This window comes from Oncorhynchus tshawytscha, linkage group LG09 (genome assembly GCF_018296145.1).
Source record: "Oncorhynchus tshawytscha isolate Ot180627B linkage group LG09, Otsh_v2.0, whole genome shotgun sequence".
Lineage (NCBI taxonomy): Eukaryota > Metazoa > Chordata > Actinopteri > Salmoniformes > Salmonidae > Oncorhynchus > Oncorhynchus tshawytscha.
Genome location: NC_056437.1, coordinates 63,264,357 through 63,381,184, shown reverse-complemented (window position 1 = coordinate 63,381,184; position 116,828 = coordinate 63,264,357). Strand labels below are relative to the sequence as shown.

At 42.5% G+C, this 116,828-nt stretch overlaps 2 protein-coding genes across 7 annotated transcripts; one reads left to right on the top strand and one right to left on the bottom strand.

Annotated features, from left to right (window-relative positions):
* Positions 1-13,408: 13,408 nt before the first annotated feature.
* Positions 13,409-72,430, bottom strand: cramp1 (cramped chromatin regulator homolog 1). 6 transcript variants are annotated; one of them, XM_042327190.1, is made up of 21 exons: positions 72,332-72,430; positions 71,902-71,986; positions 68,426-68,796; positions 65,987-66,192; positions 44,956-45,109; positions 44,406-44,489; positions 44,007-44,055; positions 42,098-42,183; positions 41,736-41,859; positions 39,006-39,087; positions 37,584-38,738; positions 36,935-37,109; positions 33,802-33,965; positions 30,875-30,949; positions 30,675-30,756; positions 30,265-30,375; positions 26,819-26,979; positions 26,409-26,601; positions 26,127-26,291; positions 21,471-21,616; positions 13,409-15,459 (listed from the first exon to the last, which is right to left on the bottom strand). In XM_042327190.1, the coding sequence occupies exons 3-21, from the start codon at positions 68,793-68,795 to the stop codon at positions 15,346-15,348; spliced, it is 3,696 nt and encodes a 1,231-aa protein (XP_042183124.1). In that variant the 5' UTR covers position 68,796; positions 71,902-71,986; positions 72,332-72,430; the 3' UTR covers positions 13,409-15,345. The 6 variants fall into 6 exon arrangements, with proteins under 6 accessions (XP_042183124.1, XP_042183125.1, XP_042183126.1 ...); XM_042327191.1 differs by lacking the exon at positions 71,902-71,986 and having other exon boundaries at positions 72,332-72,415; XM_042327192.1 differs by lacking the exons at positions 71,902-71,986; positions 72,332-72,430 and adding an exon at positions 71,719-71,738.
* jpt2 (Jupiter microtubule associated homolog 2) lies at positions 71,980-89,419 on the top strand. The gene is made up of 5 exons (XM_024414696.2): positions 71,980-72,118; positions 83,247-83,395; positions 86,949-87,094; positions 87,212-87,260; positions 87,494-89,419. Exons 1-5 carry the CDS (start codon positions 72,063-72,065, stop codon positions 87,736-87,738), a joined length of 645 nt encoding a protein of 214 aa, XP_024270464.1. The 5' UTR covers positions 71,980-72,062; the 3' UTR covers positions 87,739-89,419.
* Positions 89,420-116,828: the final 27,409 nt, after the last annotated feature.

Genomic DNA, 116,828 nt, shown 5'->3' with positions numbered 1-116,828 from the left:
TGAAATAACTGCATCTAGCCTGCCTGATTGGGCAACCATTTACATCAGTTACGGGTTTTTTTCTCTGCAATTAAGCATACAAGGTCCAGGCACATTAGCAGGCCAGTAATATGGTGTGTTTTTTAAGGCTGTATCGGCTATGTCATGTCTACTTCCGCTCCCCCTCTCTGGCACTCGATGTCGCTGGTTTACTAATCACTGGCTCTGACAACCATCATTATGCACACCTGGCACCATCGTTAAGCACACCTGCGCATCATTATGAGACTCACCTGGACTTCATCACTTCACTGATTAACTCCTGTATATTTGTCACTCCATTAGGTTCATTCCCCAGGGAGTATTCATTATGTTTCATGTCCAGACGCTACTCTTGTTTTTGTATCGGTCCCTGTTCATTGTATTATTAAACAGCAGGAAATCAGGACATCTCCCAGACGGTCAACGAACAGGGATACCTACTTCGTCAACACCACGACCAGCTGGAGCAACTGGGGACGGCTATGGAAGAGGTTCTTCAGTCTTCAACATTTCAAACATACCCAAGAGGAGTTGCCTTCAACTAGCGGAGGATACTCGACCCAGCACACCAGTCCATTCAGCAGTCCGCCCAGGTCAGCAATGCCTGTTTTGTCCCTCCAGGATAAATATGACGGAACCACATCTAAATGCCATGGCTTCCTACTCCAGTGCTCCCTCTATTTTGCACACCAGATGGGAGTCCCCACCACCGAGAGGTACAGAGTTGCTACGGTTATTTCTCTGCTGACTGGGCGGGCGTTGGAGTTGACAACGGAAGTCTGGGAGAGTAGGAGCTGCCTTCGTATGAGGGATTCATGGCTCTGTTCAGAGGCATCTTTGATCATCCACTGGAGGGCAGAGGGGGGGGTGAGCGCCTACTCCAACTACAGCAGGATGACCAGACCACTGACCAGACCACTGCTGAGTAACATCACCTCATACCCGCTCTCCTCTCCGTTTCTGGTTCAAGCCCTTGATAATCGGCCACTAGGATCCGGGACCATCACACACATCACCACACCACTCCCCCACACCGTGCAGTCCATCCATCAGGAGAACATTCCCTTCATCATTAGTGCACCAGCTCACATGATCATCCTCGGCCTCCCATGGCTCCAACTCCCACCATCTCATGGTCGAGGATGAAAATCAGACTGGGCACCCGAATGCCGGAGGACCTGCTTTCCCATCCCTTGTGGTTCCACGTCAGTTGAGAGTCCTGTGGTTGCTCCTCAGCCCAACATACCGGAGGTATACCTGGACCTGCGGGAGCTATTTTCCAAAACCCTGTCTCCCTCCTCGTCGCCCCTGGGACTGTGCCATCGACCTGCTTGCAGGCTCTGAGCCCTGTGCAGATGCATCTACCCTCTGTGGCCGAAACCAATGCCATGGGGGGAGTACATGAGGCGCTCCAACAAGGTTTAATCCGCAGGTCCACCTCGCCTGCGTCTGCAGGCTTCTTCTTCGTGGCGAAGGATGGAGGATTATACCTTGTGTATTGATTACAGAGGACTGAATGAGATGACCACCAAGTACCGATACCCTCTCACGTTGGTGCCGGCAGCTATCGAACAGCTCTGTGGGGCCTGATTCTTTACCAAATTGGACCTGCGGTGTACATACAATCTCATCCGCATCTGGGATGGAGATGACTGGAAGACAGGAGAAATTTTGGAACATTCCTCTTTACAAAACTGTTTCAGTTCAGAAATATTCTTGGGATGTCTGGTGTGAACTGCTCTCTTGAGGTCATGTTACAGCATCTCAATCGGGTTGAGGTCAGGACTCCTCCCTGGTCCCTCCAAAGGTATTATTTTCTTCTGTTGAAGCCATTCTGTTGTTGATTTAGTTTTGGGTTGTTGTCCTGTTGCATCACCCAACTTGGGGTGGCAGGGTAGCCTAGTGGTTAGTGTTGGACTAGTAGCCGGAAGGTTGCAAGTTCAAATCCCCGAGCTGACAAGGTACAAATCTGTCGTTCTGCCCCTGAACAGGCAGTTAACCACTGTTCCTAGGCCGTCATTGAAAATAAGAATTTGTTCTTAACTGACTTGCCTGGTTAAAAAGGTTAAATAAATAAACTTCTGCTGAGCTTCATTTGGCAGACAGCCTTACATTCTGCTGTAAAATGTCTTGATAAACATGGGAATTAATTTCTGTTGGTGATAGCAAGCTGTCCAGGCCCTGAGGCAGCAAAACAGCCCCAAACTGTGATGCTCCCTCCACCATACTTTACAGTTGGGATGAGGTTTTGAAGTTGGTCTTCTGTGCCTTTTTTTCTCCACCTACTGTTCCTTCCAAATAACTCAACTGTAATTCCATCTGTCCACAGAATATTTTGCCAGTAGCCCTGTGGAACATCCAGGTGCACTTCTGCAAACTTCAGACATTCAGCAATGGGTTTTATTGGACAGCAGTGGCTTCTTCCGTTGTGTCCTCCCATGAACACCATTCTTGTTTAGTGTTTTACGTATCGTAGACTCGTCAGAGATGTTAGCATGTTCCAGAGATTTCAGTAAGTCTTTAGCTGACACTAGGCTTCTTCTTAACCTCATTGAGCATTCTGCTCTTGCAGTCATCTTTGCAGGACGGCCACTCCTAGTGAGAGTAGCAACAGTGCTGAACTTTCTCCATTTATAGACAATTTGTCTTACCGTGGAATGATACTTTTGTAACCCTTTCCAGCTTTATGCAAGTCAACCATTCTTAATCTTAGGTCCTCTGAGATCTCTTTCGTTCGAGGCAAGGTTCACATCACGCAATGCTTCTTCTGAATAGCAAACTCGCATGTCGTTTTTTTTTTTTATAGGGCAAGGAAGCTCAAACCAACATCTCCAATTTCGTATCATTGATTGGACTCCAGGTTTGCTGACTCCAATTAGCTTTGAGAAGTTCACATACTTTTTCCAACCTACACTGTGAATGTTTAAATTATCTATTTAATATAGACAAGACAAATTCAATTTGTGTTTAGTTCAAGTACACCGTCTATTGTTGTGACTTAGATGAAGATTAGATCAAATTTATGCAGAAATCAGGGTAATTCCAAAGGGTTAACATACTTTTTTACACTGTACTGTAAGTTATGGCAGAAGAATTGGAATTAGTTGTGTAACATAGATAATTAAGATGTCTTATCTGCACTATATAATATACTTTTAATTAGAATGTATCCCTTCGGACTCTGGTGTTGGCAGTTGCACTTCTTCCCTCAGCTGGGTCTCAGAGAGGGGGGAGGTCAGGCTTGTCTTTCACATGTCCCTGGTGCTATGCAGAATATCAGAAAGGGAAGAGGACAGGAGGGAACATTGTCTTATGTGAATGTCTTTACCTATTCTTTAAATGTGAAGGGATGATGTGATTAATGGGGAACCAATTACTTGTCTCCACAATGTCTGTGTGCCAGTCACTCCCTCGTTTGGGGAGATAAGGTTTGAGACAACAGATGTGTGTGATAGTGTCTGGAACCATTGTATGTCATCAATGATGTTGCACTTATCCTGGGATAGTGTATGACCTAGATGCTCACTCCCCTCAGTGAGCATGTCCAGGTGTGTGGTCAAGAAGGGTTTTTACTTGAGATGGGAGTATCTGGAGATGGCAATAGATTTATGCCAGTGGATGAGTTGGTATTGTTGTGCTATGAAGTAACAGGAACGAGATCGGAACCTTGTCTTAGGGGCCAAACTGAACGATAATTTATAGCGAATGCTACGGTATACTCCTTTCTCATTTAAAAAGTCTCACCTTGTGACCTGTTCCAAACATCTGGTTTGTTATGTTGACTAGGGGGTGGCTCTTTGCTATAAAATATCTCAGTAGCCTTTGTCGCTCTCAACGAATCATCTGAGGGTGATTCTTTGACCAGCCATCGCTATTGCAAAGCTCTCACTAATAAAGATTCAGTAAGTATAACTCTGACTTGTGTGATAAGTTCGCTCCTCATTTGATAAAGAAATTAACCACCACATTGTCAAGGCAGAGAAGTGACAATTTCATCAGGAAGCTGTACTTTCTAGGCTATCAGATCAGCCTGCAAGGAGTGATGATGGCCATTAAGGTAGATGCGGTCAGATCATGGCCAGTCCCAACTACCATTAAGGGCTTACAAAGGTTTTTGGGATTTGCCCCTCTCTCATCAAGGGTGGTCCCTGTAGGTTGGGCTGGAGTCCAGCAGCTGACAAGGCCTTCCGCCTACTGAAGGGACGTTTCACCTTCGCCCCAATGCTCAAAACACCCAGATCCTACACTACCCTTTGTGGTGGAGGTGGATTCTTCAGAGGTGGGCGTGGAGCTGTCCTGTCTCAACGACAAGGTAATCCACAAATTGTATCCTTGTGTGTATTACTTTAAGAAACTGTCTCCTGCAGAGCAATTATTACATTGGCGATCGAGAGCTCCTGGCGGTGAAGTTGGCATTAGGAGTGGAGACACTGGCTGGAGGGTGCCAAGGACCCATTCGTCATCCTCACCGATCATCGGAACCTGGAGAATATATGGACAGGAAAGCGAGGTAGCTGAACCCGCGGCAAGCAAGTTTGGCCCTTTTTTCTTTGCTAGATTTGACTTCACGCTGACCTATCGCCCAGGTTGAAAGAACACCAAAGCCGATGCCCTGTTCCATCTCTACGATTCGGGAAAGGTTCCTGTCCTCAATACACCTATAATTCCTTCCCCTCAAGGATTTTGGTGGTTGTGGATAGATTCTCCAAATCCTGTTTTATCCCTCTCTCTGGTCTCTCTACTGCTCTCCAGGTCGCTGAGGCACTGTTCCAGCAGGTCTTTGGCATTCTGGCCTTCCGTAGGACAGTCTCCGACCGTGTCCCCAAATTTCTATCAAGGGTATGGAGAGCCTTCATGGAGAAGCTCGGGGTCACTGTCAGCCTCACTTCCAGGTATATGCCTCAGTCTAACGAGCATGTGGAGAGGATGAACCAGGAGCCGGGGAGGTTCCTGAGGAGCCACTGCCAGGACCGGCATTGTACAACAAACCACGGCGGAGTTCGCCAACAGATCAAATCAAATTTATTTTAAAAAGTGTGCCCATGTCAGTTCTGAGCCCTAATGCTTGCAGTAGCAGAGCTAGGGAGTTGAACCCCCCTCTAGTGCTGTAAGTAGCAAGCAAAGATATAAAATGTTATTTCATCTGCAATTTCACCATGTTTAGTCAAATATTTAATTGTTGCATGTAAATATGCTCAAAGGCTCACAATAGCCTTCCTAGTTTCTTTGTTTAGTTCAGGCTATACTCAAACCCAACCCCATTCTGCCACCTCTGGTCTCTTGGTCCTCCCACCCCTATGGGTGGGCAGCTCCCACTCAGCCCAGTCCAAGCCCATCTTTCTCAAACATCTGAAACCCTACCTCTTCAAAGAGTATCTTAAATAATCCTACAGGAGCCCCCCCCTTTTCACCCCGACAAAAAGAATGCCCTTCATGAACACTCACACTTTACTTTCTTCCACCCTTACTAGCTCTAACTTTGCTGATAGCTACTTTATGGAAAGATGTACTTACCATGACTGTGATATGTGGATGTCCCACCTAGCTATCTTAAGATGAATGCACTAACTAAGTCGCTCTGGATAGGAGGGTCTAAATTACTCAAATGTAAATGTATTTTTTTTTAATTCATCACGGCATTCAGTTCAATGGTATTCTGCCATGTGAATGAGTTAAATAAACTTGTTTAGGTGAACATTTGAGTCTTGGTGATCTGTCCTGCACAGGAAGTTACTTGGTGCTGGACTGACATGTCTACTTACGACTACAGCAACTGTAGGCTTTATATTTATATAGCATACAAAAGGTGTTCATAAGCACTAATGGTTGCTTCACAGAGCAACCTAGATCTGTATGGAGATTAACTATTAAGGTACGTTAATTTCGGTAGTCCCACAACCTACTCTTATATAAACAAATGTTTGTTTATTTGCATCCCTAGATGATCACCGTTGGAATGACGCGCCGTTGCTAGTATAGACTACGGAGTTTCAGGAAACTCCGACTTCTTGAATGAAGATGTTGAAGACATTTTCTGACCACTATGTTCATTCCAAGCGTTCTGCAAAGATGCACCGCTGGTGTTACTATGTTAATGTTGGCATGTCCTTGTTTTTATATTTTGAAACTACAGCTGAGTAGTAATTAGTAATCTATACTTACATTAGTATAATGTTGTGTAGGTATTTCTTTATTTTCCTGTCAACATTGTGTTTAATGTTAATCATCATTTCATTATTTTGTTTGTCAATAGTGCTGTTTGGTCCAACCAGCTCAACCTGTCATTCTACACTGAACAAATATATAAATGTAACAATTAAAGATAATACTGAGTTACTGATAATATAAAGAAATCAGTCAATTGAAATAAATTCATTAGGCCCTAATCTATGGATTTCGCATGACTGGGTATACAGATATGCATCTGTTGGTCACAGATATCTTAAACTGTTAGTATCTGGTGTGACCACCATTTGCCTCATGCAGCGCAACACATCTCCTTCGCATAGAATTGACCAGCTTGTTGATTGTAGAATGTTGTCCCACTGCTGGATATTGGCGGGAACTGGAACACGCTGTCGTACATGTCGATTCAGAGCATCCCAAACATGCTCAATGGGTGACATGTCTGAGTATACAGGCCATGGAAGAACTGGGACATTTTCAGCTTCCAAGAATTGTGTACAGATCCTTGCGACATGGGGACGTGCATTATCATGCTGAAACATGAGGTGATGGCAGTGGATAAATGGCACGACAATGGGCCTCAGGATCCAGTCACGGTATCTCTGTGCATTCAAATTGCCATCGATAAAATGCAATTGTGTTCGTTGGCCGTAGCTTATGCCTGCCCATACCATAACCCCACCGCCACCATGCGGCACTCTGTTTACAACGTTGGCTTCAGCAAACCACTCGCCCACACGATGCCATACTCTCTGCCCGGTACAGTTGAAACCAGGATTTATCCATGAAGAGCATACTTATCCAGCGTGCCAATGGCCATCAAAGGTGAACATTTACCCACCGAAGTCGGTTACGACGCCGAACTGCAGTCAGGTCAAGACCCTGGTGAGGATGACAAGCACACAGATTAGCTTCCCTGAGGTGGTTTCTGACAGTTTATGCAGAAAATCTTGGGTTGTGCAAACCTAGTTTCATCAGCTGTCCGAGTGCCTGGTCACAGACTATCCCACAGGTGAAGAACCTGGATGTGGAGGTCCTGGGCTAGCGTGGTTACACATGGTCTGTGGTTGTGAGGACGGTTGGACGTACTGCCAAATTCTCTTAAACGAGGTTGGAGGCGGCTTATGATAAACATTTACATTAAATTCTCTGGCAACAGCTCTGGTGGGCATTCCTGCAGTCAGCATGACAATTGCACGTTTGGGTGCTCCCGCTTCTCCAGATCTGACGAAGTTGATGTGTTGGCCTTTGTTGGTGGAAGTTCTTTTTTTTGCTCCAATCCTTCTAGGATGTCAGCCAGTTCCCTCAAAACTTGACATCTGTGGCATTGTGTTGTGTGACAAAACTGCACATTTTAGAGTGGCCTTTTATTGTCCCCAGCACAAGGTGCACCTGTGTAATGATCATGCTGTTTAATCAGCTTATTGATATGCCACACTTGTCAGGTGGATGGATTATCTTGGCAAATTAGAAATGCTCATTAACAGGGGACAATGCTCACAACATTTGAGAGAAATAAGCTTTTTGTGCATAGCGAACATTTCTGTGATCTTTTATTTCAGCTCATGAAACATGTGACCAACACTTTACATGTTGCATTTATATTTTTGCTCAGTATAAATAAGACCTAAGTCAGTGTGTCAAGTCAATGGCTGTGTCCGAAATCTTTGCCTACTACTCAAACTGCATACTAGTCGTACTATATACTATTTAGAACATTATGTTTAGTAAAAACTAATGCAGCAAGCAACAAAAATTAGCATACTAGGCTCATCTTTTTGGTACAGCGCGTCCCCTCAGCTGATTATCAGCTGTTGTCAAACACACATGGGTCTCAAGACAATTCTCTTCCTCAATAGTGTGCAGTAATTCTACTAGATGAAAAGACAAAATTAGTATGACACCCTAGCATTTGAAACATACGTTTTAGAAATTTCACACATACTTTAGTTGTCCTGAGTTTGCACAGAACTCAGACCATTGAAGACGCTCAAGTTTTTTTTAATCCTCTCGGTACATTCACAAAAATAGTCCTGGCCTCTAAACCTTGCAGCTGTCTACTGGACACTATTACAACTAAACTACTGGAAGAGCTACTTCCTGTGCTTGGCCAATATTAAATGTTTCCCTATCCTCCGGATGTGTAAAAATTGAAAAAGCTGTTGCTCAGCAACTCACTACCTTCCTGAAGACAAATAATGGATACGGAACGCTCCAGTCTGGTTATGTACGCCATCATAGTACTGAGACCGCACTCGTGAAGGTGGTAAATTACTTTTTAATGACGTCAGACCAAGGCTCTGCATCTGTCCTCCTGCTCCTAGACCTTAGTGCCACTTGACGCCATCGATTGCCACATTCTTTTGGAGATGGCAAACTCTAAACTGGTCTAGTTTTCTTGCATGGTTTAGTTCTGTCGGAAAGATATCAGTTCATCTCTGTGGATGGTTTATCCTCTGACAAAATCATTGGTAAGTTTGTGTTCCTCACAGTTTCGTTTTAGGACCACTTGTTTTCAATATATACTATATGCTACCTCTTGGTTATGTCATTCGGAAACACAATGTAAACTTTTACTGCTATCTAGACGACACACAGCTGTACATTTCTATGGAACATGGTGAAGCCCCAAAATTGCCTATCCTGGAAGCCTATGTTTCAGACAAGGAAGTGGAAGACGGCAAAGGTTTTTCTTTTAAACTCAGACAAAACAGAGATGCTAGCTCTTGGTCCCAAAAAAACAAAGATCCGTTGTCAGATCTGACAATTAATCTCGATGGTAATACACTGGTCTCAAATAAAACTGTAGGACCTCGGCGTTACTCTGGACCCTGAACTCTCTTTTGACGAACACATCAAAAATATTTAAAGAGCATTTTTTCCCCCATCTTTGTAACATTGCAAAAATCAGAAACTGTTTGTAAAAAAATGATACAGAAAAGCTTTTGTCACTGGAGCGGCAGGGTAGCCTAGTGGTTAGAGCGTTGGACTAGTAACCAGAAGGTTGCAAGTTCAAATCCCTGAGCTGACAAGGTACAAATATGTCGTTCTGCCCCTGAACAGGCAGTTAACCCACTGTTCCTAGGCAGTCATTGAAAATAAGAATTTGTTCTTAACTGACTTGCCTAGTTAAATAAAGGTAAAATAAAAAATAAATAAAAAAACTTCAAAAATTAGACTACTCTACTCTTCGGGTTCGGGTTACCCAGATAAGACACTAAATAAAACTTCAACTAGTGCTAAATGGGGCTGCTAGAATCTTTCCTGTTAAGGATAGGGCTGATTTCAAGGGTTTACTGCTAACCGACAAAGCATTACATGGCTCCTACCTACAGCATATCTCCGATTTGGTTCTGCCGTACATACCTACACCTATGCTCATGACGCAGTCCTCTTTATTGTTCTTAGAATTTCTAAGCAAACAGCTGGAGGCAGGGCTTTCTACTTTGGAGCTTTCTCCATTTTTATGGAATGGTCTGCTGATCCATGTCAGAGACGTAGACTGTCTCAACCTTTTAAGTCTTTACTGAAGACTCATCTCTTCAGTAGGTCCTATGGTTGAGTGTAGTCTGGCCCAGGGGTACGAAGGTGAACAGCAAGGCACTGCAGTGACGAACCACCCTTGCTCTCTCTGCCAGGCGCGGGCCAACTGGGTAAACACAGACACTCCATCCCTTTCCTTGCACCTCATTTGCCAGGATTGCATACTTTGCCATCTTGTGCTGGTATACCTCTTCGCACCTGTACTCGCAGCTTTTTCGCCTTCTCTGCCAATATCATGGTGTGGACCGAGAGTAGTGACAATGTCAGGGGGAAGCTTAGCAGTCTGTCCAGGTCAGCACGCATTTCCCACGTCCTGGCTTGTTCTAAGATGCCATCTTTCTTGGCTCTGCCTGCTCCCAGTTCTCCAAGCCTGACTAAGTTGATGTGGTGGCCTTTGTTGGTGGGAGTCATCCTTTTCCTCCTCTCCTTCGAGGATATCGGCCAGTTACCTCAACTTGGTCATGCCTCCATCTGTTTTTTAACCTTTAACTAGGCAAGTGAGTTTAATTTCTTCCATAGCCTGCATAGGAGTTTTGGGCACATTTTGTAGACCTTGTATGGAAATCCATTTGGACCAGGTACCGATCTTGCCCTGGCCTTTTTCACCACGACTTCCCTCCATGTTGGAACTTGGGTTGGTCGATTCTCAGGCACGGTCCAAAAGGATAGTTCCTTCCCTGGTAGGAGTATGTTTCTTTGAGGTAGGTACCCATCTATCTCCACCTTAATTGCCTGAAGACTGCCAGATCTCTCCCCTTCCAGTGTAAATGAAATTAAGTGGAAGTGGTTGGAGATAAACTTGGCCCTCTCCTTTGCTGTCTCCTTGTTCTTGCCCTTTCCGCATTCAGGAGTGACTTCACGGTTACTCTGTGTCCTGCAGTTCCTTTCGCGCTTTGCGTTGTGTGGCATCTGCCTGCCTAAAGCACTTTACGAGTGACTGCAGTTCTTTGCAAAGCCTTAAAACCTCCACTTTGTGTCTGTTGGGTTGCCCGTTGCTCTCTTGGCCTCTTCATTGTCAAATCTGTCACTGCACAAGCTTGGACAGGGAAGTGAGTGTCTTCTCCACATTTCCCAAAAGTGTTATTTCGAAGATGTTGTCCATGGTATCATCTAGCTGTTGCCAGACTGCTTTGTTGTTAATCTGTGGCCACTTGACATTCCTTGCTCTGGGTTCCACATCCTCTGGGGTCTCTGACTTTCTCCTCCTCCTCTGAAGGCGTGGCAGCCTCCAAGTTTTTCAGCTGCGGAGAGGTCTTCAGCACTGTGGTGCGTTTCCTGACTGGAAACCTCCTGCGTCTCACCAGATACCAAGTCTGTGCACTGCTGCTTTGTTGGCTCAGGTCAGCACTTCACCTTCATTTGGTGGATTTGTAGTCCTTTTGTTCCTACAGTTTTATGCAGGGGCATCTTGTTACACTTTCTACAAGCCTTGTCGTTAGTGTTATCCGTCCACCTAAACCCCTCTCGGAAGGCCCTGGGGGTATGGTTCCTTTTGGCTTGCCGCCTCGCAGAGTTGCTAGCCCAACTCACCCCGCACTAGACTTTCCTATTACTCATCGGTCTCGCCAGCATCACCATTCTTTAAAACGGATTGAATGTTTTTTTCTCTCAATCGACACACATCACCCCATAACGACAAGGGAAAAAATAGTTTTGAAATATTTGCATTTAAACTGATATCACATTTACTTAAGTATTCAGACCCTTTACGCAGTACTTTGTTGAATCACCTTCGGCAGCGATTACAGCCTAGAGTCTTGGGTATGACTCTACAAGCATGGCACACCTGTATTTGGGGAGCTTCTCCTATTCTTCTCTGCAGAGCCTCTCAAGCTCTGTCAAGTTGGATGGGGAGCGTCGCTGCACAGCTTTTTTCAGGTCTCTCCAGAGGTGGTCGATTGGGTTCAAGTCCGGGCCACTCAAGGACATTCAGAGACTTGACCTGTTGGAAGGTGAACCTTCACCCCAGTCTGAGGTCCTGAGCAAGTTTTCATCAAGGATCTCTGTTCTTTGCGCCGTTCATCTATTCCTCGATTCTGACTAGCCTCCCAGTCCCTGCTGCTGGTGCAAGATTTCCTCCAGAAAGTGACGCTTGGCATTCAGGCCAGAGTTCAATCTTGGTTTCGCAGACCAGAGAATTTTGTTTCTCATAAACTGAGAGTCCTTTAGGTGCCCTTTGGCAAACTCCAAGCGGGCTATTATGTGACTTTTACTGAGTAGTGGCTTTTGTTGGGCCACTCTACCATAAGGGCATTATTGGTGGAGTGCAGCAGAGATGTAAGAACCTTCCAAAAGGACAACCATCTCCACAGAGAAACTCTGGAGCTCTGTCAGTGACCCTTAGGTTCTTGGTCACCTCTCTGTGCCTCGACACAATCCTGTCTGAGCTCTACGGACAATTCCTTTGACCTCATGGCTTGGTTTTTACTCTGACATGCATTGTCAACTGTGGGACCTTGTATAGACAGGTGTGTGCCTTTCCTTTGCATTTCCAATCAATTGAATTTACCACAGCTGGACTTCAATCAAGTTGTAGAAACATCTTAAGGATGATCAATTGAAACAGGATGCACCTGAGCACAATTGAGTCTCATAGCAAAGGGTGTGAATACTTATGTAATTTGTAATAAATTTGCAAAAATGTCTAAACCGTTTTTGCTTTGTCATTATGGGGTATTGTGTAGGTTGAGCAAAAAAACAATTTAATACACGTTAGAATAAGGCTGTAATGTAACAAAATATGGAAAAAGGGAAGGGGTCTGAATACTTTCCAAATGCACTGTATGTGTAGAATGTCTCACCCATGTGGATGCTAAGCGAATATAAAACAACTTACCGCGTTTTAGCAACTGGGCAATTTCTGCCATTGATTCTGCTTGTGAAATAACCACACCTCTGAGTGACACTGATGGAATAGAAAAGAGCGGGAGGCTCATCTGTTGACCTTCAGACACACAGCCTTTGGAATGAAAAGAACTCAGTTGAGTAAAAAAAAAAAAAAAAAAAGTTTGTCCTCTGAAGAGCATGGATGGGCTAATAATTACTATTATTTTTGTAATTGCACATTTCCATACAGCATTTACCCCAGTGTTTCACCCAAAAGGCTCAGATTTGTCTGTTTTCAGCTATGCAGACCGGCATCTGTCTCACTGGCTCCGGCGGACCTGCTCTCACTTAGGGCCAAAGCCAGACCACTTGTTCTTTTCAGATAACAATAGCTAACTGTGAACTAAACACCTTCTCGATTATGCAGAGGTTGTTGATTCTGCTCTTCAAAAGTCCTCACCATCAGCCCTAGCTACGTAAATACAATTTCCCTCCGATAACATAAGGTTGTATATACTAGTGAGGACCTGAGCTCCGCCGTACCCCTTACACTGTAAAAGAGCTTTGGTGTCTAGAAAAGTGCCATGTAAGTCTAATTATGAAAGTGTTTTGCCATATTCCATGCCTTTATACAAATTTAAACTGGTACAAAATACAAAAAAAGTGGACTGCAAGGCAACGTTAAGTGACTAAAATAAATATGTAAATTTGTTTTGTCTACATGCCATTTTAAAAATACAGATATTGAAGTAACCCTATTTTGGGTTAAGAAAAGTAACCAGGAGTACGAGAAAACATAAGCTTGCAAGCGGACATTGAATAAGACATCCGATTACCCTTTTCATTTTGTTGGTTTTATTATAGCTAATAAAAAAAACGAATCATTGATGGAACACTAGATGAAAGAAATGCATGGCTCTCGTCTCCCCCGCAAGCCGGTTGGCATACGCACACCACCTCATCTGATTGGTCATTGCCCGCGAACCATAAAACGCACAATATCACACTAACTCTGACTTTGTGGCTAAAGTAACTAATGACAACCAATTTTGTATGGGCCCAATTTTTTACATTTTTTATTAAACATTGTTAAACACTCCAATATTACTGCTGATATATTATGGTATTTTTCTGAAATTACAATGCAAAAATATTACATAGCTCATTTTAAAACAATTGTTTCTCAACCGGTTTACAATAAATAGTCCAAATAAGAATAATTTACAGTATGTTACAAAAGCGCAGTGAATACTGGAATTGTTATAGATTAAAGTTACACAAAGAGAAAGGACTTCATGCCCCAATTTAAAAGACATCTGCTACAGAAGTCTTTAGACATAATCCACATATGTAGCTTGAACATTTATTTTAGTGTGTTAAAAAATAAAAATATGACATTTAGTATTTGAACATTGTGTCAATGTGATTACTCATATCAAAATGCTTAGCTGACATCTAGGCATTGGGTGTGTCCGAATTGGCAACCTATTCCCTACATAGCATACACTCCTTTTGACCTGGGCCTTATAGGCTCTGGTCAAAAGCAGCGCACTATATAGGAAATAGGGTGCCATTTTGGACACAGATAGTCCTGGAAACAAGCTTCATAATTTCTGGCATTTGCTGCAATGTAGTCAGGCAGGAACTCGAGTGTAGTAATCTGATGCCAGACTGCATAGTTGATGATACAAACATTGGTTGATGCAATGCAACATCTCCAATTTAGTCATCCTGGAGCGTGACCATATTTCTGTGTCAAAAAACCCACATAATATGATTGATCCTTTAGTCAGCTGGGGACCTCAAACACACCCCTCGACTGACAACCAACCAGGCATCATAGGATAGAGTGCCGTGTGGTGTTAAACAAAAGCACACAAGGGTTGCATTCAGTAGGGCGCAAAGTTACAAAACACTTTGCTACAGAAAACTGAAATGAGCTTTTAGGAAGTTTCAAAGCATTGGTTGAGAAGAAAACACAGGGTGAGTTAGAGTAGATGTTCAAGTGGAGTGTCAAACTTTTTTGCATTGATATGGAGGGAGGGACACGAATGCTTGGCCTGGGATACAAATTCATATCAGTTCCACTCATATGGCTTGTTCAGTTTCAACAGATTAAATTATTAAGTGGTGTTAGTTCACGTGGACGTATTAAACTGACAAGACGGAGAAGGACATGCTACCAGCAGTTCAGAAGTTCATCAGTAGTTATTTTCAAGTTTGTCTGACATTTACATTTTGCATTCAAATGTCTTCGGTTTGATATTTCTCAGAGGGAAGAGGGAGACAAGAGGACAAGGACAGACCCAGTCTTTTGTTCATATATGGCATTGTTTTTTTCTTTACATGAGGTTGTGTTTTGTAAACGGGATTCATATTTTAAGTTTTTTTTTTATATATATTTTTTTTAAAGGGTGGCTCGCTAGGCAGAACAGACAGAATGGTCCAAACAAACAAGCCAGATGGAACCCATCAGAATCGGTTGAAATCGATTCCAAACCAATCAGAACCAGTTAAAACCGGTCCACAGGCCTTCAGAACCAGAAGAAACCATCAAAGAGTTTAAACCTGTTCCAGTTGGACTGTGCCAAGGTAGATCTGAGTGCTTCTTCTGTTCAGGCCAATGGCCTTGGTTATTGCACTTTCTTTCACAAACTATATAGGTGAAGGAGTGTCTCTCCACCCCCAAAATCCTTGCACTTCTGAAGGAGTGGGAGGGGCAACTCTGTGACAGACAGATCCTAAACCCTGCCCCAGATTATTTCAAATTTATGAGGGTGTGAGGTGCGGCTCTGTGACAGCCAGCTCCTGTGCCAAATCGTTGAAGCGGGCGATGTAATCCACGCTGCTCTCACTCATCATGCAGGCCAGCTGGGTGTCTACCTGCAGGGATGAAGATATCCACATATTAGATAGTCACTGAATGGCTGAAGAACATGCTTCCAGAGTATTGACAAGGGAGTGACCAACATCAATGAATTTGTTATAAAAAAAATACTACAATATAATGGATTCAAACTCTAAACAAGATGCCCAGTGACACAAAGCCTACCAGACGAGATAAGTGACTTGCATTCTTTGAGGCAAGCAACAAACACTGAAGCATGCATGAGAGCACCCCTGTTCCGGACGACTGATCACACTCGCCGTAGCCGATGTGAGTAAGACCTTTAAACAGGTCAACATTCGCAAGGCCAGACAGCTTGCCAGGATGTGTACTCCGAGCATGCGCTGACCAACTGGCAAGTGTCTTCTGACATTTTCAACCTGTGTTTCAAACAGTCCCTGTGCTCAAGAACACCAAGGTAACCTGCCTAAATGACAACTGACCGTTAGCACTCACGTCAGTAGCCATGAAATGCTATGAAAGGCTGGTCATGGCTCACAACAGAAAACGCTGTTCATTGACTGCAGCTCAGCGTTCAACATCATAGTGCCCTCAAAGCTCATCAATAAGCTAAGGACCCTGGGACTAAACTAGATGTCGGCCGATTAATCGGAATGGCCGATTAATTAGGGCCGGTTTTCAGATCAATTGGAAATCCGTATTTTTGGACACCGGCTTTTTTTTTTACACCTTTATTTAAATCATTATTTAACTAGGCAAGTCAGTTAATAACACATTCTTATTTTCAATGACGGCCTAGTAACGGTGGGTTAACTGCCTCTTTCAGGGGCAGAAAGACAGATTTTTACCTTGTCAGATCGGGGATTCAATCTTGCAACCTTACAGTTAACTAGTCCAACGCGCTAACCACCTACCTCATTGCACTCCACGAGGAGCCTGCCTGTTATGCAAATGTAGTAAGCCAAGGTAAGTTTCTAGCTAGCATTAAACTTATGTTATAAAAAACAATCATAATCACTAGTTAACTACACATGGTTGATGATATTACTAGTTTATCTAGCATGTCCTACGTTGCATATAATCGATGCGGTGCGTATTCACAAAAAAGGACTGTCCTTGCTCCAATGTGTACCTAACCATAAACATCAATGCCTTTCTTAAAATCAATACACAGAAGTATATATTTTTTAACCTGCATATTTAGCTAAAAGAAATCCAGGTTAGGAGGCAATATTAACCAGGTGAAATTGTGTCACTTCTCTTGCGTTCATTGCACGTAGAGTCAGGGTATAGGCAACAGTTTGGGCTGCCTAATTTACCAGAATTGTACGCAATTATGACATAACATTGAATGTTGTGCAAGGTAACAGAAATATTAGATAAAATACGGAACGGTTCCATATTTAATTGAAAAAATAAACGTTGTGTTTTCGAGATGATAGTTTGCAGATTCGACCATATTAATGACCTAAGGCTCGTATTTCTGTGTGTTATTAACTAAGTCTATAATTTGATAGAGCAGTCTGACTGAGCGATGGTAGGCACCAGCAGGTTCGTAAGCATTCATTCAAACAGCACTTTAGTGCATTTTGTCAGCAGCTCTTTGTTGTGCATCAAGCATTGCGCTGTTTATGACTTTAAGCCTATCAACTCCCGAGATGAGGCTGGTGTAACCGAAGTGAAATGGCTAGTTAGTTAGCGCACGCTAATAGCGTTTCAAACGTCACTCGCTCTGAGCCTTGGAGTGGTTGTTCCCCTTGCTCTGCATGGGTAACGCTGCTTCGAGGGTGGCAGTTGTCGTTGTGTTCCTGTTTCGAGCCCAGGGAGGAGCGAGGAGAGGGACGGAAGCTATACTGTTACACTGGCAATACTAAAGTGCCTATAAGAACATCCAATAGTCAAAGGTTAATGAAATACAAATGGTAGAGAGAAATTGTCCTATAATAACTACAACCTAAAACTTCTTACCTGGGAATATTGAAGACTCATGTTAAAAGGAACCACCAGCTTTCATATGTTCTCATGTTCTGAGCAAGGAACTTAAACGTTAGCTTTCTTACATGGCACATATTGCACTTTTACTTTCTTCTCCAACACTTTGTTTTTGCATTATTTATTTGAGGCTAAATAGATTTTATTGATGTATTATATTACGTAAAAAGTGTTCATTCAATTGTCATTATTACAAATAAAAATTTAAAAAACAGCCGATTAATCGGTATCGCTTCTTTTTTTGGTCCTCCAATAATCGGTATCGGCACTGAAAAATCATAATCGGCCGACCTCTCCACTAAACATCTCCCTCTGGAACTGGATCCTGGACTTCCTGAAGGGCCGTGGTAAGGGTAGGCAACAACATCTGCCATGCCGATCCTTAACATGTGGGCCCCTCAGGGGTGGTGCTTAGTCCCCTCCTGCACCCCCTGTTCACCCATGACTGCGTGGCCAAGCACAACTCCTACACCATCATTAAGCTTGCCTGATCACCGACAATAATGAAACAGCCTATAGGGAGGTGGTCAGAGACCTGGTAGTGTGGCAAAAACCTCTCCCTCAACGTGATCAAGACAAAAGGAGATGATCATGGACTACAGGAAAACGAGGCCGCGCATGCCCCCATTCTCATCAATGGTGCTGTAGTGGAGCAGGTTGAGAGCTTCTGTCCACATCACCAATAAAACTATCATGGTCCAAACTAGGGCTGGGCAGTATACTGTATTTTTCTATATACCGTTATTGATGCACAGACCGGTTTGGGTTTTTACTTTACCGTCTATAACGGTATTTGAATGTTTAGTTTGTTAAATGTGATACGGCGTGTGTAACGTCCATTTGTATAGGTTTATGCCGCAACTTGAGTCATCTCTCTCCATGCCGCTTTCCACACAGACCTAGTCCCAACCAGTCACTCAGAGCGCATTTGTTGTCGCTTGACCACGAGACACATTCGTTCAGTCTGCAAGGTCAATGCAGCACATGCAACAATGTTGTTTTCAATTTAATCTTAATATAAATCCACAAGTGTTCTATAATTCCAATATTAGTTTGTTTTAGCCACTAATGCTAATCGCTAGTTAGCTGGCTAGCTAACGAGCTAAGCTAATAAAAGTACTGAGTCAGAGCAAATGTAGCTGGCTAATACAGCCTGATACCAGTGTTGGTGGAGGCCTAAATCAGCATGTTGTTTGTGTAACAGTATCTTCTAAATCAATGAGGAATAGGCGAAGCATGAATATGTTGGCTACATGAATAAAGATTTAATGTAGCCAAAGATTATAGGGTCCACGGAACATCACTTCGGATCCTACCCTGTCACATTAACTCGTCCATGGCATTTTCATTCGTTGTCATGTCAAACACTGCATTCAAAGTGCCCCCTATTATTTATATTCTAACTATAGAATTAGAATAAACATTCTATTTCCATGATTCCAAAAGTTCACCCAAGTGTTTATCTAAAATTGCAAGATTTGGTAAAATTAAGGCCTAGTTTTTTTGCCCATATATCATGGCAATGACCTCAATTGAGTGCAAGAAATGCAGAAATTGATGGAAATTCAGGAAATTTTTAGGTTGAATTGAGCAGTATAAAACAATCAGAATGGAGAAAGCCCCACTGAAATAAGTGTGTGCGTGGCCACACTTTTATTAAATCAAAAACATACTGTCAAATTAGAAAAATACCATACACAATATATTTTGGCAATATAGCCAGCACTTGTCCAAACACAAGACAGTTGTGAAGAGGGCACGACAACGCCTATTCCCCCTCAGGAGACTTGAAATATTAGAAATGGGTCCTCAGATCCTCAAAAAGTTATTCAGCTGCATCATTGAGAGCATCCTGACCGGTTGCATCCCCGGTAAGTGCTCGGCCTCTGACCGCAAGGTGCTACAAAGGGTAGTGCGTACGACCCAATACATCTCTGGGGCAAAGATACCTGCCACCTAGGAACTCTATACCAGGAGGTGTCAGAGGACGGCCATAAAAATTGCCAAAGACTCCAGCCACCCTAGTCAGACTGTTCTCTCTGCTCCTGCATGGCAAGCGGTACCGGAGCACCAAGTCTGGGTCCAAAAAGCTCCTTAACAGCTTCTACCCCCAATCCATAAGACTACTGAACAGCTACTCAAATGGTTTCCTGGACTATTTGCATTGACCCCACTTTTTTAATTTTTTTTATGTTGCCACTACTCTATATTTATGATCTATTAACTAGTCACTTTACCCCTACCTACATGTACAGCACCAGTCAAAGGTTTGGACACACCTACTCATTCCAGGGTTCTTCTTTAATTTTTACTCTTTTCTACATTGTAGAATAATAGTGAATACATCAAAACCATGACACATATGGAATCATGTAATAACTCAGTGTTAACAAATCAAAACACATTTTATATTTGAGATTCTTCAAAAACAGCCACCCTTTGTGTGATGACAGCTTTGCACACTCTTGGCATTCTCTCAACCAGCTTTATGAGGTAGTTACCTGGAATGCATTTCAATTAACAGGTGTGCCTTGTTAAGTTATTTTGTGGAATTTCTTTACTTCTTAATGTGTTTGAGCCAATTAGTTGTGTTGTGACAAGGTAGGGGTGGTGTATAGAAGATAGCCTATTTGGTAAAAGACCAAGTCCATATTATGGCAAGAACAGCTCAAATATGCAATGCTAATTGACAGTCCATCATTACTTTAAGACAAAGGTCAGTCAATGTGGAAAAATTCAGGAACTTTGAAAGTTTCTTCAAGTGCAGAAGCAAAAACCATCATGCGCTGAGGAAACTGGCTCTCATGAGGACCACCACATGAAAGGAGCAGCCAGAGTTACCTCTGCTGCAGAGAATAAGTTCATTAGAGATAACCCAGCCTCAGAAATCGCAGTCCAAATAAATGCTTCCGAGTTCAAGTAACAGACATCAACTGTTCAGAGGAGAATGCATGAATCAGGCCTTCATTGTCAAATTCCCACAAAGAAACCACTACTGAACAACACCAATAAGAATTAGAGACTTGCGTGGGCCAAGAAACACAATGGACATTAGACCAGTGGAAATCTGTCCTTTGGTCTGAGGAGTCTAAATTTGAGATTTTTCGTTCCAACCACTGTGTCCTTGTTAGACGCAGAGTAGGTGAACGGATGATCTCCGGATGTGCGGTTCCCACTGAAGCATGGAGGAGGTTGTGTGATGGTGCTTTGCTGGTGACACTGTCATTTATTTAGAATTCAAGGCACACTTAACCAGCAAGGCTACCACAGCATTCTGCAGCGATACACCATCCCAACTGGTTTGCGCTTAGTGGGACTATCATTTGTTTTTCAACAGGACACTGACGCAACACACCTCCAGGCTGTGTAAGGGCTATTTGACCAAGGAGAGTGATGGAGTTCTGCATCAGATGACCTGGCCACCACAATCACCGGACCTCAACGCAACGGAGATGATTTGGGATGAGTTGGACCGCAGAGTGAAGGAAAAGCAGCCAACAAGTGCTCAGCATGTGGGAACTCCTTCAAGATGGCTGGAAAAGCATTCCAGGTGAAGCTGGTTGAAAGAATGCCAAGAGAGTTTAAAGCTGTAATCAAGGCAAAGGGTGGCTATTTGAAGAACCTGAAATATATTTTGATTTGTTTAATACTTTTTTGGTTTCTACATGATTCAATATATCAAGTTGATGTCTTCACTATTATTCTACAATGTAGAAAATAGTAAAAATAAAGAAAAACCCTGGAATGAGTAGGTGTGTCCTGAGTAGGTGTGTTTGACTAACCTGTACCCCCTCAAGTTGACTTGGTACCCCTTGTATAAAGCCTCATTCTTGTTATTTTGTTGTTCTTTTATTTTTTTACTTTAGTTTAGTAAATATTTTTCTTAAAACTAGTGTTGGTTAAGGGCTTGTAAGTAAGCATTTCACGATAAGGACACCTGTTGTATTTGGCGCATGTGACAAATACATTTGATTTAAACAGTAAAGAAACAAAAAAGGTTAAAATCGTGCAAGGGAGGGATGTAGTAATATGCTTCCTACTGGGGTGGTCTTACCTCCGCTACGTCTGGCAGGCCGCGGGACTGAAAGGAATCATGGGAGTTGCAGTCCAGAAATCTGGGTCCGAGGAGGGCTGTTCCACTGGAGGGGCCAGAGGGAGTCAGGGAGCTTCGTCTGCCCTTATCAGGGGACACCAGGCTCGCTGTTGGGGGGGTAGTGAGTTTAAAAAAAAAAAAAAAATGAAATTAAGACAACACAATTCAAGACAATCTCAGTTGAGCTAATGCTTCTGGGCTCAGAGTAATCCTGCTTTAATTGGCTTCATCATCAGGTTCAGTTCAATAGAAAATCATCATTGCCAGAGACTGGTGATAATGGCTGCGTGTGCGTATATACTGTACGTGTGTTTGGATTCATGCAGTTGAAGTCGAAAGTTTATACATACACCAGCCAAATATATTTAAACTCAGTTTTTCACAATTTAATCCTAGTAAAAATAGTCTTAGGTCAGTTGGGATCACCACTTCATTTTAAGAATGTGAACTGTCAGCATAATAGTAGAGAGAATTATTTATTTCATCACATTCCCAGTGGGTCAGAAGTTTACATAAACTCAATTAGTATTTCCTTACTATCAAATGCCGACCGCATTATCTACCAAGATAAATCTCTCCGATTATTATCACAGTCCTGTACATCTCCCCCCCCAAGCAGACACCTCGACGGCCCAGAAAGAACATTGGACTCTGTAAACTGGAAACCACCTATCCTGAGGCTGCATTTATTGTAGCTGGAGATTTTAACAAGTTTAATCTGAATGCGCGACCCGGAATGGGAAAATTCTGGATCATTGATTGTTACCAACTTCTGCAACACATACAAAGCCATCCGCTGCCCTCCTTTCGGCAAATCTGACCACGACTCCATTTTGTTGCTCCCAGCCTATAGACAGAAACTAAAACAGGAAACGCCCATGCTCAGGTCTGTTCAACGCTGGTCCGACCAATCTGATTCTACGTTTCGATCACGTGGACTAGGGTATGTTCCGGATAGCGTCGAACAACGATGTATACACTGATTCGGTGATTGCACTTGCTAGTAAACTCATCGGTGAGGTTGTACCAACAGCAACTATTAAAACCTTCCCCAACCGGAAACCGTGGATTGATGGCAGCATTCGCACAAAATTGAAAGAGCGATCCACTGCTTTTAAATTAGGGCAAGATGACCGGAAACATGACCGAATACAAACAGTGTAGCTATTCCCTCTGCAAGGCAATCAAACAAGCTAAGCGTCAGTAGAGACAAAGTAGTCGCAATTCAACAGCTCAGACACGAGAGGAATGTGGCAAGGTCTACAGTCAATCACGGACTACAAAACGAAAACCAGCCCCATCGCGGACCCCGATGTCTTGCTCCCAGACAAACTAAACAACTTCTTCGCTCGCTTTGAGGACAATACAGTGTCACTGACATGGCCCATAACCAAAACCTGCGTACTCTCCTTCACCAGAGCCAACATGAGTAAAACATTTAAACGTGTTAACCCTCGCAGGGCAACCAGCCCAGGCGGCATCCCTAGCCGTGTCCACAGAGCATGCACAGACCAGCTGGCTGGTGTGTTTACGGACATATTCAATCAATCCATATCCCAGTCTGCTGGTCCCACATGCTTCAAGAGGGCCACCATTGTTCCTGTTCCCAAGAAAGCTAAGCTAACTGAGCTAAACGACTACCACCCCGTAGCACTCACTTCCGTCATCATGAAGTGCTTTGAAAAACTAGTCAAGGATCATATCACCTCCACCCTACCTGACACACTAGACCCACTCCAATTTACTTAACGCCCCAATAGGTCCAGACGACGTAATCACACTGCCCGAACCCATCTGGACAAGAGGAATACCTATGTAAGAATGCTGTTCATCGACTACAGCTCAGCATTTAGTGCCCTCCAAACTTGTCATTATACTTGACACCCTGGGTCTCAACCCGCCCTGTGCAACTGGGTCCTGGACTTTGACGGGCCACACCCAGGTGGTGAGGGTAGGAAACAACATCTACACCCCGCTGATCCTCAACACTGGGGACCCCCAAAAGGGTGCGTTCTCAGCCCGCTCCTGTACTCCCTATTCACCCATGACTGCGTGGCCATGCACACCTCCAACTCAATCATCAAGTGTGCAGACGACACTACAGTGGTAGGCTTGATTACCAACAACAACGAGACGGCCTACAGGGAGGGGTGATGGCCCTCGGAGTGTGGCGTCAGGAAAACAACCTCACACTCAACAAAACAAAGGAGATGATCGTGGACTTCAGGAAACAGCAGAGGGAGCACCCCCCTATCCACATTGACAGGACAGTAGTGGAGAAGGTGGAAAGTTAAGTTCCTCGGCGTACACATCATGGACAAACTGAAATGGTCCAACCACACTAGGTCCTTTGCTGTTCTGAGATTGATTTGCACTTTTCGCACCAAAGTACATTAATCTCTATGAGACGGAACGTGTTTCCTTCCTGAGCGGTATGATGGCTGCGTGATCCCATGGTGTTTATACTTGCATATTGTTGTTTGTACAGATGAACAAGGTACCTTCAGGAGTCTGGAAATTGCTCCCAAAGATGAACCAGACTTGTGGAGGTCTACAATTGTTTTTCTGAGGTCTTGACTGATTTCTTTTGATTTTCCCATGATGTCAAGCAGAGGCATGAAGGTAGACCTTGAAATACATCCACAGGTACACCTCCAATTGACTCAAATGATGTTAATTAGCCTATCAGAAGCTTCTAAAGCTATGACATAATTGTCTGTAATGTTCAAGCTGTTTTTTAGTATATGTACACTTCTAACCCACTGGAATTGTGATACAGTGAATTATAAGTGAAATTCTGTCTGTAAACAATTGTTGGGAAAATTACTTGTGTCATGCACCGAGCAGATGTCCTAACCGACTTGCCAAAACTATAGTTTGTTATCAAGAAATATGTGGAGTGGTTGAAAAACTAGTTTTAATGCCTCCAACAGTATGTAAACTTCCGACTTCAACTGTACATTCATATAAATAAACACAACTGTACATATACACATACATAAAGTGGGGCAAAAAAAAACATTAAATCAGCCACCAATTGTTTAAGTTCTCCCACTGAAAAAGATGAGGCCTGTAATTTTCATCATAGGTACACTTCAACTATGACAGACAAAATGAAGAAAAAAAATCCAGAAAATCACATTGTAGGATTTTTAATGAATTTATTTGCAAATGATGGTGGAAAATAAGTATTTGGTCAATAACTAAAGTTTCTCAATACTTTGTTATATACCCTTTGTTGGCAATGACAGAGGTCAAACGTTTTCTGTAAGTCTTCACAAGGTTTTCACACACTGTTGCTGGTATTTTGGCCCATTCCTCCATGCAGATCTCCTCTAGAGCAGGGATGTTTTGGGGCTGTTGCTGGGCAACATGGACTTTCAACTCCCTCCAAATATTTTCTATGGGGTTGAGATCTGGAGACTGGCTGGGCCACTCCAGGACCTTGAAATGCTTCTTACGAAGCCACTCCTTCGTTGCCCGGGCAGGGTGTTTGGGATCATTGTCATGCTGAAAGACCCAGCCACGTTTCATCTTCAATGCCCTTGCTGATGGGAGGTTTTCACTCAAAATCTCACGATACATGGCCCCATTCATTCTTTCCTTTACACGGATCTGTCGTCCTGGTCCCTTTGCAGAAAAACAGCCCCAAAGCATGATGTTTCCACCCCCATGCTTCACAGTAGGAATGGTGTTCTTTGGATGCAACTCAGCATTCTTTGTCTTCCAAACACGACGAGTTGAGTTTTTACCAAAAAGTTCTATTTTGGTTTCATCTAACCATATGACATTCTCCCAATCTTCTTCTGGATCATCCAAATGCTCTCTAGCAAACTTCAGACGGGCCTGGACATGTACTGGCTTAAGCAGGGGAACATGTCTGGCACTCCCTGGAGGCGTAGTGTGTTACTGATGGTAGGCTTTGTTACTTTGGTCCCAGCTCTCTGCAGGTCATTCACTAGGTCCCCCCGTGTGGCTCTGGGATTTTTGCTCACCGTTCTTGTGATCCTTTTGACCCCACGGGGTGAGACCTTGCGTGGAGCCCCAGATCGAGGGAGATTATCAGTGGTCTTGTGTGTCTTCCATTTCCTAATAATTGCTCCCACAGTTGATTTCTTCAAACCAAGCTGCTTACCTATCTATTGCAGATTCAGTCTTCCCAGCCTGGTGCAGGTCTACAATTTTGTTTCTGGTGTCCTTTGACAGCTCTTTGGTCTTGGCCATAGTGGAGTTTGGAGTGTGACTGTTTGAAGTTGTGGACAGGTGTCTTTTATACTGATAAGTTCAAACAGGTGCCATTAACACAGGTAACGAGTGGAGGACAGAGGAGCCTCTCAAAGAAGAAGTTACAGGTCTGTGAGAGCCAGAAATCTTGCTTGTTTGTAGGTGACCAAATACTTATTTTCCACCATAATTTGCAAATAAATTCATTAAAAATCCTACAATGTGATTTTCTGGATTTTTTTCTCTCATTTTGTCTGTCATGGTTGAAGTGTACCTATGATGAAAATTACAGGCCTCTCTCATATTTTTAAGTGGGAGAACTTGCACAATTGGTGGCTGACTAAATACTTTTTTGCCCCACTGTACATATAAAAGTATGTGTGTCCGTCTTACAAAGCAGGCAGCCAAATGAAGAGTCAGTGGAGTCGTTGGGGTACCACTGAGGGTCGTGGCTGGGGGAAGGGATCCAGCCTCTGGAGGGGCTGACTGAGGTACAGGGTAGGAGCTTAGAGCACTCACTACCATTCAGCTTGGCAGGAGAGAGGGATGCCTCATCACCTGAGAGAGAGCGACAGCACGAGAGTGAGATGTAAACAGATCAGGCTACACTACAAAAACAGTACAAAATCTTATTTTAGAAGCACACGCACCTCTAACAACGCCCCCTTCACTTACCGTAGTGTGCAGAGTTGATGGCCAGCTCAATGATTGAGTCACTGATGTGTGTTTGTGGCCCTCCAGGAGCCATCGCTTCCTCTGGGGGTCCCGGGAGAGAGATGTCCAGCAGAGAAGCCACGCTGGGCGGGGAGAGGAGAGAGTCACCTGCTACTCCTGGAGACGGAGGGGGGAGGCCGTTCTGCAGCGAAACCTGGTGGAGGGTTAGGGAAAGAATGATACAGGGTTAGAATTAATGTGTAAAAATATATGAAAATCTGTGCTCTTATTGGACAAGTTCCTGTAGCACCTCCCTTGTCCAAAACAGTGTCTGGCCTTTTGAACACGACCCAGGTAGAGATAGGGTACATTGTCTTTTAGATCTCTCCATATGACCGTTTCTCTTTCCCTTCTTTCAGCGTTCCACTCACCTCAGAGGCCTGCTGGAGGAGCTGTGGCTGGGGAGGACCAGCATACACCACTCCAGGGTGAGAGGTTGAGATGGGCCTTCCGTCTGGACTGGGGGCCTCCAGCTCTCGACAGGGGCTGCCTGGGATGATGCCTGCTGACTTGGCTGCCAGGTCAATGGCACCTGGATGGAAAAACATAGAATCATCACCCGTTAAATTGTCAAGAGTCTGAGTACGCTAATTTCCAGCATCAGTGGGCCTGGCCTAGGTGGGCCTTAAAATAGAAGTTGGACTAAAAAGGTGAAAAACAAGAGAAAAATAAAACATGACCAGGGCATAAACTGAACACCCACCAAATTAGAGTAGATTTTGGCATTGGCGGGTAAGAGGTCTATTTCACCAGCCATGTTGGTGGGTGGACAGGGCTCCACAGTGCGAGAATTTCTCTCACATTTGTTAATGAAATAACCAAGTATGATCACATTTATTGCAATATACTCTACATGACCAAAGCATGTGAACACCTGCTCGTCAAACATATCATTCCTAATTCATGGGCATTAATATGGAGTTGGTACCCCCTTTGCGACTATAACAACCTCCACTCTTCTGGGAAGGCTTTCCACTAGATATTGGAACATTGCTGAGGGGACATTCTTCCACAAGAGCATTTGTGAGGTTGTAGCGGTATTGTTAGAGACGTGTAAAGATAATGATTTTGTTCGGGCACCGGGCGGGTATTAATCCTTCTGAAAGGAAAAGAGTAGGATCGAGAAAGTACCACTACCAGACCCATACACATCAGCAGAAGAGACTGCCTAGAGTGTAGCCTGTTTGCAGATATCTTTACTCTTCACTGGCTAAGACACAATAGAAAACCCATGTCACAGCACAGGGGTAAACCCACCAATAATACCTCATACAATAATAATAATAATAATAATAATAATAATAATAATAATAAATGAGAGCAATTGAACGGCAACTTCATTTAAACAATTTACAAGAAAGAACCCAGTCATCAACATTTGAGGATTTGCAATAATCTATATTACTTCCCAGTGGATGAGTGCAGAGGCTATGAATGTGGGTGTGTTCATTTACAAAACAAAGGCCTTAAAATGTCAAAAATCTTCTCGGCCACATATCATTAGTACCACACCACTTCAATACAGTTCAAATAACAATACACAGACTTGCAAGCAACGTCCCCTTTAACTAAAATGTCAACCCAAATACTTCTGGCATGGCAATAATAGTCCGACAATGAACATCAACGGGAAGCGCATGGGAAAAATAGAAAGTCTGCTGCAGTGTAAAGCAATGGAACAATAGAGGTAAGAGAAAGAGAGACCAGGAGAGATCTTAGCTGTTGACTTCAGGCTTGCAGTTGAACCGTCTGATGGTTTGTATGTCAAAGTTTAGCAACAATGTTGCTACTAATCTATGCGATCCATAACCAGTGTGGTCCCAAAGGATAACAACCACGACCTAGAGCAGTCACACCGATGATTGAGTTAACTTCTTATGGCTGGGGGGCAGTATTGAGTAGCTTGGATGAATAAGGTGCCCAGAGTAAACTGCCTGCTACTCAAGCCCAGAAGCTAATATATGCATATTATTAGTAGATTTGGATAGAAAACACTCTGAAGTATCTAAAACAGTTTGAATGATGTCTGTGAGTAAAACAGAACTCATGATATGGCAGGCAAAAACCTGAGAAGAAATTCAACCAGGAATTGGGAAATCTGAGGTTTGTAGTTTTTCAACTCTTCGCCTATCCAAGATAGTGTACATTTTGTCCAATTGCACTTCCTAAGGCTTCCACTAGATGTCAACAGTATTTAGAACCTTGTTTCAGACTTCTACTGTGAAGGAGGAGAGAATAAGAGCTGATTGAGTAAGGGGTCTGCCAGAAGGCCATCAGCTCAGTCAGGCGTGCTCCCATCAGAGGTAGCTGCATTCCATTGCATTTCTAAAGATTATAATTATATATTAGAGGTCGACCGATTAATTAGGGCCGATTTCAAGTTTTCATAACAATCGGAAATCAGTATTTTTGGGCGCTGATTTGCTGTTTTTTTTTTTTACACCTTTATTTCATCTTTATTTAACCAGGCAAGTGAGTTAAGAACAAATTATTATTTTCAATGACGGCCTAGGAATAGTGGGTTAACTGCCTGTTCAGGGGCAGAACGACAGATTTGTACCTTGTCAGCTCGGGGTTTATAATACATCAATAAAATCAATTTAGCCTCAAGTAAACACCTTGTCAGCTCGGTTACTAGTCCAACGCTCTAACCACTAGGCTACCCTGCCGCCCCAATCATAATCACTAGTTAAATACACATGGTTCATGATATTACTAGATATTATCTAGCGTATCCTGCGTTGCATATATTCTGACTGAGCATACAAGTATCTTAGTATCTGACTGAGCAGTGGTAGGCAGAAGCAGGCGCGCAAACATTCATTCAAACCTATCAACTCCCGAAATGAGGCTGGTGTGACTGAAGTGAAATGGCTGGCTAGTTAGCATGCGCTAATATGTGTGTTGCTGGTTCGAGCCCAGGGAGGAGCGGGACAGAGGCTATACTGTTACACTGGCAATACTAAAGTGCCTATAAGAACATCCAATAGTCAAAGGTTAATGAAATACAAATGGTATAGAGGGAAATAGTCCTATAATAACTACAACCTAAAACTTCTTACCTGGGAATATTGAAGACTCATGTTAAAAGGAACCACCAGCTTTCATATGTTCTCATGTTCTGAGCAAGGAACTGAAACGTTAGCTTTCTTACATAGCACATATTGCACTTTTACGTTATTCTCCAACACTTTGTTTACTTGAGGCTAAATTGATTTTATTGATGTATTATCTTAAGTTCAAATAAGTGTTAATTCAGTATTGTTTTAATTGTCATTATTACAAATAAATAATATATATAATTTTAATTGGCCGATTAATCGGTATCGGCTTTTTTTGGTCCTCCAATAATCTAATCGGTATTGGCATTGAAAAATCATAATCGGTTCGACCTCTTGTGTGTGTGTGTGTGTGTGTGTGTGTGTGTGTGTGTGTGTGTGTTAAATACATATATAAATAGTGTAAATGCTGCAGTAGCTGGTTAAGGTATTTCTGCCGTTTTGTTACTTAGCTGGTAAATGAATCGCACAAGTTAAAGAACTATGAATCCTGTATAGCACAGCTACGCACAGGCATCAAGGTAGGTCTAAAATCTACTCAAGTGAGACTTTGTCCTCGTGTGTCTTGGCTATTTAATAGTAATACATTTGTTTTAGAAACATCAAAGCATGCTTATCGGTTGTATTTTGTAATTTCTGTGTAATTTTGGAAAGAAATCTGAGTAGCTGGTAGATTTAAAAAAAAACTACCTGCCAGTGGCTGATGGACCAAAAAGTTAGTTTCAGGCCCTGAACAGGTAGAGAGAAGCGGTACGTACTGGAGAGCTGACTGGACATCCCAGGGCCAGAGGTAATAGGCGGAGTTCTGGGGAGTAGGGGACGGGTGGAGGGAGAGAGACGGGGCTGGATTGGCCGGAAGGAGCCTGTTCCTGGGGGGACAGTAAGAAGAAAAAAAGTCAGTCAAGTCCAAACTATGGAGGTGAGTGTGGTTGAGTACTTCTAGCCCTGTTCAGATAGTTGGATAAAACATTTTTGGGCCTGAACACAAAATATTACTGCTCCCCAGTGCTTTTTTATTCCTGCAGCATAATTACTAAAAAAAAACATGTTTCTCCGATACTTCAAACATTCCTACTTCCTTCCTGTGATTAGGTAAGTAAAAGCATGTTTTCTAATTAATTTATCATTTTTAAACTAGGTGTATGGGTTATGTTGACAGGTGGCATACCTGTGGCAGATGAGTTGGAGAGGATGGAGAAGGAGCAGACGTGTTGAGGAGTGTCTCCAGTGGTGCGGGGGAGCAGAGTTCTCTGAGGAACAAAAACAACAATTTCACATTAAAACATTCTGTTCAGATTTCAAGCTGTCCTAAGAATAACTGTCAATTCAATAGGTGCACCAAACAATGGACTAAGATGAAAGACTTACCTGGACCACGAGGGGCTTTCGAAGTGGCCGGCTTCGGTTTTTCCTTTGTTTCGGCAGGAAAATGTCTGACTGCATCTGTAAGAGGCAGTGATGCAAATTGGTGAGGCCCCAAAAAGGTTAAAAAACAACTAAACTGCAAGAAAAATGGGCCTTTTTCAGAATGAGGTTGTCGCAACACTAACATTTACTAACGATAGGATACCAAACCAAGTATCACGATACCGAGTAGAATCGTGACTGTCGAAAATATATGTGGTCATCCCCTTTTTAAGGGACCAAAAGTAATTGGACAATTGGCTGCTCAGCTGTTCCATGGCCAGGTGTGTGTTATTCCCTCAGTTAATTTACAAGGAAGCAGATAACAGGTTTAGAGTTGATTTCAAGTGTGGCATTTGCATTTAGAATCTGTTGCTGTTAATATTGAGATATGTCCAAAGAGCATGCATTGAGAAGTCCAAAGAGCATGCACTGCCAGTGAAACAAGCCATCATTAGGCAAAAAAAATAACCCCCACAAAACTCATTAGGTGTGGCAAAAACTATTTGGTACATTCTTTAAAAGAAAACACTGGTGAGCTCAGGAACACTAAAAGGCCAGGAAAGGCCACGGAAAACAACTGTGGTGGATGACAGAATAATTATTTCCCTGGTGAAGAAAAACCACTTCACAGGTGGCCAGATCAAGAACACCCTCTAGAAGGTAGGCGTATCTGTGTCAAAGTCAACAACCAAGACTTCACTAGAGTAAATAGAGGGTTTACCACAAGATGTAAACCATTGCTATGCCTCAAAAACAAGAAGACCAGATCAGAGTTAGCCAAGATATTTTTTTTTTAAACACCTGATCTATGAAACATGGTGGAGGCAGTGTTATGGCGTGTGCATGTATTGTTGCCAATGGAACTGGCTACCTTGTATTTATTGATGATGTGACTGCTGGCAAAAGCAGCAGGATGAATTCTGAAGTGTTTAGGGCTATATTATCTGCTCAGATTCAGCCAAATGCATCAAAACTCATTGGACGCACTTCACAGTGCAGATGGAAAATGACCTGAAGCATACTACGAAAGCAACCCAATACCATTTTAAAGGCAAGGAAGTGGAATGTTCTGCAATGGCTAAGTCAATCACCTGACCTGAATCCAATTGAGCATGCATTTCACTTGAAGGTAAAACACCTCAAGAACAAGCAGGAACTGAAGACAGCTGCAGTAAAGGCCTGGCAAAGCATCACCAGGGTAGAACCCCAGCATCTGGTGATGTCTATGGGTTCCAGACCTCAGGCAGTCATTGACTGCAAAGGAGTTACAACCAAGTATTAATACACACAATTTAAATGCATGATCATGTTATTTGTCCAATTACTTCTGAGCCCCTATAATTGGTGGGCTACGTTACAAAAAAAAGGGTTGTAATTCCGATACTTTTTTCTTTTTACAAAACCCTTAAATTAAAGATGAAAGTCTACACTTAAAGCACATCTTGATTGTTTCCTTTCAAATCCATTTTGTGGGTGCACAGAGCCAAAATGATGGAAATTGTGTCACTGTCCAAATACTTATGGACCTGACTGTACGTATGCACTTCACTTACGCAGCGAGCTGCTCCAATGATTGAACAAATGTAACATAAATCCCATCACTGTTTGCTAGCCCCAGCTCGTCATCACAGTAAAATAACATTTGAAAACTGATGGAGGTGTGCCGAAAGAACGGATAGAGAGAAGCAGCTGAGTAAGCTAATGGCTGGTTAGGGGATGCAGTTGGCTGCTCACAGCTGTCACACATGATATTGGAATAACAGTGGGAGAATCTGTTGCACACTCCTCGCATCCTCTCCTCAAAACCAATTGGATGAGATAGCCAGATGTCTCTCCTAGGGCTGGGCGGTATACGGTATTTTACTATATTCCGGTATTGATGCACGGATCGGTTTGGGTTTTTAACTTTACCTTCTATAACGGTATTTGGATGTTTAGTGTGTTAAATGTGATATGCTGTGTGTAACATCCATTTCATAGTTTACACCGCTTCTTGCGTCATCCCTCTCCACATGCCGCGTTCCACACAGACCTAGCCCTGCCCCGTTACTTAAGGAGCGCATTTATTGTTGCATGACCATGAGGCTCTGTCAGATTGGATGGGGAGCATCGCTGCATAGGTATTTTTAGGTCTCTCCAGAGATGTTCTATCAGACCAGGCACTGGCTGGGCCACTGAAGGACATTCAGAAACTTGTCCCGAAGCCACTCCTATGTTGTCTTGGCTGTGTGCTTAGGGTCATTGTCCTGTTGGAAAGTGAACTTTCGCTCCAGTCTTGGGGACATTCAATGCAGCAGACATGTTTTAGTACCCTTCCCCACAATACTGTCTCGGCGCTCTACAGACAACTCCTTCAACTTCATGACTAGGTTTTTGCTCTGACATGCACTGTCAACTATGGGAGCTTATATAGACAGGTGTGTGCCTTTCCAAATCATGTCCAATCAATTGAATTTACCACAGGTTGACTCCAATCAAGTTGTCGAAACATCAAGGACGATCAATGGAAACAGGACACACCTGAGCTCAAATAGCAAACGGTCTGAATAAGACATTTCTGTTTTTTTATTTTTTATACATTTGCAAGAATTTCCAAAAGCCTGTTTTTGCTTTGTCATTATGGGGTATTGTGTGTAGATTGATGATTTTAAAAAGTAAATGTTTTCCATTTTAGAATAAGGCTGTAACATAATTTGGTAAAAGTCAAGGGGTCTGAATACTTTCCGAATGCACTGTATATCGAAAAATCTACAAAAAAGTGACGAGTTTGCATCCCTGAAGAGGGAAAATAAAAAGATTGGAAGGAATGAAGAGATATGGATAGAGTCCAGCTAGTTTATTTTTCTGAGACAGACAAAATATGGAGAGAGTATGCAAAACGTCCTTACGTTGATTGAGTCGAGCTGTTGTCGGAAGGCGAGCTCGGCCTCCTTGTTGGGAGAGAACATGCGGGAGTGTCGGGAGCTGTTGGGGGGCAGGGTGGTGGGAACGGCAAACACCCCACCATCCGAGTCCCCCCCAGACACCAGCAGAGACCGCGGGAGGTTACGACCTGAGGGGTTCAAAGCCAAGGTTACAGTTAATTAGTATTGGTGTACATGAGATGTCATACAAAGATGCAGGTAAAAGACAAACACTACTTCAAGAATTGGTCCTCTGACCTAAAACTTGAGTTACTGGAGAAGATTCGATAAGTGTAGGTTGTGTGTGTTAGAGATCGACCGATTAATCGGAATGGCCGATTTCAAGTTTTCATAACAATCAGAAATCGGTACTTTATTTAACTAGGCAAGTCAGTTAAGAACCCATTCTTATTTTCAATGACGACCTAGGAACGGTCAGGTTAACTGCCTCGTTCAGGGGCAGAACGAGATTTTCACTTTGTCAGCTCGGGGGATCCATTACTAGATATTACCTAGCTTATCCTGCGTTGCATATCTTCTGACTGAGCATACAAGCATACAAGTATCTAAGTATCTGACTGAGCGGTGGTAGGTAGAAGCAGGCGCGTAAACATTCATTCAAACAGCACTTTCGTGTGTTTTGTCAGCAGCTCTTTGTTGTGCATCAAGCATTGCGCTGTTTATGACTTCAAGTCTATCAACTCCCGAGATGAGGCTGGTGTAACCGAAGTGAAATGGCTAGCTAGTTAGCGCGCGCTAATAGCGTTTCAAACATCACTCGCTCTGAGCCTTGGAGTGGTTGTTCCCCTTGCTCTGCATGGGTAACGCTGCTTCGAGGGTGGCAGTTGTCGTTGTGTTCCTGTTTCGAGCCCAGGGAGGAGCGAGGAGAGGGACGGAAGCTATACTGTTACACTGGCAATACTAAAGTGCCTATAAGAACATCCAATAGTCAAAGGTTAATGAAATACAAATGGTAGAGAGAAATTGTCCTATAATAACTACAACCTAAAACTTCTTACCTGGGAATATTGAAGACTCATGTTAAAAGGAACCACCAGCTTTCTTAAGTTCTCATGTTCTGAGCAAGGAACTTAAACGTTAGCTGTCTTACATAGCACATATTGCACTTATACTTTCTTCTCCAACACTTTGTTTTTGCATTTAAACCATTTAAACCAAATTGAACACATTTCATTATTTATTTGAGGCTAAATTGATTATTGATGTATTATATTAAGTTAAGTGTTCATTCTGTATTGTTGTAATTGTCATTATTACAAATAAATAATAAAATCTAAAAATATTATATAAATATATACAGTGGGGCAAAAAAGTATTTAGTCAGCCACCAATTGTGCATGTTCTCCCACTTAAAAAGATGAGGCCTGTAATTTGGTTCATAGGTACACTTCAACTATGACAGGCACAATTAGAGAAAAAAATCCAGACAATCACATTGTAGGAATTTTAATGAATTTATTTGCAAATTATGGTGGAAAATAAATATTTAGTCAACAACAAAGGTTTCTCAATACTTTGTTATATACCCTTTGTTGGGAATGACAGAGGTCAAATGTTTTCTGTAAGTCTTCACAAGGTTTTCACACACTGTTGCTGGTATTTTGGCCCATTCCTCCATGCAGATCTCCTCTAGAGCAGTGATGTTTTGGGGCTGTTGCTGGGCAACACGGACTTTCATCTCCCTCCAAAGATTTTCTATGGGGTTGAGATCTGGAGACTGACTAGGCCACTCCAGGACCTTGAAATGCTTCTTACAAAGCCACTCAATTTGTTGCCCGGGCAGTGTGTTTGGGATCATTATCATGCTGAAAGACCCAGCCACGTTTCATCTTCAATGCCCTTGGTGATGGAAGGAGGTTTTCACTCAAAATCTCACCATACATTCTTTCCTTTACACGGATCAGTCGTCCTGGTCACTTTGCAGAAAAACAGCCCCAAAGCACGATGTTTCCAGCCCCATGCTTCACAGTAGGTATGGTGTTCTTTGGATGCAACTCAACTCCGCATTCTTTGTCCTCCAAACACGACGAGTTGAGTTTTTATCAAAAAGTTATATTTTGGTTTCATCTAACCATATGACATTCTCCCAACCTTCTTCTGGATCATCCAAATGCTCTCTAGCACACTTCAGACGGGCCTGGACATGTAACTGGCTTTAAGCAGGGGAACACGTCTGGCACTGCAGGATTTGAGTCCCTGGCGGCGTAGTGTGTTACTGATGGTAGGCTTTGTTACTTTGGTCTCAGCTCTCTGCAGGTCATTCCCTAGGTCCCCCCGTGTGGTTCTGGGATTTTTGTTCACTGTTCTTGTGATCATTTTGACCCCACGGGGTGAGATCTTGCGTGGAGCCCCAGATCGAGGGAGATTATCAGTGTTCTTGTATATGTCTTCCATTTCCTAATAATTGCCCCCACAGTTGATTTCTTCAAACCAAGCTGCTTTACTATTGCAGATTCAGTCTTCCCAGCCTGGTGCAGGTCTACAATTTTGTTTCTGGTGTCCTTTGACAGCTCTTTGGTCTTGGCCATAGTGGAGTTTGGAGTGTGACTGTTTGAAGTTGTGGACAGGTGTCTTTTATACTGATAAGTTCAAACAGGTGCCATTAACACAGGTAACGAGTGGAGGACAGAGGAGCCTCTCAAAGAAGAAGTTACAGGTCTGTGAGAGCCAGAAATCTTGCTTGTTTGTAGGTGACCAAATACTTATTTTCCACCATAATTTGCAAATAAATTCATAAAAAATCCTACAATGTGATTCTGTGATTTTTTCATTTTGTCTGTCATAGTTGAAGTGTACCTATGATGAAAATTACAGGCCTCATCTTTTTAAGTGGTAAAACTTGCACAATTGGTGGCTGACTAAATACTTTTTTGCCCCCCTGTATGTATGTATGTATGTATGTATGTATGTATGTATGTATGTATGTATGTATGTATGTATGTATGTATATATAAAAATAAAATCGGCCGATTATTCGGTTTCGGCTTTTTTGGCCCTCCAATAATCGGTATCGGCATTGAAAAATCATAATCGGTCAACCTCTAGTGTGTGTGTGTGTGTGTATGCATTTGCATGTGATAAGAGTTTGGTAAGCTACCGGAGGACCCAGTGTTTGGTAACATCAGCTTTGTCGCTCGGACCCCCAGGGGCTGTGGTCGTCCACAGTTGGGGCTCCGTACCCCCACAGCCGGTGCCTTGCCTGGGGGGGTGAGGGACTGTTCCTCCTGGGATGGCTTTACCGGAGACGTGGCTGTGGAGCACAGCTCTGGGGCCTGAAGGAGAGGAAAGGAGAGGGGAGAGGGCATTAGAAGAAAACAAAATGACTTAAGGCTATTAAATCCCATAATCTGTTTACAAAGTCTCCTACAAAGTGTCTGCATTCCGATTCTCTACCCTTCTCCAGAAGTGTGCACTCGATCCCTCTACCTCATGCATTTAAATGTTTCGTGTAAGCATGGCTAGAGGGCGTTTGCACCATAATCCTCACACCAAAGACTTAGATGTCGATTATGGCAGCCCCCCACACCTCTCTGATTCAGAGGGGTTGGTTTAAATGCGTAAGACACATTTCAGTTGAATGCATTCAGTTGTACAACTGACTAGGTATCCCCCCTTTTCCTTTCCAGTCGATTACTTTTAAATCCATGAGGGAGAGTGCAGGAGTGCACACCTCGGACGAAGTGTAGAGAATTCAAATGTGGCCAGTGGCAATGAAGAATTTGCATCACTAGGCGGTGTTGACTCACAGGTTTGGGATTGACCTCTGATGACACCAGCCGGAGCAGACAGCGCAGGACGCGATGGGTGGAGGGCGGGGGCAGGGGGCGTGGTGACTGTAGCTGTGGGCATGTCTGCCCTGGTCCCTGTAGCCCCTCGTCCCCCATCTCCGGGACTGCAACAGCAGCCGGCTGCCACTCGTACTCCAGCTGCAGTTTCCCAGGTTTCCCCAGCATCAGGTACAGCTCTGCCAGAGTCACGTTGCTGTCTGACCCGCGCGAGCTCCAGCCCTCATCACAGATCCGCTGGGCCGACCGACCACAGGACACCAGGGTTGGTGTGCTGCTTCCTCCTCCACCACCACCAACCCCACCAGACTCTTCCTTTCCTGGGGCTGCTGCGCTCCCCTGCCCCTGGTCTGGAGGGACGTCCTCCACCTGTCGCAGTGCCGGTGGAGGTGTGGTGGGAACCAGGGGGTCCAACAGGGGGAGGGAGTTCCTCTCTGGAGAGGCACTGTCACTGCCATTAACCCCTGTGGTCCGCTCTTCAAGCCTGTACGGAACAGTTGCAGAGCAAGAACTACCCCCCTGGTCCTGAGAAATGGAGTCCCCATCTCCTCCCTTCGCCCCCAAGGCCTCCCCTTCCCCTGGTCCTATCCCCAGCCCCTTCTCCTGTTCCACCTGCCCCGCGGCTACACCACCCTCCTGTTTCTGAGTCATAGACAACAGCAGCGAAGACGAAGGAGGAGGAAGTGGAGGTACAGGAGATGTTATCTGGTTCAGATTCTTGTGCTCTGGCCCTGCTCCCCCTCCCAACGTTCCTCCTTCAGGTGTGGATATGGGGGTCTCACCCCCAACACGCCGAGCATCCCCACCACCACGTCCAGGTTTGGCCACGCCCCCCCGGGGGAGGAGGAGCGGGGCCCCCTGGATGCCCAGAATCTGGGCGGTGGGGATTAACTCCTTGGGGCCGGGCCGGGGCTTGCCACTCTCCTGCCAGTGGACAGTGCAGGAGGCCTTGGAGTGAACCACACGGGCTACGCTGGGCAGGGGGGTCAAGGTGCTGGTCTCAGCTGGGTATAGGAACAGGTCCTCCTTGTCTTCTCTACAGGGGAGAGCAGGGCTGCCGCTACCACTGTGCTGCTGGGTTCCCCCTAACGCCTCGCGCTCCTGCAGGCTCTTCAGCTGAACACAGTACGGTCAAGGAGGGTCAGCAGAGATGTCAAACAAAAACAAGAATTGAGCATCAACTTGGCTAAATATTATCTGTTTATATCTCTTGAAGTTCTATGGATCAGCTCATTTGAGACTTTTTTTTTTTACCAGCAGGTTGTGTCTGGTGCTAATTTCATGTGATTCTATACTCGACCAGATAAAAAATATAATCAGTTAGGTTGTGGTCTAAGTGCTATAAGACAGACATGACATAACTGTTGTGATGTGGAAGGATACGATCCGCTGGTCCTGGACGGCCCACTTTTGTTTCAGGAACTCAATCAGGCTGGACACCTTCCTATGTAGCTCCACCACCATCCTACATCACCACACAGAAGAACAAACAATGTTAGAAAATACTAAATTTCTCAGCAAAGACAACTCCTGTAGACAACACACACAGGGGCATGTTCAGCACGACACGACCTAGAAAAACCCAATATGATAATGACAATATGCTTCATGTAATGGCCGCTATGTTTAGGGATCCAAACAATCCGGGTTGGGTGTCCCAAAAGCATAAAGATTTTTCTGCCCATCTTGATTTAAAAAAAATCTATTATTTATTCAACGAAACCCATTGAGACCAGGCACTCATTCTCAAGGGTGCCCTGATCACAGTAATACAACAATCAAATGCAATGTGAAAGGAAAAAGCAATCAATACAAATGTAAAATAAAAATATAGCACAACACAAAATTTGGGATTTTGGGTAACCGTATTACAGCCACACCAGCGGTCACAGGTCATGACTGTTTAGTCACTGTAATTAGGCTTCTCCAAGCGCTGATGCTGCATTAGTAGCCTACCAAACTTGCTAACTGCCTGGTATTCAGCACAGTTGTCCCTCTAATCACTCTGACATCAATGCAAAATCAAAACGAAAATTTTAGTAAATCACTTAATGTTGAGTCTATGCTCATGTTTCTATAGGCTATGCAATTAAGTGAGAAAACAGTTTTGATAGCCTCTATTAAAAAGAGGATACCATCAACTTTCTATAGGCTAGGCCTACTATATTTATTTAATTGTTCTAATAGTAAGCACATTGCTTCTCTTTACAACAGTATAGCCTACCTCATGGCATGAAAATGAACCACAGGAAAAGCATCCTCCATTCACTATTTAAGTGCATAGATGACATGTATTTTTCCCCCTGCCCCTGTTCCAAGACAGATGCATGATAATAGCCGATTCTAAATCAAAACAAATTTCACACATGTACTAAATTATATGTAAAGACAAGATTAAATAAAGAATAGTCCGATGGGTGGCAATATTATCACTTGTGAATGACGCCCAGTTTGTGTGCAGTAAAGCAAGAAACAGCACTCCTTAAAAAAAACTTTTTCAACTCATAGTCGCACATATCATGTAGCCTAGCCCATTAGGCATATATTTTTTGATAAGGTTTGTGTCACAATTTAAGTGGACAAGTAACTTCAAATTAAGAATATTAATCTGCTTTACAACGGGTATTTAGCCTAACTGGCATACATACACGCAGCACGTGAGTTTCAAGTTTGGGGAAGATTATTTTAAAAATAAAAATGCACCTTTATGCATGTAATGCTTTTATTATAAATCGCATTTGTGGTGATTTTTCAGAATGTCGTTTTCCCGCTAATTGATTGCATTTTGGAACATTCACGCTTATAGCCTACTGCCATGTGTACATTGCTGCACTTTTAATGTGAAGAAATAGCCTAATAGTTTATCAACATTTTAAGCTAAATGTTCTGATCTGTTGTGTCAGCCTCATTGCTTTTTTGAAGCTAGTAGTTGTATTAATTTGGGAACTATCGCATCCCACAACTGTCCCAGATTGTTTAAAATATTTATTTAATCGCACAGAATAGGTAAACCTTTGTACTATGGGGCATAGTAGATTGACATAGGCTAGTGCTTTTGCTGTTCGTTGGGCCTACTCATCTTGTTGGCTGACAAAAAGTAAATGTGGACAGTTCTTCCAACATCTTCAACATGCGCCTCGGAATTCGATAAGGACACGCACAGTTGCGTCCCCGACATGTCGGTCTTCACTTGTAGCCTGTGAGAACGACCCGATCAAGTGACTGGCATTGGCTAATTAGAATTTAGATATCCGAGAGGTGCGTCGGCGCACGAAGCCGGGAGAAGGGAATTATTATTATAATTATTTTTCAGGCCAGGGGCACAACTGGCCAAAAAATGTATTTTTTTAGGGGGCATTACGGCCACAAAAAGGGGATGCCGGCGGGAAATTCGAGGCATTATCAAGTACTTGTCAAAATGTGAATGAGACGGATCAAGTGCATTTTGCCGGCGCAAAAAAAACTAAGCAGAGTTCATGCCTTTCATGCCATGTTTTCCCAAATTATTAGACGCGTCATGCAGCCTTAGAATGTATTAAAAATCAAAACATATAGCAAGACTTGTTTCTTTCTTAACAGTGCAACGCAATAGCTGCATGTACACACCCTCATATCGTTTGGAGAAAATATCCTTTTGATTTTATTTAGCTACGTTAAGCTGTACTCTTCATACTATAAAACAAAACAACGCCATGGATTTCATCAGTATGTTTCTTCAACGTTAAGTGTTGATCAATCCAAATGCCCAGACATTTATAGGCGGGAACCCGATCTATGGGCGAAACACTCAATGAATACATATGTAGTCCATCTGAAAGAATTAGAGAACATGCATTTAGTCTAGCCCGCATTATGTACAAGTTTTAAACCAACCAGTGCTTGTTGTAAGGCAACAAAGTCAGATTGCATCTCACCATCTACAGTTGGGGCAATAGCATGCATAACAGTATCGTCTGCATACAGATTAATACACGTTTCAACACAGTTTTATTTATATAAATATTAAAAGAGAACTGGTCCCAATACTGACCCTGCAGTACACCTTTCGTATACAGGAAGTTATCACAAAAAAAAATTCAGCAATGATCGTCTTTATAGTTAGTTGACACTGACCTGAGGCGGGGATTATGGGCAAGACTCTGAACACGGGCCCAGGAGTGGTTGCTACGCGGCTGCAGCTCCACGGCAACCTTCAGAGGTAGACGCACAGGTTTCTGGTCTTCTTCATCACTCACTCCTAGAGAGTGAGTGAGAGGGAGGTGTAAAGGAAAGAGGGATAACATTTGTAAGATGATCAGCATCATTACCACCACCACTTACTCTCCCCTAATCATCCGACCCCTTCCCGAGTATTGCAATGGAAATCCATCCCCTCCTGCCCACATGCATGACTCAACGTCCCCATTCATACACTTCCGCCCTCTCCCTGCTGTGTGAGTGTCTGTCAATGTGTGTTTGTGCGTGTGTATACTCACCATCTGGGTCACATAGCCTCTTGAGCGCACGGCACATGGGAGCTTTGATGCGTAGGTTCCTGCCTTTAGAACGCACCGTGGTGGCCCTGGGAGAATAGAGCAGAAACATGAGATAAACACAAACTACAACAAAAATGACAATTACAAAATATCAACACCTAATCTACACTGAACAAAAACTCACCATGTAAAGTGTTAATAATCCATCCACCTGACAGGTGTGAAATATCAAGAAGCTGATTAAACAGCATGATCATTACACATGTGCACCTTGTGCTGGGGACAATAAAAGGCCTCTCTAAAATGTCCAGTTTAGTCACAAAATGCCACAGGTGTCTCAAGTTGAGGGAGTGTGCAATTGGCATGCTGACTGCAGGAATGTCCACCAGAGCGGTTGCCAGAAATGTTCATGTTCATTTCTTTACCATAAGCTCCCACGGTCATTAGCGAACTTAACAGTAAGGAAATCAGTTAATTTAAATAAATAAATAAATTAGGCCCTAATCTATAGATTTTACATGACTGGGCATGGGCGCAGCCATTGGTGGGCCTGTGATGGCATAGGCCTACCCAATTTGGAGCCAGGCCCAGCCAATCAGAATTTGTATTTTTTCTTTTCACAAGAGGCCTTTATTACAGACAGAAATACTCCTCAATTTCATCAGCTGTCCTGTTGGTAGGTCTCAGACGATCACGCAAGTGAAGAAGCAGGATGTGGAGGATCTGGGCTGTCCTGATTATATGTCGTCTGCAGTTGTGAGGCCGGTTGGACATACTGCCAAATTCAATAAAACGAAGTCAGAGGCAGCTTATGGTAGAGAAATGAACATTCAATTCTCTGCCAACAGCTCTGGTGGACATTCCTGCAAGCTCACTCAACTTCAGACATCTGTGGCATTGTGTTGTGTGACAAATCTGCACATCTTTAGTGGCCTTTTCTTGACCCCAGCACAAGGTGCACCTATGTAATGATCATGTTTAATCAGCTACTTGATATGCCACACCTGTCAGGTGAATGGATTATCTTGGCAAAGGAGAAATGCTCACTAACAGGGAGGGAAACAACTTTACGCACAAACTTTGAGAGAAATACGTATTTTTTTGTATATGGAACATTTCTGGGAACTTTTATTTCAGCCCATGAAACCAACACATTACATTTGGTGTTTATATTTTTGTTCAGTATATCGCCACGCCGGACAGTTTATTACCTACACCACCCTGTTCACGAAAATGGCTCGATGCTACAGACAGTGAGTCACGTGGCCGTGGTTTGCTATATAAAGCCGGCAGACAGGCATCACGTTACTGTTTGAACATTAGAATGGGCAAAGCGAGTGACATAAGCGACTGAGCGTGGTATGATCGTCTGTGCCAGGCACGCCGGATCCAGTATCTCAGAAACGGCAGCCCTCATGGGCTTTTCATGCAAGACTGTTTCCAGGGTTTCCCGAGAATAGTGGGACAAAAAACATTGACAGTGCCAGTCCCGATTCACGATTATTGTTGCGTCATGCTGATGGCACAGGAAGAATTGGGGGTAAGCAGCATGAGTCCATGGACCCATTCTTCCTGGTGTCAACCATACAGATTGGTGGCGGCAATGTACCGCCGTCCAATTTGCAGCAACTGCACGATGCCATCGCATCAAAATGGACCAACATCCATGTGGAACGTTTCCGACTTGTAAAACTAATGCCCTGAATAATTCAAGCTGTTCTAAAGGCAAAGGGGGTACCGACGAGGTACTAGATGGGTGTACATAAAAAACAGGTGTATATAATGGTTCATTTCAAATGTGTAAACTACTTATAAACAAATCAACCACTTTTAACCCTAAAGTCTTGGAGAAAAGTGGTATCTTTCTAAAAAGCTGTGGTTACATTATCATTTTTGGTCTCAGTCTTACCCCTGTTGGATGAGCTCGTTAAGCTTGGCCACGTTCTTATCGTCCATCACTATGAACAACAACAGAGTTAGAAAAGCTAGTGCGTACCTCCTTGCTCTTGCTTTGTGAAGACAACACAAACATTAACATATCTAAAAATGTCCTCCAACAGGAGTTAGAAAAGCTAGCTATCTTTGGACACAAGATTAACAGACATAGTAACATCACATCCTTCATGACCTTTGCCACACTTAACTGTCCCTCATGACCCCGGCCCTGTCCAGCGCAACAATTAAAATCAGCTCCATTGTGGCCAACCAGCCCCAGAAACAGAGCCAGACTGAGGGCAGTGTCAAAGACACCATCCAAGACAAGACGGATACAGCCCCCCCCCACACACACACACCCTGCTTGACTTACATCCTCCAACCTTCTTCCTGAGTTCAGCGTAGCAGATGAGACCATACAGCTCCTGAGAAGACTTCTTCAGCACACGGGAGTACACTGTGGGACAGGAGGAACTGGGCATGTTATGGGATAAAAGTGAAAAGAAAACTGCAGCACACCAGTGATCTTGGGTGCTCCACAACCAATTTAAAGACAGGTCTCACACTGATGGTGAGATCAAAAGACAGTTTCGCTCTTGCACATTTAATGAGTTGCTTGCAGGTGTGTGTGTGTGTGTGTGTGTGTATCAAACATGATAGGATTCAAAAGAAGAAATGAACGCAGATAGCAACCAACCTGCTTTTTATGAAGACCAGTTGGCATTCGCAAATGAAACTTTGCATACAGGTCGCAGGCAAAGTTTCACACTGATTTTGAAGGTCAATGTTTTAGTCAACAAACCGAAACACGGGCATAAAAAAAAAAGAAAATAAGACTGTGTAAACAAGCAAGAGGTGAGTGGAGAGTTCTATTTGAAAAATAACAAGAGAAGAGAGCGAAACAGAGAGACAAGCTAGCTTACCGTTGGCGAAGTCGATGTGCTTGGAGATCTTGTGCCAGGTGCGGTAGTAGAAGTGTCGGACTTGCTCTTTGTTCTTCACCATGCTGGCTGGCTTCCCCTTCTTCTTATGCTTCAAAGCTATGTTCGTCTGGATCGCCTCAAAGTCCTTCCCATGCTACAGAGAGCGAGAGAGAAAGACCGACACTATTAGAGATATGGAAGTTGTGTTGGAGTAGGGGGCACTCTTCCCTCTGGTCTATGGGAGAATACAGGACATAGAGTGCAGTCTCGGTGGTCATTAAAAACCCCATGGCACTTTCTGTAAGAGCAGGGGTGTTAACCCTGGTGTCCTGGCTAAATTCCCAACCTGGCCCCTTTCAAATCATGGCCACCTAAATTTCCAATTGGCATACAACACTCCTAACCTTTCCACCATAATAACTGATTTATGGTGAGTGTTCTGGCACAAAATGGTTGCAGTGCTACATGTGTGGTGGAACAGGTGTTTCCCCCCTTATAATGATAAGCACCTACTGTAGGTGGAAAGTTGCTTTATAAAATGCAATCAATTATTATTAGTGGAGAGTCCCCACTTTAAATCTCCAACAAACTTTGACTTAAGGCTTGCAACAGCAGCAACACTAGATATTGTAAGAATTATTTTGGACTTATAGGTTTATTTTTTTTATACAAAGCTAATCCTCTTACACTGTTTACGCTAGAAACGCTGTTCAAACTTTAAAACGTGTAGACTAGTCTGGAATATTTTGAGCCATTTTTAAAATACTAAACTGCCATTTTTTTGTCCTCCATCCACGTACAGGAATTGCTCAGCATTCTGAAGGTTCCATTGTGATAGTCACTCCAAACATCACATTCTATTCACTGTAAACAATGTAACTCGACACAAAAACCAGCTACTTTGACCACTTTCCCAACAACTAAGACAAAAGGCATCCTCTCCTCTGCTATTCTAATCTTAAAATCAAAATAGAATTATCTGCTACCGATCAAACTTAACAGCTGTTTAAAGGAAAACCTCTGGACTTTGGCAATGAGGCACTTTATATTCTTCTCCAGAGTCAGATGAACTTGTGGATACCATACCATATCAAATCAAATTTTATTTGTCACATACACATGGTTAGCAGATGTTAATGCGAGTGTAGCGAAATGCTTGTGCTTCTAGTTCCGACAATGCAGTAATAACCAACAAGTAATCTAGCTAACAATTCCAAAACTACTACCTTATAGACACAAGCGTAAGGGGATAAAGAATATGTACATAAAGATATGAATGAGTGATGGTACAGAGCGGCATAGGCAAGATACAGTAGATGGTATTGAGTACAGTATATACATATGAGATGAGTATGTAAACAAAGTGGCTAGTGATACATGTATTACATAAAGATGCAGTAGATGAGAGTACAGTATATATACGTATACATATGAGATGAATAATGTAGGGTATGTAAACATTATATTAGGTAGCATTGTTTAAAGTGGCTAGTGATATATTTTACATCATTTCCCATATGTGTCTCTGCGTGCAGTTCGACTTTAGAGATTGCATTTTGCCTGCATGTCATGGAACTTCTGAAAGTACAGACCTATCCTGCAAAGGCGCAACGAACACTGAAAGGAGGTTTCTATACATCTCCCACTCTTTGCCCTGCGTCCACTCCGGATGCAAACCCTCACAACTGGCCTTCAAACGAGTTACAACTCTGTCCACACGCATTGGTACAACGCTCTTGGCTCTCCTCTACCCGTCACTGTTGCCACATCAAAGTGAATGCACAAACTGCATTTTGAATGCCTTCAGGGACCAGCACCTTCAGATTAGCATAGAAAAATCCCCATTAAAATCAGTAGGTTTAAGGAAGAGACAGCTTTTTTTGCATTGGATGTCTCAAATCCTCCGCATCCGTTGATGTCGCACTTACGCATCTGCGGTGAAAGGTAAAAGCGGTGTTCGTCAGACCATGAGACATCCCAAATTCCGGTCTTCTCACAAAAATAGTCCGCAGCGTCCTAACGGTTATGATCCCGCTATGGAAAGATGACTCTCAAACACGTAAATGTCGGATATTTTGCTCTAGGAAGCCCACAGGCCTCACAAGAAAAGAATGAACGTCCACCGGTACGAGTTGAATATTTAAAGAATTAATGGCAGTACAGTACCAGTCAAAAGTTAACACACCTACTCATTCAAGGGTTTTTATTCGTACCATTTTCTACAATGTAAAATAGTGAAAATCAAAACTATGAAATAACACATTGAATCATGTATTATCCTCCAAAAAATTGTACAAATCAAAATATAATTTTAAGGATTTTTCAAAGTAGCCACTTTCTCCCATGATTACAGCTTTGCAATTCTCTCAACCAGCTTCATGAGGTAGTCACCTGGAATGCATTTCAAGCAACAGGTGTGCCTTGTTAGAAGTCGATTCTTAATGTGTTTGAGCCAATCAGTTGTGTTGTGACAAGGTAGGGGTGGTTTTCAGAAGACAGCCCTATTTCGTAAAAGACCAAGTCCATATTATGGCAAGAACAGCTCAAATAAGCAAAGAGAAATGACGGTGCATCATTGCTTTGAAAGTTTCTTCAAGTGCAGTCGCAAAAACCATCAAGTGCCATGAGGAAACTGTCTCTCATGAGGACCGCCACAGGAAAGGAAGACCCAGAGTTCTCTGCTGCAGATAAGTTCAATAGAATTAACTGGACCTCAGATAGCAGCCCAAATAAATGCTTCACAGAGATCAAGTAACAGACATCAACATCAATTGTTCAGAGGAGACTGCGTGAATCAGGCCTTCATGGTCGTACTGCTGTAAAGAAACCACTATTTAATAACACCGATAAGTGACTTGGGTCAAGAAACAGGAGCAATGGACATTAGCTTGGTGGAAATATGGAGTGCTGTATCAGATGACCTGGCCTCCACAATAAGGCTGGGGCTATATGGCAAATAAAATAAATATATACAATTTCTCATTCAATAATGATAATTATCACGAAATGAATAAAATAATGTTTACAAGGGACACTTCTGCTTCAGAATAAGAATGCCTGACTAAACCAAAGGCTGTGTTTATTTTAATTCACCTTTATTTAACCAGGTAGGCCAGTATATAACAAGTTTTCATTTACAACTGCAACCTGGACAAGATTAAGCATAGCAGTGCGGCAAAAAAAAAAAAAAAAAAAAAAAAAAAAAAGTACAGTCAATAACACAAAAGAAAATAGAAAGACCTACGTACCATGTGTGCAAATGTAGTCGGGAGTTAGGCAATAAATAGCCCATAGAAGCTCAAATAATTTCAATTTAGCATTAATACTGGAGTAATATATGTGCAAATGATGGGCAAGTAGAGATACAGGGGTGCAAAAAGAGCAAGAGGGCAAGTAATAATATGGGGATGAGGTAGTCGGGTGTGCTATTTACAGATTGGCTGTGAACAGGTAGTGATCGGTAAGCTGCTCTGACAGCTGATGCTTAAAGTTAGTGAGGGAGATTTAAGTCTCCTGCTTTAAAGAATTTCGCAATTCGTTCCAGTCATTGGCAGCAGAGAACTGTAAGGAGAGGCGGCCAAAGGGAGTGTTGGCTTTGGGGATGACCAGTGCCATATACCTGCTGGCGCAAGTGCTACGTGTGGGTGTTGCTATGGTGACCAGTGAGCTGAGATAAGGGGATTTACCTAGCAGACTTGTAGATGACCTGGAGCCAGTGGGTTTGGCGACAAATATGAAGTGAGGGCCAGTCAAAGAGAGCATTGAGGTCACAGTGGTGGGTAGTATATGGGGCTTTCGTGATAAAACGGATGGCACTGTGATTCGCTAAGTAGAGTGTTGGAGGCTATTTTGTAAATGACATCGCCAAAGTAAAGGATCAGTAGGATAGTCAGTTTTACAAGGGTATGTTTAGCAGCATGAGTGAAGGATGTCTTGTTGTGAAATAGGAAGCCGATTCTAGATTTAATTTTGGATTGGAGATGCTTAATAAGAGTCTGGAAGGAGAGTTTACAGTCTAACCAGACACCTAGGTATTTGTAGTTGTCCACATATTCTAAGTCAGAACCGTCCAGGGTAGTGATGCTAATAGGGCGGGAGTGCGGGCAGCAAATCGGTTGAAGAGCATGCACTTCGTTTTACTAGCATTTAAAAGCAGTCGGAGGCCACAGAAGGAGTGTTGTTTGGCGTTGAAGCACGCTTGGAGGTTTGTTTGCACAGTGTCCAAAGAAGGGCCAGAAGTATACAGAATGGTATCGTCTGGTGGATCAGAGAATCATCAGCAGCAAGAATGACATTGATATGTAGAGAGAAAAGAGTAGGCCCGAGAATTACACCCTGTGGTGTAATTCTGTGGTGTAATTCCCCCATAGAGATCGCCAGAGGTCCGGACAACAGGCTGTTTTGACACACTGAACTGTCTGAGAAGTAGTTAGTGAACTGAAAGAGGCAGTCATTTGAGAAGCCATGGCTATTGAGTCTGCCAATGATAATGTGGTGATTGACAAGAGTCGAAAGCCTTGGCCAGGTTGATTCAAACGGCTGCACAGTACTGTCGTTAAATCGATAGCAGTTATATTGTTTAGGACCTGGAGCGTGGCCGAGGTGCACCCATGACCAGCTCTAAATCCAGATTGCATAGTGGAGAAGGAACGGTGGGATTTGAAATGGTCGGTGATCTGTTAATTAACTTGGCTTTCGAAGATTTTAGAAAGGCAGGGCAGGATGGATATACAGTTGATGTCGGAAGGTTACATACACTTAGGTTGGAGTGATTCAAATTCCTTTTTCAACCACTCCACAAATTTTTTTTTAACAAATTACAGTTTTGACAAGTAGGCTAGGACATCTACTTTGTGCATCAGACAAGTATTTTTTCCAACAAATGTTTACAGATTATTTCACTATCACAATTCCAGTGGGTCAGAAGTTTACATACACTAAGTTGACTGTGCCTTTAAACAGCTTGGGAAATTACAGAAAATGTCATGGCTTTAGAAACTTCTGATTGACTCAAATGATGTCAATTAGCCTATTGGACATAATTTGAGTCAATTGGACATGTCCATGTGGATGTATTTCAAGGCCTACCTTCAAACACAGTGCCTCTTTGCTTGACATCATGGGAAAATCAAAAGAAATCAGACAAGACCTCAGAAAATAAATTGTAGACAGCCACAAGTCTGGTTCATCCTTGGGAGCAATTTCCAAACGCCTGAAGGTACCACGTTCATCTGTACAAACAATAGTATGCATGTATAAACACCATGGGACCAAGTATCCGTCATACCGCTCGGGAAGGAAACACGGTCTGTCTCCTAGAGATGAACATACTTGGCGTGGAAAGTACAAATCAAACCCAGAACAGCAAAGGACCTTGTGAAGATGCTGGAGAAAACAGATAAAAGTATTTATATCCAAAGTAAAACAAGCCCTATATCGACATATCCTGAAAGGCCGCTCAGCAAGGAAGAAGCAGCGGCTCCAAAACAGCCATAAAAAAAAAAGCCAGACTACGATTTGCAACTGTACATGAGGACAAAAATCATACTTTTTGGAGGAATGTCCTCTGGTCTGATCAAACAAAAATAGAACTGTTTGTCCATAATGACCATTGTTATGTTTGGAGGAAAAAGGGGAGGCTTGCAAGCCAAATCCCACCATCCCAAACGTGAAGCACGGGGGTGGCAGCATCATGTTGTGGGGGTACTTTGCTGCAGGAAGGGCTGGTGCACTTCACAAAATAGATGGCATCATGTGGGAGGAAAATGATGTGGATATATTGAAGCAACATCTCAAGACATCAGTCTGGAAGTTAAAGCTTGGTCGCAAGTGGGTCTTCCAAATGGACAACGACCTCAAGCATACTTCCAAAGTTGTGGGGAAATGGCTTAAGGACAACAAAGTCAAGGTATTGGAGCATCCATCACAAACCCCTGACCTCAATCCTATAGAAGATCTGTGGGCAGAACTGAAAAAGCATGTGCGAGCAAGGCCTACAAACCTGACACAGTTACAACAGCTCTGTCAGGAGGAATGGGCCAAAATTCACCCAACTTATTGTGGGAAGCTTGAAGCGTTTGACCCAAAGGCAATGCTACCAAATACTAATTGAATGTACTTCTGACCCACTGGGAATGTGATGAAAGAAATTAAACCATTCTCTCTAGTATTATTATTATTATTATTATTATTATTATTATTATTATTATTATTATTATTATTATTATTACACATTATTAAAATAAAGTGGTGATCCTAACTGACCTAAAAACAGGGATTTTTACTAGGAGTAAATGTCAGGAATTGTGAAAAACTGAGTTTAAATGTATTTGGCTCAGGTGTATATAAACTTGCAACTTCAAATGTAGGTCTATAACAGTTCGGGTCTAAGGTGTCTCCTCCTTTGAAGTGGGGGATGACAGCTTCCAATCTTTAGGGATCTCAGACGATACGAAAGTGGTTGAACAGGGTAGTAATAGGGGTTGCGGCTGATAATCTTAGAGGGTCCAGATTGTCTAGCCCAGCTGATTTGTAGGGATCCAGATTTTACAGCTCTTTCAGAACATCAGCTGTTTGGAATTTGGTGAAGGAGGATGGGATATTTGCAGATTTAAAAAAGGTAATGACAGTGTTTCCTATCCTCAGTGCAGCGGGCAGCTGGGAGGAGGTGCTCTTATTCTCCATGGCCTTTTCAGTGTCCCAAAACTTCTTGGAATTGGTGCTACAGGAAGCAAAATTCTGTTTGAAAAAGCTAGCCTTTGCTTTCTTAACTGACTGAGTATATTGGTTCCTGACTTCCCTGAAGAGTTGCATATCGCGGGGGCTATTTGATGCTAATGCAGAAGGCCACAGGATGTTTTTGTGCTGGTCAAGGGTAGTCATGTCTGGGGTGAACCAAGGGCTATATCTGTTCTTAATTCTCCATTTTTTAATGGGTCATGCTCATTTAAGCTAGAGAGGAAAGCTCTTTTGAAGAGCAACCAGGCATCCTCTACTGACGAGATGAGGTCAATATCCTTCCAGGATACCCGGGCCAGATCGGTTAGAAAGGCCTGCTCGCTGAAGTGTTTTCGGGAGCGTTTGACAGTGATGAGGGGTGGTTGTTTGACCGCGGACCCATTACGCACCCAGGCAATGATCGCTGAGATCCTGGTTAAGACAGTAGGGGTGTATTTAGAGGGCAAGGAGGTCAGGATGATATCTATGAGGGTGCCCATGGTTACGGATAAAGGGTTGCACCTGGTAGGTTCCTTGATAATTTGTGAGAGACTGAGGGCAACTATCTCAGATTATAGTACGGCTGAGGTGTTAAGGATGTCCCAGTTTAGGTCACCTAACAGTACTTACTCTGAAGATAGATGGGGGGTGATCAATTCACATATGGTGTCCAGGGCACAGCAGGGGGCTGAAGGGGGTCTATAGCAAGCAGCAACGGTGATAGTCTTGTTTCTGGAAAGGTGGATTTTTGTTGTTTGGATTGTTTGGGCACAGACCTGGATAGTATGACATTACTCTGCAGGCTCTCTCTACAAGTGATTGCAACTCCGCCCCCTTTGTCAGTTCTATCTTGTTGGAAAATGTTAGTTAGAAATTTCAGGATTTTTGGTGGCCTTCCTAAGCCAGGATTCAGACACAGCTAGGACATCCGGGTTGGCGGAGTGTGCTAAAACAGTGAATAAAACGAACTTAGGGAGGAGGCTTCTGATGTTAACATGCATGAAACCAATGCTTTTACGGTTACAGAAGTCAACCAATTAGAGCGCCTGGGGACACACTCTTTGTCGGTAATTGAAGCCCAGGGATTATCTGATGGATTTCTTCAGCTAGCCGGGAGATGGGCCTAGCTCGAGGCAAACTCCAGGCTAACTGGTGCTTGTGTTGGGACAGACACGTAAGGAGTAGCCACTCGGATAGCAGCTAGCTGCTAGCGATCCAGAGTAAAGGTTCAGAGCTTGCGGTAGGAACCCGGAGATACTGTGGAGAAAAGCAGTCTGAAATTCTCTGGGTTGATATCGCGCTGTGCAGGAGTTGATCGGGCTGAAGCTGGAAAATTGACTGACTACTAGCTAGTTAGCTGGCTAGCTTCTGACGGGGGTTATGGTTCTTAAGTTTAAAAAAAAATTGCAGATCCATACCACATTGGGTGAGGCGGGTTGCAGGAGTGAATGTTCAGTCCGTAGATGTAAAAATGAGATGGTTTCTTTCTTTAAAAATATATACAATCGATACAAGGACAAGACAATCAAAACATCCCACTGCTACGCCATCTTGGAAGAGGTAGGCCATGACAGAAGTAGAACAGGAAATGTAAAAACAAATAGCGCAAGTCTGTGTATTATAACTGTTAGACTAATGGCACATCACAGTTGAAGTTGGGGTAGTTGTCTTACAAGTTAGAAGCAAGAAAGACAAGTCTGTCTACGGTCTCTGGCTTTAAAGCTACCCTATGGCAGGTCACCATGTAGCCACCTGTGCTAAAAAAACACTCTGGGGGGGGGAGCTGGTCGCAGGAATGCACAGGTAGCGCATTGCCAGGTGGTTGACTTGGGGAAAGTTTTTTGGGTGGATCTTCCACCTGTCCAGTGGATTGGTTTCAAGGTCAGCATCAGGAGAAAGTAGCAGCTGAGTTCCTTTCTACCAGCTGGATTTCAGTAAGACCTGTGGTGGTGGAGCATGAATACTGCCCAGTGACTTTCTCTTTTTAGCTGGCAGTTGTGGTGAAGGAGCAGCAACATCTCCCTGTGCTGGGCTTGGGATTTCATGTCCCTCATTGACCATCAGAGACAGCTTTTGCTTTTATGTGGCCCACCTTCTCTTAGAGGTAATGTGTTTAAAACAGAGGGTCGACCAACGAGGCCATGTCCAGGAGGTCATCATATTTCTCATTCAGAGGCCATAACTATCGTTTTGATGATTTGGGTGAGCTCTGTTTCGCCATCATCAGGTTTCATGACCTCTGTATAGAACAGGTGTAGTATTGGCTTCAGGTAAGAACCACTGACATGACTCACCGGACAGAGCATTTGCGAATTCTAGGAGTGGGGTCAATGCCTGGATGATGGACTCAAGAACATCTACAGTTAAAGTTGGAAGTTTACATACACCAAAGCCAAGTACATTTAAACTCAGTTGCACAATTCCTGACATTTAATCCTCGTAAAAATTCCCTGTCTTAGGTCAGTCCAGCATCACCACTTTATTTTTAGAATGTGAAATGTCAGAATAATATAATTATTTATTTCAGCTTTTATTTCGTTCATCACATTCAAAGTGGGTCAGAAGTTTACATACATTCAATTAGAATTTGGTAGTATTGCCTTTAAATTGTTTAACTTGGGTCAAATGTTTCAGGTAGCCTTCCACAAGCTTCCCACAATAAGCTGGATGAATTTAGGCACATTCTGTCCTGACAGAGCTGGTGTAACTGAGTCAGGTTTGTAGGCCTCCTTGCTCCCACACGCTTTTTCAGTTTTGCCCACAGATTTTCTATGGGTCAGGGCTTTGTGATGGCCACTCCAATACCTGGACTTTGTTGTGCTTAAGCCATTTTGCCACAACTTTGGAAGTATATTTGGGGTCATTGTCCATTTGGAAGACCCATTTGCAACCTAGCTTTAACTTCCTGACTGATGTCTTGAGATGTTGCTTCAATATATCCACACAATTTGCCTCCCTCATGATGCCACCAATTTTGTGAAGTGCACCAGTACCTCCTGCAGCAAAACACCCCCACAACCTGATGCTGCCACCCCCATGCTTCACAGTTGGGATGGTGTTCTTCTGCTTGCAAGCCTCCCCCTTTTTCCTTTAAACATAACAATGGTCATTATGGCCAAACATTTCTAGTTTTGTTTCATCAGACCAGAGGACATTTCTCCAAAGAGTTAAATCTTCGTCCCCATGTGCAGTTGCAAACCGTAGTCTGGCTTTTTAATGGTGGTTTTGGAGCAGTGGCTTCTTCCTTGAAGAGCGATCTTTCAGGTTACATCGATATAGGACCTGTTTTACTGTGGATATAGATACTTCTGTACCCGTTTCCTCAAGCATCTTCACAAGGTCCTTTGCTGTTCTGGGATTGATTTGCACTTTCCGCACCCAAGTACGTTCATCTCTAGGAAACAGAACACTAGGAAACAGTCTCCTTCCTGAGCGGTATGACGGCTGTGTGGTCCCATGGTGTTTATACTTGCGTGCTGTTGTTTGTACAGATGAACGTGGTACCTTCAGGCGTTTTGAAATTGCTCCCAAGGATGAACCAGACTTGTGGAGGTCTACAATTGTTTTTCTGAGGTCTTGGCTGATTTCTTTTGATTTTCCCATGATGTCAAGCAAAGAGGCACTGTGTTTGAAGGTAGGCCTTGAAATATATCCACAGGTCCACCTCCGATTGACTCAAATGATGTCAATTAGCATATCAGAAGATTCTAAAGCCATGACATCATATTCTGGAATTTTCCAAGGAGTTTAAAATGCAGTCAACTCAGTATACGTATACTCAGTATTCTGACCCATTGGAATTATGATACAGCGACGAGTTTTAATGACTCCAAACTAAGTGTATGTAAACTTCCGACTTCAACTGTATATCTGGGAGCTAAGCGCCAGTCTTCTTGTCACTGGACAAGACCTGTGAAATGTCTTTCTGCTGCTCCAGTACTCTTTGCACCATCTTTTGACGTGATCCCCACCTGGTAGGCGACTGTAACCAACTTATGCAGGGGTAGGTCGTGTTCTTTTTGAGCAACTGCCAGGTCTCTCTTCTTTTTCCATGAATAGGAAAAGGCACCTAAAATGTTAAATCAAAATATTTAACTTAAATCAGTTGATGGAAAAAGGAAGAAAAAAAACATTTAGTTTCATCTACCCAATTACATAAATAATCCCCAATTAACAAGGTTACTTACCAATGGCCAAGTGCAGACGATGTCCAAAACATTGCAGTCGGGTCCATTTGTGGATTTGAGCGTCCTTCACCACGTTCGCACCTCTATCTGTTGTAATGCAGACTGGTCTGTCTTAACTGAGTCCCCAGGAGGCGAGAGCTTCAATGAGCCCCTCTGCTATAGCTTTACCCGTGTGGTCGTCGGGAAAGTATGATGTTTGAAGGCATTTCTTTTGAAGACTCCACTCTTTATCAATATAGTGGACAGTGAGGCTAATAAGGCTCTGCAACTAGACCACAGTAGTAGCAAAATACGTAAAAAATCTGTCTTGAGCGGTTCCTCAATTGTTTCCCTGCACTCGGTGCAGAGTTTAGGCAGAGAAATGCTTGCTGTCAGGGAGCATGTACCTGGTGTTAATTAAATTGATAAGCCTCTTGAAACCTTCCTTTTCGATTGTGCTAAATGGTAGCATGTCCTTAGCAATACAATGCATAATAGCCTTTGTGATGTCTTTGTGTCTTTTCGATGTTTGCTCGTAGGGCATAAACGCTGTCAGTCAGTGTTGGCTGCTTCGGGCAAACACCCCTAGATTGGCTGGTGCTTGAGGGGCGTTTATCAATACAGTGACCCAAACCCAAACTTTGTTGCATGTTCTAAAGAGTGATTTTGTTTCAGAAGGTGAAGGTTTGTCATATTAACAGACTTGGTAGCCACCTGTCTATGGCACAGTTTGCACCGAACATTGCTCTGCTCTTTGTCGGACTTCAAAAAGCCAAACCACATCCAAATAACTGAAACAGTTTAACCCTTTTTAATCAATAATTTCTTTGTTGGAAGCTGCTCCTCCTCCATGGTTATCACTGCCACTGTTTCCGCTTACATCACTCATTTTTCGTGGTTAATAATAGCTACTCCATCGAGGTGCAAAGTGGTTTTTAGTGGCGTATACCTCTACACATTGTCACTTCTCCCCACGCTCCTACTGCGTCACAAAGGTGAAATGGACTGCTGTACCTAATTATTATATATTGACATTATCGAAAATGCATCTAAACATTATCAAATTGAGGGAAGTAATTACCTCGATAATTATTGATATATCGCCCACCCCTACTCCACAATCACCTGACCTCAACCCAATTGAGATGATTTGGGATGAGTTGGACCGTAGATTGCAGGAAAAGCAGCCAACAAGTGCTCCCTCAAGACAGTTGGGAAAGAGTGGCTACTTTGAAGAAACACAAAATGTAAAATATATTTGTCTTTGTTTAACACATCATTCCATGCGTTATTTCATCATTTGTCGTCACTATTATTCTACAATAAACATTTAAAAAATAAAAAGGAAAAAACTTGAATGAGTAGGTGTGTCCAAACATTTGACTGGTACTGTAGATATGGTGACTTAAGAGATGTTAGGGCTAGGGTCCAATTTCCACCTGACTGACGTGCCCAAAGTAAACTTCCTGTTGCTCAGGCCCTGAAGCCAGCATATGCATATAATTGGTACCATTGGAAAGAAAACTCTGAAGTTTGTAGAAAATGTTAAAATAATTTGGGAGACTAACACACAATAGATATGGTAGGAGAAATCTAAAGAAAAACCAACTAGATTTTTTATTTTTGAGAGAGCACATCCTCTTTCCAATGGAACTTATAGGGAGAAAAATGTATCTAGCACCTAGTACGCAATTACTATGGCTTCCACTGGGTGTCAATAGTCTTTGTTAAAGGTTTCAGGCTTGTTTCTTCCAAAACGAGTAAGAAATATGAATTTTACTACAGGGAAACAGACTTGGAAATTTGTGTATGCGCGAGCGACGCAGAGGACACGCACTTGCTAATATCGTTTTCCTATTGAACACAATTTTCCGTGTGAAATATTATAGTTTGATTACATTTCAGGGTATCTGAGGATTAAATAGAAATGTATTTTGACTTCTTGAAACAAAAGTTTAGGGGTAGAATTTCAGATTCCTATCTTGGCATGTTGAACAAGTGGATTACTCAAATCGATGGTGCCAACTAAATGGACTTTTTGGGATATACAGAAGGATTTTATGTAACAAAAACAACACTACATGTTATAGCTGGGACCCGTTGGATGACAAATCAGCGGACGATTTTCAAAAAGTAAGTGAATATTTAAATCGCTAATTGTGATTTTATGAAGCCTGTGCCGGTGGAAAAATATTTTGATGTGGGGCACCATCCTCAAACAATTGCATGGCATGCTTTCGCTGTAAAGCCTACTGTAAAATCGGACAGTGCAGTTAGATTAAAACTTCTTGTGACTCTCAAACCCGGATGCGAGAGCGTAATCATCGCCTGACACGAATTAGCATAACGCAACGGTCATAAATCGTCCTAGAAAATATTCCTATTCATGAAAATCACAAGTGACATATTGGAACACAGCTTATCCTTTTGTTAATCACCCAGTCATCTCAGATTTTCAAAATATGCTTTACAGCCAACGCTAGACAAGCATTTGTGTAAGTTTATCATAGCATTATGCTAGCAGCAGGCAACCTTGTCGCGGAAATCAGAAAAGCAATCAAATTAAATAGTTTACCATTGATGAGCTTTGGATGTTTTCACTCACGAGACTCCCAGGTAGATAGCCAAAGTTCATTTTTCCCCAAAAGATTATTTTTGTAGGCCGAAACAGCTCCGTTTGTTCTTCATTAAAGTAGAAAACCACACTACAGGCCGATCCAACTTTGATGTAATGTCCTTAAAACAAGTCAAAATGAGGCTCAGTAGTGTGTGGCTTCCACGTGCCTGTATGACCTCCCTACAACACCTGGGCATGCTCCTGATGAGCATGCTCCTGATGCTCCAACTCCTCGACAGTCTGTGGTGCAACATGGCGTTGGTGGATGGAGCGAGACATGTCCCAGATGTGCTCAATTGGATTCAGGCCTGGGGAACGGGCGGGCTAGTCCATAGCATCAATGCCTTCCTCTTGCAGGAACTGCTGACACACTCCAGCCACATGAGGTCTAGCATTGTCTTGCATTAGGAGGAACCCAGGGCCAACCGCACCAGCATATGGTCTCACAAGGGGTCTGAGGATCTCATCTCGGTACCTAATGGCAGTCAGGCTACCTCTGGCGAGCACATGGAGGGCTGTGCGGCCCCCCAAAGAAATGCCACCCCATGACTGACCCACCTGTGGACGTCGGGCCCTCATACCACCCTCATGGAGTCCGTTTCTGACCGTTTGAGCAGACACATGCACATTTGTGGCCTGCTGGAGGTCATTTTGCAGGGGTCTGGCAGTGCTCCTCCTTGCACAAAGGCGAAGGTAGCGGTCCTGCTGCTGGGTTGTTGCCCACCTATGGCCTCCTCCACGTCTCCTGATGTACTGGCCTGTCTCCTGGTAGCACCTCCATGCTCTGAACACTACGCTGACAGACACAGCAAACCTTCTTGCCACAGCTCGCATTGATGTGCCATCCTGGATGAGCTGCATTACCTGAGCCACTTTCGTGGGTTGTAACTCCGTCTCAAGCTACCACTAGAGTGAAAGCACCGCCAGCATTCAAGTGACCAAAACATCAAACAGGAAGCATAGGAACTGAGAAGTGGTCTGTGGTCACCACCTGTAGAACCACTCCTTTATTGGGGGTGTCTTGCTAATTGCCTATAATTTCCACCTGTTGTCTATTCCATTTGCACAACAGCATGTGAAATTTATTGTCAATCAGTGTTGCTTCCTAAGTGGACAGTTTGATTTCACAGAAGTGTGATTGACTTGGAGTTACATTGTGTTAAGTGTTCCCTTTATTTTTTTGAGCAGTGTATATATAAACGCAAAAATATCAGTTTCCTGACCTTTCATGCATCTCTCAGAATATGTCAGATACTTCAGAGCAAACATCACTTAGATAATTTTTGGGGACTGTTGTTCCATGTTGTGAATCTGTTATTCAATGCGTTTGAATGGGCAGTAAGGCCAAATAAAATGTATCAAATTATTTTAATACTTAAAAGGTGTTTTAATTCAAAATCAAATAGCAAAAGGATCATTGGGATGACCTTAAAACAATTCCATTTATGCTAGGAGAACCCCCACAGCTTAGACTGTAACGGGTTTTAACAAACGTCTATACTTAAACAGGCACCATCCGATTTCTCTCCCCGAGTGATAGCCTAAAATGTTCTAATTCCTTATGAGTAAGTACTTCAGTTTGCATATACTGTGGTTTTCTAGTAGGAGTGCATAGTAGTGTAGTAGTCTTAGTGATGAATTACTCTATGTGATCCAATTGCCCCACACACAGCCCTTGCTATCTCCTTGCTTGCTAATTCGGCCTGCAAACTGCTAGCTTGTTTAGCCCCGGTCCGCTAACTGCTACCTTGTTTAGCCCCGGCCTACTAACTGTTAGCTTGTTAGCACAGGCCTGCTAACCGTCTGAATCGCCGCGTCCCAAACACTCACTGGACCCATATTTACTTTCAATCTCTTTTCGATTTGTAATTTGTTTATACCTTCCGGTAACCTGCCTCACCCAATGTGATACGCAATCACTATTATTTTTAAAACACACTCAAAAACCTCCAGAAGCTAACCAGCTAACTAGCTACAAGCTATTTAGTCATTGTTAGCCACTGCTAGCGGCTTTTACCTTTTACCTTCTGCACAGCCAGCCAGTTTTTTTAACCTTGATAATACTCGCCAGTCCAGCATCCCTGCCCCATCCACCGCTGCCCCCTGGACACTGATCACTTGGCTACATAGCTGATGCATGCTGGACTGTCCATTAATCACGGTACTCCATTCAGCTTGTTTATGTTATATCTGTCGGCCCCAGCCGCACTCAGGCTCTGTGTGTAGTTAAGCCGACCCTCCCTGCCTAGTCAACGCCATTTTACCTGCTGTTGTTGTGCTAGCTGATTAGCTGTTGTTGTCTCACCTACTGTTTTAGCTACTGTTTTAGCTAGCTCTCCCAATTCAACACCTGTGATTACTGTATGCCTCGCTGTATGTCTCTCTCAAATGTCAATATGCCTTGTATACTGTTGCTCAGGTTAGTTATCATTGTTCTAGTTCACAATGGAGCCCCTAGTTCTACTCTTCATACCCCTGATAACTCCTTTGTCCCACCTCCCACACATGCGGTGACCTCACCCATTACAACCAGCATGTCCAGAGACACAACCTCTCTCATCATCACCCAGTGCCTGGGCTTACCTCCGCTGTACCCGCACCCCACCATACCCCTGTCTGCGCATTATGCCCTGAATATATTCTACCATGCCCAGAAATCTGGTCCTTTTATTCTCTGTCCCCAACGCTCTAGGCGACCAGTTTTGATAGCCTTTAGCCGCACCCTCATTCTACTCTTCCTCTGTTCCGCGGGTGACGTGGAGGTAAACCCAGGCCCTGCATGTCCCCAGGCACCCTCATTTGTTGACTTCTGTGATCGAAAAAGCCTTGGTTTCATGCATGTCAACATCAGAAGCCTCCTCCCTAAGTTTGTTTTACTCACTGCTTTAGCACACTCTGCTAACCCGGATGTCCTTGCCGTGTCTGAATCCTGGCTCAGGAAGGCCACCAAAGATTCTGAGATATCCATACCCAACTATAACATTTTCCGTCAAGATAGACCTGCCAAAGGGGGAGGAGTTGCAGTCTACTGCAGATATAGCCTGCAAAGTAATGTCATACTTCCCAGGTCCATACCCAAACAGTTCGAACTACTAATTTTGAAAATTACTCTCCAGAAATAAGTCTCTCACTGTTGCCGCCTGCTACCGACCCTCCTCAGCTCCCAGCTGTGCCCTGGACACCATTTGTGAATTGATCGCCCCCCATCTAGCTTCAGAGTTTGTTCTGTTAGGTGACCTAAACTGGGATATGCTTAACACCCCGGCAGTCCTACAATCTAAGCTAGATGCCCTCAATCTCACACAAATCATCAAGGAACCCACCAGGTACAACCCTAAATCTGTAAACAAGGGCACCCTCATAGACGTCATCCTGACCAACTGGCCCTCCAAATACACCTCCTCTGTCTTCAACCAGGATCTCACCGATCACTGCCTCATTGCCTGTATCCGCTACGGAGCCGCAGTCAAACGACCACCCCTCATCACTGTCAAACGCTCCCTAAAACACTTCTACGAGCAGGCCTTTCTAATCGACCTGGCCCGGGTATCCTGGAAGGACATTGACCTCATCCCGTCAGTTGAGGATGCCTGGTCATTCTTTAAAAGTAACTTCCTCACCATTTTAGATAAGCATGCTCCGTTCAAAAAATGCAGAACTAAGAACAGATATAGCCCTTGGTTCACTCCAGACCTGACCAGCACAAAAACATCGACCAGCACAAAAACATCCTGTGGCGGACTGCAATAGCATCGAATAGTCCCCGCATATGCAACTGTTCAGGGAAGTCAGGAACCAATACACGCAGTCAGTCAGGAAAGCTAAGGCCAGCTTCTTCAGGCAGAAGTTTGCATCCTGTAGCTCCAACTCCAAAAAGTTCTGGGACACTGAAGTCCATGGAGAACAAGAGCACCTCCTCCCAGCTGCCCACTGCACTGAGGCTAGGTAACACGGTCACCACCGATTAAACCCATGATTATCGAAAACTTCAACAAGCATTTCTCAATGGCTGGCCATGCCTTCCGCCTGGCTACTCCAACCTCGGCCAACAGCTCCGCCCGCCCCGCAGCTACTCGCCCAAGCCTCTCCAGGTTCTCCTTTACCCAAATCCAGATTGCAGATGTTCTGAAAGAGCTGCAAAACCTGGACCCGTACAAATCAGCTGGGCTTGACAATCTGGACCCTCCATTTCTGAAACTATCCGCCACCATTGTCGCAACCCCTATTACCAGCCTGTTCAACCTCTCATTTCATGTCGTCTGAGATCCCCAAGGATTGGAAAGCTGCCGCAGTCATCCCCCTCTTCAAAGGGGGAGACACCCTTGACCCAAACTGTTACAGACCTATATCCATCCTGCCCTGCCTATCGAAGGTCTTCGAAAGCCAAGTCAACAAACAGGTCACTGACCATCTCGAATCCCACCGTACCTTCTCCGCTGTGCAATCTGGTTTCCGAGCCGGTCACGGGTGCACCTCAGCAACACTCAAGGTACTAAACGATATCATAACCGCCATCGATAAAAGACAGTACTGTGCAGCAGTCTTCATCGACCTTGCCAAGGCTTTCGACTCTGTCAATCACCATATTCTTATCGGCAGACTCAGTAGCCTCGGTTTTTCAAATGACTGCCTTGCCTGGTTCACCAATTACTTTGCAGACAGAGTTCAGTGTGTCAAATCGGAGGGCATGCTGTCCGGTCCTCTGGCAGTCTATACGGGGGTGCCACAGGGTTCAATCCTCGGGCCGACTCTTCTCTCTGTATATATCAATGATGTTGCTCTTGCTGCGGGCGATTCCCTGATCCACCTCTACGCAGACGACACCATTCTATATACTTCCGGCCCGTCCTTGGACACTGTGCTATCTAACCTCCAAACGAGCTTCAATGCCATACAACACTCCTTCCGTGGCCTCCAACTGCTCTTAAACGCTAGTAAAACCAAATGCATGCTTTTCAACCGTTCGCTGCCTGCACCCGCACGCCTGACCAGCATCACCACCCTGGATGGTTCCGACCTTGAATATGTGGACATCTATAAGTACCTAGGTGTCTGGCTAGACTGTAAACTCTCCTTCCAGACTCATATCAAACATCTCCAATCGAAAATCAAATCAAGAGTCGGCTTTCTATTCCGCAAGAAAGCCTCCTTCACTCACGCCGCCAAACTTACCCTAGTAAAACTATCCTACCGATCCTCGACTTCAGCGATGTCATCTACAAAATTGCTTCCAACACTCTACTCAGCAAACTGGATGCAGTTTATCACAGTGCCATCCGTTTTTGTCACTAAAGCACCTTATACCACCCACCACTGTGACTTGTATCCTCTAGTCGGCTGGCCCTCGCTACATATTCGTCGCCAGACCCACTGGCTCCAGGTCATCTACAAGTCCATGCTAGGTAAAGCTCCGCCTTATCTCAGTACACTGGTCACGATGGCAACACCCATCCGTAGCACGCGCTTCAGCAGGTGTATCTCACTGATTATCCCTAAAGCCAAGACCTCATTTGGCCGCCTTTCGTTCCAGTTCTCTGCTGCCTGTGACTGGAACGAATTGCAAAAATCGCTGAAGTTGGAGACTTTTATCTCCCTCACCAACTTCAAACATCTTCTATCTGAGCAGCTAACCGATCGCTGCAGTTGTACATAGTCTATCGGTAAATAGCCCACCCATTTTTACCTACCTCATCCCCATACTGTTTTTATTTATTTACTTTTCTGCTCTTTTGCACACCAATATCTCTACTTGTACATGACCAACTGATCATTTATCACTCCAGTGTTAATCTGCAAAATTGTAATTATTCGCCTACCTCCTCATGCCTTTTGCACCCAATGTATATAGACTCCTCCCCTTTTTTTTCCTTTCCTAATGTGTTATTGACTTGTTAATTGTTTACTCCATGTGTAACTCTGTGTTGTCTGTTCACACTGCTATGCTTTCTTGGCTAGGTCGCAGTTGCAAATGAGAACTTGTTCTCAACTAGCCTACCTGGTTAAATAAAGGTGAAATAAAAAAAAATTAAAACACACCAAAGTAATAAGGTTGATATAAACTCAGCAAAACAAAAAAGATAAGTCCCCTCACTGTCAACTGCGTTAATTTTCAGCAAACTTAACGTGTAAATATTTTTATGAACATAAGAAGAGCGCTTGAGACAAACTGAACAAGTTCCACAGACATGTGACTAAGACAAATTGATTGTGTCCCTGAACAATCAAAAGTAACAATCAAAATCAAAAGTAAATCAGTATCTGGTGTGGCTACCACCTGCATTAAGTACTGCAATGCATCCCCTCCTCATGGACTGCGCCAGATTTCCCAGTTCCTGCTGTGAGATGTTACCCCACTCTTCCACCAAGGCGCCTGCAAGTAGCCCTCACCCTCCGATCCAACAGGTCCCAGACGTGATCCGGGCTCCCAGACGAGATCCGGGCTCTTCCCTGGCCATGGCAGGACACTGACATTCCTGTCTTGCAGGAAATCATGCACAGAATAAGCAGTATGGCTGGTGGCATTGTCATGCTGGAGGGTCATGTCAGGATGAGCCTGCAGGAAGGGTTCCACATGAGAGAGGAGGATGTCTTCCCTGTAACGCACAGCATTGAGATTGACTGCAATGACAACAAGCTCAGTCCCATGATGCTGTGACACACTGCCCCAGGCCATGACAGACCCTCCACCTCGATCCAGCTCCAGAGTATAGGCCTCGGTGTAACGCCAATTCCTTCGACGATAAACACGAATCCGACTATCACCCCTGGTGAGACAAAACCACGACTCGTCAGTGAAGAGCACTTCTTGCCAGTCCTGTCTGGTCCAGCGACAATGGGTTTGTGCCCATAGGCGACGTTGTTGCTGGCGATGTTTGGTGAGGACCTGCCTTTACAACAGGCCTACAAGCTCTCTGTCCAGCCTCTCTCAGCCTATTGCGGACAGTCTGAGCACTGATGGAGGGATTGTGCATTCCTGGTGTAACTCGGGCAGTTGTTGTTGCCATCCTGTGCCTGTCCCACAGGTGTGATGTTCAGATGTACCGATCCTGTGCAGGTGTTGTTACATGTGGTCTGCTACTGCGTGGACAATCAGCTGTCCATCCTGTCTCCCTGTAGCGCTCTCTTAGGTGTCTCACAGTACAGACATTGCAATTTATTGCCCTGGCCACATCTGCAGTCCTCATGCCTCCTTGCAGCATGCCCAAGGCACGTTCATGCAGATGAGCAGGGACCCTGGGCATCTTTCTTTTGGTGTTTTTCAGAGTCAGTAGAAAGGCCTCTTTAGTGTCCTAAGATTTCATAACTGTGACCTTAAAAGCCTACCGTCTAAGCTGTTAGTGTCTTAACGACCGTTCCAAAGACACATGTTCATTAATTGTTTATGGTTCAATGAACAAGCAAGGGAAAGGGTGTTTAAACCCTTTACAATGAAGATCTGCAAAGTTACTTGGATTTTTCGAATTATCCATTTAAGACAGGGTCCTGAAAAGTGACATTTATTTATATTTCGTACTACTCAAAGTTGACTTACCTCGTATAGCCCTTCGAAGAAGCTGTTCTTGTCCTCTGCACTCCAGGACTCCCACTGTCTCCGGGGTCTCTTTTGGCTGCCCACCGGCTCCTCCTTGACCCCGGGTCCTTGGCCTCTAGGGGCCGCCTTACCCGAGGGCCCCATAGAGCCTGACGTGGAGCCGGAGTGACCAGCTGACACTTGGTGAGAGGGACCATTCTCTGACCCTGTGTGAAAAAGGGAAAAAAGGTGAGGAAAAGTACAATTAACATAAATACAAATGCAACCAATCACATGCGCTGAATACAACAGATGTTGACCTTACCGTGAAATGCTGACTTACAAGCCCTTAACCAACAATGCCTTCAACAAAATACAATTGTGTTCGTTGTCTGTAGCTTATTCCTACCCATATCATAACCCCACCATGGAGCACTCAGCAAACCGCTCACCCACATGACACCATCCACACTGTCTGCCATCTGCCAGGTAGTTGAAACAGGAATTTTTCCATTTAGAGCACACTTCTCCAGCGTGCCAGTGGCAATCGAATGTGAGCATTTGCCCACTGAAGTCAGTTACGACGCCGAACTTCGGTCATGTCTAGACCCTGGTGAGAACGACGAGTATGCAAGACAAGCTTCCCTGAGATGGTTTGTGACAGTTTGTGTGCTCAGTGCCCTCCTGTACTCTCTGTTCACTCATGACTGCATGGCCAGGTATGATTCAAACACCATCATTAAGTTTGCCGATGACACAACAGTGGTAGGCCTGATCACTGACAACGATGAGACAGCCTATAGGGAAGAGGTCAGAGACCTGGCCGTGTGGTGCAAGTACAACAACCTCTCCCTCAACGTGATCAAGAGAAAGGAGATGATTGTGGACTGCAGGAAAAGTAGGACTGAGCACACCCCCATTCTCATCGACAGGGCTGTAGTGGAACATGTTGAGCGCTTCAAGTTCCTTTGTGTCCACATCAACAAACTATCATGGTCCAAAACACACCAAGAGTCATGAAGAGGACACGACAAAGCCTACTACCCTCAGGAGACTGAAAAGATTTGGCATGGGTCCTCAGATCCTCAAAAGGTTATACAGCTGCACCATCGAGAGCATCACCGCCTGGTAATGCAACTGCTCGGCCTCCGACCGCAAGGCACTACAGAGGGTAGTGCGTACGGCCCAGTCATCACTGGGGCCAAGCATCCTGCAATCTAGAACCTCTATACCAGGCAGTGTGCCATGTCAGAGGAAGGCCCTAAAAATTGCCAAAGACTCCAGCCACCCTTAGTCATAGATTGTTCGCTCTACTACCGCACGGCAAGCGGTACCCAAGTGCCAATTATAAGTTCTAAAGGCTTTTCTAACAGCTTCTACCCCACAAACCATAAGACTACTGAACAGCTAACCAAAGGGCTACCCAGACCCCTCTTTTACGCTGCTGCTCCTCTGTTTATTATCTATGCATAGTTACTAACACTACCAACATGTACATGTTACCTCAATTACCCGGTGCCCCAACACATTGACTCTGTACCGGTACCCCATGTATATAGCCTCGCTTGTTATTTTATTGCTGCCATTTAATTATTTGTGACTTTAAATGTTTGTGTGTTTTTTTTACTTAACCCTTAATAAAAAAATACATCTTAAAAATTCTTAAAGCATTGTTGGTTAAGGGCTAGTAAGCATTTCACTCAAAGACCTGTTGTATTCGGCGCATGTGACAAATAAAATGAGACCAATAGCTTTAAAAAAAAAACTTAGAATATCCGTTTTAGCACAAACAGTCAGACTGAGGCCAGTGTGTCACATACAACATCATTGTCCTACAAAAACACACCACAGAGACCCTCTCCTCTTGTGGCTGAAGTGATGGCAAAGTGAGGCAGCAGGAAAACAAGTCTGTTCCATTTGCCAGGCCTGCAACGAGGAGTGGAGCGAAGTTCCAAAAACAACACTCAAGGCTGGCTTGGAGCAACACTGGCCTTCACCTCACAATGTGCAGGTCAGGGGGGACAGACAACCCAATCCTCAACAGAGTGAGCACTGCTTCTAAAAATAATATGTTGAGTCATAATTAGTACTGAGTTGAGTTCTATTCCAATAACACAACATTAGCATTTAATAAAATATTAATTAATGCTGACAACTCATAAAGAGTTATCCTATATGAGCTCCCTCTCATAAGCAATAAGATGGGATGGCCTCACAACTTGAATGCAGTTAATGATGGTTTCCAGGCTCCTGCCTAGAAACAATTAATGTCTCTGTTTTGTTTAGATAGTGCCAGCATAAACGCAATATCCTGCATTCTAAACACTGACCATATTCAACCATCATCAATGGATTAGCAAAAGTAGCTAAATCCACTACCAACGGGGAGAAGAGGGATGGGGTACTCCTGTAACACAGACAAACATGTGACCCCCAAGCACAAACACTTTCACGGCATACCTTTCGATTTTGCCCCGCTGTGACCATTGATAGTTGGGGCGATGGAATCCTTCCGGATTCGTTTGCTCGGCGGTCGAACGCTGGATCTCAAAAAATGATGCTGGTCGTGATTCGGTGGGGTGGGAGTCGTCGAGGACGGGGGCTGTCGGTTCGAGCAAGGTCCAGATGGGTTCGATACGGAGGTGGTAATAACCGGTGCTGAACTGGAGCAGCCCGTAGTTGAAGGATTAAGAATTTCCACTTCGTCTCTCTTTGTACTACGCTCCTCGCTCCCCTGATCTCCGCTCTCCTCCTCGTCACAACCTTCAAGCTTTCTGCCCGAATTATTCGGGCCATCGACACCGATGCCGTCTCTCAGCCCAACTGTCATCCTGGCAAAACACAATCAACACACATGATTGAAATTTAAAAGACATCACAACGTAAATCAACTTAAAAAAGACGACGTTCTCTTTCTCTCAACATGGCCGCCGCTGTTTGTTTCAAATCCCCTCTCACCGTCCCATCGAAACACGAAAATTGGGTCTGTGTTTTCATTTACATTTTGAAAGCCAAAATATAAATATACATTGCTCGTGTGTTTTTGTTAGTTATCTTAAACTTCTAACAGTTTACATGGTTTTATTTTTATCCGAAATTCAAATACGAGCGCCCCTGAGTTTAGCGCCCGCTGAAACGACAACGTAAAACCTTTCGATACATTCGACCTCTATTTAAAGTGCTTCTTTATCAGACAAGGTTACCCATTTTCATGCTCTTCGACAGCAGATGATGTCTTCTTTCTTTTCACCATCGAACCGACGGTTTTGGTATGCAACAGTATATAAAATTGGGCATATTCAAAGCACGAACAGGGTCTAGCCGCGACTGTCTTCTCCTCGCTCAAGCTTCGACTGAATTGAACTCTCTGCGCAGCTCAACTGTTCACTATCGGAGTACCACAATATTACTCAATTTATTGCCTTAAACAAAGTGAATATTATCGGTATAGGCTGAAATATTTGACCAAAAATGTAACTATATAACACACTTTAAACGCTAAATGTAATCTGAATAATAAGCTAGCTGGTTTTAGTTTTTATTACAGCCACAAACGAGCAGAGAACGCTCGCAGTCTCAACTTTGCTTATCACTACGTCATCATCACCAGAATTGTTTTCATCATTAAGATGTTCGACGACATTATGTTAACTGCATCAAAAAGTTGTTTCTGATATTAACTCAGCTTCAGAAAGCAACAACGGATACCTTATACATCATATTAAATAAAGTACACTTGGAGAAACAAACCACAAGCATTCGAATCAATAGAATATTGAGTGTTCAACTACAATAATGTCATACCATACACATATAGATCGAACACTGCATTTAACGTCTCTATAATTTGCAAGTAACATATTACTTCTAACATAATGACACGCACGGATACAGGTGTTTCATCCTTTTTATGATTCACCCATTTCCAAATATTTTGAGGGCAGGAACATTACTACTGTGCCTACACCTTTAAAACAACTGGCACGTCTCACATATACAATAATAAGCACCCTTAAATATTTGAAATACATTCACATTAAGGGAAACAAGACACAAACAATAATGTCGTATTACTGTCAGATGTGTTCTCTAATCATGATTGTCCAACCTAATAGTGAGCAAACTTATCAAACTAAAATTTTCCTGCAGAAGTATAGCAGTAGCTAATTGATTGATTACTTTATTTTGTGGTTGCTATCCTCACCTCCTCAGATGATAAATCAGTAGACATAATCAGCTGTTATCTTTCCTCTTGTAACCCGTGTCATTTCGATAGGTACATTTTAGGAGGAGCGGGTTACACACTCCAAAAAGCAGCTGCACGGGTGCTAGCTACTAGCTAACATTAGATAGCTAAGTTTTTTTGGCCACGTTTGCTAGCGATGTGCGGCCAAAACCCTGCCAACTAACGTTACTTACTAGCAAACAAATAGTCTCAAGCACAAATTCACACGACATTATGCACAGTATTGAATTCAGTTTTTGTGAGATATAGAATTTAAGCAATTCATAAATTACCTTTTCTTGACTTTAGTGTTCACGTCTTCATAAGAAAACGTTGCAAGCTAAACTAACACCGATTGACAGTCCCTCTCTTGCACAAGCACGCCCACATCAACTCGAAAACAAACCTCCTGATTGGTCAGTTGAGGGAGAAAGACATATGATTGACATCCAAGAGCTCAAATTGTTGATGAGAAGCATGATGCAAATGAACCAATTGGATATCACAATCTACATACGTTGTTGAGTGAGCAGGGAGTTATTTTACATTCGCCCGGGTTAAACCGGGCCAAAACATGTGACGTCATCGGGCGAAAGCAGGGAGGAGTGCCCTTCTCAAATCGAACAGTAATCTGCGCCATTCGGTAATTTTGACAACAAGGTGCATCGTCAAAAAAAATCCTAAAATAAACGTTTGCATTTTCTCGCTAGTTTTCATTGGGAAGACAGATTAAACGTTTTTATCAAAAGCAATCACTTTCGCATTGGAACACCCAGAATCCATGGTTGCCATTGGAGCCGTGAGGTCGCCAAGGCAGAAATCTCTAAATATTGTACATATTTTAATCGTTTTTTGACGGAATCTTTTTAAATAAACTCTTATTTTGCCAGCTATGTTTTGATTGATTGATCCACAACAGTGCAAGACTGTAAAGTCAGTTATTTTACCAACTGTCCTGGCTTCTGACTTGTTTCCCCCCTGCTCAACCGTTCATCTGGGCCTCAGTCAGAAGAGACGTGGACCCAGTGGGGACTTTCACCTGCCTCTGCTCTGTGGATGGCCGTGGAAGATCTTCCAGACAAAAATGTCAAATGGGCTCACTGAAATGTTTTGTTGTTTTACGAGCTACTTTGAGATTCTTGCTGTAATTCAAAACGCTATACAAATTACCACACATGCTTAATTGAGCCGACTTCGCTGTCGCCGGACAGAGCCCGGAACCTACTAGTTCAAGCCCGGGAGGCAGCCCGGTTCCAAATCGAATGCAATCAACTTTTTGCCTTTTTGTCAGTGCATAACACGCCTACACGGGCACCCGGGTGAGATTAATCGAACCCCTTCATCTGCAAAATTGGGTATAGAAATGGGCTATATAAATATAATCTAGTCTAGATAGATAGATTATTTGACATGCGCCACCAATTTACTATCAAGTCAAGGGGCTTTATTGGCATGGGAAACATATGTTTACCTTGTCAAAGCAAGTGAAAGACATAAAATAAACAAAAGTTAAATGAAAACTGCATACCTGGAACCGTTTCAACTTTTAATGTTGGTTCGTTTTCCAGTTATGGAAATGCCGCTCAAAGACCCGGCCATTCCAGGCGAGTAAAACCTCGTGCACCCATTTTGACAGACATGCGGAAAGCCAAATCACAATTGAAAGAGGGCGTTATAGCCTTAGTAATTTAACCAATGAAATAAGTCATACCTTTAGACTGATAATGTTTTTGACCATTGAGGCTCTTCCCATTGCTGGCTCATCCTATCGAGTGGGAGGGGGCTTTGCCCGGTTTCTGAAAGGCAACAAAACTTTTTTTAAATTGAGCTAGCTACGACATCTATCTCCCCCACACGAAGACAGCCATCACAATGACTTCGACGAACATGTTTTCAGGACTCGATAATGGCGCAAAGCCAAGTTCAAGGTAACATGGAATTGCACCCACAGGTTTTATTTGCAGCAAGGCAAAATTCAAGCAACTAGCTAATGTTAGCTATGATGTTTTTGAAAACAACCGTATGTTCATTGGCCGCGAGCCCGCAAGCAATGTAGCTTGCTAGATGACACTGATGAGAGTAACGTTAACTAGTTATAAGACAAGTTAGTGATGAAATATTAAGTTTTGTCAGTACTTAACTTTTAGTCTGGTACAGGTAGTTAGCTTCTATGGGCTTTGGTCCCGACGTAGCAGGGCGAGGTTTTTTTGGGGCTGCGGAAATGGAAGCTCGTGGAATCTTTTTTTTTTTTTTTTTTTTTTGCAGCGTAGCCAGCTAATTTATTTGACGCTCATTGTTCTGTTGCTTACATTTTCAAAATGGGCACGATCACCCACACCCAGTTTACAATAACCTATTTCTAAACAGTTTGGGTAATTGGATATATTTCACCTTTTTTTTTTATCTCTCAACTATGGTTGTTTAGCCCCACTACGAACTTTTCAAGAACAGCCAGCTAACTGGCTAAATATGGCTTCTGTCACTCTGAGTTGTGTGATCAGCTACACAGCTAAATGTGACTTTTAAACAGTACTTAAGTCAGTAGGCCTATGTAGCCTGCAGTCATACTGTGGTACAATTAGTAGATAACTCGATTATTTGGTCTTTAGCCACAGCTAATGTGGCCTGTCTTAACCCTCCTGTTGTGTAAATCGGTCCAATTCGACCGGAACAAGTTTTCTCTCAGAAAAATGTAGTTAATTAAACCTGATTGACATAAGGTTCCATGACTTTGTCCACACAGGGCATCTGAACACACAATGTGTTCTGGTCAAAAATGAATGGGTGAGACTACAATTAGTGTATAAAATTGAGTTCAGGCACATGCCCATCAGATGGACACACTTCCTCTCCCAGACTCCCACATGCATGCGTGTTTGAGCACACACACCTCACTCTCTTTCTTGGCTTTCATGGCAACCCCCATGTGAACCTTTCCCCAATAGAATCTTTCCCCCACAGGAACCACACCTGTTGGTTTTCTCACAAACAATCCGAACATTGTTTCAATATTATAACTTTTCTCGCAGCTCTGATATATAAAAGCTTTATTGAGGCCTTGCTCACAATTCATTCTGGCAGCGCAATGACCAAACAATATACTGTATTTGAGGCGCTTGATCATATCTTTGATCATGACACTGGCGAGGAGGAGAGAGTGGTTGTTAAACTTTGACACAAAGTAGTCTGTGATAAATAGCACTATGTTTCATCTGAGTATTTGTTATAGTCAAAACTATCCATACATTATGCTTTTTTAAACTCAAATGAGTCATATGAGCTCAGGTCAATGAGGCCTAAAGGCCATACATGGCAAATAGAACTTCAACACCTGTAATGTTCACAAGAACTTAAGTTGATAAAGATTTAACACAACATTAGGTGATAATGTATGGATTTTTATGGATTTATGATCAGCTATAATGAGGTGGTCATTTTGGACCGGGGACACAATTATTTAACATGAAACTAACACAACAGGAGGGTTAAATAAGAAGTTGTGCATGCAGCATATTCTATTCCTAGATTTTGCTATATGCTCCTTTTTGTTATGGTACATTCTCCATTTAAATTTTTTTTTAAAACACTGTTTTTATTAAACATTTGAAACATACAATGTACTTGCAGTGAAGCCGCTCAATAACTACATCATACCAGTCATCCAACAGATTCCCATTCAGAGCGACACACAGACACATCCAGGGTCAATGCCCTGCTCAAGGGCATGTTGACCAATCTCTCACCAGGCTAAAAAAACGTGAACCCGAACCCTCCAAGATCCCCCAATTTCAAGTTTTCATAACAATTGGAAATCTGTATTTTTGGACACCGATTTGGCTGATTTTTAAAAATATATATATAGTTAAGAACACATTCTTATTTTCAATGACGGCCTAGGAACGGTGGGTTAACTGCCTCGTTCAGGGGCAGAAGGACAGATTTTCAGCTTGTCAGCTCGGGGGATCCAATCTTGCAACCTTACATTTAACTAGTCCAACGCAATAACGACCTGCCTTTCTCTCGTTGCACTCCACAAGGAGACAGCCTGTTACGCGAATGAAGTAAGCCAAGGTAAGTTGCTAGCTAGTTAAACATATCTTATAAAAAACAATCAATCATAATCACTAGCTAACTACACATGGTTGATGATATTATCTAGCGTGTCTTGCGTTGCATATATTCTGACTAAGCATACAAGTATCTGACTGAGCGGTGGTAGGCAGAAGCAGGCGCGTAAACATTCATTCAAACAGCACTTTTGGGCGTTTTGCCAGCAGCTCTTCGTTGTGCGTCAAGCATTGCGCTGTTTATGACTTCAAGCTTATCAAACTCCCGAGATGAGGCTGGTGTAACCGAAGTGAAATGGCTAGCTAGTTAACGCGCGCTAATAGCGTTTCAAACGTCACTCACTCTGAGCCTTGGAATTGTTGTTCCCCTTGCTCTGTATGGGTAACGCTGCTTTGATGGTGGTCGTTGTGTTGCTGGTTCGAGCCCAGGGATGAGCGAAAAGAGGGACGGAAGCTATACTGTTACACTGGCAATACTAAAGTGCCTATAAGAACATCCAATAGTCAAAGGTATATGAAATACAAATGGTATAGAGGGAAATAGTCCTATAATTCCTATAATAACTACAACCTAAAATTCTCACCTGGGAATATTGAAGACTCATGTTAAAAGGAACCACCAGCTTTCATATGTTCTGAGCAAGGAACTTAAACGTTAGCTTTTTTACATGGCACATATTGCACTTTTACTTTCTTCTCCAACACTTTGTTTTTGCATTATTTAAACCAAATTGAACATGTTTCATTATTTACTTGAGGCTAAATTGATTTTATTGATGTATTATATTAAGTTAAAATAAGTGTTCATTCAGTATTGTTGTATTTGTCATTATTACAAATACAGCGGCAAAAATCGGCCGATTAATCGGTTTCGGCTTTTTTGGTCTTCCAATAATCGGTATCTGCATCTGCGTTGAAAAATCATAATCGGTCAACCTCTAGTGTATATGCATGTGAACAAACACCTGCACGGCATCAGCCTCAGGCAAACTGGCATTAGTTCTAAAAACACTGCCACTTCGTGTAATTCAAATGTACTTTTTAGTATGTTTTTTTATTTTTTTTGTACTTTTATCTTTGACCATCATGCTATCTCTCACACAGCAACTTCACTCCCTCTTGTCTCCAATTCCATATCAACCCTCAGCTTCCCTCAGCCCATTCTATCTATCTCTGCTGGCCACCCACTTTGGGGTTTCTACGCAACACATCTTTCAAATATGCTGTAATGTTTAACGTACAATCTATCTAATCGAATAGAATCCACAGATTGCGAGCTGAAGATAAATACTTTTACTAAGAGTATTAGTATATTAGTAATTGACTGACCCGGTCTCTCCAGATCTCCTAAAAGTACTATTTCTAGGGTCAATTTTAGATCAATGCTATGCATTTTCAGCCATTCCTTAACCTGAGACCAGAAACAGGCTACCCGAGGGCAATACAAAAATAAATGGTCTATTGATTCTGTATCCTCCCTCACCACAAAATCTGCAGAGCTTTGATTTTATGCCCCAAATGTTCAACATTTTGTTGGTGGCCAGAATTCTCTATAATAATTTTAGCTGAAAAGCAAGAAGTCTTGAATCTTGTGTTTTTATATATCAAACATACCATGGAATCGGTACATCAACAATCTCTTCCCAACTATTTTGCAGTCTGTTTGGCACAGTTGTCAACATCCTGGTCCTCAATTGAAACTTGAATACTTTCCTATTTATGCTATTTTTATTCCTCTGCCAGTTTTGATCCTTTATATTGGGCAGACAGACCAGTTCCCTACCTCCTCCCGCTGCCACCCGCCTCCTCCATTTTTGGGGCAATGCTGTAATCAATTGGTTGTACTCTTGGATTGAGCAGACCTTTCAGTACAATTCTGCTAACTCCATGAAGGACATAACTCTACTATTCCAATTTACAATATAATTTAAGAACAAAATACCCTTTTCAAACATCTTTCCCATAAATACAGGTATTTTATCAACCAGCACATTTGAGTTCAGCCATAATATTTGTTTTATCTTTTCAGGGGGGTGAAATTGTAGCCAGCTCTGCAATGCTTGTTTGAAAGAGGGATACTTTGAAAAGGTATTATTTTCAATGAATCGTAATTGACACATGGCCATGTGCAAAAAGGCATTTTTTTAAACAATGGATGAGCTTTTCGTAATCTACTTGAGAACCATTTAGGGTTCAAATAAATCTTTTGAATGAGTGAAGCTTTTAGAGAGAGGGGTTTAGTGATTTTATATTTAATCATCTCAACCCACCCTATTCATACTCATTATATAGATAAGCACGTTTTATTTTGTCTGGTTTAGCGTCCCAGATAAAGCGAAATATTTTTTGCTCATGATTTGAAAAACTTAATTATCAGAAGTAGGCAGTGCCATAAGTGAGTAAACTGAGATAGTGGGGCAAAAAAGTATTTAGTCAGCCACCAATTGTGCAAGTTCTCCCACTTAAAAAGATGAGAGGTCTGTAATTTTCATCATAGGTACACTTCAACTATGACAGACAATGAGAGAAAAAATCCAGAAAATCACATTGTATGATTTTTAATTAATTTATTTGCAAATTATGGTGGAAAATAGTTATTGACCAAATACTTAAAGTTTCTCAATACTTTGTGTTATACCCTTTGTTGGCAATGACAGAGGTCAAATGTTTTCTGTAAGTCTTCACAAGGTTTTCACACACTGTTGCTGGTATTTTTGCCCATTCCTCCATGCAGATCTCCTCTAGAGCAGTGATGTTTTGGGGCTGTTGCTGGGCAACATGGATTTTCAACTCCCTCCAAAGATTTTCTATGGGGTTGAGATCTGGAGACTGGCTAGGCCACTCCAGGACCTTGAAGTGCTTCTTACGAAGCCACTCCTTCGTTGCCCGGGCAGGGTGTTTGGGATCATTGTCATGCTGAAAGACCCAGCCACGTTTCATCTTCAATGCCCTTGCTGATGGAAGGAGGTTTTCACTCAAAATCTCACGATACATGGCCCCATTCATTCTTTCCATTACATGGATCAGTCGTCCTGGTCCCTTTTCAGAAAAACAGCCCCAAAGCATGATGTTCCACCCCCCATGCTTCACAGTAGGAATGGTGTTCTTTGGATGTAACTCAGCATTCTTTGTCCTCCAAACACGACAAGTTGAGTTTTTACCAAAAAGTAATATTTTGGTTTCATCTAACCATATGACATTCCCCCAATCTTCTTCTGGATCATCCAAATGCTCTCTAGCAAACTTCAGACGGGCCTGGACATGTACTGGCTTAAGCAGGGGGACACGTCTGGCACTGCAGTCCCTGGCGGCGTAGTGTGTTACTGATGGTAGGCTTTGTAACTTTGGTCCCAGCTCTCTGCAGGTCATTCACTATGTCCCCCTGTGTGGTTCTGGGATTTTTGCTCACCGTTCTTGTGATCATTTTGACCCCACGGGGTGAGATCTTGCGTGGAGCCCCAGATCGAGGGAGATTAATAGTGGTCTTGTATGTCTTCCATTTCCTAATAATTGCTCCCACAGTTGCTTTCTTCAAACCAAGCTGCTTACCTATCTATTGCAGATTCAGTCTTCCCAGCCTGGTGCAGGTCTACAATTTTGTTTCTGGTGTCCTTTGACAGCTCTTTGGTCTTGGCCATAGTGGAGTTTGGAGTGTGGCTGTTTGAGGTTGTGGACAGGTGTCTTTTATACTGATAACAAGTTCAAACAGGTGCCATTAATACAGGTAACGAGTGGAGGACAGAGGAGCCTCTTAAAGAAGAAGTTACAGATCTGTGAGAGCCAGAAATCTTGCTTGTTTGTAGGTGACCAAATACTTATTTTCCACCATAATGTGATTTTCTGGATTTTTTTTCTCATTTTGTCTGTCATAGTTGAAGTGTACCTATGATGAAAATTACAGGCCTCATCTTTGTAAGTGGGAGAACTTGCACAATTGGTGGCTGACTAAATGCTATTTTGCCCCACTGTATGACTAAGGAGAGTTAATCAGGGGAATTTTCCATAAATAGACAGGTATTCATATTCTCCATGGTTGCAGGATCTTGTCTAAGTTTTCTATTGAAATTCATTGTGGAGACCTTATTTATATATTTTGTGATTTGAATACCGAGAATCTCTACTTCACCATCAGCCCATTTTTATTGGTAATATTGTACACTTATCAAAATTAGGTTTTAGTCCAGAGAGTATATAAAAGTCATCTAGATCTTTAATGAGACATTGCAGGGATCTTGCTTGTGGACTTAATATAAAACTTGAGTCATCGGCATACACAGACACCTTTGTTTTTAAGCCTTGGCTTTGTAATCCCCAATGTTGTTATTGGATCTGATTTTAAATAGCTAGCATTTCAATGGCCATAACAAATAGATATGGTGACAGCGGACACCGTTGTTTAACTCCTCTTTGACAATTCAAAACTCTGAGAAGTAGCCATTATTTACTATTTTACACCTGGGGTTGCTATACATTATTTTTACCCATTTTTATAAGAGAATTACCAAACTTGAAAAAATCCAGGCATTTCTAAATAAAATCTAGTCTTACTTTATTAAATGCCTTTTCAAAATCTGCTATAAATACCATTCCTGGCTTCTTATGTTTCTTCATGATCTATTATTTCTAGTAGTTGTAGTATTTTTGCATCACAACATTGAAGTGCAAGGGGCCTCAAGATTTTTAGGTAGACTGGGTCTTGTTTTAATAATAGAGAAATCAGACCTTCCTGCTGAGTACCTGACAGACTACCATTTCTACAGGAGTAGTTAAAACAATCTAACAACGGAGCTTTTAGTATATCAAAAAATACTTGATGTACCTCTATGCCATCAAGCCCTAGGGTTTTTCCAGACTGAAAGGATTTAATAGACTCAAAGTTCTTCCTCTGTAATTTGGCCTTTGCATCTTTCTGTACATTTGTTAATTTTCCATTTTTTTATATTATTTGGAAAGAATTTCTTACCATAATCTTCATTGTGGGAGAGGATGAGACGGAAAAGAGAACATCTCTAAAATAATTAGCTTCCTCTTTTGAAATATCATTCAGAGAATCATAGGCAACTGTCTTCAGTAACTAGTTTCTACAAATTATTTTTGTTAGCGTTCCTGTATTGGAGATTAAGGTAGAATTTAGCATTTTTCTCCATATTCCATCCAGTTTGCATTATTTTTGCAATAGATTACATTAGATAGTTCTTGAATAAGTTTCTCAAGTTCTTTTTGTTTTTCCTCTTAACTTATTTCTATCTCTGTAGTATTGTTTTTATTGCTATCTACCTGTGCTATTAGTTCATGGATTTCCCTTGTTAGTCTTGTCTCTTTAGCCAGAAACTGTTTTGTTATTATTGATGAATATTGAATTGAATGACCCCTGAAGGAAAATTTAAAGGTATCCCAAACAATAAGGGGATTTTCTGAACCTATATTATACTGGAAAAATTCAGTTATAAATTATTTTGTCTTCCACAGAACCCAAACCGGCTGCGCGCATGCGTGATCGTGCATAAAAAATCCACCTACACCAAACGCAATCACGACACGCAGGTTAAAATATCAAAACAAACTCTGAACCAATTACATTAATTTGGGGACAGGTCGAAAAGCATTACACAAGTATGGCAATTTAGCTAGTTAGCTTGCACTTGCTAGCTATAATTTCTCCTATTTAGCTAGCTTGCTGTTCCTAGCTAATTTGTCCTGGGATATAAACATTGAGTTGTTATTTTACCTGAAATTCACAAGGTCCTCTACTCCGACAATTAATCCACACATAAAACGGTCAACCGAATCGTTTCTAGTCATCTCTCCTCCTTCCAGGCCTTTTCATCTTTGAACTTATATGGTGATTGGCATCTACACTTTCATAGTATTACCACGACAACCGTCAAAACAGTCTTTCAATCACCCACGTAGATACAACCAATGAGTAGATGCCATGTGGGTACCTACTTCTATAAGCCAATGAGGAGATGGGAGAGGCAGGACTTGCAGCTCGATCTGTGTCAGAAATGGGACTGACTTCTATTTTAGCCCTTGGCAATGCAGACGCTCGTTAGTGCGCGCTAGCAGTGTGTGTGCAATAATTGAATAACATGGATTTCTACAGTTATTTTGCAGCGCACGCGACGTGTCCGGTCTGGTCAGCATGTTAGTTAAAAATAAGTTGTCCTCCGGTAAACTTTGATTAAATTTCCAATATCCCCGTCCACGTGGGAAATCTATAAGAGTTATGTGAATGCCAAATAGATGATGATCCGATCGCATTCGGTCTCCTATTAAAACTTTTTTATCCTTTGATGCAAGAGAGATGAAGTAGTCAAGACGATTAGCTTGATTAAGTCTCCTCCGTATATCTCACTAGGTCGGGGTTTTTTAGTCTCCCAAATATCTACTATTTCTAATGTGTCCATAATATTTGTGATTTCCTTAAGGGCACGGTGATGATAGTTTGTCGAGTGACTACCTTTACGGTCCATTGAGGTACTTAACACTGTTAGTCTCCTACCATAATCATTAGATCATTTGTTGCCTGTAAATTCATAAATTGCTATAAATGTTTTCGAAGAAGTGTGGATCATCCTGATTTGGACCATATAGATTAATGCGCTAAATGTCTTTTTCGTCCACTTTCATATTCAAAAGGATCCACCTTCCTTGCGAATCAATCCTATTTGCACATTCAGATCGAAATTTTTATTAATTAATATAATCACACCCTTTGAGTTCCTTTGTCCATGACAGAAAATTATTTCACCACCCCATTCCTTTTTCCACAGAACTTCATCTAAGGATGTAGAGTGAGTTTCCTGTAAACAGTATGTTATATTCATTTTCTTTTAGCCATGTAAAGACCGATCTTATTTTTTATAATCCGCTAAACCGTTACAATTATAACTGGCTATATCTATTTCACCCGTTACCATAACTAGATACTATTCTCAGTCTAAATTGACCATAATTAGTGCTTGTAAAATTACTGCCATCAGAGGTATTATGAACGTCAAATCTAGAGCTTTCAAATGTCTGATATTTAGAATTCAAGAAATAGGTTCTAGTAATATTTGTTTTATTCCCTTGCCTGTTTACCTGTGAGCCAATGCCACAGATGTTAGAAAATTGAGACCAGATATTGTCTGTAGCAAATGTAAGAAGGTTGTGTATGATATTGGATGTGAAATAGTGAGTATGTACGATGTCTGTAATGTGTGATAAATAATATCAATGTGTGATAAATAATAAACCAAATACATAATAACTTTGCCAATTTGTATGGTTACGTGTCTGTGTAACATGTAGTGCGTATAGCCTTAATATTCATGATGATAATTGTAATCCATATCGTATCACCATCATAGTTGCCTATTAATTACTTATAACATAATTGGTAAAACATCCCAGCATTCCCATAGCAATTGACATCTCACATGATCATGAAAGAGACCTTGCATTACTCTAGAGATGGCTTCACTACAGTACAAATGTATTCCGTACAATATGTTATTTTTCCCCAATGCCCCTATTCTGATATCTTCCCATTGCTTGTTGAAAACACAAACTTGTATACAAATACATAAGAAAGATAGACAAACACATTAAATTATAAAACAGTTCTTGACAATAGGGAGAGAAAGAGAGTGAGATCAGGTGTGTGTATGCCTAAGTCCGTATATGTAAGCAAGCATGTAATTGAGTACGTGTGTGTTCATATCCACTTCATAATGTTCAGATTTTTTTGCAGTTCCCATACCTTTTTTTTTTTCGTAACCTGAAGTCCCTGTAGAATTTAGTACAGCCACGGTGTTATGGAGCTGTCTCGGAATAGCTGTCCATCTATAAAGAGTTTGTCCACAATGACAAAGGCACGCCTACCATCGTTCCTTTGTTGTCTTTGCACCAGATAGTCTCTTACAACGTTTGTTTATCTTCCTTGGAAATTGGACATTGAATTTAGTCCCTTTGAGCTCCATTCCTCTGCTTTTGATCAGCTCCTTTTGTTGGTCGTGTTCAAATTTTGTGATCGGTCGTGGACACTTGGTCTTGTCGCTCCAAGTCTGTGTGCTCGGTGGAAAACCACCATGTTTACAGTCTCTATAGGAAGTTTCCAGGCGGATTGCATGAATTCTCTGATCGCGCCCTCTGGATTATTGAATGCGTTTTAAGGAATCCCAGGAAAAAAATGATTTTTCACGCATGCTATAACTTTGTATATCTAGTAGCGACTCCTTCATCACCCTGTTTTCCCTGAGTAGACAGTCCATGTTGGAATCGTGAATTTTTACCTTGGATGTGAGTGTCTTGTTTTCTCTTTGGAGCATGAGAATTTCACTCTGGCTGAAGTCCAAACTCCCCCTCAGCCCTGCTACCTCCTCATACAACTTTTTCAGTGTTGCATGGATTCCAGCCAGAGCACTAGCCTCTACCTCAATGGTAAGTAAATCATCCGTGTCTGTAGATTAATCTTTTTTTTTAATTGTTGGGTTTAAAGTTATTTTGAAGTGGTCGGATCTTTCCATGATGGACTATGTTGTTCCTCCATAGCGTAAAACTGTTGGTACTTGTCGATTTCCCTCAGGATCTCCTTCGTATCCAGATTGGCTCTTTACTGCAACCAGTTGTTTTACGAAAAGATAATGAGTCTTTCCCACGATTATGACAGGTGTCTGTAGTACAGCCAGCTTGCACTCGCGGAATCCACACACAAAAATGAACACAAACTTGCAGTCCCAGCCGTAAAGACTAAACGTGTCGTGGAATCCTTAGCAACAAAACTTTAGTTTGGAATAAAATCGATTTTAATGAAAATGTTTTAATGTATTTGGCCTATCCACAGGGGTTTCTTGTGAAGACTCATGAGACCATAGGCCTACTGATAAAGCACATGAGGGGGTACTCCGGGCAGAGCAAAATCCATTTGGTGGTGCAGTAACCAAAAAAGGTTGGAAAGCACTACTCTATGTGAACCAACATGATTCTGATGTTTTCTTTTCAGAGTCTTGCGTCCCCCCGGAGGTGGCTCCAGCGACCTGTTCGGTGGCTACGAGGAAGAAGCAGCTGCGTCGAGACGGCCCCACAAGATGGCCTCCAACCTTTTCGCCCCGCCAGAGCCCCAGGGTTTCATCAGACGAACCAACCCCCCTGGTGAGAAATCAAATGCCCCTTACTGTGCATACAAATTCCCTTTTCACACTACTGGGCTGAATTGATCCAAGCTGCTTTGCACTGGCCTGGTTATGGTTCCAAACCATGGGTGGCAGTCTGTTCTTTTAGTCATTAATACAAAAGAACGTTTACGCATCCACCATAGATGCTGGAACCATGATAGAAAGGACTGAAAGGAAAATATCTGAGCCAGGAAAGTACAGTTCATGTCAGCACAATAGTGGAAAGGGAAGATTCTTCCTACAAGTCGAGAGGGCTCCCTGGTCCTGGAGCTGTCAGAGCCTTTTCAGGTCTATGTGGTGTGAAAACTGCCACTAAGGTGCTACGTTAGCCTTTTTTAGGTTCAGAAAAGGAGACATTGAGTGAACTTATACACAATCTCTTCCCCAAAACGTGTGTGTGTGTTGAAAAGGGCAACAGGTCATTTCTTATGTGGTCACTTCAGTGTCACAAGACTCAACCAGCCAAATAAAATTGAAATATGTCACATACACATGTTTGCCAGATGTTATTGCGGGTGTAGCGAAATGCTTGTGTTTCTAGTTCCAGCAGTGCAGTAATATCTAACCATTCACAACAATGCACACAACCTAAAAGAATGGAATAAAGGAATATATAAATATTAAGATCAGCAATGTCAGTGGCATAGACCAAAATACAGAAGAATATAATACAGTATATACATATGAGATGACTAAAGCAAAAATATGTAAATATTATTAAAGTGACTAGTTTACCATCATTAACCTTTCTAGGGTATCTGGCCAACATCCAGTGATATTGCAGAGCGGCAAATTCAAATACAGAAATGATCATTATAAAACTTCAGAAAACAAAACATATTTTACGTAGGTTTAAAGATTATCTTCTTGTTAATCCAACCACGGTGCCAGATTTATAAAATGCTTTTCGGCAAAAGCATACCTAGCCCAGAATATACCTAGCCCAGAACATAGCCCAGTTGAGAAATTATTACAACCGTAACCAGCCAAGCAGAAGCGTTACAAAACTCAGAAATAGAGACAAATTGAATTCCTTACCTTTTGATCTTCATATGGTGGCACTCAGAAGACATTAATTTACTCAATAAATGTTCCTTTTGTTCAATGAAGTCTCTTTATATCCCAAAACCTCCGTTTTGGTCGTGTTTTCTTCAGTAATCCACGGGCTCAAACGCTGACAAAAGATCCAAATTGTTCATAGAAACATGTCAAATGATGTTTATATTCAATCCTCAGGTTGTTTTTAGCCTAAATTATCTATAATATTTCAACCGGACAATAACGCCTTCAATATAAAAGGTAAACAAGAAATGCACTCTCTCGGGATTGCGCATGAAAAAGCTCCGACACGGTAGGGTCCACTCATTCAGACTGGTCTTACTCACTCATTTATAAGAATAGAAGCCTGAAACAATTTCTAAAGACTGTTGACATCTAGTGGAAGGCATAAGAACTGCAAATTGAGTCCTAAGTCAATGGATACTGTAATGGCATTGAATGGAAAACCACAAAACCAACAACAAAAGAATACTTTCTGAATGGATTTTTCTCAGGTTTTTGCCTGCCAAATCAGTTCTGATATACTCAGACACTATTTTAACAGTTTTGGAAACTTTAGTGTTTTCTATCCAAATCTACCAGTTATATGCATATCATATCTTCTGGGCCCGAGTAGCAGGCGGGTTAATTTGGGCATGCTTTTCATCCAAAATTCCGAAAGTTGTCCCCTACCCGAGAGGTTAAAGTAGTGGTTCGGGTGGTGGTTGTCCTTGATGTTCTTTTTGGCCTTCCTGTGACATCGGGTGGTATAGGTGTCCTGACCTCACCTCCTGGATGATAGTGGTGTGAACAGGCAGTGGCTCGGGTGGTGGTTGTCCTTGATGTTCTTTTTGGCCTACCTGTGACATCGGGTGGTATAGGTATCCTGACCTCGCCTCCTGGATGATAGTGGTGTGAACAGGCAGTGGCTCGGGTGGTGGTTGTCCTTGATGTTCTTTTTGGCCTTCCTGTGACATCGGGTGGTATAGGTGTCCTGGAGGGCAGGTAGTTCACCCCGGTGATGTGTTGGGCAGACTGCGCCACCCTCTGGAGAGCCCTGCGGTTGTGGACGGTGCAGTTGCCAAACCAGGCTGTGATTACAGCCCCACAGAAGGCTCTCAATTGTGCATCTGGAAAAAATGTGAGGGTTTTAGGTGCCAAGCTGGTTCTTCAGCCTCCTGAGGTTGAAGAGGCACTGTTGTGCCTTTTTCACCACACTGTCTGTGTGGGTGGACCATTTCAAATTGTCAGTGATGTGTACGCCGAGGATCTATTCTAGCCTAGTATCGATCAGTGTTAGGCCATTGTCATTCCATGCAGTGAAATAACTGAATGCTTAAGAGCCACAGCCCAGCCTATTCGTTGTTGAGTCCAGTGTAGGATTACACCCTGGCCAGGGTTTCCGTTAGCCGGTAAATGCTGTCTTTTGGCAAAAAATAAACTGCTCCAAGGAGTTGGACAGTTTTGACTTCCCAACAGCAGCGGCTAACTTTGAGCAGGCCAAGATCTGCCGCAAATGCAAGTAAATTAGATAAATAAAAATTATTTCAGGCCCGGTCTTAGCAGTTCTGCTGCCGCCCTAGCCAAGATCAACATACTCTACATATGCTGTCGTATAGTATAAAGATTTGGAATGGATTGATAGACTAGAGTAATGATGTGTATCATGCACAGTTGGTGTATTTAAATCAAGCTTATTCAGTAGCACTTGGAAGCGAAACATCGTTACAGGCTAATTTCTATTCTGTTAAGATTAATTACAATCTAAATGTGATTTTGAGTATAGTGGGTGGACGCCCTAATGCGGTACACACTGGATGCATATGGATATCCGGTAAATTAAAATCTCTGCTGCAAAAATGTTCCTGATGGAACCCGCAACCGAGATTTTCATTAGTTAAAAGAAGTTTGGACCACATGTAATCTAATGACATCACATGACTGGATCAATATGTCTAAATTGAGGCCAAGGTTTGGATGGTTAAATTTAAAATGTTATCATGAGTTTCTATTGTTTCTCTGCACATAGAGCTGGTTTGCTTCCAGCTTTCAGCCCTTCTGCCTCTGTGGTAGAATGTTCTAGAAATAATTATGACCGCACACACCCAGATATTCAAATGTTACTGTGAAATGTATTGCCTCATGTCAGTCCAGGCTGTGCAACAAGCTCTTCACAATAACCATAGCTGTAGCATAGTGAAAGTAGGACTGAGCTTTGTGTGTGTGTATGTTGAGGTTTGTGGCCTGGTTCAATTTGTTTGGAGGGGGTATAGCCGTCATGTTGCAAGTAATGGGTCAGATAAAAGGTTTGAGTATTAAATTCAATTGAAATGTTAATCGCAAAAAAAGTGGTTGGAGTGTAGAGATTTGACTTGTTCTTCCTTTTCCTCAATGCCTTCAATAATCTTCACTTTTTAATGTAAGATGTAGACAGAGCCATTTCACCAGGTAAAAAAATAATAATCATATTTGACTCGCTGTCCTTAATGCAGGAGGTAAAAGCAGTGGGATATTTGGTTCTCCAGATGCCCCAGCCGAGCAACGGAGACCCGTACCCTCAGGCGGCAACACCAGCAACATATTCGGGGGGTTAGAGAGCGCCCCTCCCTCGGTCAAAGCCCATTCCAACAAGCCAAAGGTAATCCAGGCAACCCTTATCCCCCTTGTCTCTCCCATTCCAAATTACTAATGGTTATGTATTGCTAATTTACACGATGTGTAGGCTATATTGACATGTTATCGCTATTATTCCCAGGACAATATTTCTGTTGGTGAAAGTCCCATGCCCATACCTGAGCCCCCAGGTGAGTTTGACACTGATAATGTGTTAAGGCTATAACACTTTACAGCCCGCTGTCAACCGGGCATTTACTAGAAATTACTTGTTGACCGAGCTAATAATAATGACCAAATAATTGCATAGTAATTAATTACACATCGGTTTTTTAAAGATTCATTGACACCAAGTCTAATGTACCAGGTAAATCTCTCTTGGTTTCATCTTTTTCTCTTTTATCTCTTTCCGTTTTGCTCTCAGCTCCTCTGCCAAAGGCGAGCCTGGCCAAGGAGGTGAAGGAAGAGAAAGTTGCCTCCCCTCCCCCCACACCTACCAAAGTAGCAGTGGAACCTGCACCTGCTCCCTTGGCCAAGAAGCCAGAGCCAGAGGCCTCCCTTAGTGAGCTCTCACTGAAGGACCACGAGCCCCACCTCGGCCCCCGCCCCCGCTCCCACAACAAGGTCCTTAACCCCCCAGGAGGGAAGTCTAGCGTGGTCTTCTACTGAACCAGCTCCTCCATCCCATCTATTCATGTATGCATCCCAAAAGGCACTCTATTCCCTATATAAGTAACACTTGTCCGAGCCAGAACGGATCTCTTGTTTCTGTTGCGTGAGGCTGCTTGATGTACAAGTACATCCCCTGGACAGGATGCTAGTTTATGGGCCCTGGTCAAAATTTGTGGACTGTATAGGAACAGGGTGCCATTTGGGGCACAACCTATGCCCACTATTATTCTCTGTTCTCTTAATTTTCCCTATTTACTCTGTCCTTCCCTCCCTGTTCATTTTATTTTCCGTGGCTATCAAGCTGGAAGAAAATTCTCAATCATTTTTACAGACTAAATTCCTGTCCAATCATTCAAAATTGTTACATTTCTGTTTCATTGCAAGGGTTCTATTTCTTGCTGTAAATGTTTTTTTTATTACATGGTTTTGAATGTTGTGTTGATTACAAAGGCAGGGTGAGTTCATTTAGTCACTTATACCAAAAACATTTATAATGAAATTGTAAATTCCATTTATTTGTGTCGGCATTGAGACCACTGTTGCCCATGCACACGGTTGTCATAGTAAGCCCTTAAGTGATCACAATCACTCTTTACTGTCACTTTGACAATAACACATATCCCTATATTATGTTCATTCTGTCCTCCATTTCATCCCACTCCTTTTCTCTCTCCTCTAATAATCAAACCTATCTTGAGTCTCTGTCTGGAGCCAGAAACAAACTCTTGTTCAGGGAGAAAAAAAGCAAAAAATCAACTAACTAGTGAGTGCAAAGCAAAGAGCCACAGGCAGTACCCATTATGTATTGCCCACCCCCAAAGTTCTTGTTGTTCGGAATAAATTCCATTATGATTTTATATATCGCCCATGCAAATGGCCGAATGTATTGTATGTTGTGGTTGTTTCCTGCTCTGTTACCATTGCTTGCTGTTATCAGAGGATGGTGTCCACTCGGAGGCCTCTATGTTTTAAATTAAAACGGCTGCTGTACACTAGTGAACTCTGGAGTAGTACATGACCGGGCAAAATACGGGTGGGGACTTGGAGACGTTAAGTCACCCCTAGCCAACCACACACCGCACCACGTTCCAGGCTGCCTACGTAGCAGTTGCACACCAAATCTTACTACACCTGGATAAGCCTTTTAATGTCAGTAACCAGTATGACTAGTTTCTCATCAACTTATACACCTTTTAATTAGCACTTTGGTTCAGCATATATTTGGAGGGTGTTAGCTTTTGGCCTAGCCCGGATAACAGATTCAACCGATTTTCATGTGAATAATTCAAAATTGCATAAAAACAATATTTGTATGTTCCCACGATGTTTCTATCAAATTGACTTGTTGTGGATAAAAGACTGTGCATGATGTCGTACTGCACATAAATATTTATTTTGCTATTAAATTCCCATGTACTGAATAAAAAATAAGTTAAATGGGACCTACTTTACTTGCATAAAAAGGTTGGATGGAAACCTGGTAAGTAACGGCATCAACCGACTAGATGGCGCGGTATTAAATTGATTTGTGTTGTGTGGCCGGTTTGCAGGCAGTCTGGAACGCAAAAGGTCTCCTGGTGCCATCTTAACCCCCTAGTGTTGGAGTGTTGGCAGGCAAAGTTCACAGCAGAGGAAAAGCAAAAAGAACCTGTGTATTGCAATAAAACTTATTTTCTGACTGATGTCTTGTCTATTTTGCTGTTTCCAGGGCTTAGGTATTGGCTGTATTGATTAATATTGATTGATATATTGATTAAATCATGGAATTGTGAATCATCACAATTTGCAATTTCAGCATAGTGTTGGTGCACAATAGCAAAGGTTTTGCAGTGAAAAACTAGTTATTGGATAAGTTCAGGTGGTCCCTTCCTGTTTTGGCCCATTTTTCTTTCTGGTGTTTAGTGAATACAACCCAGACTAATATGTTGGGAGGGTTTATCCTCTGTTAGCTTTTTGAAATAGGATCTCGACCGCACCCCTTTTATTGTAGGCGTTCTCAACACTCAATGCAAGAAATGTCATGATTTGAAATTCCATTCACTTATTCTTCCCAGTTGATATGTTCAATCAACCTTTAACAACTATAAAATTAAAGTGCTTTATCAATTTACACGTGATCATTTTTATTGCTGTGTTTATGGCTGCTATATGCTATTTTCCCCCTTTGGTGGTTGCTGAAGTCTAATTTACCCTTGTGTGTAGTGTCAGGGCATGCTTTAATATTCTAAACACAAACTAGGCATTTATCACTTATATAATCACATGCATTTTTGCACCACACTTAGTGATCCATTTTTGTGTGGCTCTGCTCATGGCCATTGACTTCTGTTGGAGTAAGACTATTCCCCTCACATGACGCTATTCCGGTCACCCTCGTGAATAGAGGTAGTCTAATACATCTGCCTGGCCTTAGGAACTTGGGCTGCTTTCTAGATCAATTGAGAGAGTTTACATCTTATTTCCTTTTACTGTCAGTACCATTGTACATGTTTGGCATTATGGCATGACAAGGTGTTGCATGATGGCACAAACAGACAGGTATCCAGGCTAGCCACAAGGAGGATAGTTCCAACGGGCCAACAGAGGGTGCTGCTTTCCTTAACTACACTGCTTTTATAAAACTTGGACTTAACAAATGTGGCTGCACAAGTGGAGGAGGAAGGTGAGGACCGTCCTCAGTGAATTTAATACAAATAGTGAAACATTAAGTTATACTTTCTTTAAATAAAACTATACTAAATATATTCACATGGCACCAAATTATTAAAACACACTTTTGCTATGGTTTACAATAGCACTGCAGGGTAGTTCCATGGTGTAGCTGGATGACAGCTAGCTTCTGTCTGCTGGGTACATTGACTTCAATACAAAACCTAGGAAGCTCTTGGTTCTCACCCTCTTCCAAAGAAGGTTGGAGGACATCCTCCAACCGATCAGAGCTCTTACAGTATGAACTGACATGTTGTGGACCCAATTGAAATATAATAGAATGAATCTAGTACTGAAAGCATAATCTACAGCTAGTTAGCACTGCAGTACATAACATGTGGTGAGTAGTTGACTCCGAGAAAGACAGGAGTTGAATGGTGTAATTTCTTCCAAATTAAGAAGAGGGAGAGCTAGCTATAGAAAAAATACTTTCACTTAGCTAGCTAGTTTAGCATACTCAAACACCTGGCTATAGCTATCCAATACTGGAAATCTGGAATTTTCCTAGTCGTGTGTGAGTTTTTACTCTGTTTAGTCACTCTAGACCCAAACTGTTAGATCGATATCCATCCTGCCCTACCTTTCTAAAGTTTTCGAAAGTTAACAGATCACCAACCATTTCGAATCCCACTGTACCTTCTCCGCTATGTAATCTGGTTTCCGAGCTGGTTATGGGTGCACCTCAGCCACGTTCAAGGTATTAAACAATATAACTGCCATCGATAAAAGCAGCCGTCTTCATCGACCTGGCCAAGGCTTTCGACTATGTCAATCACCACATTCTTTATTGGCAGACTCAACAGCCTTGGTTTCTCTAATGACTGCCTTGCCTGGTTCACCAACTACTTCTCCAATAGAGTTCAGTGAGTGTAATCGGAGGGCCTGTTATCTGGACCTCTGGCAGTCTATGGGGGTGCCACAGGGTTCAATTCTTGGGCCGACTCTCTTCTCTGTATATATCAATCATGTCGCTCTTGCTGCTGGTGATTCTCTGATCCACCTCTATGCAGACGACACCATTCTGTATACTTCTGGCCCTTCTTTGGACACTGTTAACTAACCTCAAGATGAGCTTCTAAGCCATACAAAACTCCTTCCGTGGCCTCCAACTGCTCTTAAATGCATTAAAACTAAATGCATGCTCTTCAACCGGTCGCTGCCCACGCCCGCCCGCCCAGCATCACTACTCTGGGCGGTTCGGAATTAGAATATGTGGACAACTACAAATACCTAGGTGTCTGGTTAGACTGTAAACTCTCCTTCCAGACTAACATTAAGCATCTCCAATCCAAAATTAATCTAGAATCAGCTTCCTATTTCGCAACACAGCCTTCTTCACTCATGCTGCTAAACATACCCTTGTAAAACTGACTATCCTACTGATCCTTGACTTCGGCAATGTAATTTACAAAATAGCCCCCAACACTCTACTCAGACTGCATCCAATTTTCTATCACAGTGCCATCCATTTTGTCACCAAAGCCTCATATACTAACCACAACTGGGACCTGTATGCTCTCGTTGGCTGGCCCTCACTTCATATTCGTCACCAAAGCCACTGGCTCCAGGGCATCTATAAGTTATTGCTAGGTAAGGCCCCGCCTTATCTCAGCTCACTCAGTCACCATTGCAACACACACCCGTAGCACGCACTCCAGCAGGTACAGTTGAAGTCGGACGTTTACATACACTTAGGTTGGAGTCATTAAAACTCGTTTTCCAACCACCACAAATTTCTTGTTCACAAGCTATAGTTTCTACTTTGTGACAGAAGTAATGTTTTCAACTGTTTACAGACAGATTATTTCACTATCACAATTCCAGTGGGTCAGAAGTTTACATACATTAAGTTGACTGTTCCTTTAAACAGCTTGGAAAATTCCAGAAAATGATGTCATGGCTTTAGAAGCTCCTGATAGGCTAATTGTCATCATTTGAGTCAATTGGAGGTGTACCTGTGGCTGTATTTCAAGGCATACCTTCAAACTCAGTGCCTCTTTGCTTGACATCATGGAAAAATCAAAAGAAATCAGCCAAGACCTCAGAAATAAAAATTGTAGACCTCCACAAGTCTGGTTCATTCTCGGGAGCAATTTCCAAACGCCTGAAGGTACCACGATCTGTACAAACAATAGCACGCAAGTATAAACACCATGGGACCACGCAGCCGTCATACCGCCCAGGAAAGAGACGTGTTCTGTCTCCTAGAGATGAACGTACTTTGGTGTGAAAAGTGCAAATCAATCCCAGAACAACAGCAAAGGACCTTGTGAAAATTCTGGAGGAAACCAGTACAAAATTATCTATATCCACAGTAAAATGAGCCCTATATCGACAAAACCTGAAAGGCCGCTCAGCAAGGAAGAAGCCACTGCTCCAAAACCGCCATAAAAAAGCCAGACTACGGTTTGCAACTGCACATGGGGACAAAGATTGTACTTTTTGGTGAAATGTCCTCTGGTCTGATGAAACAAAAATAGAACTGTTTGGCCATAATGACCATTGTTTTGTTTGGAGGAGAAAGGGGGAGGCTTGCAAGCCAAAGAACACCATACCAACCGAGATGCACGGGGTGGCAGCATCATGTTGTGGGGGTGCTTTGCTGCAGGAGGGACTGGTGCACTTCACAAAATAGATGGCATCATGAGAAAGAAAATGATGTGGATATCTTCAAGCAACATCTCAATACATCAGTCAGAAAGTTAAAGCTTGGTCGCAAATGGGTCTTCCAAATGGACAACGATCCCAAGCATACTTCCAAAGTTGTGGCAACATGGCTTAAGGACAACAAAGTCAAGGTATTACAGTGGCCATCACAAAGTACTGACCTCAATCCTATAGAAAATGTGTGGGCAGAACTGAAAAAGCGTGTGCGAGCAAGGTCTACAAACTCGACTCCGTTACTCCAGCAATGTCAGGAGGAATATTCCAAAATTCACCCAACTTATTGTGGGAAGCTTGTGGAAGGCTACCCATAACATTTGACCCAAGTTAAACAATTTAAAGGCAATGCTACCAAATACAAATTGAGTGTATGTAAAATTCTGACCCACTGGGAATGTGATGAAATAAATAAAAGATGAAATAAATCATTCTCTCTACTATTATTCTGACACTTCACATTCTTAAAATAAAGTGGTGATGCTGACTGTCCTAAGACAGGAACTGTGGAAAAACTGAGTTTAAATGTATTTGGCTAAGGTGTATGTAAACTTCCGACTTCAACTGTATATTTCACTGGTCATCCCCAAAGCCATTTTCTCCTTTGGCCGCCTTTCCTTCCAGTTCCTTGCTACCAATGACTGGAACGAATTTCAAAAATCTCTAAAGTAGGAGACTTAAATCTCCCTCACTAACTTTAAGCATCAACTGTCAGAGCAGCTTACCGATCACTGCACCTGTACACAGCCCATCTGAAAAAGCCCACCCAACTACCTCATCCCCATATTGTTATTTACTTTTGCTCTTTGCACCCCAGTATCTCTACTTGCACATCTATCACTCCAGTGTTAATGCTAAATTGTAATTATTTCGCCACTATGGCCTATTTATTGCCTTACCTCACTAATCTTACTACATTTGCATACCCTGTGTATAGATTTTTCTATTCTGTTATTGACTGTACGTTTGTGTAACTGTTGTTTTTGTCGCACTGCTTTGCTTTATCTTGGCCAGGTCGCAGTTGTAAATGGGAATTTGTTCTCAACTGGCCTACCTGGTTAAATAAAGGTGAATTTTTATTTTGTTTATTTAGAACCTAATAGTTGGCGCTGTGAGCAGGGTTCACCACGAGTTAGTCAAACTAGAGAGTCCGAATCAGTGTCACTAGCCGGCACCAAAAACAAGGTAGGCACAGTTCCTGCACCTATTGCCACTCATTCCGACATCTTGGGGAGATGAGAATTGTAGGCTGAACAATTAATAGGTTAGATTAGGGGTTGGAGTGTCTGTAGTATTGGCGCATCCATGTACTAGTAATATAGGTTATAGAGAAGTCCATGTAGAGGGACAAAGGTAGGAAGTTCGGTGGAAAATAGGAGATATCTGAGAATATCTGCTTAAAGATTAAACATTGTCAGTGAGTGGAAATGTGTATGGTGATAAAAGGTTGCCAATAAATTCTGGAGGAGAGCCACATTCATGGTTAGAAAAGCAAGGAGATATTCGAAAATTGTTTGAATATGATTTGTGTGTTAGCAGTAGCAATAAAGGAGAGGTTGGTTTATGCCCTGTTGTGGCGGGGAGCCGTGACAGATTATGTGGAAATAGGAAGACAACAGTGAATAATTTTGGTAATGTGTGTTGTCAACTACAGTGATATTTGAGGTTTAACACTGGAATAAGACATTAGGTCACCCGTATTCTCCAATAATATATTTTGGCACACACTTTAATTTAGGCTCTAATACAAGGTATCAGGTCCTGTGACCAAATTATTAGGCACCTACACCATAACTACTCTCAGGGAAGTGGGTATCACTACCTGAAAAATTGTTAAAATTGGCATGTATTAGAGACGTGGGTGACGAGATCTAAACACCCATGACACCGTCCGGGGAGGCATTGGAAAAATAACTATTGAAATGACAACCAACTGCTATGATTACCCTTTTTAAAATGGGACTAGAAGTTGGAAAATGTAATAAAGCCGTGGATGCGCTAAACCAAGCGCACAAGCAATATAACAATTCGGCTCGAATATGGATCTTTTTTTTGCAAACTGGATCAAATTGGTTCCTGCTGACGGAAAATTCCAATCAAATAAAGAACCTGGATGTTGTATGGCTCAATGACATCAATGCGAAATCGCAAGCTCAATATACAAGTGTTTTGATGTCAGTGTTTATCAACAAAAGAGTATAACCGATAAAGCTCAAATGAAAGGCAGGGTCATCTTGTCCAGGCAACTGACAAGTATGAGGCAACTAATAAAACATTTGAAATAGCAGATGGACAGGCTCATGAATTAGATGAAAAGAACCAAGACCTCACGAGTGCTCTGGAAAATAATCTAAATAAAGTCCAACAATTTACTGCTGTCCTCCAGCAGTATCAGAACACTTTTTTTTGGGGGTACATAATCTTGCCACTTCCCCACTGTTCACCCCGGGATATAAAGTATCCCAGGCTAAACAGGTCATGTCTCCGCTATGTCCTTCTCATATATCACCAGTCCAGACAGTAGTCCCAGACTGGATCAAGGAAACCATAGATAGGTGTTCCCGGTTTGATTTATTATCCCTGGCAGAGACTTCCAGAGGGATGGAACCCCATTCTGCCAGATGGCCAATCAATAACAAGATTCCAAATTCAACACCACCACCAGCTGCTGAGTATTGGTGAAATGCGTAGCATAATGAAGGAATCGCCTGACCGGGTCAGGAGTTTATCCGTTTCTTGAGGAAACAGGGCAGAATTTTTGGATTCCACGTCGGTGACTTATAATGTTGTCGGTTCCCTATTGTCGAGAGCAATGTTGGCACAATTAGTAGGAAACTATCGTGCTCCCACCTGGTCATCCTCTCATGAGGCATGTGACCCAGCTACTTCTCAGGAACAAATAGAAATATTTGTGACAGGTATTGGAAATAGCACTCCACAGAGGCGGAGATAGTTCAAGCCGCATTGAGAGTGGAATCTAATTCTGTTCACTTTGCAGTGCATGTAGTCGCTGCGCAACATACCCCAAGTACCGGCAATGGATTCAAGAGTAAGAAAAATAAAATCAATTGGAGAGGTAAATATGACAAATACATTCGCCAGCAAAAACCCACCGAACCTTGTCACCAATGCGGTGCATTTGGCCATTGGGTGAGAGACTGCACGGGGGTGCCTGAGCCCCTCTGTATTGTATCATTCCAGGGTAAGTGCGGGTGTGCAGGCATTTTCTTCACTGACTAGTGAGCAACAGCAAGCACTCATGAAAGCGGCTGAAGTTGGTAGTAACGCATAGGCGGATTTTGCCTCTGTGCGGTTGTCAAATTGGCAAAATGTATGATAGGGAAAGGTGTTACATTCAGCAAGGTAAAGGGCAGAATTGAAAGCGATGCAGCTACTACCCATACCTGGATATTGTTACATGGCGACGGGTGATGAACCAATTTTGGGTTTGGAAGAATCTATGCGAAATACCAGGGGAATGGATTCTATAAGGTAACAAGGAGAATTGGCATGGCGAAACACTCTTCGCAAGTTCAGAAAACTGTATTTGTCTGATTCTGAAATAGATTTATAAAATTGATGAAAGGGAGGAGGGGTCACCAGAAATGAGAGTGGGGTTAATATTGTGAGTATTTGTTAGTAGAGTTTTTAAGAAGAAATTCTGTTGAGTGACACCATTGGGGCTACCGAACTTAAAATGACCTTTAAAATTTTGGTTCATGAACATGAAGGGCATTGTAGTGCAGTGGTTACGGAAAATCATGGGGAAAAGAGAGACCTGTCATATACGGAAGTAAATCTTTAGACTCGGTGGCGAGATAAATGTGGCCGTGTCTAAGGGTAGTACATGCTATATAAAGGGTACATAAACGTTGGGGTGGATTAAAACAAACAATTAAGGATTGGAGGGAGGACAGTGGACTTATCATTATCATGTTTTGTTTGTAATTCAAACTTTTGTGTTGCTGATTTAAGATGTAGCATAGTGAATACTAACGAAATGTACGCTTTCCCTTCCAGGAGAGGATGGGGTGACCTTGTCTCTCTCTTTGAAATGTTTCATTGGGAGAGCAGTTAGTGAAATTCTACAGTTTTACAAAGTATAAAGGTATCTGGATCCGGCTGTAAAGGGAGCTCCCAGATAAGTAAGGCCTGGCTTGTGTGTTTTTGCCCTACGTTTCACTACACATACCAGGACACACACAACCCAACGGTTATGAATATTTGTTAGTGGTGTTAACACCGTGTTTGATTTATTGTGTGGGGTCTTTCTAATTTTGTTGTGAACTGGGTACGTACGCAGAATGAGGGAAATGTTTAAAATGTTTATTTAATGGTTTCTGAAGTACAGGGAAGGAAAAGGGAAAGAACATTTAATGGTATTGAATGACCTTTGTCCTGACTTTCTGGTGAGGACTGATCAACCTCACTAGAAATGATAGAGACATTAGGTGAGATGTAAGTATAATATGAATTATGGACACCTGTCTCTAGTCTATTTTAACATTACCTTATGGGATACAATTATTTCCTGATGGCGTTATCAAGAGTTGTAATTCTAATTTGATTTGTTATTCTTAGTTTATTTTTGATTTAACAGGCAGTGTTTTTTTTCACGCATGAATCACGATATGAGTAGTGTTCAAAGGGGAAATGACAAGTTTCCTGGGGCCCTGGCCCTTTGGTAAATATGCAAATAGCTTTTGTTCACGTCTGCCTATAAAAGGAAAAGATATGTTGATAATGGTTGACAGTTACTCCAAATGGATTGAGATTTTCCGCACCTCCAGTGATGTGTGTTATTATGTGTATTGCTGCTGTTGTTTTGGTTCTTGTTTTTGTCTTTGTTTTTCGATTCAAATCTCGCCAGATTGGGTCTGCTGTAATGTCGGGATTTCTCCCTTAAGGTTTAGCGCTCGAACTCCCTGACCCAGTACCTCTGCGGTGAGGTCGCCAGTATAAGCCAATTTGGAAAATGGTTTGAACAGTGTGCTGGTATGCTCTTTGACATTTGTCTGAGGAATTTTGTATTAAGAAAATTAGGAAGGTAATAATTTGTCAGACAGTAAATAGTTGTTTTGGATATTATTAATCAGAAATACCTTAAACTTTTGTTTTAGTCTGTCCTCTCTCAAATCAAATCAAATTGTATTGGTCACGTGCGACAAATACAACAGGTGTAGACCTTCCAGTGAAATGCTTAATTACAGTCTCTCGAAGTTATGGCAATAGTGACTACAGGAATAAATCGACAAGAACAATGTGAGCTTCACCCCCCTAACCGGCTGAAAAAAATGGCATTCACTAGTCAAAGCTTTCAACTGCCTTTTCCTCTCATGCCTTTTCTCTCAGAAGTGCGACATGAGTCCTCGTAGAGTGAGCATGAAGAAAGATCCCGTCCAAACTTCTTTCATGCTACTGGTGTACTGGTAGGAAAATGGGCAAGACATAATGGACTGTAAAGGACAGTGGTGGCTCAGGTGAGAGACATTATCAAGGGCCATCCACTTTGAATATGTGCCATTGGGAAGATGAACTATAACGCTATCTCAAGAAGAAAAAGAAGATATGCCAGAAGAAGCGTGCTGGGAAGGAGGGGGTGGTCAGCTGTGCCCGTAAAGAGATTTAGGGTTACCATGAACTGTTTATATGGGGTATCAGGTTGATTTTGGAGGTCTACACACTGGGAAGTTCATGGTAATTTAGGTTAAAAATGCATTGAGATTACCGATCTGTCATTGACATGCCACTCGCGACAGTAAAACAGGAACAAACGGGGGCCTTAATGAGAAGTTCATATCTGCGATATAAGTAGTACACACTTTTATATATTTTCCCTGTTTGCAAATGTACATTCTAACAGTGTCGGTGTGTGCTAAGTTGGGGGTCTTGAATTTGAGTAATAGAATCAACGTAAAGCACTAAGGACTGTCATTCTAAATTTTGGGTTGGATAATTTATCAAATGTTTTAATTATGATTAGGAAAGGAGAGCGAGAGGGCGCTGCATAAAGTGAGGGGAGGATGCACTGCTCAAATTTATTGAGTCTAGGGAGGGTTTCCTCCCAGGAAACCTTATATTTTAGTGTCCTCTGAGAGGGAGGTTATTAGAGAACCAATAGATAGTAGCTTGGGCTAATCATGAGGGGGACATTGATAGTAGGGCTTCTTGTTTTACCATGTCAGCAGAATCCTAATGTTAAAGCACATCAATACATCTGGCTTGCTGGATGATACAGTACAATTAAATACAAGGCTCAAGGTACAAGGTACAAGGCTCATAGTCAATCTTGCTTTGACACCTGAGGATGAAGGAGACTGGCATGGAGACTAGCATCCCATTGGCATAGAACGGATGGACGGTTCTTGCCCGAGTCTCATTCGCATCAAGGGTGGTGTGAAATGATTAAACATGTATTTTCTCTCCCTGTTCAAGTCTAAATGTTTTCTAGGTGTCGTGGAACATGAGAATGATCATTGTTCCAGACGAGGGATTGTTGGAAATTGTTTTAGTATGTTTTTAAGTGGATTAGCAATAGTGACTAATGTGTTATGGGTTAGATGGAATGATTTATGTTAGATGGAATGATTTTTTGTGGTCGGAGGCAAGGTACATACATACGGGGCCTGTGTTTGAGACAGAATGTTTGCATAAGGGTGTTAGTTGCAGTGTATTCTGTGAAGTCCCAAAAACCATTAACTTGACATAGAATTGGGAAAGCGGAATGGAATGTGACTGGAGCGGAGATCTGTGTGGCTCATGAATTAAGGAAGGGGGTATTAGAGTCTCTGTGTATAGCGATACCACTCCTCTGTGTATAATGATATCAGGGGATAGCTCGTAGGAGAGGAAGGACAGCTAACTGTGCACAATATAGAGACTCTGTACACTATATGTGCTTAATATAAACTGAAATTACGCGAACTATTCGATTTTTAGCAACCAGGAAATGGCAGTGATTTCTGCATAGTGCTGAAATTGCTCACTGGCTCATCGGTCTTTCTATAAACTAGCCAGTGAGCATTTCTTGCAGTGGACATCTGTTTGGAGCTGTTAAAGTCATTAATAGCATTTTTTTCTTCATGTGAATACATTAGGGTATAAAGGGGTAACATAAATACATTCAATATAATGCATTAGTTGAATCAAAACCTTTCTATTTCTTGGAGTCTATACATATATTGGCAAAAATCAAGAGATTTCTTTCCTTACATTTATGATACTGCTGTTTGTCATTATATATTAAGCATTTTACAATTGAATTGCTCATTGAACTTCATCCTGTAATATTCCTGGATATTGATGTCTGACTTTTGTATGGAGATCTCGGAAGTGCACTGTAACATTTCGTATCTCCCTATGTTATGGTGTGAACAGTTTTCATGGGCACACATATCCAAAATAATGTATGGATTGCAAAATAGCATGTTTCTAACAGAAAGAGTAACTTTGTCACGATTAATCACAAAAATCGATTCTGTCATTAAAGGGGTTCTTCAGTAATTAGGCATAATAATAATAATAATAATAGCATTTGATGCCTAGCTGTTTAGTTACATGGGGAAATGTATTGTGCAACATCAGCTGATTCAGGAAAGGATTTTCTGAATGATAGTCAAGTGATAGAGTGGATGTGATACTGCACGCAATTGAACAACGGCCAAAGTGCGGGAATTAATGTTGATCTGGACAAAACATTTGTGTCTGTTACTGTAGTCAAGATAATTAGCCTATGTCATGGACAACATTATGTCAAGATTCCTGAGGTAAGATTAAAGTCCGTTTTAAGTTTTGATACTGAATATAAATAGAAAAAACTAAATGTCTTGATTTAGTTTTTGCACATAAAACTGATTTTCACTTATTCATTATTTTTTTTATTTGACCTTTATTTAACCAGGCAAGTCAGTTAAGAACAAATTCTTATTTATTTTTATTTTTTTGGGGTGGGGTTAAATGTGGAATGCCGGTCATTGGTTAAGTGCACAGCCAACACTTCCTGTGCTTTCAAAGTAGGAGTTCACCCTTCTAACTTGTTAATGAACTGCTGTTACTGTAAATAGTTAGCTGACTGATATATCCTAGCTACTTAACTAGCCATTGGTAATCTTATTCAATGATGCCATACAGCCAAAACAACTATCTATTGCTAGACTAGAGATATTCCACTAGCTACAATTAGTCAACAGTTACACATCCTAACTAGCTGGAATGAAGCAAGGGTGTGAATGGTAGACATGTAAATACAGTGCATTCAGAAGGTATTCAGACCCCTTGACTTTTTCCAAAGTTGTGTTACATTACAGCCTTTTTCTAAAATGGATTAAGTTCACTTTTTTTCCTCAATCTACAAACAATACCACATGTCAAAGCAAAGACAGGTTTTTAGAAGTTTTTGCTAATATATATATTTTTTTAAACAGACCTTTTGCTATGAGACTCTAAATTGAGCTCAGCTGCGTCCTGTTTCCATTGATCGTCTTTGAGATGTTTCAAACAACTTGACTGGAGTCCACCTGTGGTAAATTCAATTGATTGGACATGATTTGAAAAGACACACACCTGTCTATATAAGGTCCCACAGTTAACAGTGCATGTCAGAGCAAAAACTAAGCCATGAGGTTGAAGGAACTGTCCGTAGAGCTCCGAGACAGGATTGTGTCGAGGCACAGATCTGGGGAAGGGTACCAAAATGTCTGCCCCATTGAAGCTCCCAAAGAACACCGTGGCCTCCATCATTCTTGGTGGATTTCTGTAAAATGGTATAGAATCAGCTTGATCCCCTCTGTCGAATATGCTTGAACCTTCTTTTTAAAATATTTTTAGTGGTATTGTTAACAAACATGCCCCCATAAAGAAAATGAGAATTTAAAAAAGGTTCAGTCCCTGGTTCGACCGCGATCTCGCAGAGTTACTCCACCTCAAAACTAGCATTTGGCCAAATGCTCGGCACACAAATTCTCAGGCTAACGGGCTCTCGCTCAGGCAAATGAGAAATAAGTGCACTCAGGCTATCCGGAAGGCCAAAGGTACTTTAAGGAGCAGTTCTCTCTCTGTGGGTCTAACCCCAAAAAGCTCTGAAAAACGGTCAAAGACCTGGAGAATAAACCCTCCCCCTCACAGCTGCCAATGTCCCTTAAAGTTGATGACATGGTTGTTACTGACAAGAAGGGCATGGCTGAGCTCCTTAATCACCACTTCATTAAGTCGGGATTCCTATCAGTTAGCCATGCCTCTTTGCCCGTCCAACATTTCCTCATCTCCCACCCCTTCTAATGCAACTATCCCTGATGCTTCTTCCTCTTTTTCCCCTGCCCCGCTACAAAGTTTTTCCCTGCAGGCAGTCACTGAGTCCGAGGTGCTAGAGGAGCTCCTGAAACTTGACCCCAAAAAACATCTGGGTCAGATGGTTTAGATCCTTTATTCTTTAAGGTTGCTGCCACTATCATTGCCAAGCCTATCTCAAACCTTTTGAACCTGTCTCTTCTTTCTGGGGAGGTTCCCATTGCTTGGAGGGCAGCCACAGTTTGTCCTGTATTTAAAGGGGGAGATCAAGCTGATCCTAACTGTTATAGGCCTATTTCTATTTTGCCCTATTTATCAAAAGTGTTGGGAAAACTTGTCTATAATCAACTGACTGCCTTTCTTGATGTCTATAGTATTCTCTCTGGTATGCAATCTGGTTTTCGCTCAGGTTGTGGATGTGTCACTGCAACCTTAAAGGTCCTCAATGATGTCACCATTGCCCTTGATTCTAAGCAATGTTGTGCTGCTATTTCTTTTGACTTGGCCAAAGCTTTTGATATGGTAGACCATTCTATTCTTGTGGGCTGGCTAAGGAATATTGGTGTCTCTGAGGGGTCTTTGGCCTGGTTTGCTAAAAACCTCTCTCAAAGAGTGCAGTGTATAAAGTCAGAAAATCTGCTGTCTCAGCCACTGCCTGTCACCAAGGGAGTACACCAAGGCTCAATCCTAGGCCCCGCGCTCTTCTCAATTTACATCAACAACATAGCTCAGGCAGTAGGAAGCTCTCTCATCCATTTAGATGCAGATGATAGTCTTATACTCAGCTGGCCTCTCCCCGGATTTTGTGTTAAATGCTCTACAACAAAGCTTTCTTGGTGTACAACAAACTTTCTCTACCCTTAACCTTGTTCTGAACACCTCCAAAACAAAGGTCATGTGGTTTGGTAAGAAGAATGCCCCTCTCCCCACAGGTGTGATTACTACCTCTGAGGGTTTAAAGCTTGAGGTAGTCACCTCATACAAGTACTTGGGAGTATGGCTAGACAGTACACTGTCCTTCTCTCAGCACATATCAAAGCTGCAGGCTAAAGTTAAATCTAAACTTGGTTTCCTCTATGGTAATCGCTCCTCTTTCACCCCCAGCTGCCAAACTAACCCTGATTCAGATGACAATCCTACCCATGCTAGATTACGGAGAGATAATTTATAGATCGGCAGGTTAGGGTGCTCTCGAGTTCTAGATGTTCTTTACCATTTACCATTCGGCCATCAGATTTGCCACCAATGCTCCTTATAGGACTTTAGTGCTAGGTGTCGACAACTTCCGGTGAAATTGGAGGGCACGCAAATCAAATAAATAATCATTAAAATTATGGATATTAAACATTTAGGTACATACAAGTGTCTTATATCGGTTAAAAGCTTAAATTATTGTTAATCTAACTGCACTGTCCGATATCCAATAGGCTTTACAGCGAAAGCATGCCAAGCGATTGTTTGAGGACGGCGCCCCACATCAACATATTTATCCACCGGCACAGGCTTCATAAAATCACAACTGGCGATTAAATATTAACTTACTTTTTGAATATCGTCCTCTGATTTGTCATCCAAAGGGTCCCAGCTATAACATGTAGTGTTGTTTTGTTAGATAAAATCCTTCTTTATATCTCAAAAAGTCAATTTAGTTGGCGCCATCGATTTGCGTAATCCACTCGTTGCAGAGAAAGGAATCTGAAAAACTGCACCTAAACTTTGTTTCAACAAGTCAAAATACATTTCTATATATTCCTCAGATACCCTAAAATGTAATTAAACTATAATATTTCATATGGAAAGAAGTATGTTCAATTGGAAAGCAAAATTAGCAGGTGCGCTTCTTCGTGCAAACAAACACGGATTTCCAAACTGGTGTCGTCGTACTAAAACTCATATTTCTTCTTCGTTATTCAAGTTACAAGCCTGAAACCTTGAACAAAGACTGTTGACATCTAGTGGAAGCCATAGGAACTGCAATATGGGAGCTGGAATTGCATATGCCCCTATGCTTGCCATTGTAAAAGCATGGGCTCACCAAAAAAAATTCAGGTTGGTTGTTCTTTGGATTTTCTCCTACCATATCAATTGTGTTATAGTCTCATACATTATTTTAACATTTCTACAAACTTCAACGTGTTTTCTATCCAATGGTACCAGTTATATGCATATCCTGGCTTCTGGGCCTGAGTAACAGGTAGTTTACTTTGGGCACGTCAGTCAAAAGGAAATTGAGAAAAAAGGACCCTAGCCTGAAGAAAAAATTATGGACACATCACTGCACTCTATACTCCTCTGTAAGCTGGTCATCTCTGTAAACGTGTCGCAAGACCCACTGGTTGATGCTTATTTATAAAACCCTCTTAGGCCTCATTCCTCCCTGAGATATCTACTGCAGCCCTCATCCTCCACATACAACACCCTTTAACCCTAACCCGCTCGTCTTATCAGTTCACTGCATCTAGCAACTGGAACGAGCTGCAACAAACACTCAAACTGGAGAGTTTTATCTCAATCTCTTCATTCAAAGACTCAATCATTGACACTTACTGACAGTTGTGACTGCTTTGCGTGATCTATTGTTGTCTCTACCTTCTTGCCCTTTGTGCTGTTGTCTGTGCCCAATAATGTTTGTACCATGTTTTGTTCTGCTACCATGTTGTGTTGCTACCATGCTGTATTGTCATGTGTTGCTGCATTGCTATGTTGTTGTCTTAGTCTCACTTTATGTAGTGTGGTGTTGTCTCCCTTGTCTTGATGTGTGTTTTGTCCTATATTTATGTTATTTTTTATTTTATTTAGTATTTTTAATCCCAGCCCCCGTCCCAGCAGGCGGTCTTTTGCCTTTTGGTAGGCTGTCATTGTAAATAAGATAAAATAAGTGTTCTTAACTGACTTGCCTTGTTAAAGGTTAAATAAATAAAAAAATACATTCTTAAATGGAAGAAGTTTGGAACAACCAAGACTCTTCCTATAGCTGGCCGCCCAGCAACCGGGGGAGAAGGGCCTTGGTCAGGGAGGTGACCAAGAACCCGATGGTCACTCTGATAGAGCTCCAGAGTTCCTCTGTAGAGATGGGAGAACCTTCCAGAAGGACAACCATCTCTGCAGCACTCTACCAATCAGCCCTTTATGGTAGAGTGACCAGACGGAAGCCACTCCTCAGTAAAAGGCACACGATAGCCCCTAAAGGACTGGTCATGAGAAAAAAGATGATCTCATCTGATGAAACCAAAATTGAACTCTTTGGCCTGAATGCCAAGCGTCATGACTGGAGGAAACCTGGCACCATCCCTACGGTGAAGCATGTTGGTGGCAGCACCATGCTGTGGGGATGTTTTTCAGCAGCAGGGACTGGGAGACTAGTCAGGATCGAGGGAAAGATGAACGGAGCAAAGTACAGAGAGATCCTTGATGCAAATCTGCTCCAGTGCGCTCAGAACCTCTGACTGGGGCGAAGGTTCACCTTCCAACAGGACAACGACCCTAAGCACACAGCCAAGACAACGCAGGAGTGGCTTCGGGACAAGTCTCTGGCTAGGCCACTCAAGGACATTCAGAGCCAGGACTTGAACCCGATTGAACATCGCTGGAGAGACCTGAAAATAGCTGTGCAGTAATGCTCCCATCCAACCTGACAGAGCTTGAGAGGATCTGCAGAGAAGAATGGGAAAAACTCCCCAAATACAGGTGTGTCAAGCCTGTTGCATCATACCCAAGAAGACTCAAGGCTGTAATTGCTGCCAAAGGTGTTTCAACAAAGTACTGAGTAAAGGGTCTGAATACTTATGTAAATGTGATATTTCTGTTTTATATATATATATATATATATATATATATATATATATATATACTTTTGCAAAAATGTCTAAAAACCTGTTTTTACTTTGTCATCATGGGGTATTGTGTGTATTGAGGGGGACTATTTAATCCATTTTAGAATAAGACTGTAATGTAACAACATGGAACAAGTCAAGGGGTCTGAAAACTTTCCAAATGCACTGTATATCCTTTCACTGTTTACAGCAGGTATTTAGCTACCTAGAACTGTCTGATCAGCATGCTAGGGTGTTGTGGGTGTGTCCAGCTTACACCTGTGCAAATCCATCTGTGTGTATAGCAATGGAATGAAATCTCCCACCACTATCTGAAGTCATGCTGTAGTTCTACCACACACCCAGAGGGTAGTGAGGTTCTGTCCAGAAGCAACCCCTTCAGGTTTAACAATGTGTGTGTAAGAGCCGTTTGAAAAAAATGCCTGGAATTTCAGCCTGTTCAGGTGGGATGGAACTTTTGGCCCACATCTTGATGTCACAATGTGATCTGATTATAATAGACCAATTACTGTTAATCTGGGAAGGGGTCGGGCTCTAGACCATCCTATCAGCCAATCAGAGCTGTGCATGTAAATATCTAAACATTTGTTTGATAACGCCCATATGATCAGACTGAGCATTTCAAGGGCCAAATGAGGCTCAGGGAAATAAATTATACAAAATAATACAAAAGGTGTTTCACAGGTGTTTCACCTTACAGTGAAATACTTACTTACAAGCCCTTAACCAACAAAGCAGTTTTAAGAAAATACCTACAAAATGTATGAGATAAAATAACAAATAATTAAAGAGCAGCAGTAAAATAATAATAGTGGGGCAATATACAGGGGGTATCAGTACAGAGTCAATGTGCGGGGGCACCGTTGTCGAGGTAATTGAGGTAATATGTACATGTAAACTAGGCAAAAAAAGAAATGTCCCTTTTTCAGGACCCTGTCTTTTAAAGATAATTCGTAAAAATTGAAATAACTTCACATATCTTCATTGTAAAGGGTTTAAACACTGTCCCATGCTTGTTCAATGAACCATAAAAAAATTAATGAATATGGATCTGTGGAACGGTCATTAAGACACAAACAGCTTACAGACGGTAGGCAATTAAGGTCACAGTTATAAAAAGTTAGGACACTGAAGAGGCCTTTCTACTGACCCTGACAAACACCAAAAGAAAGATACCCAGGGTCCCTGCTCATCTGCGTGAACATGCCTTAGGTATGCTGCAAGGAGGCATGAGGACTGCAGATGTGGCCAGGGCAATAAATTGCAATGTCCGTACTGTGAGACGCCTAAGACAGCGCTACAGGGAGACAGGACGGACAGCTGACAGTCCTTGCAGTAGCAGACCACGTGTAACAACACCTGCACAGGATCGGTACATCCGAACATCACACCTGCGGGACAGGTATAGGATGGCAACAACAACTGCCCGAGTTACACCAGGAACGCACAATCCCTCCATCAGTGCTCAGACTGTCTGACAATAGGCTGAAAGAGGCTGGACTGAGGGCTTGTAGGCCTGTTGTAAGGCAGGTCCTCACCAAACATCACTGGCAACAACGTTGCCTATGGGCACAAACCCATTGTCGCAAGACCAGACAGGACTGGCAAAAACTTCTCTTCACTGACGAGTCGCGGTTTTGTCTCACCAGGGGTGATGGTCGGATTCGCATTTATCGTCGAAGGAATGAGCGTTACACCGAGGCCTGCACTCTGGATCGGGATCGAGCTGGAGGGTCTGTCATGGTTTTGTGCGGTGTGCCACAGCATCATGGGACTGAGCTTGATGTCATTGCAGGCAACCTCAACGCTGTGCGTTACAGGGAAGACATCCTCCTCCCTCATGTGGTACCCTTCATGCAGGCTCATCCTGACATGACCCTCCAGCATTGTGCATGATTTCCTGCAAGACAGGAATGTCAGTGTTCTGCCATGGCCAGCGAAGAGCCCGGATCTCAATCCCATTGTGCACGTCTGGGACCTGTTGGATCGGAGGGTGAGGGCTAGGGCCATTGCCCCCAGAAATTTCCAGGAACTTGCGGGTGCATTGGTGGAAGAGTGGGGTAACATCTCACAGCAAGAACTGGAACATCTGGTGCAGTCCATGAGGAGGAGATGCACTGCAGTACTTAATGCAGCTGGTGGTCACACCAGATACTGACTGTTACTTTTGATTTTGACCCCCGGTTTGTTCAGGGACACATTATTCCATTTCTGTTAGTCACACGTCTGTCTCAATTTATGTCACAGTTGTTGCATCTTGTTATGTTCATACAAATATTTACACATGTTAAGTTTGCTGAAAATAAAAGCAGTTGACAGTGAGAGGATGTTTCTTTTTTTGCTGAGTTTAGGTAGAGTTATTAAAGTGACGATGCATAGATAACAGAGTAGCAGCAACATAGAAGTGTGTGGGGGGGCATCGCAAATAGTCTGGGTAGCCATTTGATTGGATGTTCAGGAGTCTTATTGCTTGAGGGTAGAACCTATTTAGAAGCCTTTTGGACCTAGACTTAGTGCTCCGGTACCGCTTGCCGTGTGGTAGCAGAGAGAACAGTCTATGACTAGGGTGGTTGGAGTCTTTGACCATTTTTAGGGCCTTCCTCTGATACTGCCTGGTATAGAGATCCTGGATGGCAGGAAGCTTGGCCCTGGTGATGTACTGTACACTACTTTCTGTAGTGCCTTGCGGTCGGAGTCCGAGCAGTTGCCATAAAAGGGCAGTGATGCAAACCATCAGGATGCTCTCGATGATGCAGCTGTAAAACCTTTTGAGGATAGCCTTTTCAGTCTACTGAAGGGGAATAGGTTTTGTCGTGCCCTCTTCACGGCTGTTTTGGTGTGCTTGGACACCATGTTAAGTTTGTTGGTAATATGGACGCCAAGGAACTTGAAGCCCTCAACCTGTTCCACTACAGCCCCATCGATGAGAATGGGGGCATGCTCGGTCCTCCTTTTCCTGTAGTCCACAATCATCTCCTTTGTCTTGATCACGTTGTGCGAGAGGTTGTTGTCCTTGCACCACACAGGCAGGTCTCTGACCTTCTCCCTATAGGCTGTCTCATCATTGTTGGTGATCAGGCCTACAACTGTTCTGTCATCGGCAAACTTAATGATGGTGTTGGAGTCGTTGAGATTGAGATTTTCCCCTTGTTTCGCTCATTCCTCACCTCCTTCTCAAAGCAAATTGGGGAGAGCAGTGAAGATTCCTCTCCTCAGGCTACAATGCACTTCCAAGGAGAGGCAAGACAAGGAGTGTAGGAAACAAGGGCAGAGGAAGGAACATTTTGACGGCTAGTTTTCAGATAGACTCACAAACACACAATGCTAGAAGAGTTTACTGATAATGATTTCATTATTGGTTATTATTGTCAATGATTTTGTTGACAGAACTCATTGTATTATATTATATAATCTATTAAAACATAGGGAAATACTGATTATCTTTCTCATTCTTCAGGAATCTTTAGCATGGCTATAAATGATAGAGAAGTTGACTAAAGCACAAAAAGACCTGGCAACTAGGTATGACAAAGAAAGATGCGGTGTCCATGTTTCTTGTGACATTTTGAATTACATGTAGATGTTTTGTTGTTGCTGGAGTTATGGTCTCATTGTACCAACCTAGAAATGTATTCCTGTAACTACACATGTGAAGCTGCAAGAAAATCATATTTAAATGTATATCAAAGCATTTAAAAATGTTGACACTGATGTCAACATTTTTAATTTATAGAAACACCCATATGTTTACTTATACTCAAGTATGACAATTGAGTACTTTTTCCACCACTCACCCAGCCTGAATTTAAAATGGATTCAATTGAGATGTTGTGTCACTGGCCTAAACACAAGTGGAATTGTTTTTAGACATTTTTACAAATGTAATTAAAAAATGAAACGCTGAGATGTCTCGAGACTAAGTATTCAACCCCTTCGTTATAGCAAGCCTAAATACGTTCAGGAGTAAAATGTGCTCAACAAGACACATAAAATTGCATGGACTCACTCTTTGTGCATTATTAAGTGTTTAACATTATTTTTTTATGACTACCTCATCTCTGGACCCCACACATACAATTATCTGTAAGGTCCCTCAGTTGAGCAGTGAATTTCAAACAGAAATTCACAAAAAGCAGACATGAAATATCCTTTTGAGCATGGGGAAGTTATTAATTACACTTTGGATGGTATATCAATACAACCAGTCACCACAAAGATACAGGCGTCTTTCCTAACTCAGTTGCCGGAAAGGAAGGAGAGCGCTCAGGGATTTCTCCATGAGGCCAATGGTGACTTTAAATCAGTTGGAGTTTAATGGCTGTGAAAGGAGAAAACTGAGAATGGATCAACAACATTGTAGTTACTCCACAATACTAACCTAAATGACAGAGTGAAAAGGAAGCCTTTAAAGAATAAAAATATGCATTCTATTTGCAATAGAGTACCACGGTAAATCAAATCAAATTTTATTGGTCACATACATGTGATTAGCAGATGTTATTGTGGGTGTAGCGAAATTCTTGTTCTTCTAGCTCCGACAGTGCAGTAATATCTAGCAAGTAATATCTAACAAATTACACAACACATATCCAATACACACAAATCTAAGTAGGAATGCATTAAGACTATACACATATATGGATGGGCAATGTCAGAGCGGAACGGACTAAGATACAGCAGAATAGTATAGAATACAGTATATACATATGAAATTAGTAATGCCAGATATGTAAACATTATTGAAGGGACTAGTGTTCCATTCCTTAAAGTAGCCAGTGATTTCTAGTCTATGCCTATAGGCAGCAGCCTCTAATGTACTAGTGATGGCAGTTTAACAGTCTGATGGCCTTGAGATGGAAGCTGTTTTTCAGTCTCTCGGTCCCAGCTTTGATGCACCTGTATTGACCTCGCCTTCTGGATGATAGCGGGGTGAACAGGCAGTGGCTTGGGTGGTTGATGTCCTTGATGATCTTTTTGGCCTTCCTGTGACATCGGGTGCTGTAGGTGTCCTGGAGGGCGGTAGTTTGCCACCGGTAATGCGTTGGGCAGACCGCACCACCCTCTGGAGAGCCTTGCCGTTGTGGACGGTGGGTGCAGTTGCTGTACCAGGTGGTGATACAGCCCGACAGGATGCTTTCAATTGTGCATTTGTAAAAGTTTGTGAGTATGAATCATAATACCGATTAAACCTAGTGGTCAAACAGGGAAATGGTACGAATCGTTTTTCAACCATAGATTTTCCCCATAGGGGATTTTAGAAACACTTTGAATAAGGGCTCTGTTTGGTGTTGGCTTATCCTGGCGTGACATTTTGATAACCATGTAATTTTCTAGGACAAGGTGACTGTATTTACCCCCAATTTGTTTTATGCTAATTAGCTGCTAATGTGGCTATCATAAAGAACTACAAATGCCAAGATGATAAGGTAAGAATCTCTGGATTAATTATCTAATGTAAGCTAAATGTAGTCATTAATAAATTGGCCATATTTCTTTAAATAGGAAATTCTGTGAACTGTCTTGTGCAAGTTTAAAATTGTCACAATACCTGTTAGTAAAAGTGTCAGCTAGAGATGACGTGCAGGAGCTTTCAGGGATTTGTAGTTTTGCATGATGTCTACTTTGATACGAATTAGAATTTTCGAATCTGAGAGTAAATGGAGGCGAGTATATTGATAAAAGTCTCCTTGTCCAAGAGAGATATACATGGTTATCAAAACGTCACGCCAGGGTAAGCCTACACAAAACACAGCCCTTATTTTAAGTGTTTCTATAATCCTGTATGGGAATATGATTGGAACCATTTCCTTGTTTGACCCCTAGATTTGATGGGTATTATGACACCTCCACTGTGGGGCTCTATGAGACACTAAAGTAAAACTGCAAAAAGGTGTCAAAGAAATGTAACTTTATGTCCTGAATACAAAGCGTTATGTTTGGGGCAAATCCAACAACACATCACTGAGTACCACTCTTCATATTTTCAAGCATGGTGGTGGCTACAACCTGCGATGGGTATGCTTGTCATCGGCAAGGACGAGGGAGTTTTTTTTAGCAGGAAAAGAAATGGAATAAACAACATTGAATGCTCATGAGTGGCCTAAATGGGCTTAAACATCTATGGCAAGACTTGAAAATGTCTGTCTATCAATGATCAACAACCAACTGGACAGAGCTTGAAGAATTTTACAAATAATCATGTGCAAATATTGAATTATCCAGGTGTGCAGAGCTCTTAGATACTTACCCAGAAAGACCCACAGCTGTAATCACTGCCAAAGGTGATTCTAACATGTATTGACTCAGCGGTGTGAATACCTACAGTACCAGTGAAAAGTGGACACACCTAATGATTCAAAGGTTTTTCTTTATTATTTACAATTTTCTACATTGTAGAATAATAGTGAAGAAATCAAAACTATGAAATAACACAAATGGAATCATGTAGTAACCAAAAAAGTGTTAAACAAATCAAAATATATTTTAAAATGTACATTCTTCAAAGTAGCCACCCTTTGCCTTGATGACAGCTTTGCACCCTCTTGGCATTCTCTCAACCAGTTTCATAAGGAATGCTTTTTCAACAGACTTGAAGGAGTTCCCACATATGCTGAACACTTGTTGGCTGCTTTTCCTTCACTCTGCAGTCCAGCTCATCCCAAACCATCTCAATTGGGTTGAGGTTGGGAGATTGTGGAGGCCCATTCATCTGACGCAGCACTACATCACTCTCCTTCTTGGTCAAATAGCCCTTACACAGCCTGGAGGTGTGTTTTGGGTCATTGTCCTGTTGAAAAACAAATGACAGTCCCACTAAGAGCAAACCAGATGGGATGGTGTTTTGCTGCAGAATGCTGTGGAGGCCATGCTGGTTAAGTGTGCCTTGAATTCTAAATAAATCACTGACAGTGTCACCAGCAAAGCACCCCCACACCATCACACCTCCTCCATGCTTCACGGTGGGAACCACACATGCGGAGATCATCCGTTCACCTACTCTACGTCTCACAAAAACACGGCGGTTGGAACCAAAAATTCTCAAATTTGGTCTCATCAGACCAAAGGACACTTCCTCCTCCATGCTTCATGGAGGGAACCACACATGCTGAGATCATCCGTTCACCTACTCTGCGTCTCACAAAGACATGGCGGTTGGAACCAAAAATTCTCAAATTAGACAGATTTCCACCTAATGTTCATTGCTCGTGTTTCTTGGCCCAAGAAAGTCTCTTCTTATTTGACCATGAAGGCCTGATCCACACTGTCTCCTCTGAACAGTTGATGTTGAGATGTGTCTGTTTCTTCTGTGAAGCATTTATTTGGGCTGCAATCTGAGGTGCAGTTAACTCTAATGAACTTATCCTCTGCAACAGAGGTAACTCTGGGTTTCCTTTCCTGTGGCAGTTCTCATGAGAGCCAGTTTCATCATAACACTTGATTGTTTTTGCGACTGAATTTGAAGAAACTTTCAAAGTTCTTGACATTTTCTGAATTGACTGACCTTCATATCTTAAAGTAATGATGGACTGTTGTTTTTCTTTGCTTATTTGAGCTGTTCTTGCCATAATATGGACTTGGTCTTTTACCAAATAGGGCTATCTTCTGTATACCACCCCTACCTTGTCACAACACAACTGACTGGCTCAAACGCATTAAAAATGAAAGAAATTCCATAAATTTACTTTTAACAAGGCACACCTGTTAATTTAAATTATGTCACGCCCTGGCCTTAGTATTCTGTGTTTTCTTTATTATGTTGGTTAGACCAGGGTGTGACATGGGTGATTTATGTGTCTTGTTTTGTCTAGGGGTTTTTGTAGTCTATGGGGTTGTGTTCAGTTGAGTGTTCTAGGTAAGTCTATGGTTGCCTGGAGTGGTTGTCAATTAGAGGCAGGTGTTTATCGTTGTCTTTGATTGGGAACCATATTTAGGCAGCCATATTCTTTAGGTATTTGGTGGGTGGTTGTTCCTGTCTCTGTGTTTTGCACCAGTTAGGACTGTTTTGGGTTTTCCACGTTTTCTTATTTTGTATAGTGGTCACCTTTTCATCTTTCATTAAAGATGTTTATAAATAACCATGCTGCATTTTGGTCCTCCTCTCCTTCCCAGGAAGAAAAACGTTACAAATTAATTGAAGCTGTTTGAGAGAACGCCAAGAGTTTGCAAAGCAGTCATCAAGGCAAAGGGTGGCTACCTTTGATTTGTTTAACACGTTTTTGGTTACTACATGATTCCATATTTGTTATTTCATAGCTTTGAAGTCATCGCTATTATTCTACAATGTACAATTGAATGAGTAGGTGTGTCAACTTTTGACTGGTACTGTATGTAAATTAAATATTCCTGTTTTTCATTTTCAATCAATTTGCTAAACAGTTTATTTTTATATAGTTCCTTTCTGTTCCTTTTTTAAACTCATCAGTTTTTTAAAAACATTTAGCTCATTAAATTACTTCACAAATCATTTCGGTTAGAGCAGGTAAGCTAGTTGCTTACATGCGTGATGGACAGACAAGTGTAGCCTATGGTGAAAAATTCTACGGGTGGGGAGAGAGCTAGATTGGGTTGAGGAGCAGGCTTGAAAAGCTACTCATCTTATGTCATGCATTATCTGAAATAGGTTCACAGAATTATGCCTAGGAAGAGTGGTTCTATGAAGGAACTTTGGATGTCCTTTGAGCTAACAAGCTTGTGTGTGCAGAGCGGCACTAGAATTAAAAACACATCTTACCTTTTTGTAGTTAATAAATCCAACACGAAACGTGATACCTAGGCCTGAAAAAGTTAATCCATTCTTCTCTAGGTAATAAAACATCTCTCTATTCAGCTTCTCACACTTCTAATGTCAGTACAGTAGCCTATGCTTCAGAGGGGAGGGGCAGGTAGCCTAAACATGCACACACATTGGCAAAGATTTTCAGCTTGCAGGCAGATGCTGGAATATGTTTCTGAGTGACAGAGTGAGGGCTTTGCATAGGCATTTTGTTTCGTTTCTTTGTGTGTCTAGAAAAAAATGCCTGGAGTTATTAAAATATCGGTTCAGTTCCAGAACAGTATTGATCACTTTTGTTCCAGGTTCCGCTTATGTTTCTTGAAAAATGTCATTATTTTCTGGTTTTCGGTTCTGTTCCCTGAATCTGTTCCAACTCCTGGTCCTCCTTGTTGGCTAGCGGAAGCGACACCAGTAGACAGTGTCTTTCGCTCCTGCCAGCCAAACACCTGGCCTCACCCCGTCGTTAACATAACTGCAGGAAAACAGTTCCCGACAGGCGGTGGGCGAAGGACCGGTCACCCCCGCCTCCCAGTAGCACAGCAGGCAGAGGCTGTGACACCGTGTGCTAGTTAGCCACACCGTGTGCTAGCTTGCTAGTTAGCACACAGTGTCCCCTGCCTCGCACCTGTTGTGTACTGGAGTAAAGCGTGTCTGACAGGCGTGGGCAAAGGACACTGTCTACCGGTTGTCCTTGCCTCCTGCTAGCACAACAGTGCCAGTTCGCTAACACACGTTGTCGTCTCCCGCCTGCTGTGTACCAGAGTCCTCCTTAGGACTAGCCGGCTAAGCTATCACACACTTCCGCCTGCCGAACCCCTGCCCTCGCCGTCATTAACAGAATTCTGGGAAAACAGTGCCCGACAGGCGGGAACTAATGACACCGCCTACCAGTGTACGGCTAGCTTGCTACCATTGTCGCCACCGGCCCTTCTTCTGTGGGGTTTATCGGTGGCTAGCATCCAATGTTATTGAGCATTAACACCACCTACTGTACTGGAGCGCCCCCGCCTATCCTAACTTAAAAATGTACCAGTAAAACAGAGGCGATTTTAGCATGTAAATCATATAAAAACATGTTTTAGATGCATATCAGCAAACCCACAACACAACACTAAACAATACATTAATTGCACTAAAACAGTGACAAACGGTGCTCACACACTGTAAAGCTGTCCCAACAGCAGCGGCAACCCCTTACCCCTGCTACACCTGGCTAACATCAGAGCTTTGGCAGTGAAACAGTTCTTTCAGACTCATTTACTGCCTTTAAAAAAATCATAGCAGATATGGGTGACTTGCTGAAACAAATGTGGTTTCTACTGACAATTGAGATGTACAAACTATGGCATAAGGGGATGACGAGCGGATAAGAGACAATCCGTAAATTTAATTAAGATATTAATGAGCTCGGATGGACGTAGTCAATATAACTATTTGTTCAGCAATTTTGAAATGTACAGCGACAGAACTCAAAACATGATCCATTCTTACAGTATTCTCCCTGTACACAAAGTCAAAACTATAGGATAAATAAAGGGGGCATATAAGCAGACAATGAAAGCTCTTACAATATTCAATAATTACATTTCTCTAAAACAGGCTACATGTGCACCACCAAGTCAGAACAGTAGGTGAAATTAGGAGGGGAAACGGGACCAAATTATTGGGGTGAGGACCATGGGCTACTAACAGCTTACTTAGCTTACACAACATACACTTAGTATTACTTTCTTAGCTACAGTATACGTATCTCCCTGGTATACTACATAATTTATGCAACAGCATACAATACATTTTTGGACTCACCTTGTTGTGCTGTGCTCACT

What these genes read in the sequence shown, in the direction of transcription:
- jpt2 (XM_024414696.2), top strand. Translation starts at nt 72,063, where the DNA reads ATGACTTCGACGAACATGTTTTCAGGACTCGATAATGGCGCAAAGCCA. An exon ending in CAGACGAACCAACCCCCCTG is followed by an intron (nt 83,396 to 86,948) that starts GTGAGAAATCAA and finishes TCCTTAATGCAG; the next exon opens with GAGGTAAAAGCAGTGGGATA. An exon ending in CCCATTCCAACAAGCCAAAG is followed by an intron (nt 87,095 to 87,211) that starts GTAATCCAGGCA and finishes TATTATTCCCAG; the next exon opens with GACAATATTTCTGTTGGTGA.
- cramp1 (XM_042327188.1), bottom strand. Translation starts at nt 69,218, where the DNA reads ATGGTGAAAAGAAAGAAGACATCATCTGCTGTCGAAGAGCATGAAAAT. An exon ending in CAGCGGGGCAAAATCGAAAG is followed by an intron (nt 66,193 to 68,425) that starts GTATGCCGTGAA and finishes TTTTTCACACAG; the next exon opens with GGTCAGAGAATGGTCCCTCT. An exon ending in GAAAGCCCCTCGTGGTCCAG is followed by an intron (nt 30,757 to 30,874) that starts GTAAGTCTTTCA and finishes TTTGTTCCTCAG; the next exon opens with AGAACTCTGCTCCCCCGCAC.